Here is a 103512-nt window from a genome sequence, read left to right on the forward strand (position 1 = left end):
AAATGCTTTTTTCAAAAAATCATAAGTAGGTCGTATTATTTTACTCGATTTTGTTATTACCGATGTATAATATTAAGCTACAGGACGAGGCTTGCGCTATTTCCCAATCATTTAAGACATATAATAAACATAGAACAATATGTAGGAAAAATCGAAAATTTAATTTCGTCAACCCGAACGATTCGTAAAATTAATTTTTCAATAAATTCTAATCCTCTCGTTTAATTCCAAAATCACTGGATCGAACTAATCATTATTGTGTCTATGTCTAAGTGGGTATAGGTAACGCATCATCGGCGGTGCGCAACTGCCGTCGGTGATATTTTAACATTTTATCACCATTAATCGTGTCAGGGCGGCCAAGAGCCGTGCATTATAAATACAGCGACGGAGAAACTATTATATTATTGTGCACGCAACATTAGATAATGGTTTATTAGGGTATCGACTAGAGATGTCGACACATCGATCGACGACGGTTTTTCTTATTCCTTTCTGTTTTCCCCTCCGCCGCGTGTCACAAACTATTCGCACCACCGCTGTTCCACGCCAATATAATACAATTTACCTTCATACTAAATAGTATACCACTAATGGGTGTGAATATCGTTTATGTTATTACGAGCCTAAAAACGACGGTTAATCGGTGAACCGAAATACCGTGACAGATCGCGTCTCTTTAGGTCAGGCGCGAGTCATTGTGTGTGTGCGCGCACAATTAAAACGCATAATTTACATTTAAACGTTGCACAACATTTGCAATGGTTTTATTTTTATATGTTAAACAGTCGGTGAGACCTTTTTATAATATTATTATTATTATTGTTATTTTGATTTTATGAAATGATAATAATTTTTGAAAAAAAAATACTATGTGTAACGTACAGGAATTAAGAGGTGTATTTATATGCGTGTTTGCAGCTCGCAAATCCGTGCTTTTAACACGTTCGTGATACTATCGGATTTTATGCCATCTTTGAATATCGCAGTACCTATTCAATAAGAAACTATTTCAATGTCGGCAACAACAAAATAGGATGTAAACATTTTATATATATAAAAAAAAAAATTCTATACCATATAAAGTATAATATCCAATCGATCCATCGAAATCGCTGTCTATAATAATGTTATAGAAATATACGTTTTATAGAACGCTCGCGTTAATATTCATAGTAGTAACATTATGCGCATAATATTGTAAGTATATAATATGTAGGAAAATTGATTTTGGAAGTATATGAATGTAACGATTCGTTTTTGCAAGTGAATGCAAATCAACATAATTATAAAAATAAAACACGTACATTATAACCACGATAACAATTAATTAATATTATAATATAACCGATGTATGCGTTGTTTATATACAACACAAACTTGTTATGATGTGTATGTATACAAATCGTATATAAATTTGAATAGTAGATCCATAAGACAATAAAACGTTTATAGGTATTGCCTCTGCGAATATTTTTATTTATTTTTTACTGTTATGCAACGGCATGTTGATTAAAACAATACTGGATTATATAACCGAAATAAAATAGATATAGCTTGATGTAGTAAAACGCTATTGTCAGTGCAGTGGTAGAGGTCATCGTTGTCTGTACTATGTATAAATTATGCACGTGTTTACAGTAAAGTTTGACATGATATTCCAATACTCGACAGGGGTAGGCGGCATACATACTAAGTGGCGTTTTACGGCCGACATGGTTGTAGTTTGGTGTGTATTCAAACATTAAATATAATATAGCATATATGCTGTATAACGCTACTACATTATGGTCGACAATCGGTAAACACATACAAAATATATATCAATTGAATTAAAATGGATTGTCAATTACATTTATTGTATTATAAAATTCATTTAAAAATGTACCTATATACGCTTGTCCCGTGATCGGTGTACGTAGAGATTATAGTTACTTAATACTTTTATTTTTTCCAACTCAAAACACACTTGAAAGCACAGTATGCTTAAAATAATTATCATTAATGGTATATTGTGTTTGTAAATGGGCAATTTCAAATATGGTATCATAATGGTTTGATTTTTTGAAAAATAATAATTATTATGTGTGTCTATAATTAAAATATCACGTCACTTTTTTTTGAACACATGATCTTGAAAACTTTACGTCAAATCCACTTGAAATTCAAAATATAAATTCAGCTGAGTATAAGAAGGATCAATATCCATATGAGAACCACCGAAAATGCAATCATCAAACCCTAAAAAGTGAGTGAGAGATAATTTTTAGTAGATATAGGTATTGGTTTTATAAAAATAATATAATTATTAATATACAATATATATATATATATTATATATATTTATATGTATATCTATCTATCTATCTATTTAAATACAATTTAAGTCACATTTTTTTTTAAATACGTGATTTTGAAAATTTTACACAATATATTTATCTACATTATTTTATCATTACATTATAATTTAAATTTATATAGGCCACATTAGTATAAAACGTATTAAATCGCGACCCTTGCAAAGACTGGGTAACACAATCTAGTACCTTAATAAAAGCTTTTATTTTTTATACTTGTATATTATCATTGCTTATGATAAAATTTTAATACTACGTTTAAATTGTGTCTCGTGTAATCCGTGCAATACCGCTTATACGCTTGTTATAAGAAAAAAAAGTATAAAAATTGTATATTTCTTGTTAAAAAAAAATATTAATACGTTTATCTATTTGGGTCTTTAATATGAGTGCGGTGTATATGAATACCAATAGAATATTGTGTTTATTTGTGTATATGAGTATGTATATTATATACATTATACTCCAATATAGTAGTGCATATATTCAAATACAACAGTCAACAATATTTTCATTGTGTTATTGTATAGCCATAATCAGGTGAACTATTTTGCGATTGATGTTCGAATTAATCATTTCATACACATGTGTGCGGTTGTATAAATTTAAAAACCAAACGAAAATATACAAATTAAACAAAGCACTGTAATTTTAAATTAAATATTTATATAGAATTAAAATGATTAACTATTATATAATAGTTTATTTGCTACATTAATGGTAGAAATTACGGAATTATATGATATGTATGTATAAAATATTTAATACCCCCATTAGTGGTTTATACCTAATACCTAGAAACAGTCCAATGATTCTATTTTTGTATAGCAATTTTACAGTGAAGATCTATTCATATGAGCTGCGATGCAGTTGAAATTATAAAATAATAGCCAGACTCTGATGAATTATCATTATTAAATAATATGAACAATGTAAGTCATTTATTAATATTATTCACCAGAATTAATTTTGCATTAAAGAGTCATAATAATATTAAATTCTGTTCTGTTATTATACATGACACATAAAAATAATAAATAGTATGTACGGAGCGATTTAGCGACCGTTTTTTGACTTTAATATTATTTTAGAATATGATTTTAATTCTTATCCACAGTTCGGGTGCAGACAGACGGCAAAAGTTTGAGTTACACAAAACACGAAAACGCATTTACGTATACATTTCTCCAAACTAACCATACTTTATTACTCTAAAGATAATATTTTACACCAAGTACTAACATCCAATTAATATCGTTTTATACCTCATGCAGTACTACGCATTGTATAAATACTAATTAAATGTTAAATAATGAAATAAGTATGGTCGAACAAATCAATGAAAAACGATAAAAATGTTTCGGTGAATTTATTCAGTAAAAAATGATTTGCAGCTGCAGGATTTAAGCCAACATTTTTGTTATACATATTATGAACAATATGGAATTGAGACAATTAATTACAGCATGGTTTCTCGTTACTTTATTCAAACCTTTTCATAGTACGAAATTTTGTTTTTGAGGCGACAAATAAAAAAAAAATATATCCTTTTTTGACATTCTTTATAGTTATGTTTTATCTTATAAGCCATAATTAATTTCGAACGTGAATTGAAATAAATGATATTTTAATATCAGTCCAATCAGTGATTTATTTTAAATTTATAAATTAATTTTAATGGACTTAAAATTTGATTAAAATATCTCATATTTTGGCTTATAATTTATAAAATACTCTTCTTTTTTTTTAATTATTGTTGTTTATTTGTGTAAAACAATATGTCTAGAAAAATGTCATGGACAATAAGTCTTCATTCTTCATACTTATTCTTATAGGTTTTTTAAAAATATTGTGTCGTATAAATCAAAAACGTAATATTTCTTTATTACACAGTCCATAAAATAATTGTTTACAACAATTTCAATTTATATACAATGTGTGTTTGACTGATTGTGAGTGAGAGAAAAAACTTTCTATTAAAAATACTTCGGTTGACTTATTGACTTATTAAATTGGTGGTTCCTTCTTAACGAAATATCTTATAATTAATATTAAATTTAATATTTAAATTCGAATTTATATTATACTGAAAAAGTAAATACCTACGTGATGAATATAATTTATATCATATAATACTATTGAATGTCATACACACTATACAATAAATTAAATTATACATGACCATGAATTTCAGGACACTAAACAATAGTAATAAATTATTTGATTAAATTAATTTCGATGAAATCATAATGTTTTAAACAAAACAATACATATATTGTAATCTTAGTTAGTAGTTACATAAATCTAAGACAAAAAATAATATTTATATATACAGAGTGTAACTTCTGTATTTGACAAATGCAATAATAGTACAAATGCAATAATTTCAAATAGACGAGTTACACCCTGTATATATATATGAATATAAAAACAACATTCTTCTTGTACATTAGTTACCAGAACAGCCAGTCATAACGGACATAACGGGCATTTGAGTTATTCCAAAGCTCATGTATAGAGAAACCAAAAATTTAAAACAGAAATTAAAAAATATCTCTGCAACGGATTTAAACGATATTTTAAACGAAAATATTTTGACCGTTCACTTCCAAATTATTATTATCGCGTGTATTGATTGTACATAGTTATAATGTTGTATACAAAGGAATCTCAATGCAGATAACCGTGTTTGGGATGACAGCTATGAAATCTGAATAGACATATTTTGTGCATACTCAACAAATGGTCATTTTATAAAAGTTTCATTTCGTTTTTTTATGAATATATGTAAATAGAAAGGATGAAAGTTTTGTGACTAAAAATTACTTGAATTTACCGTCGGTAAAATAAATTCAACAAAAATGTTTTGAAATAAAAAACCATCAAAACAATGTTTAGTCTTCACTATAATTATAAAAATAAAATAAAATTACAATTTATAGCACTATATGACATTTACAGTGTTCGGAAAAATATATAAATGATAGATATAACAGTAAAACTTCAAATTCAAATTTATATTTATACTTGTTAGTCCATTTTAAAATAATAAAAATAAACATCAAATATTTAAGAACAATTTAAATATAAATTAAAAGAGTTTACTTTTACACCATCTAGTATTGGCAACATTGAATTTAAATATTAAAATAAAATCCAAAACACAAACTATTTTTGTATTATATTCTTAAAGAGATCTAAAAGTAAGCCATATCATTTATGTCACACTTGTCACAGTTAATAATAACTAAAAATAAAATGTTACAATAATAATCATACTATCAAATTTTCATTATCTAAAATCTAAATTATAAATTAATGTAGATAAATATTTTTTAATTTTGTTTTTAAAGAAAAATCAATTTTCATTTTATCAGAAGATTTTTTTATACGTGTTTTTCCTTAAAATATTTCATATTTCCTACTTAATATAATTAATGATAACAAATAAAATAATCACATTATCATTCCATAGAAAATAAAAAAATATTTACGTATAAGTGAGATAAAATATGTTTCTGACAAGATATAAATAAATTTCATCCTTTCTAAAAAAAAAAAAAAATTATTATTCTAAAATCGTTCTTCTATATTTACAACCGATGAATTATGGATAAAGGTTTTGACATAAGGTCATGCAATTTGCTATAATATTCTAATAGGCTAACAAGTTTATGTTTATCAATAACTAATTTATAAATTGGCTCATATTTTATTTGTGGTTTGAAATAACAAACTAATATTAAACCATAATTAATTTTTCAGTCTTCTTTTACACTGTGAGTTACATAAGAAAATCGAGTATTAGAAAATACGAGTGAATAATCCGATAATGGGTATAACCCATGGTTGAAATATACAAGGTTATTGCATATATATATACCCCTTCTCTACCAAATATTTGATGATAATAACAAAAATGGCAGCGTAAAGGGAGCCAATCATAGTCGAGTATATATGAGCGCTATTTTCCAATTTCTATGATAAGAAAAATTGATATAATTGTAATTTGTGATATCCCTTTACGCAGCCATTTTCTATATGATGATAACAATTTTTGTCGATGTGCAATAACCTTGTATATTTCAACCATGGTATAACCGCAGTTCACAATCTTAAAAATATAATTTAATAATAAAAACATAGATAAGAAATTTACATTAAATGTAAACAAATTTTGTTATTTACGTAAATAGTGAATAGTCAATACTCTAACGAACAGTACGTCCCATGCCGTCGTCCGGCACACAGTAAAATAATTTTAATATTAATATATTGTTTATCGTGTAATTTTTTTTACATTCGCTGTGTCACTGTCACACATTACAGTAATTTGTTATTAAGTAGTAATATTTTGTTACCCAAAACTTAAAATGGATCAAAAAAAAAGGAAACCAGCTACAAATAATACTATACTGAAATATTTTGAAATTAAGTCTGGACTTAAGGTAAGAGTTATAATTTTAAACTATAAAAACTTCTATACGTTATAATTAGAACCCAGAATCAAATGTTTTAAAAACGTAAAATATGCATTTTTATTAACATAACAAATTCCACTAAAATTATACAAAATAAAATTAAAACCGGTTTAAAAATGTAAAGTATAATATAATATACTCTATTTAGATTTTTTTTAAGTATACAATTTGAAGAAAATTTTTCATCCTATACTGGAGTTTATGAAAATTATTAAAATATTTTGAATTAAAATTTGTAGTTATCATAAAACTAAAAACAAATCATTTAGATAAAAGTTTTGTATCTATTTATATTATTAAAATTAAGTTTTTTATTTTTTTGTGTATAACATGTCATTCTAAAGGATTTCAAAGTTTATTTTCCTATACGTTAACCTCTAATGTGAAAAAGTATCATTTTGAAAATTACTTGAATTTTATTCACATGAAAAATGATAGTGTGTACACCGTAAAATAGGTATATCTTATACTCGCTATACTTTTTGTTTAGCCGTCCCGAACTAATCTTAATATACGCGTAGTAAAATCGAGCTAAACAATTTTGAAAAATTTAAAATTGGCACATTTTTATTCAGACCACTGTCGATTTTCCATGAACAATTTCACACGCACGCGGTCATACACATTACACACACGTATGCATAATATAATATACGTCAGTATCCATGAGTGGTGCATGTGTGTTGTTTAATTTATATATACCTACATATACGTTTTATCAGAGAGTACCTACGTACGGATTTTAGTTTCGTACGTGATATCACGTATCTATCATACCAGGACCATACCAATAAATTGTCTATTTCAAACTATTTGCATAAATTACCCGTGCATTAGTGGCCGGCGAATCGGAGTTCGTAGAGTCTTGTAATTGCACCGACGTATAGTTCGTTTTAAATCCCCGAGCAACATAAACTATTTCGTTAATATCTATTGCGCTCTCGGTAGCTCTTGAGTAAGTCTACACATATGCAACATAAATATTTATATACAATGTTTACTTACCCACATAAATATCACGCGTTTACGATCATTTTACTGTCAATCCCGCATTGATAAAGACATTTTAAACGTATACACGAAACCTGCAAACTACATACCTATTGCATTATATATAATATTATAATAATAATTCGTTCAAATCAATAAATCGGTCAATAGTATAGATGTAAGAAATTTAAAAATTATAGATGAATATTTGAAATAAACATAAAAGTACAAATACAACGGTATAAAGTAGCTTTATGTATTCAGTATTGCATACAATTATTCAAATTTAAGTTTAAAAATTCACGCCTAAAAATGAAATGAGAAAAAAAAACGTTATTTATTGTTACATAAAATTATAGTCCTTAGAATTGGATAGTTTTTTTTGAAAATTATTCATGCCGTGTGTTACGGTATGTAAAGTATGGAAGTAGAACGGTTATTTCTGTAAACAAGGTTTTTAAAATAAATGGGTTGTAATGTTATAGATAAAGAGCAACGATGGTAAATATAATTCATATCATTATCTAATTCGTATCTAGAAATTCGATTTCGTACTGATCAATAGTCATATTTAGTGTATAAGCCAACAATTTAAACAAACGATTTTGAACGAATACAATCAATTTCTGTTTTAGAACATAGAACCCACACATAGGTGATCATTCGTATTCTAAGATAGATCTAACTTGAGTGCAATATCATGTACGATGTACGTTGTACATCGCAACGAAACTATTGTGTGCTCTATACCAATACTAAACATTATACGTATAATACTATCTACTTAACCGCGCGAGTACGAAGTTCTGTAAATAGATTTGTGTTTACGTATGTTGAAAACACGGGGGAGACGTGAACCGACTGCCGGCCCTGGTTCGACAGTTACAATATTATACGTATTTTCTCGTAACCATCAAGACGTTATTATGACAGAATGAATGGTTTGGATTCAAATCGTTCCAATAAGGTTAGTACACCGTTCACGTTTGTACTGATTTATTATACATTCATTGTACGCCACTTACCAATGTAGTTTAATGTTTGCTTTTTTTCTCGTACAACTTTAGTACACTATAATGAGTTGACTACTAAATTATACACACTGGTGCATACGACGTGTTTATACGTTATGTCGCGTTATACCTAATAATATAATAAAAAATTGGTTTTATTATTAATACATTAATTCATTCTCCGCGGAAACCTACTCAATAAATTATATTATTCGTTAAAGGCTCTTGTAAAGGCTTCAATGCCGCCGTGTTTGTTTTATTTTAAACCGTTCTTATATGGGTACGACTTTCCGATGATAAAACGGTAGTAACGTGGCGTTCTGTATAGGCAATTTGGCTACGTCACTGTCGTGACTTTGGTTTTATGGTATCTCATAACAGTCGTGAAAGCACAATATAAAATATTATTCATAATCATTATTATTATTAGCTATACTGCGGCGGACGCGTATATTGTGTGTTTTCGTCGTTCTGTTTAGACCATCATAAGTTAAAATGTAAACGAGAATGTTCGTATATATTACGGTGTACCTCGTAATCAGTGTCGTAAAAACCACTGTGCGGGCGGTCCATACACGAATTAATTAAATAGGGACAGGATTTATATTTTGTGTCTGCTTACACTACAAAATAAAAAAAATTATTAACCTGAATTTAGTATCTAAATATCGTAGACGATGTTGAAAGTTAATTTTCTTTTTAATTTTGTGAACCGTGATTAGATTAATAAAGAGGCATACGCGGTTGAACTCGTAGTCCAGAGTTACGATTCAATCTGCAGTAGATGCTAAGACAATATATTCATTTATAATACAACACAATAATATATATCGATACCGCGCACTGCCCTGAAAATCGTCTCCTTTTATATTAACCATGCTTTCAAATGAACCGGTTCGCATGAGTGATCACGGGGCAGAGAACTTTTCTACTACTTCTCACCCTCCCCCGAACAGCTATCGTTACTTTGGAGCTGATGCGATTACGCGGTCTGCGTAGTCGTCTTTTCCGGCCTGTTGCCGTCGCGTCTCGATTTTTGCAGTGTGTACGTCCGTCGCATCCGTTCGGCGCTTCTGTGTCGGCCTGGGCCGCTATTGTATCCGCCTGACTACGTTTAATCGTCGTTCGTCGTCGATGTTCGATTTAGTCACATATTATACGGGCCGCCGTTTTTTTTGGGGGGGGAGGGTCGGCAGCGTGTCTTATAGTGTTCCGGGTACAATCTCGTAAACTGTAAAGACCCGGTTAAAATTATGAGATCTTTTTAAAAAAAAAAATAAGTATTTATTGATAATTCCAAAAAATACTTTCAAATTTTATGCTATATTTTCGTCTTATAAATCAACTGAACCGAGTTTTTTTTTCATTGTTTTCGTATCTTAATACCTCATTAATATTAATTGCATTCATTTGTGGAAGATATTACACCCAATGATTTGATGAACAACTTTGAATTGCTCATCTGTTGACGAGTTGTTGTTATAATCTTTTTTAGTCCGTGACACGATATCACATTATAGTATTGCAACACAACACCTCCGTCCAAAATTTAACAAGATAATGCCGATATTTATGTACCTAACCAATATTAAGGAGTCATTCGTTATTTATTCCGACTACACGAATCGATCTTGAAAACCGGGTTATTGTACAATGTTATATATTGTGTTATGTGCGTATGGCATTGATACCAGATAAAGCTATAACCCGAATAAGTCATATAATAACTATTTCGATAATTTAAACGACAATTCGTACTTATAAAGAAAAGAAAAGATAATAATTTTATATCGTATTGTCGATGCGCTGTATGATCCGAGATTATTGTCATTTCAGTATTATAGGATACTTCAAATACTCAGAAAACATTTTTGCCATCATGAGTTTGGTGTATATAAAAAGTGAAAAAAATAAAAGTATGTTAGTATATAGTTTTTTACATAGGACAAGAAAAAATGTATAATGAAAAAACGTATTGGAAATGCTCAGAAAGTAAAAAACTAAAATTCAAAGGTCGAGTTCATATTGTTAATAAAAATTTCATGAAATTCACCACACATAATAATCATGCGTGCAACAAAAATGTACGTTAAAATAAAGTTAAATGAATTTAAAAAATTTGCTCTGATTAAAATAATCTGAATATTCTTGACTATCTACACGAAGTAGTCTATAATTTTCAACCACAAATTTAATTTTTAAATTAATTTGGTTTATAATTTTTTTTAATAATTTTAGTTAACTTATTTTTTTTAATAGGATTTGAATAACAACATCATTTTTTATTTATACTATTTATTTATTTAGCCAAATGACAAATAAATTTATTTTTCAATGTATTTTAATGAATAATATAATTTTTAGTTTTGCAAACAATTTTTTTTTCGATCAATTTTCATTTTTGAATAATTGTTTTTCGATCAAAAGTTTTTGAGAAATTATCGTGCGATCAATTGACAGGATACACAATTTTCTGTTAATAGAAACTTCATAAACAAACACAATCGAGTGCGATTTATAATATATCATTTAACATATCGGATACAAATCAGCATACACAAAGATTAATTTAATATTTGATTATATAGTGATAATATTTTACAGTTATACTTAGTACACTGTATATTACATATAAAACAGTATATTAAAAAAAAAAAAAGAGTACCAGATTATAGGTTGAACATTTAATCGTTATAATTTAAAGAAGATTATTATTATCTATAGTAAATCAAATTAAAATATTATTTTAAAAAATGTTAAATATAGAGACGATTTCGCAATTCAAAACTCAACTACTGGCTATGCAAACAATATAATATACGGTATTACTCAATGTCCCTGTGTTCTGTTTACTTAAACAAATTCACCGAGTTTTATATAAACTACAAGTCGGTTAATCATTATGGTATTGTGTTCCAGTATAATATTATATACATTTTAAAAATGTTTCACTGCCAACAGTTTGAGTAGTTACCTACTAGCTACTCTACCAGAAGAGTTCAGTTAAAATTAATAGTATTGTTTTAGTTTAGATCAATATAAATTACAGTACTAATCCTAATAAATGACATTAAAATTACTTACTATAAAACCATTTTCCGAACAACAAAAAATAAACAAGTATTTTAACATATTTGAGTACATATTCAAAATAATTTATATTAGAATGTAATTTCATAACAATTCACATTATTGATTATTGTGTAATAACAAAATAAAACGGTTTCACGTGGTTACAAATTTTAAAACAACGTTACTTTAATCAATTTTCAGTAATGAAACCCATTGTGTACACAGTAATAATAGTCATAGCTTTGTTCTACCAACGGTTATTTTTCTATAGAACATAAAGTACTAAAGTTATATAATTTATATGTTATATAATAAAAAAAACTAATTTAAAATAAAAAATAACTAAATCAACTTTTGAATAACTGGTAACTTTTTTCTTATAAATTCTATAAGAATTTGATTTTATTGTGTTTTAATTTAATTCTGTTTTTGTTATCCACGACACTTGCCATGTATAATACTTGTTATAGTCTTTTGCAAGTAGATTAGCATATTAATTGAAAGAATATACTTTGGCCATCAAATTACTGTTAATTGTGCACCTCCTGTTTTAAATCAATATAATTTATTATTAATACTAGTAATAGCACAGCATACAATGAATTTCAATATTAATAAGCGTTTTATCAACTGAATATTCGGGTTTTTCTTTTATTTCAAATTTCTCTCTTTTTCCAGTTAATGTTAATCAAATGATAATATATCTAAGTAGACTTTTTTACAAGCATATTTTGATTTCTTTAACTTTGCATACTAAAAGCATTATAGATCCACGATTATGAGTTAGAAAAATATGGAGGCTATCGTGAATATTGGAACCTTGTGTAATAAATATTAATCTATCAACATATTTTTAAAAAAGCTCCGAGAATAATAAATACATGATCTAATATAATATCTGTATCATATTTTTGGAAAAAAATGTTTAAGGACTATTATTCTTAGTAAAAATACATATTAATAATTTCAAAAGACTCGTATAAATTCGATTAAGATAAGTATAACAAAATATTTAAAAAAATGTTCTTCTAAATAATTTACGTAAAAAAAGTTGGTTTTCATTGTAAAATAAGTTTGAGAATTGCTACAGTACACTTCTTCAATGGTACAAAAAATCTAAATAATTAGACACCTGTAATATAAAATACTTAAAATATACTTAGAAACCCCAAAATCATAATTTGAATAAATTCATTATTCACGAAAAAAAACAAATTGTGCGTGGTGACCGGATAAGCATGCTTGGTGAAGTTTCTGGTACGTATATAATATATATACACACAACACCAAGATGAGATTGTTGATTCGATTCTTTAGTGTACCTACAAATGTCATCCTGTATCAATTTTAATTCACTCATTATCACGATGGCTATTATTCATATTTATCTACAAAATGAAATGTCTGACATTAGCATAAGTGTCAGTGGGATTTGTAAAAGTTGTAACAATCTCACAGAAAAACAAACAATAACACACGAGTAAAGAGCACTGCTGTCCAATTATTGTTATTATTGCGAGCACACTATAACATGTAATTTAAACAAACAGCAAACAATCAAATGTAAAAAATATGAACGAACTGTATTCAATGTAAACAATCAGAAAAAAAAACCACCCGTATACAATATAATATTATTTTCATTTATCTCGAGTGTTAAAAACCATTTTATTCTCCGAATTAATTATATCAAAGCCTTTTGAATTGTAGTTTTATTTACTAATACAAAAAAATGTCTTTAATACACATACATAATGTATAATCTGTATAGGTACAATATGTCACATTTTACTGTTGTTTTTTTTATACACATAATAATAATTTATTCAATGGTATCTCGTCATTAAAAAAAAAAAAAAAAAAAACTATAAGTTTCATTTTATTTTGATGATATACACAACTTTTAATTATACGACATGTTTTTCATCATCACATTCTGCTATTATAAATTTATAAATATTATAAACGTGTTTTTACTTTGTTTCGAGATACAACTTTTATACTCACACATCTCTCGTAGTTAAATCGAAAATTTAAAATGTATACCTAAACGTTAGAAATATATTTATAGGTAGGTACTTGATGGTCAATGATTTAAGCTTATTTGTAGTCTGTTAACCCTGAGCATTTGAAACTTATTTATTTCATCTAGCATTAAAAAATTAATAATGAATAGAGTGTATCTACCATCTACACAATATGGTATAAATATATATAACATATATTATATTGAAATAATAATGGCATATAATATACTATTTATGTTTGTGTAACTAGTGTATGACTACTTTCTGTAATGCTATATTATACTCTGAACTTTACAACTTTACGTTCGTCATTTTTATGTGCATTTATATTTTCTTCGACGTATCTATACATAATAATATATTATAAATTATAGTAATAATTTTTAATCGTCAAATAAACAGTTCGCATCCTTTAAAAAATCAAGGCACTTCGATAACTTATTTTAGAATGATTTTGAGTAAAGAAGTAAGTAAAAATATTCACTCTCAATCAAAGTTGATGATTTAATTCAAAAACTTCAAAGTTATAAATAATGATTAAAATAGACTAAAAACATAGTTCTTGGAAGGATACTGCATGAAATTATTCACTAACATGAAGATATTCGAGAAACCCCGTTTTCTGAAAAAAAACGATCTTAGGAGCTACTACATAGCATACAGATTTAAACAATAAACGATTTATTAATTGAATTTGTTGATTTTGTTTCTGAAAATGAATTTAAAGGATGTATCAGATTAAGGATTCCATTTAAGGATCTCTACTACGATGTGTTTTTGTGCAACACGAAATTAATTCGATAATAATTTGAAACACAATTAATTTTCGAATTTACATTTAAAAGAAAAAAGGAAATGTTATATTACTTTTGTAAACAGTATTTGATTAAACATAAAAAAATATGTTATGATTATTTTATTTTCATAAAAGTAATTATAATATAAATAGTAAAAAGGATATATTTTATTTATACATTAAACGAAAAAGTAATAATACCTTATTACGCTCTCTCAAGCCACAACATATTCAAAATTGTAATTATTTTTTAAAAGGTTTTCTATAAATCAAATAACCGTTACCTACCCGCGTACTATATTAAAATACCTCCTCGTATTGAATTAAAATGCACACAATCCCGACACAATACCCCACGAAAACACAACAATAATTATTACAACTTCAACGTCGACATGAACGAGTGATTTGTCGTTGACATAAAAAATTATAATAATGTATACTCGGGTGTACATATAAGTGCACATTTTTATTATTTAACTCGGACGAAAAACGACTGCGGTTATTACATGTTACCTATATTTTATTATGTACTTACACGCTGCAGTATTTATGTGAATATTATATAATAAATATTAATAAAATATATATTACACATTTGTCTAATATTATAACAAATCTTAGTCCGGATATGCTCCGGGCTTTGGTCATCAAATACACGACGAACAGTGTGGGTAGAATAACGTGCATTTATGTATCCGCAAAAAGCTCGTATTTCACTATTCTTTGCCGTCGGTGGTTTTTATTATCATTTTCACTGAAATAATCCTGTGGTTCTATCCTGGTGACAGGATACACGTACACCTATATAATAATATATAAAAGGACGTCCACTCTCAATTTTCCGGTGTATTATTCCCGTAATTCCGTTATAGTTTTTTTTTTTTTTTTTTGAACAACACTTCTGAGTTAAAACATTATACATGTAATCTGCAGATTATGCTGACCACATTTCGATAGATGAGTAAGTAAATCAATAAATAAATATCATTATCACCATAATCAAATGCGTAATACGAAGAAATAATATATCTCCCCAACCCCCAATGAGGTGTATCCATATATTGTCGTGTACCTACAAATTAAAAATTCAATTACAAATTTATAAATTATTATGAAATGTAAATAAATAAAAAAATGTTTAACTTTTTACGTATATTATTAGTTTATTATATCTACTCGATAAAATAATATCCATTAAAGGTGATGGCGGAATAAACGGTCAATTTCACTTACATTGTTATCTTCAATACACTAAGTACCTAATTACGGTAATTATATGGATTTTAAATAGTAAATAATTCGATAATGGGTAAAACCGCAGTTCGCAATCTTAAAAATATATTTTAATAATAAAAACATAGGTTAGAAATTTACATTTAATGTAAACAAATGTTGTTATGTACGTAAATAGTGAATAGTCAATATTCTAACGAACAGTACGACCCATGCCGTCGTCCGGCACACAGTACAATAACTTTAATATTAATATATTAAATTTGTGTAATTCCGATATTTTTACTAATATACTTTTTTCTAAATACTATTTATACTTCCGCTACTTCTACAAGTACACTAGAAAGAATATTTTAGTCTAAAAAAAAATAAAAATTTATCTTCAAAACTATATGTCAGAAATTAGTGACTACAATAATTATTATTATTTGTATAAAATTAATTTTCAAAATACTTTAAAAGTAAAATGTTTTAATTTTGTTTGTAGAAATTACTTGGTTTGACAATGTTGGCAATTTATTAGATACTTCAATAGGTACCAAACGAAGAGATAATTGATGAACTTGTTAAAAAGCCTAGGAATCAGGACATAATGCTAAAAAATGGAAAAATTGTTAAACTTACGACTTAATAATTTTGTTTATTTTTTTATTTATAGACGTGATATAGAAGGACAAAATTGATATGCTGCAAGTCATAAAATTTTGATACGGAGGTATGAATTATTTTCTATGTATATTAATTTTGAAATCGCTCTCATTCTCAATTACGTTACTTATCATAAGTTTATAGGTATATCGCTGTATACTTCTACGATACTTAGGTAATATAGATACAAAATATTGCATAAATGTATAATACTTTATAATATACTTATAACTTGCAGGTAATCATTATTAAACTAATTGCGAAGTGTACCTGTAATGAAAATAAGTGTTTCCATATCGCAAAATACGATCATATTATGTTATATGAATATAACTACCCAATCAAAATAAAATTTCATTGTTAAAAAAAACAAATGCTTTATTAGTTCGAAACATATCATGGAAAGTTCGTTATTAGTACGGTATAGTATGACGAGGTGTTTTTTTAACGTGAAACACTCAGTTCTCGGACAAACGTTGTGATAAAAAAAAAAAACTATATAATAGCTAAACGGTACGTTATTTAAGTACCTACTCATAATTTAAAACTATATAGTTTTGCAAAACATAAAATTACATAATTAATATTTTTTTAACATGAGTAACATTAAACTATTTGGTTATTTATTTCACATTTAAAAGATAACCCATAAATTTAATATCATAATATGAAGCAGATTTTTTGGTTTTTAAACAGGTAAATAGTAAAGGGCATATATTATTTTCTGTGTTATCGTCTCTTAACTTCACTCGATTCTTGTTAATATACTCTTTTCGGTGTGTAGAAAAATTATTTTAATCAGTATACAAATGTGGATAACAGTTTGAAAAAGAGTAAAAACCTATAATAATAATTATTATTTATTTATTTTCTATTACTACGATAATCGAAATGTAAAATATATAATTAGAAAACGAGTGCGTTACATCGACTAATCTCAGAGATTAATTATTATACACGTCGTAATGACTGATTTGTATTATACGGTCATAATAATTATAATAAATCTATAGATTTTTCGACCGTACAGGTATATGGTCGTAATTTTTTATTGTTTTTATTTGCCACTGTTTTGACATGCTGCGCCACGCCGCGTGATACGCTAGCAAACATATAACCGTCACCGGTCGTTGTTTTGCCAGTTATTCCGGTACAAAGGAAACGCCTTATAGGTACGAACCTGATGTTTAAACAATAATAATCATTATTATTACTGCGAACGCATAATATTATATGCTTTTACTATTCTGTTAATTAATCATCCATACATTAGTTCAAATTCGTATATAGTTTTCAAACAAGCATCTCTCAATCCTCGTAAATACCGAAGCAATACAGTCGGTAAATAGCATCGTAATATTATTATATAATCGCGTTATTATATGCAGAAACCGAGTCTGCTCAATTAGAGAAAAACGTCGCTTTGAACGCGTAATGAATAAACACACAAATAAAACATTCGTATTGGGTATGTATTTCATGTTTTTATATTTTTCAACAACATTAAAAATAAGATATTGTGTTAAATCGGATGGTATAGATAAATATTTTAAAATGCAATTTAAATGTAATACGTTTTCAAACCATTTGGTAGGTATATTGAAACGGTTGATTAATTTAAAAATAATAATAATAGTAAATGTAATTTATGTTAAAATAATTTTGATAACGAAATTTCAATTAATAATACGTTGAACACACATTTTTATTTTTAATGTTAAGTAGAAATTTATAAAACACAAATACTTAAAACAAGTTTATTCTAAATCGTGTAAAATAATAAGTACCTTATGTACAAATAATATACAATTATCCACACACATAAATAACAAGTTAAAAATACGGTTCGTTTTGTAAGTGCGCAAATTCCCAGTTTCTGCACGTATCTTGAATAATAAACTATAATTTGAAAAGAATTAATTGATAACCAAGAGTATATACTTATGTAGTTAAATGCATATAAATTAAATGTTTCTTAGTTTTAATTTCCCTACCGTTACAACTAGTTGTTTTGTTTTTGTTCTTTCAGACGTATTTTTTGGTACCACTTATTTTATTACGTATCCTTTCCCTCCTTTAATTTTCTATTCTTTTTTCTAACTCAGTACCCGATAATTTATCTTTTAACATATTATGTTATTAGTTCAATAATATACTACTCGCGTATTAAATATTAATACTAATAAATAAATTATTTTATGCAAAACTGTTATTAAAAAATGTTCATAGTCAGCATAAAAAAATATTAAAATACGAGTATTAAGTACGGGTATTTAGTAGATTCCATACTAGGTATTCATTATTAAATAGTACCGAAAAGGCTACAGACGCCCTCCAGTTTGTTAGCCATTCATCTCGCTATGCTTAAAATAAGTACCATTGTAAAACCACGTTATTATTATATTATAATGTTTAGAAATATTGAATCTATGGTCTTGTCAACAAAATCCAACTATATGTACAGTAACTATCACCCCCGTGGACGGGTGTACGCAACCGAGGTATTATAATTTATCTAAACTTTTGTTTAGAAACTTAAAATTGAAATATCTGTTTGTTTTTGCAGGATAATCTTTAAAACAGCAAAACTAATTTTGAATGGGTTTTTACGGAGTGGTGGAGAACTTTTACAATGAGTAACAGGCTAATTTTTAGTCCGGAAATTAACCGCTAAATGTTGATTCACATCCGGCGGAGGTACACTTAAACTGGATAAACCGATTTACTCATGAGGCTGAGGCTATTACACTTAAACCGAGATACCGAGCGGTAAGAGTGATGTTATATAATAGATTACTTTTAATAATATAATAATATGTACTATAAATTTATAAATTTTATTATGTTATCTAAAATGTAGAAAAAAAAGTAATACATATAAATAAATAGTGCAATTATTTTAAATTCATATGTCAGGAATAATACAATTATAACTATTTGTATACTATATTTTACCTTTTTTTTCATACTATCATAGATTTATGACTCAGTACGTTTGAAGTGCTATCTATTATTTCGAATTCTAAGCGGAGCAATGAGCGTATTTTAATGTTTATGTGTTTTTTTTTTTATACGTCATCGCTTTTCAAAGCAGTAAAACTATTTACATTTCTAACTTCAGATTGGTTTCTGGTAACAATAATGTATAATATAACAAGGAAAAGTATTAAAAAAAAATAAAATTTTAGAAAGACGGAAAAAACGAAATCAATTTCATTTATTTTTTTATTAATTCCAAAATTTTTAGATTGTAGAGACTCAAAATATTTACAAAATATTTATATTAGCATTTTCTGATTTAATTTTCAAATTATCTTTGTTCATTTCTAGGCTTCTAGCAAACATTAAAATTTTTGAAAAACTTGAAAATTTAATTTAAAAGTTTATTAGAAATTTTTCTTATACCTACCTAGTAATTAAAAAAAATATCCAAAAACACAATTTTCACACAATCTTTAAAAGTTTGAAAGTTAGAATTTTAACGTCATGGGTTATTCGTCATAGGTACCTATAATTAACGATTTATCTTCAACTATTTTTTTTTTAATTATTTAAAAGAAACTTGAAATATTATTACTTAAATTATCATTTTTTGTGCACAATGGAATATTCAAAATGTTTAAATTGATTTTAAGCTATTAATACAAGAAGTAGGTAGGTATACCCATTGATAAACATGTAAGAAATATCGTTCGTTTTCTATGTTATATACATTTTTTCAATAATGAGTATAGGTATTTAAAAATTTATATATATATGTATATAATATACACTATATTATGCTGTTAAAGTAAACAGTATTACATTAAATGATTTAATATGCATATTAAAAGTGAAGAATTTCATACATATATTATATAGGTCGATAAAAATATATTTTATTAATTTATTCAAATTAATAAAGTTTATAATGTCTCAATATATTGAATTTTGTTTTTTCTCTTTAAAATTGTTTTCAAACTTTCTTTCTAAACAACTATTTAACAAATTAAGAACTTTTATAAGTATTACTGGTATTAGGTAAACATTAAAAAAGTTAAATATTTTTTTAAGGCCCTTGATCACACTTTATGTGTATATATAATGTATATATATATTCATAAACCGTAGAACGTAGGTAAACACTTTTTAATGTAATTAAAATGAATAACAGGGATAGGAAAAATATTATAAAAATTAATGACAAGTTCAATTTCAAAGAAAATATAGACAAACAAATAAGATAAAAAAAACTTTTTTTTTATTTCAAACATCAATCATCGTAATGTGTTTTTTTTTTTAGTCAATAACCGTAGTATCGACGATTTGTCATAAATATAAGGTGTTCTGGAATGCAGTTAATATTTCTTAGTATTGTATAATAAAATTATTTGTTGGAGACAGTTCAGTACTGGATAAACACCTTACAAACTCTTGTTTTGGTTTTTATTATTTTAACAATAACTACTATAACATTTCTCAAGTATTTAGTTAACATTTATATTTATAGATAATACATATTGGTAGTATTTTAAAATAAGTCACATATTGATTATTTTAATATTTTTTTGCATTAAATATAATATAATTATTTCATTTCTTAATAGTTGACTTGACTTAAGTACGAGTACATCCCTAAATAATTAACACAGATATATGTTTACACAATATCGTATATAAAATGTGAGTAATAAAATTACTCCAAATCTATTTTATTAGGTACACATTTCATAGCATTTATTTGTTTTTGTTTAAAGAGAGAATACTTTAAGAGTTTAATGAATATGAGCATATACTTAAAATAAAAATTCCAAAAAATGTAATGACATGTTTTAATTCTCTCCATTACATTTATTAACACGAAATGGGTATTTGACATGTCTTCCCACTTCAATATCATACTAAACAATATTTTACACAATACATATTCAAACAATACACTTTCGTAGTTAACTTTTATATTATAAACATATTATTCAATAATATTTGTTAAAATTAAGTCAACACTTCACAAGTTTGATCAACAAACACAATGAAAAAAATTCTCAAGATCTAAAATGCTTTTCAATTTATATTATATTAAATATATTTTGCTTTTAGTGCCGTAAAAATGCTAGTATCTAAATCTTTGCACAATTTATTTATATTATTATTTATTTTTCTTGTGTCACAGCAGCTTTTCTTCCATTTCACTTGGTACGTCTGTTTGAACGTTGGAGACTATTATAATATAAACGGATTTGTATTAATAATAATACTGAAAATCTCGTCTCCTTGTTAAGACTGATGTTTATACAAAGAAACAGAGGAGAATATATGACAAATAAATTATGTAAAAATAAAATATTAAACGAAAACTTATCTTAATGACATTCATATTATATTGTTAAAATATATTTTTCAACACTTAAGGCTCTTAAATGACCAAAAATAAAAACGCGTATAGTAAATTTTTATCTCGTTAAGGCAAGAAATTCTGTGATTGTTGTATTTTACATAAATGCTGATAATTGTGCATAATGCATATTATAGGTATTAAACAAATAGAGAAATTTATAAATCGATTATTCTATAAAGGCTAACATAATATTTGAATTTAGTAAGGGATTGAGATATTTTTTTTTAATTTTATTATAAAAGTATGGCCTCTGAATTTCATCTTATGATGAGGAAACCAATGTTAAAATACTTCATAATTTATTTTACACGAATTATTGTAAATTAAATTACAATTTCGCAGTAGAACATAATAGCTATTATTAAATAATCAGTTATAACAATTCGTTAAGTCTTTATACCTTCCGTGAACTACGTTTAACTCACTTATATTTTACTTTGATGTCTTCTAATAAACCATAGGTAGTCAATAGTTACCTACTTATAATTTTCCGGAGAAATAAACCGATGACTGTTGACTGTGGTGTACTTTAATAGTAAATAAATAATATTATTATTGTTAATTACCGTTGAATCATATTTGTTTTATACAATTTAGTACTTACGTATAACATTATATTGCATTGTTAAGTTTTAAATAAGTCAACTAATAAGTATAGGCATAATAATGGTTGTAGAATCGTTTTAATTTTTTTTTTGTTCTTTTTTCTAAGCTCATATAATAGTAGATTTCAAAAATGTAAATTACTATACTAATAACTGTTGAAGCACAACTTTTACGTAAATCGTCAAAGTAAAACGTAACGTTTATGTTACACACTATTATTCTAGCTAACTGCGTTTCAGAAATAACTTGACATTCTTATTGTGTGAGCGAAATTTAAAATATATTATCAAACTTTCTCGCTATTCGGCACCACAATGTTAGCAATGTTAGTTTGTCTTAAGCTTTTAACGTGGCACAGTATTTCACTGAAAACGTAGTTGTTCTAGTGGAAAAATTTAAAATTACGTCCCGAATTTATTGTAAGCACAATTATCTTCTAGGATAAAAATGAACTACTTGTATTAGGTATTATAAATTTCAGACTACAGTGAACAAACATTATACTTGGTATCTATACCTATTATAAACGTTAAAAATTGCTAATATTTGATCGAATGTTATAATATGTATTTAAAATTATAATACATCAGTTTAGCTAAATTCGGCTTAACGTTAACACTTGTCTCTATTCGTATTATATAAACACCGCTGCGCATTATATGTAGTGAGGGAAAAAATCCGATTTAAAATGTGAAAACGGTGGCTTTTAACAAAAAAAAAAACTGACTTTGAGTACAATAATATTTCGTTAACACGGCGCAGACGCTAAACCGTTTTATTCGTGACTCATCTCGGAAGAGTTATACATTCGCAAATTTCTGTGGAAGTACTAAAAGACACATTGCCATTTCAGCTTTTGGCCGTAAAGAGAGTAGTAAATGTTTAAATTAGTCGGTGTTATTCACTCACATGAACATAAAACTCTAGTTTGTTCGGATGTCCCGGACGCGGTGGGCACCATCCACCTCCGTCGCGTATAATTCGTTCACCGAGAAACGTTTCCGTTGTAGTCGACGACTTTGCGCCGAGGCGAGCGCAACTCGAAGGCGCGCGACGGCTCTGTCGTTCCGGCGGAACGTTTTGTGCAGACCGGAGGGATAAAATTAAAATTTACTGTGATGTGTATACACGTCGTCCTGTTCGTACTGTAAAATGTATATATTATATTATTAGAGAAAGTTAAAATGCATTGAACAAAAAAGTTGTTTAAATCTCATCCATAGCAGTTGAACGTCTGAATTTAATTCATTATATATGTTTAAACTGCGAAAAAGGTACTTTTTACGTGAAATTATATCTCGGTTATTTCAAAACTATTGCCATTTGCCTTATATACGTACCCATGTAATTTATTACATTCGTACTATTTTATGTTTTATTAATTCTTATTAACAGCCGTGCATTTTGTTTCAAATTCTATAAACTCATACCGCTGATTTTTATTTGAATACATCTCTATTTCATACTATAGATAAATTCGTTTGTTACTCAATACTTTATTTTATAAAACGAAATCAATCATTTTAAATTAATTGTTCACCTTTTAAGTATATTGATTGAAAACAAAATCTCAATAGGTATTATACATTTTAATATTTTAGTTCAGTTTCTTTTTTTTTTATATTTACCTGTACCTAAAACTCATTTTTAATATCTAAGTATCTACTTATTTGTAACCATCGTTCAATATAATTTCGTTAATGGTAAAAAAAATATATATATTTCCGTAGATGTATTCTTGTACATACTTGTATGGTTGTATATAACCTACATACTAAGAATATAACTACCGATCGATAAAATAATATACGTTTACAAATCTTTATTATAATAATTAAATATTATCCAATAACATATTCTTAATACCCATAATGAAAATTCAAATACTCTGCATAAACTTCTATATAGTATATGTTAATTAATTTGAAAGTCAGTAACCCTAGTTCATGAAGTAGTGTGAATAATTTAGTGCAGTTTTTTAATGTAAAATGTGATAAATATTATAATTTATGGTATAAAGAGAGGGGGCATTGTCGTTAACACACTGTATAAATATTATTTTATTTAAAACGTACGCAGTTAGCGATTTGAAGTGGCTTGAAGACCTAAAGTTGGTAAAAGGTTAACTTGTGAGGTAAAAGATACAATTATGGGCAAAAGTGAAATTTTATTTATCTACTTATTACTAGGCTGAGGCCTAACTAGATAATATAAGCTTTGATCATATGAACGCTCTTGATTATATTGAGCGATATATAATGTAATTTACTGTAAAGTGCTTTAAAATTAAAATATGTTAATGTATTTATTTTTGTAACTTGTGAATGTTAAGAATTTGAATAACTACTAACTAATGCAAATATGTTTTTTAAATAAGTAACTATTTCGTGTAAAACTGTAAGGTATACGGCTAAGCACTATCTTTTAAAGTTTTGTGAGGACTGGACTTAGTCGAAAAGCTTACTTACTACTATAGTAGGCATTTAAAGACTTTCTCAAGTACTCAGATTCATGTTCATAAATTTTCATAAATTTCAATTATTTCTATTTAAATGTCATGAATACCTAAGTAGGTACTATAAAAAGTTATACCGGAAAAACATCGCTAATGGTATTTATTTTTTTTAATTATAATATTATTTTTTATGTATTTCCTTAATATTATATTCAATAAAAATGTATTAAAATTAGTTTATATAATAAAATTCATAAAACTTAAAAATCGTAACTAATATACGGTGTTGAATACAACGCTTAAATAAGAATTTATCAGATCGTAATTATAACTATACATAAAATATGTAAACATTTAGTGTTAACTATAGGTAATGCAAGTAGTTTTTTAAAATTAAATATTAAATTTTTGTTAGTTACCTAGGTACTTATATATTTAAAATATTTTATGATATACAAAGTGATCAATAAGCGCTCACTTTTAATTTTTCTTTTAATAATGAATTGGTTCTAATTCTGATTTTTGAATATTTTAAATATATTTAAATGTCATATTATATAAATATTTTCAGATTTTTGTACTACTTTAAGAGTATTTTGTGGCACTATAAACTTTTATTTTTCAAATGAGAACTCTCTTTTTTTACTATAAATTATTTATTGAATAATTTTTCTGATAATTTTGACGTATCAAAATCAAAAATTAAACCAGTAATTTTTAAATTATTTAACTTTGTATATTAAAAATAAAAATTACACGTTGACGAGTTTCATATTATAGGTTTCTAATAGGTTTAGCCCTTTAGGCTTAGGTATATTTAAAATTTCCAAAAATCAAATTTTTAATAACTTCATTATTGAAGTAAATAAAGTTAATGAGCACAGAATATTGTTAATAAAACACACCCTGTATGCTTTTATTATTTACGAAAAAAAAAAATTAAAAAGCACCTACTACGGCCATAACGTACATCGTTAAAATTCAATTCGGTTTAATTTTGTAAATATAAAGTATAAACGATTTAGTAAACTTTTCACAAGTGTTTTATTATTCACTAATCGCTTCGCCTTAAGATGATAATCGTGTTACCTATTTTTTACCTTAATTTTATTACGGTGTGCAAGGTTTTTTTCAATGCGTTATCAATATTATTACTGTACACATACGAATCACTTATCGATTTGAATTGCGTTTACCATAGGAATGAATCCATTGAACGAATTTTTGAAGACAATATAACGCCCATGTGCTAATTCCTTCAATGAGGAAGGTCTGCAACAGGTTATTATCAATTTTTGTTTCAGGTATGTTTTCTAAAATGTGTATCAAATTTCAATTGTTCGCGAATAAACTGAAAAATATATTATATCACATAAATAAACATCAAGGATCTATTTACGTTGGAAGGACGACTAATGCAGTATAGGTATGTAGTAATAACGGAGTATCTAGAATACTCTCCTTTGTCAACGTGCACCGTTTAACGACACATGAACCGTGCATAATGGGACGTCTTAAATAACAATTTAAAATTCGAACTATGTTTTCATCCTAAGACCTTGAGGTAACAATATTTCTTTTATACTTTATTAAAACACACAAACCCTTAACACATCATTGTTACGTTGTAAACGGCGTATATATCCATTCACTTCGATCCACTCGTAGTACTACCGGTACTACCCGTATAAAACTCTAGTAAAATATTAAAAATATTGTTATTTTTAGCCTACACACTCGCCGAGAATACTGTGCACGATCAGATGAAGATCTTATGTAGGTATAAGTAAAGAGTTTCTATGACTTGAGTTCTACCTGCAGTAGGTTAACATGACATGAATTGGCTAGCATAAGGCCAGTTAAAAAACTTCAATCCGATTTTTAAAAATTCGGTGGCCAGCGAACAATGAGGTGTGTATGTCTGTGTGTGTTAAATAATGGTCGGGAGGAGAGGATAAAGTTCTACCACATTATTCGATCCAAATTTAAAGCATCATTTTATTATCATTTCCCTCGGTTAATGGTTTTATCTTTGATATATTATTTTCTTCACATAATATGACTTTTATTTTTACATCCCACCTTCTTTATCAAAATTATTTCTGTTTTTATTTCTAATTATCTATTATTTTTAATTTAATATCTTAATTTAACACCATGACATATGCATATAATTTATATTAAACCAAGTTCAGTATTATATGAACATATAATTTTTAATAATCGTTGTAACTTCTGCAGGATATTTAAATAATATAGGTACTAAAAGTTTTTTTTGTAGATAGGTCCTTGCACAATATTTATTAAAAAACATTTAAATTTGTTTAATGAATAAACTTTATAATAATGATTTAATTCAATTCTTTAGAATCTTTATTTATATTTTATAATCATTATATTTTGAAGCACAATTAAACTTGTGTCATTAAACTCTACAACAAAGTTATTTTTAATTATATTTTTTCAATTAGTGTATTTTAGTAAATTTAACATTGAATAGGATTATCCACATTCAAAATATAATAACAAACAAAAACTCATCATATTGATAAATTATAAATAGGTACCTATCGTGCTCATACATTATAATGAATTTTTAATTTAAATGAAAAGCTAAGTGTTCCAATTTAAAATTTGCTTATTGAATATTATCTGTCTCGTGGGTTCTGTGCTTTTGGCTGTTATTAATATATATATATATATATATAAGTATTAAGTACCTACTCTTGATATAATCATAAATATTATGGAAATGTAAATTATCATAATATATAAAATACTATCAACATGAACTTAACATTGAATATTTTTCTGAAAATAATATTCAATTTTAGCTATTAAATAATACATTTAAGATTATACTAGTATCCTAGTTTTAATACAATAAATATTAATTAAAATTTAAAAGTCGTTTATTGGGTTTAAAAACAATTTATTTTTATTTAAAAAAAAAAAAAAAACTATTTTTTGATTAATTAAATAATGCCATAAACATAAATGTCAAAAGGCAAATCGAAATGATGTATTGAACAAACATTAATTGCAAACAATTACTAACATAATAAATTATATACAAAAACTTTTAATGTTCATATTGTAACTGTTGATTATGGAATTAATATTAAGTATATTAAATAATTTTAATTCCACTGTCCAATATATTTATCGATTTTATCCAATTAAAGAAGCCGTACGTCAGTTAAAATAAATTCATATCACAATATTATGATGTACAGTACTCGCAACTCTTGATTAAGATGAATAATTTTATTTTGACTACCTACCATACAATTTACACACGACACCATTGTTTTCGAAAAATGTCCACTCCACCTTATATAACCTATCGTAATGTTACTAACCTGAGGATCTCCAACCAACCATTTAGGACATATACTAATTATAGTATTGTAATGATAGCTACTTCTCATAACTAAGTAATACTAAAAAGAGTGGAATCATCATAATCATTAATATATTCACCATAATAATAATAATTATTATTATTATATAATTATAATATTATGTACAATCGCACGGATGTTTATATAATGATTATCGATATCTGCGGTCATTAATTGTCTTATCTTTTTCTTTATCTAAAATAAACAATCCCATTGGCTCCAATGATACCCATCGACCATCGGCCACTTGGACACAACGACACTCTTCCTTCGTGCGCCGTTGGGAGCGGTCCTGCGTTAAGGGCTCATAGTAAATAATATCGCCATATAGTATTTTTTGTGTTCTAAATAATAAAAGTGTTATCTTAATGTCAGTCTCGTGTCTTTGATTAATATTTTAATTTTAATTTTTTTTTTTTTTTTTTTAATCTATTACTCCTGCATTCATCGAATAGCTGACTAGCCAAACCTAACAATCAAATAAGGGTGAGTTAATTTTCTATACAATAAAATTCTTAAATGCATAAATACGTAATTACATATATATTGCAAGAGCGTGTCCATTTCGCTTCATTGCAGTATACGAGTACTATACTATTTATTTTTAATAGTTTACTATTATTATATGTCTATAATATCTATAAAATATATAATAAGAATTCGTTAAAAAATCGAATTCTTACTTGAGGGATCGCTACAGAAACAAAAGGTTGAAAAACACTGATCTAGTGACAATAGAGATTTGAGGAAATAAGAAGTGAAATAAAAATTATTTCCTAGGATAAACTATTTAAATTTAAAGCAACCTTTTCATATGTAACGTATCTCATAAAAATATGAATAATTTTAAGTAATTAATAAAAAGTAATTTATGATCTATTTCAACTTCAGGATTTTTCTAACCGTTTATACCACAAATTTTATTAAACATATACTTATGTTTATGATTGGATACGGTTATTATTTTTTCTGAACGAATTTTTTCAAACCAAATTTTTTTTCTGACCGTTACAGATACCATGACAACCAAACAATAACTAAGATGAAACTAATATTGTATAACGTTATAATTATACATTATAGTATCTATACTTAGGTTGCCCCTATCAACCAATGATTACTATAATTACGTTACCATAGTAACCTCGTTGATATATTTATCACTGTTGGCTATTAAGTAGTTTAACGTTATATTAAATATTTTACTGGTATGGCGTATCCGACTATAATACGAGTAAGTCGATTGAACCCATTATAAAGTATATAATATAATAAATATTTTATTCCTATATAACACAATGATAATGAATAACAATCGAAAAAAAACAATTTATGCTACAAATGTGTTGAAAACGTATGACGTATATTAACCAATTTGGTATAAATATAAAAAAGAGACCATTATTATTTGTTAATCTGGTGTTGGCATTGGTAATAAATAATTGGTAAATAATACGCAAGGCGACGTGTAATACATCGAGTGTTTCGTATTATATATTGAAAATGTGTTTGTGTGTATACATATATAATATATAAATAAATATCAATCAATGTGTCCGATACTTATCACCGACATATTATATTCGTATATTTTACGAAGGTTCTGTTTCCATAGGCCTCATGCCATTTTATTCCATCTCACCGACTGCAATTTTAGATTCTAATTTTACAATAATAATGATGATGTGTTTGTTTGGTTTTCCTTTATGTGTCTATCAACACATTATGGAGCAGTAAAAGTACTTCATTTTTCGAATTCGAGAGTGATTTATGATAATTAAGGCTCGAATTTTAAAGCATAATGTGCTTCTTTTTTTATATAATATATAAATGAGATAGAAATCTATTTTTTATATATAAATTCGTATCGCGTCAATCTGATTCCAAACAAACCAATTTATTTTTGCCTTTTTCCGTTATTTCAGCTGTAGAATTTTAATATGTTTATTGTGATGCTATATAGTAATAATAAAAAATTGAATTAGGTAATAAGAAACGTAAAAACCCAGAATGCGTTATAGGTGTTGGATTTTTATTGTTTTCGTTATCTGCTTGTTTATTAAATATATTATGTAATATTAAATATATAGATTATCGATCTACATATTACAGCAAGCAGTAGGTACCTGTACGGTCAGTATTCCTACAACATCGATATCAAACGTTTCAAAATTTAAGATTTAGTGTTGTAATTTGAATAAACCTCTTGAACGAAGTATGCACCGATCAATTCAGTGGATGTAGAGAGTCGTTTTTTGTACAAAAAAATATTCCATCCGACAATATAGAGTCAGTTTCACTACAACAAATCTAGAGAAATACAAGGTAATTAATTATTTTTTTTTAATTTAAATTTATTTTTTTAACTAGTTCGTGTAAATTTTTGGTCATGATTTTTTTTTTAAAAATTAAATACAATTGATTCTCGATGATTTAAACTTTTGATAATTCGAAATGTTATTCGGTAATTCGAATTAAATGCTCTTTCTCTTGAAAATCTCGCGATAATTCAAATAAAACTATAAGCCATTCATTTAAGTACACTCGATAGTTCGAAATTAAATTTTGAGAAAATTGGCCACTAATTCGTGACAATTCGTAGTTTCATCCGTTCAACGCTCGGTAATTCGTAGTTTATTTAACAAATATATTTTTTATAATCTTTTAATTAATAATTTACTATAAAATCGTGTAGAAATTTAGCTTATATGTAATTTTATTTTGGTTCCGTTTGGTTAGTTGTAAAATAAAGGTCTTCTAAAAAGTACGACTAATTTTAAAAACTACAAGTCTGGCAATTTTGGAAAAAAAAAATTTAATTTTCATAGTATAATTATATTCTATATAGTTTAATTTACATTTTAAAAACAATAAATATATAACTGGTAATAGGTACCGCCTAATTTTTTGAAATATTTAATAATTATATACGTACAGTCGTACATTAATAAAGATCAACGTACAATAAAATTTATTTTTTCTTAAGTCTCAGTAATTCGATTTTTTTTTGCTCTCGATGTTTGAACTACTCAGCAATTCGAACTCTCGGTAATTCGAAATTTTTCAAAAGTCCCCCCATCTACGAATTATCGAGAGTAGACTGTATACTTCTTTTTTGTTTTTTTAAAACAATCGTGTGCTTTAACTAAAAATTTTAGATTCTGAATGGAGTGAAGAATGTATTGATTTTACAATGATGTGTGTTTTTTTTTTTTTTTTTTTGTGTCTGTCACCACGTTTTGGAGCAGTAAAAGTGCTCCGATTTTAAAAAGTGGACTCTGTTTCGGATAGGAAAGTGAATGTAGTTTGTACTTTGGGGGGTCAAAAGTAAAAAATTTCCAATAGTTTTCAAAAGCGCCGGGAAAAACCAAAAAAAAATGACGGAAAACGGGAATTTTTACGCAAAACCAGTTTTCGACCAAATCGTTTTTTTTATGGTTGTAATTCAAAAACTAATCACTGAAAATACTTGAAATTTTCACCAAATGTTAATGTCAGTGGTATCCGTATATAGTTAAATTTTCAACAAATTTTGACTTTTTTGGAGTTATTTATAGACCACTGAAATTTTCGATTTTTTTGAGAAATTTTTTTTTAAGTGTCGATAAAAAGTTTTGGATGACCAAAAAGTTGTTGAAAATTTAATACAAGGTTCCTTATGAGTTGTTTTTATTGTAGTTAAAAAAAATTAAAAATCGTTAGTCACAATTTTTTTTTATAAGCATTTTTAGTTCAAATTTTTACGAAATCTGTAGAAAACGCGAAAATTTGCAAGTAATTTTGAAGTTGAAAAATCATAAAAATTTTTTCATTTATAACTAAGTTTTGAAAATTTGGTACAAGGTTCTCCATACATTTTTCTTCAAATATCTGTAAAAAAAACTCTACCGGATTCAGACAAAAAATTTTTATGAGTGTTTGAAATTTAAATTTTTACAAAACCGCGTTAAATAACAGTTTAGCCTCAAACGATTTTTGATATTTGTTATTATTCAAAAAGTATAAGTCGTAGATACTTGAAAATTTTACCAGTTATTTAGATTGGCATTTTATTTACTTGATTTAATTTTCAAAATATTTTGAGTTTTTTTGAGCTATTTATAGACAACTGAAATTTTCAATTTTTCTGAAAAATTTTTTTTGAAGGGTCGATAAAATTTTTTTAGCGCTATCAAAATACTTGAAAATTTTATACAAAGTTCCTCATATGTTATTCTTATAGTGATTAAAAAATTATAAGAATACATAGGCACAATTTTTTTTTGTTAGCATTTGAAGTTCAAATTTTGACGAAAATTCGTCAAAATTATGAATAATTTGCAAATTATTTTGTAGGTATAATTCATAAAAATGTTTGTATAGGTAGCTAAGAGTAAAAAATTTAATACAAGATTTTTCATAAGTTTAGCTTACAATAATTATAAAAGAACTTAAACTTTGGTGTATTCAGTCCATAAACATAAACCACCTTTTTCACAAACCACTGGAAATTATATCCTAGGCTGACAAATCATCTTCGTTCAGAATCGTTTTTCGTATACAATGATACCTATCATTGCATTCAAATTTAACCTACCCTAGTCCGAGGTCAACCCCACCCCCTAATGTACAGCAGAACGGTACCCACTTGCCCGCTTTTTTATAGTTGCTTATTATGCATTAAAATCCGATACCTAATGATAATAAATTTGATTTAGTTGGTACTTTGGTAGAAAAAAATTACAGATCTTTTTAAAATAATTGAGAAATAAATAAAAAAAAAAATGTTTTTAAACATCATGCGATGTTTTTTACGACCAGCGTTTGTTCAACATACCTAATCAAAAATTTTACTTAAAATATTTACTAGCAGTTATACAAATCAGTTATAAAATATTCTTAGAAATAGAATTTAGCAATTTGTTTATATATATATATATATAATATATATGAGATAGAAATCTAATTTTTATTTATAAATTCGTATCGCGTCAATCTGATTCCAAATAAACCAATTTATTTTTGCCTTTTTCCGTATTTTCAGCTGTAGATTTTAATAAAAATTTTAATAATTTACTATAAAATCGTGTAGAAATTTAGCTTATATGTAATTTTATTTTGGTTTCGTTTGGTTAGTTGTAAAATAAAGGTCTTCTAAAAAGTACGACTAATTTTAAAAACTACAAGTCTGGCAATTTTGGAGAAAAAAAATTTAATTTTCATAGTATAATTATATACTATATAGTTTAATTTGCATTTTAAAAACAATAAATATATAACTGGTATTTAATAGGTACCGCCTAATTTTTTGAAATATTTAATAATTATATACGTACAGTCGTACATTAATAAAGATCAACGTACAATAAAATTTATTTTTTCTTAAGTCTCAGTAATTCGATTTTTTTTTTGCTCTCGATGTTTGAACTACTCAGAAATTAAATTAAATTAAATCTTGGTAATTCGAAATGTCTCAAAAGTCCCACCACCTACAAATTATCGAGACTGTATACTTCTTTTTTGTTTTTTTAAAACAATCGTGTGCTTTAGCTAAAAAATTTTATAGTTGCTTATTATGCATTGATCTTTTTAAAATAATTGAGAAATAAATAAAAAAAAAATGTTTTTGAACATCATGCAATGTTTTTTACGACTAACGTTTGTTCAACATATCTAATCAAAAATTGTACTTAAAATATTTACTAGCAGTTATACAAATCATTTATAAAATATTCTTAGAAATAGAATTTATCTAACCGTCTGTTCTCATCGTTTTACCATTGAATTACAATTTAACACACCCATTACAGTCACCGCTACTCAATAACGAGGTATACTCGAAATCATCATTTATTTTCAAAACGTTTTTCCCGATTTTCAACTCGATTATACATAATAAGACATATAAACAACAAACATGATTGACAATTTTATTCGACAGTAGTTAAAAATATACCTACGTTATTAATTAACTTAATAAGCTTTCCTCGTTATCTGATCCCAAATTTACAGACTACAGAATATGTTAAAATTATAAGCATTTTCGTTCTTTTTTTTTCTATTCGCAATAATAAAGTAACTGGTTTAATTTCTGTATGCTATTCGTTTTTCTTGCTAATGTATTATTGAACTATCAAACTAGAGATAGATACTCATAAAAATACGATTAGAAACCAAATCGGCAACCGAACAACACATACACATAAGTTAACACATATACACGTGACACATGAATAATACATCGCCGTATTATGTATAACACATAACAAATAAATAGTTCGATATAATATCAATAACGTTTGAATTTTTTGGACCGTTGCAAATTCAAGGACTCATTGTCACTGTCGCCGTCCGATATAATTCGTACATGGTAAATGGAATCTTCGGATTTCGAAAGAACAACAAAAACCCTCATTGTGTTTACATAATATTTTTTTTCTACCGTTAACCACACCCACACACATACACGTTGGCCATCCGTATCAGTGGTCCTCTAGTATCTGTACCCGTTGAACTGTCAGTCGAAACTCCAAGGACTATCAGTGGATACCCCACCCCCGTAACCGGTAACCAGAAAAGAGGAGAGAGGGCTGGATGTCGATCGCTTTATATACGTTTGCCCGATCCACCGTCAGCAACACATGAATTGTTGTCATATCGTTTGTCTGAAAATCAATAATAGTAACATATAAAACGTTAAAATTATTTATTTATTAAATTATTTTTAATAAAACATCGAAAACTGTTTAAAAGTTTAATAAAGTGTACTTGTTTTGTATTAAAAATGAATTGTCTGGTTGTAGCGGTCGTGTATGCGACTTCAGTGTTTTTAACAGTGTGCGGAGAACAAACCAGAGAAGTATACATACAAAATTACGATAAAGTTCAAGACCTCGAAACCTCGGCTTCGGGATACATATACAGGACGGATGGACAAAACCCTCCGATATTCATTAAGCTTGGAGAGGGCAACAATGAAAAGTTCGATGCCATATTGGAAAGTAAGAAACAAGTTTGAGACTTTTATACAAATTAAAATATTAGAATATACGAGCAATATCTTATTATAATTAATTAAATATTATTAAATTGAATATTTCTTAAATGAAAAACAAAAACATTTTTTTATTTGAAATATTTCTGATTTTCTTAAGCAAATCATCCATTGAGTTTTAGCATTACACTAGATAATATTAATATTTATATAATAAAACAAAAATAATATAATAATATAATAAAAACAATAAAATAATAATTTTTTTTTTTTATTAAAACATAATTTGATAAAACGCTATAAACTACGGTCGTATTTTTGAAAAAATAAATAATTGTGGTCAATTACTAATCAATTATTAAATAGGAATACGTAAAATACATGTATTTTATATGCCAGGTTTCGCATATAAATTTAAAATTTAATAGACACTTTTTAAATAATATATTCAAAACCAAAAACTAAAACTTTCAATAACAATTTTACTTTCTACTGCTATAGCACTATATATTATGCAAGCCATTCTGCGTATACCAAAAATTGTATCAAATATACCTACTGAACACCATACTTTTATCGTCAGTTATATGAGGATTTTATTGCACAAGTTTTAGTTGAATCAGAAATAATTTGAAAACTTTGTGTTATAAGCTCTTCAAGTAAAAATTCAAATCACAGACTATCACATGCAAAACTTCAGGTAATCTAATCATTAATATACATAATATAGCCATTATACGCATGTTATCAAAATCTAAAGTAAATGTATCAAAATGTGTTTCCTCAATTAATAAGGGAAAATAAAAATGTAACTCCATTATGTAGTTTACCAACCCATTTTATAATCACATAATTAGGTACACAATCGATTAATTATATGAACTCAACAAAATAAATATTTTAGTTTGATTTATTTAATGCCTTTCGATATTTCAATGATATAATTAAAAACATAATATTATATCGCTAAACATTAGTATAAAATAAAAAATAAAATTTGGTATTTCATACAACACTCGACAAAACAATATTTTTTTATTAATTTTAAATTTATAATTTTTATATAAAATAACAAAAAAAAAACACTTTTACTTTGAATTTTTAAATATTAATATAATGAGTAAAATGTATGAACACAAACGGAATTAAATTTAGTTTTATTGAAGGTAGTTATTCGAGTTTTTATATAAATAGTTGAAAGTCTTTATAATTTAAAAACTATTATAATATGACAGATTAACTTCAACAAATAAAGTTTAATTTTTTTTATTTTATACATTCATTGTACGTAATACATTAATGTTGAAATATTAATTTTAGTTTAAAATTTAAAATGATCTAATTATTATTATTTGAAGTATCATGATTACATAACTTTTATTATCCACCAAAAATAACGTCATTTTAAAGTCGTTTGTCTTTTGATGATGATAATAATCATTCAACAATGTTATAAATCTGTACGAAAAACTATGTCAAGATTGAAAAATGTAAGATTTAAAATTATTTATTTAAGCTATGACAAAAATACATTCTTAAAGAAATGTCTCGTGAATAATGCATATAATTTATTACACAACTTAAAGTATTATTTTCAGCAAAAAAAAATGTATATTTTAATGTTAACAGTAATACAAATGTAAGGTAAACATATTATATTATATTTTAGTTTCATTTATTTTCTCTATTGGTCCAAGCAATTTAATTTGTTACGTTAAATATTATCTCGATTAATTGGCTCACATTTTATCCATTGGTTGCGATTTCTATGGAATATTAAAATTATTACGAAAACTACCATCAATAATAATGTCAATAGTCACATCTGAGACTACTTTAGAGTTTAGATAAATTACCATTAATTCCATCGATTAAAACTGATTGGTATGAAAATGATTATTTTACTGGCGAACTTCTTTGATTTATTACTTTGGTAGTTTTAAAATAACATAAATCGGTGCGGTTCCCCAAACGGCATAAAGTTAATCATATTTGTTTGTTTGAATAAAATAACAGTTCGGAACCACAACATACATTATCGTACTAGAGCTTAGAGATTAGGTAACAATTTTTTATTATTAAAAATATAATAAATGATAGTCCATGGTAAGGATTATAAATTTCGGAAAAAAACCAACTGTTCATAGCTTTTATTTTATAATGCAAATTTTGGATATTATATTATTATTGTTTATAGCATAAAAACTTTAAAGGTATCTAATTTTATCGGTTAAAAAAATTTTTTAAGTTAATTTGTTTCAGAGATTATTTGTGTATTTTGAACTCAGGTAACCTACTGATTTAACGATTTAATATTATTATTATAGAGTATATATTTAAATAAGACAATTATTTTATCATGCTTTCAACGTCATTAAAGATAAATAACTCCATTTCAAACTTTTATTATACATTCTATAAATAATGAGAATACGGTTTCCATGTAATGTAACCGAACAAGTACTACAATTTGAAGAAAAAAATATGTATTTTGTATCAAGTATTTATGGCATCAGATAAATAATAATAACAATACGATTTTTAACGATTATTGATAAATTATTTTTAATGCAGAACGCGAAAATAAATACTTGAATATCAATTTTTGCGCCATACTTGACACTCCTAGTCCATATATATCCATTTTTGGGATGCAACTTATCAGAAAACAGAGTATGAGACATAATATGGTAGTATTATTATAGTAGTATTTCGTATAAATATCATGTTCATTATTAATATTTTTTATTTGTTCTGTACCTATTTATTTTTGGTTCTACGAATTTCAATCTTTATTTCTTTTAATTTCAACATAATATTTTTTTTTTATAACTTTTTTTTTACAGTAAAGTATACTAAAATTGTTTTAAGATGAATTAATTTATAATGTAACGCAATTTATACTGCAGAGATGTCAGCATCTCAATTAGTTTGTAGCAGTGTATTATATGATACTTCCAAGCTGCAGGAAACAAGGCGAATAAAATAAGTACGCAAACGTCTGTATTTAATAAAAGCTTTTCAAAAATTTAATTTTTCGCGAATATTTACATTTTAATTGTTTATTTTGTGCAATTCGTAAATCGTTATACTTTTATTCACAATTTATTTAATATTTTGTAAATGTATTAACTTTCCTTCATATAATTGCAGTGTTACCTATATATATATATTGTTATGACTTATCATAGAGGGTGATTTCCTTGTAAAAGACCGTCTAGTCCTGCTCCCTGAAAACTTTCTTACGTGAGCTTTTTGAAAGTCGAGTCAACCGATACCGCAGTTGGTGATGGTCACCGACGAAAACTAGTCGTCCAGATCTTTACAACGAGTCGTTGGGGAAAAATAAGAGGTTAGCGAAACGATCGCGTATAACGACGGTTTCTATTAATATTTTACCTAACGCGGCGCTAATAATAATTAGCCGTCAGTTCGCGTGTTTTTACACAAAAGATCGTGTCCACCGATAGGGTTTTCTTTGTGTCCCGACATATTATTGCCACGCAGGGCAGTGTTTTATTACTCGGCCGATAGTGTAGCCCGGGCCACCGACGTCCGGTTGTAAACGATTACGCCACCTCTACAAGAGTTTTAACATATTATAAAAAAAAAAAATACCTGTTCGCGAGGTGATGTACCCAAAATAGTTACGTAAATTGTTTTTCGTTAAATTACGTTCGCGTGCCCCGCTGCCGTTCGCTTAGAAGAAAGGAGAGCACCCGCCGTTTTCATAAATGCGTATTATTTTTAATATATTTTTATTATTACAAAAATCAATAGTCATCGTTGTTGTTGTTACTGTTTAGTCGGTTGAACTTGAATACTTCGCAGTTCGCGGATCGACGATCGTCGTGCCCTTGATGGAACAAATGACGATTTGTCGGCTCACGAGTTTCGCCGCGGTACAGGTGATCCGAATCGATTATTAATGTCGTCGAGACGACCGCGCACAAGAGACCCTTTTGTGTTATTTTTTTTTTATTTACATTTTTTTTTCTACTATATTTGTTTTGTCTTTTTTCATTGATACGATTTTTTTCAATTACATTTTAATTAATTACCTACGCGATCCGATCGGTCGCTATGAAATCTGCGACAAAGGTCACACGCAACTCACACCGCAGTGTCGTAGGTCCAGCTGATGTAATAACTATGTTTTTTTCAGTTTTACAAACATCACGAACTCTTCGTTGTAGGTACTTTCAATAAAAAAAAAAATGCATTTTCATTATACAATTTAATAAACGACTGTACCTATAGTCAACTAGATTTTAACTATATAGTACTATGTATACATTTCAGCTAAAACGGATCGCGTAATTCGAAATGTTCGATTATGTTGTTTCTATAATCCCGTCTATTATTATTATTACGCGGGTACATATTGTATACAGCGTACTTATGATGTAACGGAAAAATTATACAAAACACATACATGAAGTCTTCGATACTGTAATGTGGCACACTTTTATATTAGTTGTGTTAGTTTTTAATGTAAAAATTGATAGTTTTGAATACATACATAATAGGCATACCTATTGCAGAATTGCCATTGCGAATCACGCAGTTGATATTTATATCGATTCCGTATTGCAATAAGCATAAAGAGATATATCCGCAGTCTGGTCCGTGTCGCAAATGTTCGATTTTCGTAAATTATTTTGTCTCGCTTTACACCAATCAATCTCGTCTTATTAGGAGCTGTCTATCGGCGATTCGTAATAGTAATTTTTGTTAAAGCGTTAAATTATCGTCCGAATAACACGCTGATCGCAATGTAATTGAAACATTATGCGTACAACATCGTATCCGGCAAAAAACCCTATGTACATTTTCAATAAAATATTAATTGTCAACCTTTTCGATTGTTAAATCTAATTCTGTAGAATTATAATACTAATCGAAATATCTAACTATATAGGTATTATAATTTATAATGTATTGTTATTAAATGTTATCTCATATTATTTTGTTATTGTTGTGTACCTAACTATATTCTTATTGAATTGAAAACTTAAAATTGTCTTTCCCTTACAATATGTTCAGTAGGTACATAGAGACGTGAAGACATTAGGTATAACGTCAAAACTAAAAATGTCCTAACATCGTAAATAAAGTATTACAGGCTGTTTTAACGTCGGTTTAAGCCAGTTCAAACCAAACAAAAATATTAACTTTTATCCTGCTACCGTGATGATAACACAACACAAAAATTAAAGATTTCTATTTACAAAGTAAGCCCTAACAAACTTTGAAAGTTGTCTGATAATCCCTATCAAGGGCCTCATTGGCCCCGGCCTAATACGCCGCTGAACAATTTTTTTGGTTTTTTTTTTTCAAAGTTGACTGCTAATCTTACGGTTTAACGTTTACACAGCTTAAAAAAAATAATCGAAAGAACCCATCGGCTTATAAAGCATATAATTCTAATTACTGTTTGTGTATCAACATTATATTGTCGTCTATGACGTAATAATTTGATGGTTTTCATTATGTACAGATTTCAAAAAGGAAAATGGCTTTCACGGATTGCCTGTGGCCAGCGGTAAACCCGCGTCGCCATACCACATACCAGTCGTCGGCGAGGAGAAGGCGGTCCACTACAACACTGGTCGTAGCATCGAAAGCGGTTACAAACCGAATTCTCATTTCGGAGACCCGATCGCAGACGACATTGACGACGGGAGATACGGGCTGGACGACGCGGACGATTCACCGTCGCCGATCTCGGACGTCGATGGCTACAATAATTTCGATCACGACGATAACGGCGACGGATTTGACTTTGGACCGTCCCCGTTCAAGTACCATCGAGACGTGTCCAACGACGGCTTAAAAGGCGACACTCTGGGATTCGACGATCAGGTAAGTGGATCATCATGATATTTACAATCGTATATCAAAATCGTCCGTTTACAAACTTAAGTTTATATCGTAATCTGGCGTACTGTATAGGTATATAGCATTATAAACAGCAACCGATCAATTGATAAATTCTTAAATCGTTTCGAATTCCGGCCATCGAGTGGTACAATATTTATAATTTATGAACATCGTATATAGGTACCTATTTTATTTTGAAAAAATATACTATAAGAATATTAAAAACATAACCTAACCCGCATAACTGAACGTCGTTTTCCGATTTGAACACAATTATCATTTTCTATACATATTATGGTATGATTTTTAAATATTTCGACATTTTGGTTTTTTTTATGAGTGTCATCAAAAAAATATATGAATAGGTTAGGTTATAAACACATGACAATTTAGCCACAAAAATTATATCTTCCAAACGATTTCGGCTTTTCGTATTTTATTGTAATACAAAATCGAATAACCGTAGAAACTTGAAATTTTCACTAATTGTTCGAATTATCATTTTCTATATACAGACTATAATCTTTCAGAATATTTTTACTTTTTTGTGCTTTTTATAGGCAACGATTTTTTTTTCAAAATTCTTAAAAATATAGTACAAAATTCAACAAAATTTGTTCTTATCTTTTAATAAAAATATTAAATATACAGTAGCATAATTTTTTGTTCAAAGCCATTCTTCATGGGCAATTATATAATATCATTGAATTTGAATTTAACACACCTATAAAAGTGGCCCACTCGTCACCTAAAGTACAGTAGCGGTACTCACTTCTTGCCAACTTTTTTTTTTTGATTCACTAATATCAATATATTATTCTATGCATGTGTTCAGTACTCATATTTGTTTAGTAGATATTTAATATTTGAAAGTACTTAATTACATTGGTCATTGAAATATACAAATTCGAATTGGATAAAAATAAAATCAATGTATAATAACATTATGCCTTTCGAATGAATACAAAACGATGAATGAATGAAAGATTTCAAAGTGATTACATTTGCAATTCGAAACCCTCTCACATGTTAGACCGAACAGACATTTTAAACATTGTTATGATTTATGACTTCTATTTTTCTTTATCTTTACATATTTTAACGCTTTTGCGTTTTTATCCCATTTACTTCTCCTCCGCCCTATATAATAATTTTGTTTTTCTGAAAGTTCAGAGGCCAAAAGTTTACCTAACGAAATGTCTATGCACACAGTTGTGATTTATGCACGTCAACGATTTCTTCGTATATAATAAGTACCTAATAATAATTCCTGTCACCGGGAATTAGTTTTTTATAGTATACCTGTATCTATTGATGAAATAATATATAAAACGATGAGTACGATATAGAGATGAACTAAGTGGTTTTATTGGAATCCATTGTTTAACAACTGAGCGTTAATGTATAACTATGCGATTTGATAATGATGATGAAAATAATATATCTACAGACTATATTATTTACTTATTAATGTATAATTCGTTTTAATTAATTAAAAGTAAATTTAATTGCAACATTTTGTTCGAGCTTTATACCCCAGGCGGCTACTTTATTTTTATTTAATTATAACAAGGTATAATTATAAATTTATAAAATAAAAACTAAAAAAAAATCGTTAATTTATCATATTATTTTCTACGTGGGAGTAGTTAGGATTTCATTCAGAAGGGAGAAAATTAAAACTCGATTTTTTTTGTTTTTTAAGTATTTATTTTTATTTTTAAATTATATCAAAGACAATCATCTAATTTTCACAGAATCAAACTATTGTACCAATTGTTAAAATGATTTTAATGTAAAATGTACACGTTTTGTATAAATAAATAAAATTCAATTTGAGTCGTAGGTATAGTGCCCGTCTGCCCCATCTTCGCTACAATGATTTTCTGTCTTCTCATTTCGTAATTCCAACATGTTTAAAAATAAATACAAATATTATAGCAAAGTAGTGTAAGTTAATATAAAATATTAATTTGATCTTAAAATACACATATAAAAGGCGTATCAAACACTTACAGCTAAACATCATATAATAATAATATAATATTGTACTTGCACTAAGTTATCTGAAAAAAAAAATCTATTACGGTCTGTAAATAATTTTTCACATAATTTTATGATGCTTTTATAGAATTATTTCGGATCGCCTTATACACACAACGAGTACAAGTCGCCGAGCAAACACCATCACTCGAAGGCGGGCGGCTCGTTCCAAAAGGCCGGCCATTACTTCTCGCAGGGCACGCAGGGCGACAGCGGCTACAAGAACCATCACGACTTCGACAAGGGCCACGCCGGTAAGTACGGCAAGGACGACCTGAAGAGCCACTACAAGAAGGCGTCCGGGCACGTGGCCAGCCACAAGAACGACGGGGACCACTACGGCAAGCACAAGAGCGGCACGCACGGGGTCAAGGGACACAAGTTCGGCGAGACGGAGAGCCACAAAAAGGGGCACAAGACGACCGGTTTCCACAACGTGTACCACAAGGACGAGTACAACAAGGAACAGAAGTTCTACGACGACGCGCACAAGCACGGCAAGTACGACAAGTACGGTGGCAAGCACAAGGACTTCACCCAAAAGGCGGGCGGCCACAAGCACGGCACCAGCCACGAGTCCGGTTACGACGAGGCGCACAAGGGTGCGGCGGGACAGTTCGACAAGGGCAGCTACTTCGACGCCCATAAGGGGCACAGTGGCGAGGCCGGTCACAAGTCGCACCACGACCACAAAGCCGAGTACGACACGCTGTCCGACAACAAAAAGTACGGCGAACACGAGGCCGCCGGCGGAGATGACTTCTACTGAGCGAAGTGCGGCGCCGACTTGCAAGTCTATACTAAGTAATTTAGTAATATACCTAATATGATGTATAGTGTATAGTGTACTTGGCGGAAGTAAACACTTCCGACAGACTTGCTCTATATAAAACTCGGTGCATATATAGCTTATTACTATTATCGTTGTTTTATGCCGACGATCGTGCGTGCAGCGTGTGTGTATATTATATAATATATAGTGTCGCGTCCATTTCACGTTCTGCAGATAGGTCTTGTGAAATGAACAGAAATTTTATCCTCCGACTCACAAAATACGTTTTTTACACGACGTGTAATTAACACGATATACAGATGGCTTTTTACGAAACGGACATTGAAATTCGGTAGTATGGAACTCGTTCTACCACTATATTATATCCACATAGCGAAATAAACGTATCGCGTTCAATTTTTGTATAAATAGATGCGTTTATGTAAATTCACTTAATGATTTACTAAAATGTATAAAAATTATTTTACCATCGATGAATTTCTTTTAATCAAATCTTTTCTATTTTCAAAAAATGTATTTCAATACTTATTACATAGGTATTGAAATACATTTTTTGTACGCGATGTATAAACAATTTAGTTTATTCGAAATGTCTACCCGTTTCACGAAACCTATCTGCGAAATGGACGCGATATATACATACACCTATTTACCTATATAGTATGTTATTTATACTTTTATAATAATATTATAATGATATTCAGTATGATTTTTTAGGTTAACACTAAATTTCTGGCCTGAATTACGTGAATTTACCTGAATCGATTTTTGTCAAAGGTATGGGCGTGTATCTAAATGCACATTAATTTTTGGAACGTTTCAAATTTAAGGATTCTTTATCATGTACAGTTTTTGTTTTCTCCAAAACTCATATTTCTATTAACTACAACATTACTATATTTTTCAAACCCCATTAAGGAAGTGTTATGAAGTGATAAAAGTTAGTCCTACTTAAGTATATGGTTTCTAAAATAGTAAATAATTTAAAACGTTTCGATAAATGTGTATAAGACGTATCCCTAGCTTGTCAAATAAGTCTCGATTCAATGTAACGTAATCAGCCAAAAAATTAAATGTTAATACCTGAATAACAATCATACTGTGTATTTATATAACTATACGAGTTAAGTTCTTTAATTAATTTCTAAATATACGTATGTACATATTATTATTATTATTATTATTATTATTATTTGTGTGCATTCGTCTACTCAATTGATTAACTACTACCCTATGTACAGTTCACTATTATACTTAAATCATATTAATATTTATATGCCTATTATATTATATTATATTATCAAAAGCAGAAGGAATGTGAATTTTAGCAATGTGGCTATAAAATTAAAAAATATACCTATTTAATAAAATCATATATATAGGTAATATAAATAAGTATGATAACGAATGCAATTGAACCCGTAAAAAGGATGGTTGTATAAAAAATAAAAACAAAAACCCAAGGCCTCGTTTGACCTCTGAGTTTATATTTTATACCCAATTATTAAACGACAGTTTAAAGCCGTGATTTAAAATCCTATTATCGAGATTCTCGGTTATGTAATAAAAAAAATAAAAATAAAAAAAATACGATACCTACCTACCATTCACTTTATTATTATATTATCATACCTATACGAGATATTATACATTTATATATTACACATGCAATGCTCTCCTTATTTTATTGAAAAAAAAATGTATATTAGTTTTATACGGTTTAGAATTTGTATAGGTATCTCGTATGCCTATTATACCAATATAGACTATATCCAATTTATAATATACATACCAACATACCTATATACGGTTTAATAATCATAATACTTTGAATGAATTCATCTGCACACACGCCTTCTATTCCATATAGTACCTATAGTTATAGGTACGGCTATACCCTAATGATGACGACGGAGAGTGGTTTCTGTATCATCCTACAAGTTTCCAGTATAATCTGTTTATGAACATTTTTATTTTAGCATTATAATTTAATCGATTCGATATTTTTCATACTTATTATAATTTACCTAACTGCTGCAGTAGGTAGTCGAATAAAACAGCATCTGTATATAGAAAATATGCACGGATTTTTCCTTGTTTTTTTTATTGTTGTGTAACTTTATACTTGTACTTAAGCGTATCATGTGTTTTTAAATTGTAATTAAAAATAAATTTTTATAAATTATATATTTTAATGATGAACGTACCTATTCGATGTTCGTTTTTGTAAATTCGTTGAAAATCCCAATCGTTCATCGTCTGGCCCATTAGCTCAGTTGGTTAGAGCGTCGTGCTAATAACGCGAAGGTCGTGGGTTCGATCCCCCCATGGGCCATCAAATTTTTTTACGCATTAATCTAAATTTAAGTTATTTTATAATATTAAATAAGTTAAATATTAACTTACAGTATACTGTACTAATTTAATTTTTCTGAATTTACATTTTGTACACTTCACAAAACAAGTATAAATAATAATATGTACCTATACTATTATTTTTAAGAGCGTTTAATTTATTTTTTCATTCTGGCACTCATCCAAAATGAACAATTCTAATATATAAAAGCTCTCTTCAGTAAAGTGGGTACTCAAGTCATATATACATATTTTAATCTAAATACAATATCGCGTCAGATTCACGCCATCTCCAATAATAAATAAAATTTCATAAAAAAAAGAAATCTCCGCATAGTACCTATATAAAGAATAGCTATATTATTAATATTATTTTTTATTATTATTTTTTTTTATCAATTATCTGTTTATCTTTATAATAATATATTTGAAAAAAAAAATGTAAAGAAACAAAATTAATAATATGATCTATCTAAATTATTTATTTATTTATTTATTTAACGAACGAGGCCCTTTTTTATATTCCGATGAATATTATATTATTATTATTTTTATATTATTAAGTTAATTAAATATATTATACAATAGAAGAAAAAAATGTTTACTATATTATACAAAACAAGGGTCCAAACTCGCGTTCGACATTGACTTTTTCAGAAGTTCTTTAGCTAAATAGTTTGTGGTGGCATAAAAACAAAAAAAAAAGCGGTAGATCGAGTGAAAAGCTAGGATACCCGGATCCCGGGTACCTTAAAGCATATTAGTGAAACAAGATCAGTGGATTCAATTTTACCGTTTAACAGACCTCCCAAGCTCTAGTAAATCTTATAGCAGCAGTTCGCCTTCACTCAGCCAACCAGGCAATGTCAAGCCGATTTGCTACTGAAGAGAATTTTTAAAACACATAAACTAATTTTGGATTCGTTCAGGTTAGGATGTCACAATAACTGTATTGTGGATCAGAAGAACACATCCTTATTCAAGATGGGCGCACAAGGGCACAATAAAATAACTCAACAATAACACTAATATACATATTATAGGTTTAGTTCATTAGCCAATCTAATAATAAAACCTAACGATTTAAAAACTTTGCAGCATATATTTGTTACTTACTATTGCACTTCCTGTAAGAGTTTGAGGTGAACTTGAGACCGAGATCTAAAACACTATCAGTTACGTGCATAATCATTATGTACATAAACGATAAATAAAGCTACTTCAATCTTTTTAAGCACTGAGTTAACCCAAACATTTAAAATATATTATATATATATAAGAATATAACATAAATAATATTATTTTCATCGAAATGAAAAATTACAAACCATGTTAAATTTGTTAAATCAAAAAAAAGTGTTGGCCCATGGGGGGATCGAACCCACGACCTTCGCGTTATTAGCACGACGCTCTAACCAACTGAGCTAATGGGCCCGAGTGGTGGGGAATCGATATCTTATACCAATTAGAATAACTGAGCTGACAAAAAAATACCAATAATTTTTATTAATAAATGAAAAAATTAAATATAACACTATTATTAATTATGTTTTATTATACTATAAATATACTTTTATCATTATCAATTGCCTGTATGAAATATAAATGTAATAAAGAGGAACATTATTATAATAAATATATAGGTACCTACCTGGGTATGTAATCATTTTCACTTTCATTCTTTTGGACGTAAATTTAGGGCTGGATTAAAGAAGGTAGAAGCCACACAAAACTCAATAATAGGAATAATTTATGGGTATATTGGGTATAATAAATAAATAAAATTATTTAAATAGGTAATACCTACTTACCTATATCATTTTTAAAATTATATCATTAGTTATTAATATGCAATATGTGTTCAAACTTAAAGAATTTCATAAAAATTAAAATAAATGACGAATATTATTTACAAATAAAATAACAAAATAAACAATTCAATGACTTTTTTCTTAAAAACTTAAGAAAAAAATCAATATAAACTATTATTTAAACATAGAACATTTTTAGATAGCACCCATTTTTTGACTCTAAGAGTATAGCGATCGATGTATTATTGATTTTACAATCATATATTTTTATCTTTTGTAACTGAAAATATTTTTTCCATTAAAAAAAATGTACCGATGATCAAATTCAAAGGAAATTTCTGCAAATAATAAATTGAATCAAGGCAGTCTAGTTTCTACTAAGTTAATTTTTAAAAATAAAAACACTCATGATTCATGATATATTATATTATAATATTCATAATCATTATTTTTTTGTAAATACTATACGTACTTAATTAAACCTAAACATATTAAAAAAATTACTCAAACTTAATTCTATAAGTACTCTGGTGTTTGATATAACTATAATTTTCGAAATAACATTAAATTGTGTGTCTATTTTTATGAAACTGTTGCGAATCTATCAGGAATTCATCACTCTGCGAGATCTAACAATTTTATATTCTCTGCAGATTAAATCGAAATTTGAATATACTTAAATAATTTTTATTACAATCAAAAATAAAGATATGGTTAAGTAGGATTTAATTTTCAGAAAGTTTAATAGAGTCGACGAAAATAGAAAAATAAATTTTCTAAGTTCGACTAAAAAAAAAAAAGTTACCACAAGTAACGCATCACATACCTACACACATCTCGATTACATTGTAGATATTATATCATTTAAAATAATATTACTTAAGACATTATTAAACAAATAAAAAATTTTAGAGAAATTAAGCTCGATATGAACCTATAGTCTATATAACCCTAAACTTGGTGTATTATAATAAAATAAGTACATTAATAACTATGTATACTGTATTTTATGTGCATAATGTCTATTGATGTGTATTGTTTATTAATTTATTATGCTGTATCCACTGTGTAGTTTGTTGAATATGCCTACTTTATCATTTATATATTAAAGGCAGGAAAAATACCTACCCCGAAAAATGTCTGGATTCGGCCTTGAGCGCCACTATGCATTCTCAACACAATAGGTACTATACATTGTTTTGGCTGGTACCATTATTGTATAATGGTGCTTGGTACTTAGTAGTATTGGAAATAAAGAAAAATATTTTTTGGGACACCGAATAGCAGTATATTATATATAGTATAATAAATAACATTACAACGTAAAATTATTTTATTTATAAAACTTATCATGGGAAAAATGAACAAAACAATTTTCGAGTAAGAATACTTATATATATATTGGTTATAGACATAAAACACTAAACACACTGCAGCCACCAAAAACAACAAATAAATCTGTGTCTGAAAAGGCCGATTTCCCTTTTTTTCGACCTTCGGAAATTAAGTATTTTATTGTTTTTATTTTTAAGCTTTCGTGCTAATAAAAGTTTTATTTTTCAATATATCAATTATTTTTGCACTCTCGTGTACCCTTAGTCTTATATTGAATTATGTCCAGTACAAGAAAACCAGTATAGAACTTTGAAATATGTTATGAATGTATGCCTTGAAAGTTAAAATTTTATTTTACCGTAAAATCATATTGGCCATATTATAGCCATATATATTATCTAATTTGTTATTGTTTCGGATTATTTCTTCTGTCAGTATTAAAAAAAGAACATTGTACGAAGTCAAGACGCCATGGCGTATAATGTACATAGAAACATGAAATATTGTTTATCGTATATAGTGTATGAAGAGAATCAACCTGACAACGCAGTATAATATTACAATAGCTATTAATTGTCATTTATTGTCATAAAAACAATTTATATCAGTTAAGTAAAATAATGAAAATGTAAGCACATAACAGAAAATCAACAAAAGCCATACTATAGAGTCATATTATAGTTGTGTGAATTACATTTACGACGCATAAGAGTATAAGACACAAAAATCGCATACTGCAGCATTACAAATCCTACTTGAAAATATTTCTTACAAACTAATAAACTATTTAATATTTTCCTTCATTGCAACTACAAACAATTTTACCAATCAAAATACTACTCCCACTTTACTACTGGTTACCACAAGTCTACAACTAAGACTTCCATCTGTTTAGAAACAGGAAATATAAATGTGTTTTCACTATAATAATAATGACTAATTATGGTAGGTATTTGCTCTCCAGAAGCTATACAACAATTTATTGATGTGATTCTGGAGAATAATAACCTTTTTTATAGTGACCTAAATCTGAGATACACTTTGACATCGCAGGTCAAAACTGTTATTTTTTGTAAGAAATAAATAAATTAAAAACAAAAAAATTAGTATACTATTTAAAAACATTAATTACCTTGATGGCCGGATCAAAAACCTTATAAAGTTCACTATAGTGGACCTTGTCCCGCGAGCCATAGGTTGGAATCACTTTAGGCCTTGCCACCCCGGTCTATAATGGCTGTCGAATGTACGAATCGAAGTAAGAAAAGCTCAAGAGAACGTCGTCATACCCGCTACTTGTTTCCGTCTTACAAATGCTATGCATACCTATTAAATTGCAGAGCGTCCAAATAATCTAATTAACTCCATTATTTATTAAATAAAAGAATTATTAGATTTGTTATAAATTTAAATTAAATAATATTACCTAAAGCCTTAAGTAGATTTGTTTTTTATACTTCAATTTTATTTTGAAGTGAGTTAATTGCGTATTAATATTTCTAAAAAAAATTCCCAATCTTAAAATCCTCATGACTTGCTTAAAAACTAAAATTTAAAAATAAATGGAGACCTAGATAATATTTATAAATTAATGATTTCAAAGGAAATCAATTTATACAAAGATTAAAATTAGTAGAGTATTAGTCAGAGTTAAATAAATTATTATTTATTCTAAACTTAAAATTGATAGGTAATATGAGTAGGGCTCGGATATTAATGCATAATAATTAATAAGCAAATAAAAAAGCTTACGATTATTGTTTTAAAAAAGCAAAATAGAAGTATATTTAATTTAAAAAAAGCAAAAAAAAAATCATGACCAAAAACTAACACGAACTAATTAAAAAAAAAAAAGAATTAATTACCCTGTATTTCTGTAGATTTGCAGTAGTGAAACTGACTCTATATTGTCGGATGGAATATTTTTATACACAGAAAACGACTCTTTACATCCACTGAATTGATCGGTGCATACTTCATTCAAGAGGTTTATTCAAATTACAACACTAAATCTTAAAATTTGAAACGTTAGATATCGATGTTGTAGGCATACTGACCGTACAGGTACTGCTTGCTATAATATGTAGATCGATAATCTATATATTTAATATTACATAATATATTTAATAAACAAGCAGATAACGAAAACAATAATAATCCAACACCTAACGCATTCTGGGTTTTTACGTTTCTTATTACCTAATTCAATTTTTTATTAATACTATATAGCAGCACAACTAACATTTAAAAATCTACAGCTGAAAATACGGAAAAAGGCAAAAATAAATTGGTTTATTTGGAATCAGATTGACGCGATACGAATTTATAAATAAAAATTAGATTTCTATCTCATATATATTATATATATATATAAACAAATAGCTAAATTCTATTTCTAAGAATATTTTATAACTGATTTGTATAACTGCTAGTAAATATTTTAAGTAAAATTTTTGATTAGGTATGTTGAACAAACGTTGGTCGTAAAAAACATCGCATGATGTTCAAAAACATTTTTTTTTTATTTATTTCTCAATTATTTTAAAAAGATCTGTAATTTTTTTCTACCAAAGTACCAACTAAATCAAATTTATTATCATTAGGTATCGGATTTTAATGCATAATAAACAACTATAAAAATTTTTAGTTAAAGCACACGATTGTTTTAAATAAACAAAAAAGAAGTATACAGTCTACTCTCGATAATTCGTAGATGGGGGGACTTTTGAAAAATTTCGAATTACCGAGAGTTCGAATTGCTGAGTAGTTCAAACATCGAGAGCAAAAAAAAATTGAATTACTGAGACTTAAGAAAAAATAAATTTTATTGTACGTTGATCTTTATTAATGTACGACTGTACGTATATAATTATTAAATATTTCAAAAAATTAGTCGGTACCTATTACCAGTTATATATTTATTGTTTTTAAAATGTAAATTAAACTATATAGTATATAATTATACTATGAAAATTAAATTTTTTTTCTCCAAAATTGCCAGACTTGTAGTTTTTAAAATTAGTCGTACTTTTTAGATGACCTTTATTTTACAACCAACCAAACGAAACCAAAATAAAATTACATATAAGCTAAATTTCTACACGATTTTATAGTAAATTATTAATTAAAAGATTATAAAAAATATATTTGTTAAATAAACTACGAATTACCGAGCGTTGAACGGATGAAACTACGAATTGTCACGAATTAGTGGCCAATTTTCTCAAAATTTAATTTCGAACTATCGAGTGTACTTAAATGAATGGCTTATAGTTTTATTTGAATTACCGCGAGATTTTCAAGAGAAAGAGCATTTAATTCGAATTACCGAATAACATTTCGAATTATCAAAAGTTTGAATCATCGAGAATCAATTGTATTTAATTTAAAAAAAAAAAATCATGACCAAAAATTAACACAACTAGTTAAAAAAATTAATTTAAATTAAAAAAAAAATAATTAATTACCTTGTATTTCTCTAGATTTGTTGTAGTGAAATTGACTCTATATTGTCGGATGGAATATTTTTTTGTACAAAAAACTACTCTCTACATCCACTGAATTGATCGGTGCATACTTCGTTCAAGAGGTTTATTCAAATTACAACACTAAATCTTAAATTTTGAAACTTTCGATATCGATGTTGTAGGCATACTGACCGTACAGGTACTGCTTGCTATAATATGTAGATCGATAATCTATAAATTTAATATTACATAATATATTTAATAAACAAGCAGATAACGAAAACAATAATAATCCAACACCTAACGCATTCTGGGTTTTTACGTTTCTTATTACCTAATTCAATTTTTTATTAATACCATAGCAGCACAATAAACATATAAATATTCTACAGCTGAAATAACGGAAAAAAGCAAAAAGAAATTTGTTTATTTGGAATAAGAATGACGTGAAACGAATTTATATATAAAAAATATACTTCTATCTCATGTACAAAAAAAGAATCATAATATACTTTAAAATCCAAGTCCTAATTATAAGTAAAAGGACGCACCACCCGCAAATATTATGTTGTCTCCATCTTAGTGTACAGGTAGTTTAACTATATAAGAACTAAGATAGAAACTACAGAAGACGGGTATAGTATCTACTTAAATACTCTGTTAGATCTTAGGTATATTTATAACAATTAAAATATATAATATGTATTATGTACTCGTACATTATATTTGTAGTTAAATTTGTTTTTTAATATTTTTTTAAATATATTCGTATATAATATTATATTATAGTATTATTGGTTAGTTTGATACTTTTCAATCAAAGTTCTATTATAATATTATAGTATAGTTAGTATAGTTATTGTAAATGTAAAATGTGTTTACTTCTGTATTATTGTATACCTACCATCACTGTATTCATTAAATTATTAAACCAATCAAAGCAATATCATACATTTAAAAGGTTTTAGTAATTAGTATAGTTACTAATTTTAATTAATTTTTCGTAATGAATATAAATTTAGTTTGCACTTCTATAAACGAAATTGTATCGACATGCAGTATCACAATTGCTGTTCAATAACATTATGAAGTAAAATATGTCTTGATTCAATATGCATATAATATTTATGTTTTTAAAAAAATACTTATAAAAATGCAAAATTAAATGTTATATTTTTAAAAAAGCCACGTTTTTTTCAAGTTTTCTCCGATTATGTCATTATAACCAAAAAGTATTGTAAGATATTTAAATAAAACATCATCATCAAATAATATAGGTACAGAATTATTATAATATTATTTACTTATTATTTAATTCTAAATATTAATCGTATTTATGGTTTGGATTTAGCGTTATCCTCGAGGGAAACTCAAATGGAATAGACTTGAAATTACAACATATAGCAGCAATATAGTACCTACCTATAATATAGCAATGTTATAATATAATATTATAATATTATAATCATATTCCTATATTATACATTATACATATACTAGGTATATACAAAATACAATAAATAATGTTTTACTGTTTATTAATATTATGTAAAAATAAATTTTAAAATATCTGTTATTTGACGATAAGAAATAATTGATAGAATAATAAATTAGATGAAAATAAAATATTATTCATAACAATTTAATCATCTAAATATAGATAAAAAAAAAACAATCAGACAATATTTTTATTTACTTTAATTTTTTATTATTACTTGTCAGAAAATTTAAACGCTCAAAGTGTATCAGATATGATAGATAGGACTATCTAGTACCTATTATTTATATTACATTGTTGCAAAGGCAAACATATTAGCTAGCGCACATATATATTATAAAAAAGAGCTGATAATTCATAGGTGGATATTTAAATTTTTATCTAAATTTTTGATAATTTAACCAGCCCCGTACAGTAAATTTTTAAATTTTTTATGAATACGAAAGATATTTAGGAAGTTTTACTTTACCACGATAACATAATAAATGATCAAAAATCTTACCTTTTAATTTTTTAAAGTCAAACCTGACGAAGCATTACAATATTGAAAATGTTCACCGTATCTTTTTAAATATTTAAGCTCTTCCATTTATTGTATCTCTAATTCTTGGTTCTTTGATTTCTTGCCGTGATACTCTTTGCATTTTCGTTTATTCTTTTCTCTGACTTTTTTCACAATGCAGGCTCTTCATCTGATATCTAAAAAAGCCTCTTTCTATCCATCTTAAAATTTACAAAATAACTCTAATATTGGTTGCTATATTAATTAAAGTTATAATATAACTTTTTTTGTATAATAGAGAGGTATAAATGGTAAAATATGTCAAATACGAGCCATAGCCATTTTAATATAACTTTAAAAGACTGTAGTCTATGGCGTATGCTTATTTAAAAGTATACTATTTTCAGCGTGGTAGTAGAAACTCTGGGAATCAAATGTCCGACGGAAATACTAGTCGATCGAGTTAGTCGAGTGTTACTCTAGGAGAAACAAATTAGTAAAACTATAAACCACTTGGTTAAATTGATGGCACAAGTAAATCGAGAAACAAGTATTTGTAAGTAACGCGTGTTGAGCAATATAAAAAATAGATGTGTATTAATAAGTGTAGTAAATTTGTTAGATCAGTAAACAAAATATCCCAAATAAAATTATTAAAACATAATTTCGATATGTATAACAATGAATCAGTGTTTAATGTATTAAATAAAAATGTAACAATGATAAATTGATAAATAACGGTAATAATAAATAACAAACTATAGGAAAAAATATTAAACATAGATAAATATTATATATTAAGCAAAAAAAAAATTTCAAAATTCAAAATACACCAAAAATCAAATTTAATGTCATGTATTCGAAATATTTCGTATATTACCTATTATTATTTTATCGATAACCAATAACCATGCTGTAACAAAAAATTATTTGTTAAATCTTGATTATTAAAAAATATATTAACAACAATACAAGTATACAAAAAAAATGATTATAATATCATTAAAAAAACGCTAAAAGATTACTTCGTCCTGACAAAATAATTTTTTTAATGAAATTCACATTAAAGTTCACAGAGTGAATCGTCGGGATAACTATTTAATGCGATTGAGCTCTGCGGGGACACAACTCTGACTAATTTCGCGGACCGAGTCGATTAAAATGCCGAACTAATATGTATATTATTATATTATACGCGAAGGACAAAAGTCGTAAGTTCAATCGATTCCCTGCAATGAGCCGGAAAACATAAACCTATATAATGTTTTCAAAAAAAAAAACAAAAAACAATAAAAAAAATTAACATATTCAATTTGTTCCATCGCTGCTGTAATTGGCTATAAAACACTTGGGGAAAAAAACGTTGGGCAACAGACAATTGGTCTTTTTGTATAACAGTCGTTAAATCAAGGTATGTACGCGCGATGTACCTATCTATAGCTAGTATACATATATGCACCACATCCCACGTTGTAGGTATATCATCGGTTTTATGCAAACATTCATTCCTATCCTCATTTAGTCCGTTGCCTGCAAACGATGATATTCCCACGGGATAAATTTATACTTTTCCGAATCGTCAGCGATATTTATTGTTAAGAAAAAAATCTTATATCCTACTGTACTGCAACGAATACACGCCATAGTGCAATACGGCTGAATGCTGATGTACCTATAATATTGTGCATTTCTAATTATGATTTCTACAATAAAGTATGTAATATTATAATGATAATATAATATAATGGGACAATAAAAAAAATTTAAATGATAATAATAAGTTATAATAATAAACTCTCAAGTGCTCTCACGTGAAAATCGTTTGTTGCGATGCGTACGTAATTTGAATTGAATTTATTCAATATTATGCTATTTATCTTGATTATGTACTCATTTTACAATAACAACTGGTACATTTTACGTTTAAATATTATCTCAATTTAATATCGAAATTCTAATAAGCTTTCCGGCACAATTGCGCAAAATAATTGAAAAATTGAATATTATATTAAAATACATAAATATTACTGTGATTCTAATTCTGAAATTAAAGTATAATTAATTCAGAGAGTATAAATTCGTCGTTGAAACGGTGCGGCGAGATTGAAATTACTTTTATAGCAACGTAAAAATGAATTTTATTATTATTATTTGTTTTTAATATTCTAACGTTTTTATTCGTTCTGCACGTAAACCTAGTAACTTTCTGGAGTATTAAATTCGCGCAAAGTCAAACATGTATTTTAATGTACTAAGCATTTTGAATAAATGTATTACATTTGTTTTTACAACGTTGTAAATTCTAAATTTAACTTTTTTTACATCACAAAAGATTTTTTTAATTATATTATAGAGTCTTCCATGTGATTTTGTTGAATGTAGCCATGTATATAATTTGTTTTGTTAATACAATCCGTAACCGTAAGCAGTACCTAGTTAGGTACTTACGCAACGTACAATATAAGTAAATTAAATCCCATACAAGGTAATGTTAGGTGAAAATAATAATGTTTTTACATCTTGCACAAAATAATTATTAAATTTTACTAACTTGACTGGTCATAAATCATTTAGTTTATAAATATATATTATGTTACCAAAAGTACCTGCTAGTTACAAATAATCCGAGTATCACGTCGAATCCAAAAAAGCGAATGTCAAAATAGCGACGGCAAAATAACTACCTAAGCATAAAATAGCTATAAATGACATATTAGCGAATGTTCAAATTATTATTATTATATGTACTTAGTAATACATAAGGTTAAAAAAATTTAAAAATTATACGTACTTGTAATAAATTATAGGCTATGCCTTTCAAATAATTTATAATATTTTTTTCCTTGTATTGTTTTTGATTTGACAAAATTCTTAATGGTTTTGTCTACTTATGTATTGCTTGATTTCCATGTATATATTCGTCTGTTCTTGTTTAAGCCTTTCGATCAGTTTCCAAAGTGTCTGTGGTGGTAACCATGTAGACATATTAAACGATACCACGATTCCGACCTATATGATGTACAAAAATCTATTAAACATATACTTAATATATTTTAGATTAATTTATTTTATAAGTTAAATATTGAATTGAAATATAAATAAATACATTATTTACATTCTACAATAGTTTATATTATACGTAATTTTCTCGCTGCAATAGATGCACACAAGTAATAAAAATGTTTTTGTAATATGCTAGGCATTATATTACATTATATACTTACTATTTTAACAGACGTCTTTTTTTTTTTTGAATAGTTTCAATCAAACGCCATAATTATCACAATTTGCAATTCCAAGTCTGTATTTTATCTAGGCACCATATAAAATATATATATATATATATATAGATTGCTGACACGGTGTAGATATATACGTTTCTAAACAGAAATTCGACAAGATAAATAATACATTCGCGAATGAATAGACTTAGATACCTAGTCATATAGAGAGCACTGATACACGTGTTAATAAAATTGGATGAAATTGTAACGAATGCTTTTTCACCCTTTGGCGTTATATAAAACATATATATATATATGTATATATTTGTAAATGATTTAATATGCTCGCGTGATGGTTAACGACACCCAAGAGGAGCATGTATGATCTGCGCAGTTACATTATTATGGCTAATATTATATACAATATAATAAACCTATTTATACTATTATATAGACTATAATATACACGTCTATACGTACCATAAATAATATATATATAATACTGTAGTCGCGGCAATACATTATTGTGTGAGATAGCGACACGTGTGTAAACTTTTACATACTTACTTCTGTCACGGGGGAATATATAGGATAGGCGAGTCTGTGAATATTTGAAAGATGCAATATGTGTATACGTTCAGAAATTTATTTCCAGCACTCTCATTGTTAACGTCGATTCACTACTGTATATTTAATAATAAAATGAATAAGTATAACTAACATAATATAAACGTCTATACATTACACTTTTTAACAGCCATATTATATAAATATTATATATAGAAATATAAATTATAATATATAATATAATGACGTGTAACGTATATATTATAAACTTAGAACTTGTAAAACCTATACATTATATTTTTTTTATAATAAGTACGAATGATTTTATAAGGTTAAATATAAACTATAGTTGGGTTCCTACATTTTAAAAAGAATGAAAAAACTTATTGAGATAACAAGCAGCCATCTATCCATTGATGGACTTAGTGACATGTAGTATATAATACGTATATAAAAATACACGAACTGCAGCTAAGGATACAAAATAGAGACGGGTAAGTTCAAAAAAAAAAACTTGTTGCTACACCATTTTATTCAGGCTTTTGCAGACTGCGACGCTAATATACTACTCGTACAATATATAATATAATATATACTATATAGGTACATATTATAATCTTAATTAGTGCTAATCCCGAGTGTGCAAGTCCACTTCAAAGGGGGCCCGGCCGAGCGAAAAGAAAAATTGTTAGTATAAATGTAGGTAATGTAATTATTTTTGTCGATTTAAATTTAAATTAGGTAAAAATAATTTAAGCCTATTAAAAAACATTAATTATTTTTATCATATCCATAATAGTAATAATAATCTCGTATAACGGATTATTATTTAGGTATCTAATTATCGACGACTGTTTCCGAACTTTTTGTATGACTAATATTTTAAAATTATCATACTTACATACGTCATATTGTACGAAGTCTCACACGCGTCGCGGATGACAATATTATGACGCGCACGATTTCCCGAGAAAGGCTTTTGTTAGTTAAGTTCTGTCAATTTTCGTACTTGGCAAATATTTTTACCAAGACGAACGAGCCACAAGTGTTGATTGTGAATTGTGAATTGATGCATATCATTTATTCATGGACTTTCGCAGAATTCACGGAGGTACGTGGTGGCTGAATTTTATCCAAAAGACGACACCGTCAACTGAAAAGTTTGGAACCGCAGCTCGTCTATATAATAATTATAATAATAATAATTATTATTATAATTACTATATAATATATAGGTCATATGGCCTTTAGGCCTAGAGAATTAAAATAACCATTGTATATAATAAGATAATTACATGATAGATTCTATAAGAATTATAAATGATAGGTAGGTACCTTTAAACTTTAGCCATCTTTACAATAGATCATGAAGACTCATTTTTTTCACCTTCTCAAATTCATCTTTTTTTTTTGGCTTTTTATGGTATTCAAAGTATTGTTAAAAATTAATACGAACGTTTATGCACTTTCTATCCTTCAAGTATTCCGTTTAGTTTCAAATTTATCATTTATGTTTGATCGACGACTAAATAGATTTGAGACGTATCTATGATCTGATGAATGATTAAACCGAGCCATTGAAGTTCTATCAGTCTCTGACTCTCTGAGCTCGCCAAATATGGGCTATATGCTGCCATCTATGAAGTTTAATTCAAATCAGTCAATTTATTATTATTTATCAATATGGATTACACATAATTTCAGCTTTTGTAAACATAATATAATTATTAGCTTTAATATTAACTCAGATTTTATTATCTACCTTTTAAATTTTTAATAAATAATTCTAAAACTAATTATCTTGAACGTTTATAATAAATAATAATTAAGTCATTATTTATTTTCAAATTCGAAATTTCGGATGTAATTTCGACTTTTACTCAACAGAGTGATAATAATAAAAATATTGTTATCATATAAACACTCGTTATCGATATTATCACAAATTCACAACAGAATATAGCATGTTATGTCAACATAGGTAGTCATTTTTTAACTATAAATGTTTATTGTTTAATACTTACAATTTACAGTCAATAGTAATTAGTATTTACTCTTAATAATGAATAAAAACATCAACACAGACTTCTTCTAAAGTACTTTTTCAAATCGTCATATACCATTCGTACGCCATCATGGAATCTAATAATAAAAAGTGAGCGAAAAATTGTGTTATTCACTATCAACTAGGAATAACAAATTATTAAAAATAATATTTTGCGATGTAATGCAGTCGTAGATCAGGCATGTCAAACGTAAAGTATCAACTGAACCAAAAATAAGAAATAGAATACCATTTGAACTGCCCAAAAAACTTGTTGAAAAAAAATCACTACAAACTGTATAATAATAAAGTGCCTAAACATAATTAATATAGAAAACATATATTAAGACATATCTCACTCACCTATTTAAGAACATTTTTATTTATTTTTGTTAACTTGATTTTCCAAATACCCTGTTGTCCAAAAGAAGGTGGAGGACTGCTTGTTTGACATGCCTGCTTTAAACGAACAATATTCTTGTGCTATTATAGGTATCTCATAGGTTGTTAAATATTCATGTTTAGTCATTTAACACTGTATCCCGAGGAATTGCAAGAACTTTAAAGAATATATTTATTACGGGATATTAAATAATTTATCATTTTTTTTTTTTTTAGGTATGGATTAATTGTACCTAAAAAATTAACAGCTGTTCCGAAGAAGATTTCTAATGTGTTTGGCGACGATAGTGATTCTGATTCTGAAACGACAAAAAAAAAACCGATTCAAGTATTTATTAGTATAATTACAGTTTTTAAAATTATTTATAAACAAAATTAACTTGCTGTGCTATTATAACGATCAAATATTTCAGTTGTGTTTCTTTTTTGAATTACACAATCCTTCAAAAATTGTATTCAACTGAATATGTAGTATGAATGTCTATGTGCTACTAACTTCCCGTTCTAAGTTACATATTATAAGTTATTACCATGATTATAATATATTAATATGAAATTATCAGTTATGTACTAAATGATACATTATACAAATCTAAAATGAAATATAAGTATATAATCGTCATTCTTAAAGATAGAATACAGGAAAAAATTTTTTTATTTGAATCAAAATTATCATATTGATAAATATATTTTAAGAATTGAATTTATTTCATACATTTTTAGACAAATAATCAAACTAAAGCACAACAAAGAAGTGCACAATTATCTATTGACAAAGCACTCAAAGAAGATGCAACTGTATTTCAATATGATGAAGTTTATGATGATATGGAGAAAAAAAAAGAACATCACATTGAAAAAAAGAAAGATGTTAAGGTGTGTGTAATATAAAATAATAAATATTTGTTTTTAAACTTGCACCCAATAATTGTGTAATTATTGCATTTTAGCCACGATACATACAAAATTTATTAGTTCAAGCTGAGAAACGCAAGATTGAATATGAACGTAGAAATGAAAGGTTAATTCAAAAAGAAAGAGAAGCTGAAGGAGACCAATTCAAGGACAAAGAAGCATTTGTAACTGCTTCGTACAAAGCGAAACTGGAAGAGTTGAAAAAACTGGACGAAGAAGATTTAAAGTTTTCCATGATAGAAGACATTAATGATGTGACGAAACAGAAAGACATGGGTAGTTTTTACAGGCATTTATTTAATGAAGAATTATGTAAAAATGCAAATGATAAAACTGATGAAATGAAAAAACCAACCAAGAAATCTGATGCAAGTCGCCAATATAGAAAACGTGCTTCTTCAAACACTTCAGATGATGATGATAATAATGCTAATGATGATAGAGATACTGACATATCAGATTCTGATTCGTCTGAGGATTCAAAACGTAGAAAAATTGAAATTCATGATAACAAATCTCTGGATGAAATTGTCGATAAATCGGAAGTAAAAAAAGAATCAATTACTGAAATAAAAAAAGTTGATGTAAAGGATACATCATCAAATGAAGAACCAAAACCAGAACTAAAAGAAGAAACTAAAGAAGTACCTAAAGACAAAAAAGTTGAGAAAACTGAAAGTAAACCAAAAGAAATTAAACCCAAAATAAATATTTGGTTAAAGAGGACGGTTGGTAATGTTTTCGAAGAAGCACGTCAAAGATATTTTCAAAGACAAATGAAACAAACTAATTTACAATATGTTAGATCTTAAGGGTAACATTATTTTTCTATCATTAAGAATATGTGTAAGATAAATATGAAATACAAATACATTTCTTATCCAAAAAATATTATTGTATTTTATTTATAAATGTTTTTTTTTATCATAAAATAATTCAACACAAAAAATAAATAATTCTAAACATTTAAATAAAAAATTTTGTTAAAACTACAATAATAAATGGCAGATGTATAATTATCACAGTACACAGTAGTTTGAAAATTATGGCATATTAATAAAAAATTACCCTGTTCAATTATATTTATAATCTACAATAGGATTTGTGATACAAAAATGTGTATTTAAAATATAAAATTTAAAAAAAAATATTTAAATATATTGATATAGGAACACTATTGGAATGCAAAAATAATTTTACTTTAAAATATATTATGTAGCTATAATAAATAATTAAATTTGATAATCTGAGTATTTTAAAAAATAAAAAAAAACAATACATAATTTAATATAAATAAATGATAATGAAGTGTCTTTATAAACTATTCATTTCCTTCTTTTTTTTATGTAAAAATAAAGACTAAAAGTAAATAATGTATAAATATTTAATTCAATACTTATCATACAAATATTTCTGTAACATATAAAAATAATATTTGTGATAAGAAATTAAAATTATATTATAAGTATTGAATCAATGTGTATAGCAAACATTAGTTTGATTTACTGTTAAGTTTGTATTGTCTTTTTAATTTAATAAAATATTTGAAAAAATATTATTAGAAATATTAATATATATGTTTACACAAGATGATTTATTAAGCATATTAGTTGTTTAGTGGTAGAATATTAAAAATCGCTATTCCACCACTAAAGATCAAAAATACTTGATAAATTTCCTTGTATTTACAAAATAAAATTTAGCACAATTTTAAAGTTCTGTAGAATTGTTAAAAGCTATTACACATTCTCTGCTACATAAAGGCCGGTTTCCTTTTTTAACAGTAAACTTTTTACCTAAGAGAGATGTGTAACACTGATAACATTTAAAACATGCTGGAGACTCATGCCAGCTCAGCTCTTGCCAACCAATTCTATTTTCACCAGCAACTATCATATTGTGACAGGTTTCGCATTTCTAAACAAAATTATAAATACTCATTCATAAAACATACTGCATTTTATACTTTAATAATTAATGTACATACTTTTCCATATTTATTTTGATAACAATCTAAGCAAACAGGTTGTTTTTCAATCGACACATATTCTAATCCAGCTAATGGTTTGTCACATTCAAAACAACAAAAATGTCGAACATGGTAGGTATGTTCTTCGGCAATTGTATACTCTTTCAAAAATATTAACTAGAAACAAAAATTATAACCCAATGATTGCCATAGAATTAAAATGTAAATTATAAAAATGTTATCTCACCTCATCACAAGCATTACATCGTGGTATATTTAAGATTTCAGCATAATGTCTACCACAATAAACATTCCCATTATAGTAGAAGTATACTAGATCAACTAATAGTTCCTATACAAAAGAAAAATGTGTTAAAATAGTATAATATTAGTAAAGTATTAAATAACTTACCTCGCATGTAGTACAAATAAAACATGATGGATGCCAAAATACTTCTTTCCCAGTGCGTTCAGCCATGACAGCAACTTGACCAGGTATTACATTCTTATTACATTGCTTACAACGCAACTCTTTGCCATTAGATAAAATACACATATCAGCATTAGATGTTATGAATTCGTTTGAACCTTCCCAATGGAATTTTTTAATGATTCGCCATTATCTTTATCATGCGGCAAAGGTTTGTAATTGTCATTCTGAATATTTGAGGAGAAATTTGTTTGTTGTTGAGGTAAGGTTTCTGATACAGCAATATTTGAATTTGGCCTTTGTGAAGTAATAATTTGCCTGTTAAATTCAGCTGGGTTGTTATTAACAGTGTCTAAAATATTGACTTCTGGTTTATTGCTTCCAGGATAACATTTATTCCCAATGAATGTACTCGGTGTCTTTAATGCAATATTAGATGACGGATACAAAAGTTCCGGAGGAGGAGGCGGAAATTCTTCTTCTTCGAGCGGTTGGTTATAACTTTTTTTAAATGGTTTTGGTGTAAGATTCATATTTTTAAACAATGGAATTGGATGATTAATAGTGTTATCAGTAAGTTTTTTGACCAAGCCTTGACCAACAGCATGCTCTTTTATATTTTTTAAATAAGAACCCATAGCATCAGCTTCTTCAACAGTAAGATTATGACAAACGTTTGCATTAAAATCATGTAAAGGAACCTGTTTTTCAAGCTGTTTGCGTCTATAAAAAGCTCCTTCACTGCCACTAATAGGTAATTTGTCAGATGGTAACAACTGCATGTATTCTGAAGCTAGATCTTTATGAACATTTGGAGGCACCCAATCAAACTTAAATTCATTTTGATTTTGATCAGTTTCTTGTTTTTTGATTAACTTATCATCAGGTTTAATAATCATATTCAACACTGAAATACAATAATTAAGCCAATTAAATAATATAGGTACATACATAAACCTATTTGTTTTACAATACTAAAGTATTATTTTTTATTTTTTCACATACCTGCTTTTATTGGTTGGTAATTTGATTTTGAATCATTAAACAAAATGTCCAATTGCTTATATTGATCTTCATCTACAATGTTATGTTCTTCTTTTTTACATTTACAATTCATACACACCTTTCGCCAAAAATGTAAATCCAAGCCAGGGCAAGCATCTCCACATTTTAAACAACTTGAACCAGATCCAACTTCATGAGCTAATTTATGAAACTGAAAAATAAAATAATTATCTATATAATAAATAATAATTATAAATTAAATATTGTTATTAAAACCAGTTCTGGATCATTTTTATTGATGAATTATAAACATTAATAATTGTCCAAAAACCGGTATAAGCCTATAAAAAACCTTATCTGTAGATGTAGGTACCTATTATTTTTTTTAAGTATTTTTTATAATGCACGCAAATCTAGCACAAATATATGTAATATAATTTAATATAATATATTATAATAGGTATACCTGTACGGTGTACACAGGAAAACTGCAATGAATGGTATAAATCACAACTAATATGAATTACAATTTACCTAATATGCTTTAAAAATAATTCAATATAATATTATGTATCATTAAACATCACATCAACCCTTGAATCACCTATATATTATATTAAAAATGTGTCAGTTGATGAATATTACAAAATAATAAGTACCTACAACTTATACCTACCAACAAAAATTATTCTTATATTATAAATTACTATTTTAGATATGTAGTACCTATTGTAAAAAAATTTAAATAGTTAGTTATTAATTAAGAGTAAAATATAGATGCATACTAAAATGAAAAAAATGTAGATAGGTACCTACTTTTTAAAAAATAAAATTAGACCGGATGAACCTGTTATTTACGATTCACATTGTACTAAAAAAAATTATTAATAATTTGAAATGGTTAAGTTCTTAGATTACTATCAAGTACTGTAGATTGGTATACAAATATGAAATTAATTTTAAACTTATATATAATGATTCTTGTACAAAAACAAGCAGTTATTATTTTGTTAAATAAAAAAATACCTAATAGTATTGACGATTTTAAATAACGAAAATATTGTAGGTATGTACGTACTTTTTTGTGTTTATTCTCCAATCTTGAAACCCATTCGGGTGTCTTAAAGTGCTCTTCCGGTTCCAAAGTCATTGTCCGGCGTCAAGTTTTTTTCTTTTAGTAAGATGTAACGAGTGTTGAAGCTGTGAAGAAAAAACGTATCAACTCGTTGGAATATTGTGTACTGCCTAATGTCGTAAAAACAGAGTGCGAATTATTTTAACAGCCAAGCGCGAAGCAAAATATGGAAGCTGTTAGCTGAATGACGAAACGATGAATCATCGTCATAGCGTTGAACGTGTCGTATGGTCATAGCAGATTAAGTTTATCGAAATAACGAGTGGAAGAAAAAACGAACGGTTAGCGACACAATATTACAATAACGAATATTGTGTATTGATACAGCACCAAGTATAATATTGAGTTGTTTACGCACCTCCCGTCTGGGGATGACGTCAACGATGAAGAATTTCAATGAGACTAAACAAAACCCGAGTACCGACGACTTGTGGACTGATGAGTAGGGGTCGGGGACACGATAAACAGAAGGGGAGAGAGTCGAACGCGGAAAGACGATTGAAAACCTCTCCTCGGTGGCGGGAGGCACGAGCTTATTACGATAGTAGGAAATAACGCTCCAACGGCTAGTGCTCAACTGACTTGACTGTGTAACGGTCGAGTGCCAAATGCCGACTGGCGAATTTCGTCGATTTGATTACCATTTGGACTGTTTATTGTTTACATTTATTATTTATTTTGTTATTCTCCAATCGCAACGGTCTACGGCCCCCCATGGGGCCCACGAAAACCTGCCGACCGGCTTAGAAGCCGATAAGAAAATAATATAATTAATGAATGATAAAATTGATAACGTTCGGTTATATAATATAATTATATACTCGTTATAGTCGTTTGTCTGTTATTTAGAATCCAATTAAGTGTTCAGAGTTTCGGATTTAAGTTGAAATTTTAACATTCAAGGCCTTGAACAGGTTAAAATCTATTCTGTGATCAAGGTTAAGACTGTAGGGGGTCCATATAGGGCCGCAGCTAGGGGAGTATTTTTCCCCGGGCGCAAATTTTTAGGGGTGGCAAAATTAGAGCTTGCCCCTCCTAGAATAATGTGTAGCTGCGGCCCTGGGTCTATACTTGATACCATAAATCGATGTATTGTAATATTAAATATTATTATATTGCTTATACTTTAACCGTCAATTGATGCTAGGAAAGTAGGAAATGGTGAAGACACGTAGTGCACGTGTATACGGTTATTAATTCTTATTTGAAAAATACCGACATACCTACTCGACTTACATCCGAAATTGCCAATTAAAAGTTTAACTACGACTAAATTCGTAAGCGCGGATATATAGACGTCCACGACCGTGATTATAAGTGAAGTCTGTAAGCAGTGCCGGATTAATCTACAAGCAAATTATGCACTGCTTAAGACCCTCGACAAAATTCGGCCAGTAATATTTTATATTCTGAACGAAGTGATGAATGTATTGATTTTACAATGATGTTAATATTTAAAGTTCAAATATTGATGAAAATTCGTCAAAATCATGAATATTTGCAAATTATTTTGAATTTTGAATTTATAAAAATTTTCTGTAGCTATAAGGCCTAAGAGTTGAAAATTCTAAACGAGATTTTCCATAAATGTTGCTTATAATAATTTTAAATGAACTTGAACGTTGACCGATTAAATTTTTTTTATCTAAAGTTTAAAGTAATAAAGTTATATGAAATCCAATGTATAATATAACATATATTTTAGCATTCATTTCAACTATAATTTAAAAAAGTGTTTGACACGATTATTATTTCTATTCATAAATAAAATTTAAAAAAATACTGTTTTTTTAATTTGTAGTGATTGTAGTAGTAACCTTTTTTACTAGCAAATTAGGCCCGTCTGATTTATTTGCTAACAGTCCGTGAAACACTTAATCCAGCACTGTCAGACGTCTTGAAAGTATAAAATTGGAACGTATGCAGGCAGACAAACAGAAAAAACCCATTAGCTAGATTAGATAATAGTCAAAAACTCATAATTCATGTCATTCTGATACATTATTATTATATTCCTTATATAGACATGCGGTACCTATATCGAGTTATACGACTATAATAGCAATAAAAATGATTGCAATATCAACACACTCAAACGAAATTTGATAAACATAAAATTTCAACAGAATAAAATACGATATAAAACCTATAAGTTATAACTATGCTGCTAAGACCGTAAATCGTGATTTAGACGATAAAAATAATTTTAAATTACGCATTTGAAAAACTTTAAACTGTCAGTGAACTTAACAGTTACATGAGGAGGTATGGGCAGGCACTTGTACAATAGATAGGTCAGTGGCGGTTAAACATGATGTTCAAGCCTCATGGGAGGGGGGGCGAATATAAATCCAATCCTTCCCGACCTTATAACATTTGTATATACGTACTTATATAATATTATACACCAATCGATCTCTACGATTATTAACGACTTTTTTTTTTTTGATCGATCGTAACATCCTAAAAAAACAGGTCAAAAAAAGTTTACCACTCTTGGTATACACATATAATTTAAAAAATACAAAATCAAATTCCAAGTTGGAGTGCCCTTCTTTTATAATTGCCATTGAGGTAGGTAAACATTTCAATGGTTTATAAGTAAAAAGAATTGTATATTAATTACATTTACATAACTTATATTATAGGTATTACAGGAAAATAGGATAATAGGAATCCCATAAAATTATAAAAAAAAAAGATTCTAAAGACTTGCTGACTCTAAGAAATTGGGAATGTATCTATATTTTATATTATTGATAAATAGTAAATAGTACCTAACATAATATAATAAGAATGATTTTGGACTCTGGCTGGAATGGCTGGATGAATGTTAAGGTTTATGTCTGACGTTAGAAGTGGAGTAAAAAAGCTCCACCATAAACTTAGAGCACATTAGTTAACACGTGGTTTTTGGTAGTTAATTGTAATTATTATCGGTTTTTATTTGCAATTGATCATTGATGTATCATTGAATTTAAATTTAACTCATCCATCATTACACTGAAATGATGAGACACCTATACCTCTACCAATTATACACGTTCTATGTTCAAAATCAACCTACAATATAGCAGAGCGAGTTTCCATTTTATGTTATTTTTGGAAGTGTAGATACCTTCTAATTCCTTATTCTCACATACCTGTCAAAAAAAAAAAATTTCTAAAAAAAAAATTTTAATTTTTTATTTCTTAAATTTCTACACTATTGATTTAAAAATATTTATTCAATGATAGACATCAGATAAATATTAGCTTTTTTATAGCAATATTTTAATTTGACTGGATCAGGGGTATCCAACCTACTTAAACCAAATATTTTTATTTGATTGAATAAACAAAATACAAAAATAATTTAAGACTATTGTTATGAATTACTATACAGGAATTTGTATAAATAATCACAATAATTTCAAACTTGTAAAATTAAATATTTAGAAATAGTAATATTTATTAACATTAGTTTGAGTATAAAGATTGTTTAGTAACATCATTAATAAATAAATATTAAATAGAAATAACTTGGTTTTCATCAATTTCCATGGGTTCATTTTCTGTTTTTACTTCTTCTTTCACTTCATTTGTTTGTAAATTAGCCAACCTCTTTATAACCGCTAGTGTATATTTGTTGTAATCACAACTGTAAAATGATAAAATATTGAATTATTTATATTCTTCTAAATAATTATTCATAAATCATAATTATAACTACAAAATAAATATTATATTTACTTAAATAAAAACAGATCATAGTTAGTTACTCTGTTTTATTCTTATAACAACATGAGTACATGGTATCATTTGTCATAATAAAATAAATACTTACACCTTAGATAGATCCATAAATTTTTTAGATAAATTTTTATAAAGAGTTAAAATTATGGTTTGGTGAGGTTGATGTGAGTTTAGCAGGAACATAATCCACTGCACATAAAATTCTATGTGAATTGTAGATCCTAAGAGTATTGCTATATGTTTTGTAATTTTTTCAATATACATTTTTGGCAAAGAAATTACAGTCAGTTCAACTATAATAAAATACATATATATGTATATTAATATCATCTCATTTTTCAATATTCAGAAACTTGAGTACTTACTATCTTTTGTTGGTATAGATTCTAATATTTCAGTAATAAGGTTTGATTCATTAAGACGTAATGCCATCATTAATGCTGCAAAATATTAAAAAATATTTAAAAATCAATAGTAAAAATATATACACTTAATATATACACTCACCTGATGCATACTCTTTTTTAAGCAAAGTATCTCTAGTTGTCTTTGTGGTTATTCCTAGTTCCAAAAGGAATGGATCAAATATGAATCCATTATTAAGTGAATATACCAAAACACCTTCTGTAGTAGCAGCTGACCATGATAAACCTAATTAAAAGAGATATTAGAAACATCTTAAAAATAAAATAAAATCTTTATTAATTATTACCAGTTGGAGAAAATTTGACGTCAAAAACATTAACTTCTGGTTTAAATGTTCTTGCTGCCAAATCACCTTTATGCACTCCAGGTAATTTTAATTTAACATTTCCCCCTTCTCTTGTTTCACGTTCTTCAATGAGATCTATATTTCCAAATTCTGTCATTTTACGTCGGTTTACAACATCCTAATAATTATAATATACATAATATATCAATATAATCTAATAAAATTGATTATTTTTAATTTAAGTTACTCACAAGTACTGCATCAAACGATTGGTTTTGTGTAATTTCAAATTTTTTCAATAAAATACCTTCAGCAACATTATAAATACAAACATTTTTGGATTGGCCTCCAGCAATAACAAATTGTCCATCAGCTGAATAACAAACCGATTTAAATGCCCTAAAGAAAAATTAACTCACTTATTTTGATACATAAAAAGTTAAAAATATAAAGTATTTAAAGTATAGGTATGTACAGAATTTAATTTTAGAATGTTCTTGGAAAGATTTAATGCTTTTTACATAAAATATAAATTAGGTTTTGTGATTAAGAGAGTTACATATTTTTAGCACCTCCTAAATTAATTTTTGTTATACAATGATAGGAAATGGATTTCAAGTAAACTATTTGGTAGTAATCAGACAAATTCTGCACACACCTACAGTGTCGCAACCAGGATTTATTCAAGGGGGGGGGGGGGTCCAGGAAATTTTTTATTTATTATACATTGTTTTTCTGTTATCTTCCTGAGTATTTACTATATATATTATAAATTCATTTCATTGCTTGATAAATACAATTATATTATTATACCAACTCTAATAATAATTATAATCAATACATTTTGATGAAAACTTTTGGATAACTTTAAAAATACAAAATAAAAATGAATACTATGGTATGATCCACTGCATACCTATATAACCTAGGTAGCTAATATTGAACAATAATAAATTGTAGAAGGGAAATTTTTTTTACTTTGATTGAAGATTTTTTTTAGCTGTGATGAGATCTGTATCTTTTCGACCACTTCCAAGATCGTTTCTGCCCTCAATGCTCGCAACTTGAGTTGAAGTACGCACATCAAAAAATAATAATTGACCATCCAATGTAGCAACCACTACTTCTTTTCCATCAGGACGAAATGCAACACATAAACCTAAGTAATATAAACAATTGATCTATAAATATCCATTTTATACAACATCCTGATTAATATATTTATCAGTGATAATCACCATCAGCAAAGAGTTGTATAGTTTCATGATCAGACGCAGTTTCTACAGCATTCCAAATACGTAATGTTTTATCCCAACTAGTAGTTACTAGTGTAGTACTCGAAATTATGGGACTAAATGCTAAGCTTACTATTGGTCCTTCGTGTCCTGATAAAACCTAAAATAATACTGATAAATATTAAATTGCTCGTTGTCAAATATTTAGTTTTCAGTATTTTAAATATAAATAGTGAATACTTCTAAAAGTTTTCCAATTTTCATGGACCACAAGTATGCTTCAAAAACATCTTGTCCACCAGCAGCTATAAACTCTCCAGTAGAATCAATAGATACACAACTAAATTGTACGGGTCGAGGAGACACAAATGTTTTGAAGTTACGGTATCTAAAAAAAAAAATGTATAGTAATAGAATAAAATTATTGGTGAATATTTCTTACCTAGTAAGATCAAAAGCACGAACTGTACCATCTAGAGATGCAGATACGATAAATTTTTTGTTGGGAGCAAATGCTACACCAGTAACAGTACTTGTATGCTCTAAGAATGTAACAAAGCAAAATCCTGATTGGTTATTCCATAATTTCACCTAAGAATAAAATATATTATGTGAATTTTTAGAGAATACAATGCACATAATTATTGTTTTGGTTACAGTTATAAAATATTAATGTTTTATATACATGCATTATACTCTAATAATATTAATAAATAGAAAATAATAACATATAATATGTAAAAAGAAGACAATGAAAATAGTTAGTATGAAAGTATGCCATATCTCTATACAAATTATACTTTTTATCGTTTTTTGTATTATATTTGATTATAATTATTAATATGATAGTACTTTAACTATCACTATTATAATATTTAAAATTTAATTATTTAAATTATATTGTCTTGTATTAGTATACTTATTATAAGACTTTAAAGTCTGTATCTAATTTAATTTTAAATAACTTAAGCAATATTAATATTAATATTATAATTTGTATTTCACTATACAAATAAAAACTTAAATGACTAAAATTAAAGTATCTGAGAGAAACATAAAATGGATAACTGAGGCGGATGAGATATCTGTAAGTTGTTTTCTTATTTTATAACAGGTAATTTCATCAATAAATTACTTTTCCATCTTCGCCACCAGTGGCAATATATACAGAGTCAGCTGAATATGTTAAACAAGATACTTCAGACCCATGAGCCTGTTGTTTCATAACATATGTTTCACTTTGCCATTCCCAAACTAATAATTGGCCATGTCCTTTACAGCCAATTGCAATCCAATCACCAGCATTATTCAACACTATTGTACTGATACTGGTATCTGAAATACTGACAAAATAAATCAATTAATAATATTAAAAGATAAAATTGAAGTTAGACAAACTTTAAAGAGTGAATAAGTGTTTTCCCAACAGTCTCAAAAATTAAAAATGATCCATTTGAAAAGCCAGTTACAAGAATTTTGACCTTTTTATGATAATCAGCAGTAGTCATTTTTAAATTGTTATGTTCATCTTTTATATAATCATTAAGATAATGTGTTGACAATTTATGATAACTTAAGAACTTTTTACTATCTAAAAGTTTTTGTTTTTTATTGTATTCTTCTGAAATAATACCAAAAATATAAAATAATTGAAAAATAAATAAATATTTTACATTTTATTATAAGGTACCTTCTTTTTTAGTAATATAACGTTCTCTGTCTTCTCCTTTTGATAAGTCAATTTCATCTTCTTCATCATCATTTAATTTTAATCGTTTATTATTGGTTGATTCAACAGAAGTCAGTTGATTTAAAGATAGTGAACATTGCCAAACAGATAAATGACCATTTCTGTAATAAAAATTATTTAAAGAATTAGCATATTGGATGAAATAACCAGGCCTGGCTCAAGGGTAGGCGACATAGGCCCACACGCTAGGGCGGCATTTAATATTTTTGTATTATAGATAAAAAAAAAAATGTATGATGTAGTATGTAAGGGGCAGCAAAACTCAAGTTTGCCTAGGTGTGTTTAAACACTTGAGCCGGTCCTGGAAATAACTTAAAATTTATTTCATATAACATACCGGGCGACAACCATTAAATCCAGTGAATTTTCTTCAAAGAATATTCCAACAATAGTATCCGGATGTCCAGTTAATGAATATGGTCGAAAATTTGAGTAATTTCCTATTGTATAGAGCCTTACAGTAGCATCTTTACTGCCCACTGCCAAAATACTGAAAAAATGAAGAGAATATTTTAAAGTTTTATAACTGTTATAAGTATACAGAATAAGTAGCATTATGGTCACATTAAAGTAGGTTCTTATTAGAACAGCAAACTTTTACCAAATTCTTCAAGCAAACATAGTAAATTTTATAAATAAAGATGTGAGATGAAATTTTTTGAATTCAACAATTTTGTTATGATTATTGCTAGAATAATCAATATTATGCAGAAATATTAAAGATTAAATGACAAATAAATACTAAATAATATATTTGTAGTCTTTAATACCAAATAAATAAAAATTTATGTTTGATATACCTTGAATCGTCAGTCCATGCAACATATGTAGTATCTCCAAGAATATCACTGAAAACTCGTTCCAATGCAAATTGATTGAACTGTCCAATAAAATGACCAGGTGTTTGTAATATAAAAACTGAAAACAGATTAACATTACACTTTGAACTTTACACATATAAATGTTTTAAGTAAATATATTCACTTATATAAAATAGATAACTTACTTTTGTTGAGTTTACAAGCAGCTATATGTTTTCCATCTGGACTAAATCTTAGGTGAAGCACTCGTTCATTGAAACGATACTTGTGAATCACTCTATTGCTTACTAAGCTGATTAAATCTGCTTCTCCAACTAGAAACAGTTAATAAAATCAAAGTATAAGTAATTTTTTTAGGTTTTTAAAGATATTTTCAATACCTTCGTTTACAGCAAACAAAAGATTACCATCTGGTGACAGAGCTATTTGTTCATAATTGTGTGAGCTCTCCACTGGTAGTGTAAATGATGTATTACTAAAACAAGTAAAACAAGATACAAATTACATGTTATTCTAAGAAATACAATTAGAGGATTATGAAAGTTTATACTTCTTCAGATCAAATTTTGATATCCGATTTCCCACTGGACTGATGACAGAATTTCCATCAGGTGTAAATGTCAAATTTCCTTCACGGTAAACTGTTCCAAGAACGTTTGAAAACTAAATTAAAAAAAAATAATTAAAAAAGTTTTAAAAGAATATTATACTATAATATTGGACTGCTTTAACAAGTTGTACCTTGTAATTGAATCTCATTATACACGGCACGATAAACAAAATAATGAATCTAAATTTCGTTAGACAACTATTAACAATAACTATAAAAGAATGGCCACAGAATAGATTATTATTTATTTATTATGGTATGGCTATTGGCTATCATAAATCATAATATTCACATTTCACAGTGACAATTATTAGTGGGAAGCGGCGAGTTGTAAGCACGTGGATCTAAAGGTGTTATCAGTCTTGTCATAACAGTTATCAGTGAATCGGTAATCACTAAACATTATCTTCTAAGGCCATATTTTTTTTAAACAATTATGTAGGTACATCACTTAATGTTCAATGTTGTAACATGTAAATTATTAGACTCTTGGGAATACATTAAATATATTTAAGACTATTTAATCATAAAAATAATACATGAGTTCAGCCAGTATTTTTTTTTAAGATTAATATAAAAAGTTATGTTATAACGATATACTGAAGCGCATTCTGGCGAACCAAACCGCTTTGCATTGTTTATGATAATGTTGCATAATATTATCTAACTCCATATCCATCACAGAACAATTATTTATAGTATCTTAGTTTTTGAATTTTTGATTTATTTTTAAAATTCTCATTTAAAACATGTAATAATCGTTGTATTTTTGTTTGATTTTTTTTTTTTTTTTAAACAAGGTAATTTTTAAAAGTATTATAAAATGTAATGTTTTGTAAAATTATAATAAAGACAAGTTAAAATTTAAAAATAATAGTAAAAATATATTGAAAAAAGAGCTAATTTTTATATTTTAATACCTCATAAAAAATACTCTGTTTCTTAAATTGTTTTCAACGAAACTATCTTAATTTATATTGTTATTTATAGATCCAAACTGTTATCATGTTACGCAGATCAAAACGTACGTGTAAGTCAAAAGAAACTGTTGAAAATAATTCTCGTGAACCCCCAATCAAACGTAAACGTGGTCATCGACTAGAAGTTTCTGTTATTGATTCATCAACTGAAGATAACAGTTCTGATGATGAAGTGGTTGAAACTAATAAATCTTTCATAAAAAATTCTTGTACTTTAAATTTATCAGAATCAGATAGCGATAATGATGGTCAAAATTGTAACAAACCCAATATTAAATCATTGGAACAGTCTGATACCGAAAGTGAAGTTGATGATAATGTATGTCAAACAAATTTTGATTTCAGCACTCTTTCAAAACCTCAAGATACAACAGAACTTTCCAATAGTAGTGTTAAATCTAAGACTGTTGACACTTTGGTGGATAATAGTCTTTATGATAATATGGATGTTGCCAAAATCTTATCTGTCGGAGAAGGAGTTAATTTAGGAATAGTGTTAAATGATGTTGATGATACTGTAAAAGAAGAAAAGAAACGTGACGATGACTATACTATTCCTGAAATGGTTGAAATCACTGTTAAACTTCCAAATGATATGAAATGTAAAAAAGGTCAAGATATGCAAAATATTCTTAGGAGACGTATGAATACAATATGTAAAGATACTCAAGTTTTAATTCATAAAGTAAATCTATTGTTATGGATCTCTTATGGTAATCATTTGAACAATATTCTTAATTCACCAGAGGTTATGGGTTCTGCATTATCTTTAGTACCTTCTAAAAATGCATATCCACCAAAGCAGTGTGATTTGAATTATTTAGAAAATTATATAAAATGGTTTTCTAAAACAATAAAATTAACTTCAAAAACTGATCCATTATGTGAAATAAATGTGTTATCTTTAATTGACCGATTTTCAAAATGTGTGGCTAAAACAAGATATGAACTTATTGCAATGTTTATTTCTATTTTAAGATCATTAGGATTAAATGTACGGTTAGTGATTAATTTAAACGTTGTCTCAATCAAACCAAGCTCTGAACAATTGTTGGGTCCTATAGTAGAGGATGATCCTATGAAACCATCTACTAGTAAATCAAATGTAGATAATAAAAAGAAAACTTCATCAAAATCAGAATATTTCAATAAAAAATCAAATAAATCTAAAAATACTAAAAATGAACTTGAAATTAAAAATAATAAAATGGATAATGAAAAAAAAAAACCCAAAACGAATAAAATTAAGCATGAAAATAATTCTTCAAGTGATAAAGAAGATGATATTTTTATAAAACGCAAAGAAAGTGCTAAATCTGAGTATTTTAATAAAATGTCAAATAAAACACAGTCTAGATCAGAAAAAGTTGACTCAAAAAAATTAAAATCGGTTGACCACAAAAAAAAAGTAACAAAAAAAAAATCTATAATTAGTGAAAAAATTGATCGCCGAGTTCTATCTACTGATGAGGAAGATCATTCAATACAGAATAATGAAACAGTTGCTAAAAAAAAAGTAAAAAATGATTTTTGGGTAGAAGTATTCCTGGAAATGGAAGAAAAATGGTTTTGTGTGGATGTTATTGGTCAGCGTGTTCATTGCATCAAAGAAATATATGTTAGTTGAATTATAAATTGTATATAACATTAGTATTTACTATTTTATGTATATTGAAATATGTTTTGGTTGCAAATTTCATATGAGTTTTACCTAATTTCATTTAATAAAAAGTATTTTATTTTTTATAGAATGGTACATCTCATCCTATGCGTTATGTTTTGGCTTGGTATAACGACAATAGTATCAAAGATATTACAAAACGATATGATCCATATTTTCATACTCTAACACGAAAAATCCGCGTGGATCCTAAATGGTGGAAGACTACTTTACGACCTTACTCTCCTAAAGGGTCAGCTAGAGAACGTGAGGAGGATGAAGAACTAAATAAACAATTGGAAGAAATACCATTACCTAAAACGGTTTCAGAGTTAGTTTAATAATAATTTTTATTTAAGTTTTGCTTCAAGCATAACTTTTCATGTTCATTATGCTTACTGTTATTAAACTTTTTGTTTAAGGTATAAAAATCATCCATTGTATGCTCTATCAAGACACTTATTAAAATTTCAAGCTATTTATCCACCAGAACCACCAATTGTTGGACATGTTAGAAATGAACCAGTTTATTTACGAGAATATGTTCACGAGCTTAATGGTAGAGAAAACTGGCTAAAAGAAGCTCGTGTAGTTAAAATGGGGGAAAAATCATATAAACAAGTTAAAGCCCGTCCTAGATTTGATCGGGTCAGTTACTTATGTCTAATATTACCAATCTGATTTATTAATAATTTATTAATTACAGAATGGCGTGCGAACAGATCCTCCACCATTAGAATTGTTTGGTTATTGGCAAACAGAACCTTATGATCCTCCTACTGCTACTAATGGTCAAGTTCCTAGAAATTGTTATGGCAATGTTGATTTGTTTAAACCTTGCATGTTACCCAAAGGAACCGTTCATCTTCAACGTATGCACAAAAATATGACTAATTTAACTATATAAGTAGTTATTTGTAACTATTCAACACATTTGTTATTATTTTTGATTTTAGTGCCTGGGTTGCTGCGTGTAGCAAAAAAATTAGATATTGATTGTGCTCCTGCAGTTGTAGGTTTTGATTTTCACGCAGGTGGATCTCATCCAGTAAATGACGGCTTTGTAGTATGTCAAGAATATAAGGACACTTTAATAGATGCATGGAACCAAGAAGTAGAGGAAAGTCGTAAGCGAGAACAAAAAAGATATGAAGATAGAGTTTATGGTAATTGGAAACGGTTAGTAAGAGCTCTTCTTATTCGTGAACGATTGAAAATCAAATACAATTACTTTGGAGGTGATAAAGAAGGTCAATCTACATCTAAGACAATCGATGGCAAACAATAAAATCTGGGTATACGAGTATATTTAATTTTAATCAATGAATTCTGTAGTTTTGTGGGATTCAATAGTTATTAATATTTAATTCCAACAGTATTATTAATTGTATTTTGGTTGTTTTGTTAAATAGTATTTATATTGTGATTTTGAGTAATAAAATTAAAAAAATGTATTTTGTTACTTATAATGCTATTATTAATTTGAAAGAGTAAGAGTAGTTATTACATTGATTGTTTATTTAATCAATGGTTATTATTATAAAATATAATTTAAATAAAAATATGTATTTTTGGTCAATAGCGTAGATAGGAATTTTCATTGGGGGGGGGGGATAAATTATATATCCCCAAAAACTAGCTAATTTTTTTTGCTAAATTTGTTAATCTGCAATATAATATCTATTTTCCTAGATTTATGTGGCATATTATCAAGAATTTCTTCGGATGTAATAGGAATTTCTCGTAGAATTGATAATAATGTTAATCCATTTAGTCGACTGAAATGTAAATACAAGTACATAAATTTATACTAACCAAAAATAAACGAAAAATAATTATTCATTTTTACTTCTACAATTGAATTCTTTAAGTATGTTTTCAGCCTTTCAAGACATGAAAACGTTCTGTCGGGTGTTGATGTAGACGCCGGGTAAGGTACACGGTAGTATTTTAAGTACCTAGTTGATGTACATTAAGGAATATTGAAGAATCATAGGTATAGTACTATAGTCTAAAGGCACCTATTGCTATCGTAGGATGTTTATTTATTAAATTTAGTTTTGATTGCCTGATTTTTAACTCCACAATTACTGTTTGAACATCAGTGTTCAGATAAAAAAGTACAAGTTCTTCTGCAAATTCTAAATAAAATGATTTACATTTACGATTTACGATAACATAAGATTATTATTTTTTCTATTATCGGTATAATGTAAAAATTACCTAGGTATATAAATATTATATGCATTAAAAAAGGTCATGGAGGATCAATCCTCCAAATCCCTCCCTTGTCTACGCTTATGTTTTTGGTTTACACTGTTTACGTATCTACCTATTAAACTAAAGATTGTATATTAGTAATTAGTATGCAATTTTGGGTAAAATGTAAATATTAAATGATTTTATCGATTGATTATGCTATTATTAAATTAAATTATTTAATTAAATATATATTTTTTTAATGATGTTAACATTCAAAATTGTATTAACTGAAAACATGGTAAAAATTTTAAATTGTTATTAATTAAATAAGTATACGATAGGTACATATATAAATTATATTGTAGGAATTCTTTTAAACATGAAACAAATAATATACCTAATATATTGCAAATTCACAACCAGTACCTAGTAAACAAATTCAAGTTATGATTAATAACTTTTTAGATTAAATATGTTTTTGTAACTACTCGATGGATGAATGTGGTATTAAAAAAGAGTAGGTCAAGTGAAAGATTTTTATTCAACTAATTGTCGCAATTCGACGAAACCACATACGTCCTAATTTAGCTGTGTGTAGTCACAGTACATTAATATAATAATATGTATCATAATATCATATAAAAACACAATACAATATATTATTCTGAATAACCATGGTAAAAAACGGATATTTTCCTATGAGGGACTTGTATAATAGATGATTGATATGCATCTTATGAACTAGGTAGGCGCGTACCTAGCCGCGGTGAAAGTTTTCGAAATTCCATCCCCCGAAATTTCAGAAAACTTTATAGCAACAGTAATATAGAGTGAAAGCAATTTGTGTCGTAAACTCCTAATTAGATGTTTAAGTATAAAAATGTACAGCCTTAACCCTCTCCCCCTCAAAAAAAAAAAAAAAATGGAAGTATCTACTTACGGATTACATAAAAATTCTCTTACATTTTTCACTAGACTAGAATGGACCTTCTGATTTTTCATAATATGTGTCTTTGACGTCTTCAGCAAGTAATCCGTAGAAAACCAGTAACATACTCAACGTTTCCTTGGGCAATTGGACCACGCATTTGTGGTCCATACCGGGTAGATATTTAGGTAAAATACCTTAACTTGCACCACTTGTACAGAAATTACCTCACAAACGACGATAGTACGAAGACGATTCAATTGGGCATTGTTGGAAATCGGAGGAGAAAGTTTTCTTAAGAGACAGAGACTAAGACTGAGTGGACTGACCAACGGAAAAAATATCGTGGTTACCCGCAACTCATACTCAACAATACTGGAACGGTGTAATAGAGATATCCCATATACGGCTGTCGTCCAGTCATTTCGGCCGAATGTTAATATACGTCTATACTGTGCATTGCAACAATAAGTTTTCCATAGTTCACCGAATGCATATGAATAAACGACCGCAGTATAAGAGTATAAAAATACAACCATGGTATAACTACGAATGATGCGACCGCTGTCTATATTTATACCTGAATAATAAGGCACTTAATTAATTTTACGAATGTTTATAATAACATTAGTATTAAGAAACAAGTACAATCATCAACATATAGCGAATTCTCGGAAAAATTATAACAAAATTAAGATCGAGTAAACAAAGTCTTAGATATTGAATAAAAATGTATCAATTAAAGTTAACCGAATGTTCAAAATTCAAATGTAATAATTAGTCGTGTGTCGTACCTATATAAAATTATTGTTTGTAAGTAATTTTATTAAGTAGGAATACATATACTATATATTAATTATATTATAATATATGTATATTGTATAAACTATAAATAGAAAACTGTATAAATAATTAGAACTGAACCTTACATAGATAGGTACACAGGTATTACATATATCATTTTATATTTATATATTATATTAATACTTTAATACTTATGAATCAGACTATTATATAATCGAGTTAGTCGGGAAGTTAATTAATCTCATATAAATCGTATGGTATTTTAACATTCTCCCCTTGGAAAAAATGTATCATAGGTATTTATTTTTATTATTATAACTATATTATATTAATTTATTATTATGGAATATAACGATAATATTATACACATTTTACAGATAAATATTATACACTGTTATTTATTTTTAGTTGATAAAAGATAGCCAATAGTCACATACATTTTTATTAATTTTTAAGATTTTTTTTGTGATTATATTTATTTATTTATGTATAAACTTTTAAAAAAAAGTAAAATAAAAGTATTTAAAAACATAAAAATCCCGACATATTACTTAATTTAAAAAATAAATATTAGATTTTTTTACCAAACCTTTATTTTTGAAGTTTTATTCAATCAGATTCTTAGGTTAAATGTAGACTATCTCATATTATAACATACACTATTAATTATATAGAATAGAAACATATAAATATAAAAAAAGTTAATAAATAGTAAATTAATCGATAATATTTGGTCTATATTTAAAATTAAAATAGTTCTAATTAATTTCTTAATATATTATCAATATTTGTATTTAAATTATACAGAAATTAGCAAATCACTTATTAAAATTAATGGTGTTGGACAGTGACGTACATAAGGGGGGAGGAGTGTATGTCATTTTTGCACCTTTGTCACTTATTTTATAAAAGTTATATAGCCAAAATGAATATCCAGAAGAAATTACCATTAATTATTTAAAAACTATTATGTTTGGTAGGGAGACGAAGGCAAATCAGGTCTAAGTCTAAATCTAATCTTAATCGTATGTCAATGAACTTATCTAGCATTTTTTGGTGAGTCGTGAGTGTTGTCAATAATCAATTATATTTATTTATTATTAGTTATATTACACATCTGAATGCTGAAGTAGATACTTTTATGAAAATGTTTTTATACAAATATGGATTTTTGAATGAATATTAATTATTATCATTTAATATAGATTAACGTCGTATAATAAAATGGTATCTACTCAAGGGATAAACCACAAAATCTGTAGTTAACTACTTATAAATATTATTATTTATTATACAACCCATCTAAGATAAAATAAAATAAGAAATAAAATATATTACCCATACAACGTAATAGGCCATCTATAAACTTTAAATAAAAAAATTATACATTCTATATTTTATACTTATACAGTTGTACATCAAGAATTTTATAAAAGTAATCTGGTTCAGATTATAAATTAATAAAAAATAAATGTATTAAAAATAAAATATTGGTATTGGTTTTATAAACAAACATAATAGTGAGAAAATAATAGTTGATCTGTTGATTTATAAACTATATTGGATTGCGAATCGCATGCATCTTAATAATCTAAAACATAAAATGATAATTTTTAAATTTGAATTCTTATACTGATATAAATAAGTGTTGATCATTAAGATAATCACTCTGTATATGATACATAGGTACATTATTGACATATTATTATGATAATTTGTACCTGGTTTGATATTCAATGACTTTAAAAATAAAATTACATACATTATATGTATGAATATATAATATTTGAGTATTTAACTATTCAATTAGATATAGTATTAAAAATTATTGTAATATACATATAGTTTTAGAATATTATAATAAATACAGTCATTATTTTTTTATATGAACTATTTATAGGTATGCTGAAGCCCAGTCAGAAATTCCAGTGGTCAGATTTTTAAAATTAGTAAATAATGTATGCGTCATACGATACTATAAGTAATATTGGCATAGGTATCTTACTAAAATATACTACAAAATATATTATGAAAGGTGTTTACTATATACATTATATACCTATCTATACTTAAAAAACGGCGTCTGACTACATCCCTAGCTGATTATTTATATAAAATAATACATATTATATTACAAATGATGTGATGTATACTTTACAAAAATTATTCAATTTGATATTGCTAATATTATTATAATAATAATTTGGAAAATAAAAAAATTTATGTGACTGCATTGTTTGTAACCACGCTTACCAGTCGCGGTTCAGTGCACTGATTTTATCAATTAAACTATGTATAGAAAAATAATTGCGTGCCGCGTGGCACTATTAAGTATTAATTAATTATAGGTGTTATGTTAGTACTTAGTATATACCTATAATAGTATCAATGAGATAAATTAAATACTAAAAGGATTGTGGTTTATTATTATTTCGTTTTGATAATCTAGTCGGAATGTGGTTCGTGATTTTTCGTGAAGAAATAAATAATAAAGCTACCAGATTAAAAATAATCGTCGTGTGCAACACTTGTGCCAAGCGTACGTCCTTTTGTGTATACGATTTCTACACGGCACTTTTTTCTCGTTATATTTTGTTCAACAGTCTTTAGACTAAAAGAGATAAAAAAAAAAAATAATTAAACACTTAAAATCATTAAGAGATAAAATACAATCTTCTCAGTTTATTATTAAAATAGAATAATAATAAAAAAAAAAATAAGAATAAGAATAAGAATACGAATTAAAACTTAAAACCACATCACTTCCAATTAATAAAATATTTTTGAACTTAGCAATGCACCCACATACAAAATGTATATTACCTATATTAAAAGGAGTACCTATGATAATATACATACATATTTTTCTATTATTAGACAAGTAAATTATTATGAATTATCATTTACTAATATAGGTACTTATTTATTATGTGATATATGAACCTACATACAAATTATTTTTGAAGTTGACTGCTCTGCAACTTACTACTACTATAGGTTCATATAAAATAAATGCAATACAAATCATATTATAAAATTACTGCAAGTTTACAATTATAAATTTTAGAAATCAGTACCTACAGTAAATAATAATTACAATATAGCTGAACGAATAATACGTATAGATACTATTCAATTTTTTAGTTATCATATTATTTAATTTCACATATCCATTTATTGATACACACATAATATGATTAGTTTAATATTCAGTAATACTTCTATAAGATATGATACAAATATATTATAATTAAACTAATTAAAGTAATCTTACATCATAAAAAATAAAACTTTATTATGGAACTACAATTTATAAACTACCTTTCCTTAGTGCAATTTAAAGAGATTTTATGTAGTATCTACTTTGTAGTTTATTCAATATAAATGTATACAATATCCTATTATTTAATCATAAATTATTTGCTGAACAACAATTGATCCCAAGATAGTTCAACACAATGAAAATGTATCAAAACAATACTTAATTATTAAAATATACAACAATATGGTATTTTAATAGGTACCTATTCACAAAAAATATTTAATAAATAATAATAACAAAAACAATTAAGTTTGCCAACTTACATTATAGTGTCTATTATCATATCTATTTTTTTTTAAATTTTCTGTTAAGTTTAAACCACCTACTTAAAATAACAAATTGAAAATGTAACACAAGCCCGGATCAAAACTTTTAGCGTTCCAGAGGCACATATTATATACTTGGCCCTGTGTCCTCATCAATGTATCTAAATAATAAAATTATATAAGTATGAGTGTATGATTAAATTACTTAAAAGTGGTATGTGACTTTTTTTCCAAAAAATAGTTCAGTTTACCAAGTAAAGAAATTTTTTTTCTACATTATTAAGATTATTTGCTGCCAACGCCACTTCCGTTCATCTATTTCTGTTAGGTACAGACTTATTACTCCCGATCAATACTGCAGGCCTTCTTTGATTCCACTCATCCAAAATTTTCTGTGTTACTCTCCTTTGGCATTTTACCTAGTTTTTGCTTATTATTTCATATAGCTGCACTTGTTCCTCCTTTCTCTCCGCTCACAGCACGTGAATGATAATCCTGTGTCATTTAATACGATTTATTATCCACGATAGGTACTTTTGTTGTCTCTCGCGGACCACGGTTACGGATCATAATCATAAATCATTGTCCCTTTTCAGCATCATATATTGTTCTCAATTTTTGTTCAAACGTTATTAATCGTTTCTCTATTCTTTTGGTGGTAATGCATACATCGAATTCATATATTAACGTAGGTTAAGTTTTATTACCATCGTGTATGTTTGAATTTATTCATTTCTAAAAAATAATAGATTTCATATACTTTAGAAGTGTGTAGAAAAACAACGGAGTCTAATGCTATACACAACATTGCCGTAAAAATATGTGTCAATTACTGCTAACAACACTACACCCCGTCCTTACTTCAAAACCATCTGATATAGAATTCTAACTATGTGTCCATCAAGATATTTGTATTTATATTTATTTTCTATTATTTATTTGACTACTTACAGCTAATTGTTGACTTATTTTTGTGAAAGTTAAATTGGTAATCTCTAATACACACATCAACCATAAGTTGAAGTTTATTGCAATATTTAAGTAAAAAGTTATATTATGCAACATTTAAAAGGGATGATATGCCTCTGTATAATAATTAAAATTTATTCTATCTTACTATTTATGCAACTGTATGATATTATTATAATTTATAATAGTTTAATATTTTATAGGTACTATTTTCTTTAAACTTTGTATACGGATGTATTTGTTATTAGCAAAGTAGAAAGTCTAGGAATTTTATACATTGCCTGAACATTATTATGTAATATTGATAATTAATAATTATTTAAACATTTTTTTTATATTACTAGGGAGTTTTAATTTAATATAACTCCTGGGTAATTTATAGAATGACCAATTTATTGCGGGTAACGTGAACTTTTAATAAAATATTTATATATTATAGGTGGTAAGTATATTCGTGCAAATAAATTATGTTGTTGAGTTGTGCCAAAATTTAAAAACTATTTAAACTTCAATTAAATGAATAATTTTCTTATATAATTTTATTTTTATGATCTCTCTTCAAAATATTAACTGTTAGTTAGTTTTCTAAATAAAATATATTACCCATAAAACGTAATAATTTTATACTTAGAGGTATTATCTATATTGATTGAAAAAACTTATTGTTAGCTTAGTGTATACTAAATGTTAAATTACATATTTTTATATCTCCCTTTTTTTTGTACTCCTACTCAGCACTTACACTACAACTATAGGTTTTATACTGTGTAGACTAAAATGTATTTATTTTGTGTAATTTTATTATGAATACTTTTTTTGTTCTTGGTTAAATAAATAAATAAAATAAAATAAATCGTGTGCCTGAATGTCTACAACTAAAAAATGTTCCAAGTGTAAAATTATTGAACTTTATTGAAGAACTAAGCTGTTGGATGGTTATGTAAATGTATCGAAATATCATGTTGAAAATTACAATAAATAATAATAAAATATAAAATCATTTTGTTTTTATAAATTTAAATTAAATGTTAATATTATATTATTCAGGTAGTACTGCTGAATGTTAATATTTCTTTGGAATATTATATAATATTATAAAACTTAATTGTTATAAACTATAAAACTATATAATTGTAAATTAATTCTTTTTAAATAATAATAACAATAATAATAATAAAAAATATTAATATACTTCTTGCAAAATTATTTTTTCTTTAGTTAGTAGATATCTTTTAAACTCGAAATATAATTTCATATTTAACACTTCCAGCTAGATCTTTGTCACCGTGTAAAATATTTGAGCCATATGTGATAAGTATATGTCATACTAAATAAAATGAATTTAGAAGTATTATTTAGTGTCTGTTATATATAATGAGAAATATTTATTATTAGTTATGATGCAACATAATAATCTGATGTGTTTTTTAAGCCTGAGATCATTTTTTGGGTAGAAGGAGTGATTCGTAAAATAACACTTCATATTTAGATTTAAGATACACAATTATGCAACATCCCATTTGTGTGTATGTCTTTTACTTCAACGTTCATGCATGAACCATTAATACCGATTGCATATTATATCCGAAATAGATCTATGAGTGAACACTATCTTATTGAATTCGTTCACCATCGTGTGATCATTTTGGCCAGGTTAGACACGTGACCTATTTTAGTCATTTACACAAGGAGCCTATTTTATTTTGGCATATTATATTATGTACTATCTATATCTAAGTTTCCCTTTTTTCTTCTTGCCCCCCTCTTTGTAAGATATCTGTCCTTGGGCCACCCACGCGTATCTAAGGTATGATCGGACGGAAATAGTACTAAAATGTTCTTTCCATACCTCAAAATGTATGCCAAGAATTTGAAAAATCAAATAAAAAAATTGGTAACTACAGGTGATCTTATACGATCATGTCAACGTTTTTTACTCATTATTACTTAATATTAAACTTTTACGACCAATTATAATTGATGTGGATATTTTTATTTTAGATTGATGTATTAATATATCAATATAAAATGTGAACAGCTTATTATAATGTAGTTTATGTAATTGTACCTAAGGTGTAACATAAATAGAAGTAACTGACAAGCTTAATTAACCACCTAACTTGAATAATTTTATTTCTTATGAAGATTTAAAAATTAATTTTGTATATTATGAAATGTAATAATTATATTGAAGGGAATAAATCATCAGTTATTTTTATAACACTTTATATCATGTGATAGGTATTTTATACCATATATAGTACTGACAGTCCTTGTACTCTATTACCCTGACCATGCGTAGTATTTTTAAATTTATAGTTTATGAAATTGTACAAGAAAATTATAAAAAAAATATACATTCAACTACTCTAGTCATTGGTAAAAATTTAATTGTTTGTGATTATATGTTTTTACATTTAAAACGGGGTACACGGTGCTCTGTAATAGATGTGTTAAATGTGAATTCAATAATCAATCATTTCATACAAAAAACCACTGTGAGCAAGTTAGTCACTATTAAGTTAGTCTATATTACTTAGTACTCGAGTTTACAAGAGTTGAAGTTTTATATCCCCGCTCAGTTCAGTAATTTTTTTGACTATCCAGACCGGCCGGTGTATAGATTTTAGTAAGTCCGATTTAGGTAACTCCGCACCGGAACATGGTTTTTGAAAAATTCTGTTCTGGCCTGGGGAATTTATTTTAAATTTTGAATATACTTTAAGATTTTACGTAAGTATTTAAATACTGTTTTCCAGTATTTTTTTAAAAAAAATCAAGTACACTAAAATAAATCGTACACAAATAATAAAAATGTGGAACATTAACGTTACAATTATTATGTTGATTGTATATCATTATTATAATAATACTTATAATAATATATATTTTCATATTTGTTATTAACAGTTCATTTTATAACGACTTTTACTATAGGCGTGAATAAGTTTGAACAGATATAAATAGGCAATAGCTTAAGATGTTGTCAGCATAATATTTGTTTTCTTTCGCTGGCCTATGTGTAACATATACCAAACGAATTGACGTAAAATATTTATTTTTTATATTTTTGAGTACCTATTCTTAGAGTAACATCATCCATCACAGAATTTTTGGATAAAAATATTTTTAAGGTACCTATAAAAAATCAATTTATTTAAATATTTTTTCAAAGCAATTGAATATACATTTAAATGCATGTACATTTTTTTGAAGTTGAATAATATAAGTAATTAAATATAAAAATAATATATAAAATATATTATCCTCTATTATTTATGAAATATGTAATTTTACTTTAAGATTAAGTACTTAACAATCTAATAAAAACTGGTTTTACGTAAATGAGTTTTTATATATATAACTTGCACGTGGATCTAAGAGAGATAACAAAATAGAGATAACATTTTCTAATTAATTTAATATTTAAAACATCATTGAGTATAGTAAATCACTAAAATATAATGTACGTAAAACAATTGTTTTTCCTTATTATATTTAATAGATACTTACTGGAAATCTGATGCTCCTACCTCCCCTCCCATGCACCAGTTAGATCCATTTTTTTTTATCAGAAAACTCATGCAAAGTTGAAAATAGAAGCATTTTTACTGATTCAAATGTGATAACTATTGTTGGGTAAAAAAAAAAAAAAAATAGAAAATTAGAAAATAGAAAATACACAAATGTAATGCCTATATAATATATCCATTCAAAATATAAAATGTATTACCTAGATTAATTATTAATTATCATCTGAAAATTTTAACTTTACTATAAAATAACTATCAAGAATAATATTTTAATTTTATTATTTAAAAAATAAATATTAGACAATACTACAACTTGTAATGGTCTATTTGAATAATTGACACACATTTAGTATAGTATTAGGTAGGTATATAACTAAACTAAAAATCAAAAAAATATTTAGGCAATTAAATTTTTTTTTATCTTTCAAAATATATCTTTTCATTAAAACATATTATTTGTTTGCATAATCTAACATTTCACGTGTAATGTATATTATTAAAACTACATTATGCATTTTAAACAATATGTAAAACAACATGATCAATTTCTAGTAATTGTACTAATTATTCATATTTTCTAAATTAAAGTTTTGAGTATTTACGTTATTTGAACTATAACCTATTACCTTTACGTTTGAATGAATAGTGTAAGCGTGTTTTTTTATAGCGAAGGTAGAAAATAATAGTTTTTACACTGCACTAAAATTAGACCAAAACAAAAGAAACGCGTGTGTGTATCAATTAAAAGTTTAAAATTTAGATCTACTAAGTTTTAAAATAATATTTTAATGATCATATGCCAAGTACCGTGTTTTCGCCCCCGCATTATTTATGTTTTTAAATGGAATACTAATGTCTCTTTAAGTACAAAAATGTTGATATTCATTTTATAAATATAATTTTTTAAATGTTAGTAACAATACAATTTTTTTCTATTTTTATTGGCAATAGCATATGCACTCAAAACCCAATGTAATTTTAATAATCTTTGTATTTACTATTTATATGTATATTTTTTATCCTGAAATTATACTATTGTAGATCAAGGGGATACTAAATATTCTTGCGTAGGAGCGTCTTAAAGGGCGGAGCAAATGTGCCGTGTGCAATACTGTAGTAGGGATAAAAGCAGTAGTACACTTTGATTAAAGTTCGAGAACATTTACAAAACCGAAGCTGCACACGACTGTAGTACATTCTCCGTTGACTAAGGTGAGCAAACATTTTTATTGTATACAATAATTTAATAATATAGATAATAATATAATAATATTTTTGAATTCAATATTAATGTAAATTACATGACATAAATAATATTTTTTTAAACTTTTTTTTGATTTTATTTTTATTGTGTTATCATACAAAATCCGTGATACATTTTATTTAAATTAAATTAAATTTATAACTAACTTGTGATTATAATAAACGGAGTATACCACAGTGATCTGACGATTGATACATTCAAATGTAATTTCAATTAAACATTGTCAGATTTTCCTGTTACACATTATATATTTAGTATACCTATTACCTATTGGTTGGTTGAGTATAAAGTTTTCTATTTTTAACAATTTATTATTATTATTATTTATTGATAATAGTACGTTAAAAAGCATTTTATTTTTTATTGATATCTCTTACATTTAATTTGTATTTAATCTACGATTACTTTGTCTTATTATTAACAGTTCATAGAAATTGTAGTTAATAATGTACTGCAATATCTTATAATGCGTTTAGAAGTCAAATATAACGATATGATTTTTAATCCAAATTACTTAATTTTAATAATTGAAAGTTTATTTTATTCATAAGTTTATGTATAAACATATTAATTTATATAACATTAACACATTTTATACTTAGAAGAAGTATGATATTGCTGTATTTATAAATAACACATGCAATTTTAGTAAGCATTGTTTTATACGGATTTTTGTTTTTAATTGTGTGTAATTGTTGTGTTTACCAATACAGATATTATTAACAGAAAACTCTATATGCATACTATAGGCACTGCAGTATAATACACTGTATAGTATCTAAGTACCTAATGTGTGTAATAGTATGTACTATAAAAATATACAATACGCGTGTAGAACTGTGTAGTACCTGTAATCTGCAATTTGTCGTGTGCTTTTACATTTGATTATTTTACTAAATATATGCATACCAAATTAATTATTCAACAATTGACAACTCACGAGTATGAGTAAGATTTTATACTAAAAATGGAGTGCGTTCATGTTCGGAGGTCATTACATTCCTCCATGTTATTTTTATCCTTATATGGGTACTTGTGAATAGGATTCTGAACTTTCAACAATCCATATTATATCATAGTTATGTTTTTACATAAAAATGGCGAATTTAACCTGCAATTACCTATAGGTATACATTTTTTGTACGTTCATTAAACTTCTAAAGACTTTTGGTATTAAATGTTAATTTTATTTGATACCAATACCTGCTTTATTTCCAATTTTCATAATATTATACAATAATTCTGTATTTTTTTTTATACCATTTTATATTATACACGAATGTCGTATATAGGTTTAATAAATTTTCTAATTTGGCAATTTATAGTTTTATTCTATTTTATCCTATATTTGAAATAAAAAAAAAATAGGTCAATGTGTCCAGGATTGAATAATGGCTAACAGCCAATCGTACTTGTCAAGTATCGCCAAATGCTATTAATATATAATTAAGTATTATATACATATATTGTATTGTGTCATTTAACTTCTATACATCTTTCTCTTTCTCTCTCTCTCTCTTTTCTTTATTAGTCCTCGATCTATTGGTGAACATCTAATCTATATTGAGCTGACATTTAAAACTCCTAATAATGTATTCACTATACTTGTACTTATATAGACTATAATATAATATTACTTAAGTGATAACTAATTCACTGATATGAAAAATCACACGTACTATGTGATATTTTAAGTATATATTCTATGATTCTAAATTTAAGTGTAATACATATGGAGGCATTACTATTAATGACTTTTTTACTCCAGACCACATGTAAAAATTAGCAATTAACAAAGACGTATGCTTATCGTGTAAAAAAAAACATACTTACTCATAACTATATACTGCAATTAAAATAACAAATAGAAACATATCATTATAATTGACGGCTGACTTATATTTCAGTTTTCATTGCAATTTTTATTTTATTTAAGTGGGACTTTTTTTGTTATTTATTTATTACCTAAAATATAACGATGTGAAACGATAGATTATGATTTAAAATTTAAATACCCATAAATTGTTATGTTATTTATATTTTAATATTTTATTTGTTACTAACAAAAATTTATTTGCTTCTCAAATAAATGCATAATACTATCAGACTTTTTACTTCACTTAGATTAAATTAATATGCAAATTTTATACATGTTAACATTATCATTAAAATGTATGCATTAATATTTTTAATACTGAATAACTTTTAAATTTTATTTTCAGTTTTATTCGTAAATCGTCCAAATCAACCTTAAAAATGCCTTTCGTAGCAATTGAACACCCAAAATGTGTAAAATGCACCAAATCAGTATACGCCGCTGAAGAGCGAATTGCTGGAGGCTACAAATGGCACAAAATGTGCTTCAAATGCGGTAAGATTTAAATATTTCAAGCGTTAGTGTTCTATAGGTACATATAATTTTAATGAAATTGTATAGAATTGTGTGGCAAGTTTTTGGACTCCACCAACTGCGCAGAGCACGACAAAGAGCTGTACTGTAAAAACTGTCACGGAAGAAAATACGGACCAAAAGGATACGGTTTCGGTGGTGGTGCTGGATGCCTGAGTACAGACAATGGTGAACATCTCAGCAACGTGTAAGTGAATAATAGGTCCAGATTAATTCCTTTTAATGTTTATACACTTTACTAATTTTAACCACAATGATTTTTTTCCGTGGAATCAAGAACCATTTAATGAATAATTATAGAATAATTTTTATTTTTCATAATTAAATATAAGTATTTAAAATAATACCTACATACATAGGTACCGATTTTTAAAAAACAGTAAAAATCGTATTTAAGTTTATACTTTTATATTGATTAGGTATTGTATTGATACGTATCATATAGGTACTACTTTTATTAGATATTTCAAGCAATCCTAAATCATCATAGTGTAATATTGTATTTCTTAATTTTTTACTATTAATAATATAATAAAACAATACAGCACTAATAAATATTGAAGTAGGTATCTACATGAACGACCCACCAGAGTTTTTTTTGTTAAATAGTGTTTTCCTATGAGCATGTTTCAAATATATAATAATAAGTGTGTTTTTTTTAACAGCCTTTAATGGAGAAACAACCCAATTAAATACCTGACCATCCGAAGGACCTACCTACCCATCAACCTATATTTATTTTTGCATGCAAGAGTAAAACCTTTTTAATATTTGCTTATACATATAAATTCACCTCTCATTTCTGTTCGTTTTAGAAGATATTTTTTTAATAATTATATGTTAAGTATCCAAGCTTGTACCTATTTACCACACACATTAGTCATATGTACAGTGAACAAGCAATAAATTGTATAGAAATGTTTTGTTGATTTTTCATTAAATTAATAATATTATTTCCAACGATTGTTTTTATTTTTATTTATCGTTTATCTGGCAGCTTAAGCGATGCTTTCGGCTAATCATAACAATTATTGATTTTATTACTTTCATTATCTTAATTTTCATACACGTTATATACAATGATTGCTTTGAAGAATACATAAAATAAAATGTATATATTAAAATAATGTTATTGTCCGGACATAATACCTAAAACTTATTCATATTGAAACCTATTAATAACGCTATCGATATAGATTTTTAAACATCTAGCACTATAATTACATTTTTACTGCAAATACCTAAAGCACGCTTAAGATACCATTTATAAAACTATTTATTTAGATTTATCATGTTTGACATGATAGTTATTTTAAATCCTAAGCATAATATTACAAAACATATTGATGTAAAGAATCGATTTTAAGAGAGTTCATGGAATGCTATATTGTTTCACTTCTAGAGTCCAAATGGCTTTAAATGGTGAGATTAAACTTTTTTAATAACTTACCATATATTAACATATTATAATATATTTATATATCACACGGGTCTTTATAAATTATAAAACTTATGCGTATTAATGTTTTTGCTTTCACTAACGTAGGTATATATTATAATTTTATTTGTATATTTATCTTATTTTAAGCTTTCGCTTAATAAGTTATACCTATATTTAACAAAAAAACTTATAAATTAACAATAATATGGAGAGGTGAACTTTTATGATTTGTAAATATTATTTTTACTTTTGTACCTAAAAGGTACTAACAGTAATTAATTATTGTCTTGTTTTTTTGTTTTACTTCAGCAAGCTGCAATTTTGGAATGGAATCTTTATAATGTGATGATGATTTATGGAAAAAACATTTTTCTTTTCTTATTGTATTTCACTTGATAAAATAGCATTATAATATACCTAACTATGGATTTATGGGGAAACTCCGCTCAATAATTATTGATAAATAACTTATAACATTTTATACACTTAACATATATTCTAAACTTACAAAAACACTATACTATTTATACTTAACTTTATAGTTTATAGATTTAATCCATATAATAAAATCGAGTATATAGTTATAAGTACCGATAATTTTGAAAAATATCAGTTTTAACATAAAAATATTATTTTTCTGTATAATATGTATATAAAATAATTTATATATAACATTTTAAAATTTATACATATAAACGTATAAATATATACTATACATAATAAATAATAATAAATTATAATAATCACAATAATTTAAAATAAAATTGTTAGTGAAATTTTGTATACATGTACAATGGTACAACATTTATTAATTATTAAATTTTTATAGATAAATTTTACATTTAAAAATAATACTTTTACATTTATACATTAAGTATAGAATTTTAAACATTCTCATCAATTACTTATAGTGTTTATTATTTTAAAACTCTAATTTATTATAATAATATATTAAGAAAAATAATTGTATTCACTTATTGTAAGTTTGTAATATTAGTTAATGATTATGATCCCTTGGATAATATTATTTTTAATAGTGTTTTATCTTTTAACTTTATGGAATTTGTCTATTTTACTCACAACTATTTTAATAATGCCTATATATAATGGTAAAGATTCACTAAAACCACTAATATATTGTACTTTACTATTGTATCATTATTACCTACATATTTACATAATATATTCAATATACTGTGATTAACATTAATTAATTATTTAAGAAAAAATTGACTATGCAAGTGTTCATAATAAATTACATTTTAGGTCTTACTATCATACTAAACCTCAAGGTGCCACTGAATCACGAAGCATGGCCAAGGCTCCTGAAGGTGAAGGATGCCCACGCTGCGGAGGATTTGTATACATGGCTGAACAGATGTTAGCAAAAGGAAGAGTAAGTGTAACTTATTCCACTACAATCTCAAAACCACAATTTAATTTATCTATATAGGATATGACATTTGATCGATATGGTATTCTAGGGATACCACAAAGAATGTTTCAACTGTTTTTCTTGTCACAAAACTTTGAATTCAGTGTTACATTGTGATGGTCCTGATAATGAAATACACTGTAGAGGTGAATGAGAACCAATATTTGAGTGAAAATGCATAAATCCCAATTTGATTGAATGTTTTTTGTTAAAAATTTGGAAATCTATTTTATATTTAATTTTAACATTGATATTCAAATGGTGACATTTTCGAATTAAGTTTGGTTTGAATACCTGTGTTAGGCAACTTTTTAACTACATACATTACCACCTTCGAGTTTCACCAAAATACCTAACCCTATATAATTGCAAGTACCTACTGCATGATATTAATTTATTAATTTAGTCTTGGCATCGAGAGTGTTTCAAGTGTGCTACTTGCACGAAACGTTTGGATTCAGTCAACTGTTGTGAAGGTTCTGATAAGGATATTTACTGTAAAGGTAAGGTAATCCGTGTATTTTGCATGTTCTAACTTTTAACATTATTTTTTTAAATCAGTATGTTATGGCAAGAAATTTGGACCTAAGGGTTATGGTTATGGACAAGGAGCTGGAGCCCTTCAAAGTGATCCTGCTTATAATGGGTACGTTTATAATTGTATAGTTAGAATTAAAAAATATATTCATTTCTCCGATATAAAAATTTAAAAATAATAAGCAAACAATAAAATTCTTTTGAGTATTTAATTTTATTCAAATTATAATCATTTTTATAATTGTATAACCTAGTCTGGCGTTTTTTAAAATACTTATTCGTAAAAAATATTCTCGCCTGAAACAATTATTATTATAATATTCATTGTATGTATTCATATTTCATTTATAAATGGAAATTGGTTATTGCATAGGTACCTACCCTCTGAATATTTGTAGAGCATAAATCTTTTAATACATTTTTACAGCATTAGTTTCCTCAATAGCGGATCTAGAGATTGTCCAAAGGGAGGATAGATTTTTAAAAATATTAATATGATCAGTAATATAGGTGTTATATTTATGAGGAATTTTTATGTATGAAATTGTAGTGTGGGCAAACATGTTTAGCTTATATGGAATAATGTTGCAATCATATAAAGTATAAACATTTATAGAATATTAGAATTACGTGAAATACAGGGTCAAAGTGGAATGCTTTGTCAAGACTCTTGTATTCACCACTGGGTTTCCTATAGAAGTTATTAGTAATCAGGTAAACGTTTTACCGATATTTTCAAAAAGCCGAAATTACTTCATGCATGTTATTTATTAAATTATAATACCAATTGTTTTTATTCTGCGTGGATTATCATTTTTTAATTTTTTTTTTTTTTGTTATGGAACATTATGATTGATTTTCTTTGTTTTCATGATCCATACAATTTAATAATAATTGACCAAGTCCAGCATAATACTTACGATGTTTTTTCCATATATAGTTTGCTATTCGAAGCGCTTTGGTCCCAGAGGTATAGGTCACAGAGGTGCTGGTGTACAGTCAATTGGTTTAACATGTGACTTAAACGACGAATTAGAAAGGTATTTAGTAATACCTACCTAAATGTCAACCACCTATTTTTTTTTCATAGCATGCAATTATCTGTTTCAATTATCAATTCGTCTGTATAAATTGTAAATCTACACACATTTTCTATTTTTTTCATGAACTTATATCAAATAAAATTTGATGTTTAGTACCTATTTTTATGTATATATATATTATTACATTTTTATTCTTATTATTATTTTCATTATATTATTTTATACTATATTTTATAAATGAAAAACCCTTTTTCTCATATCTAGGGATGTGAGTACATCTCGAGCTCCTGTTATTGATACGACTTCTATAAAGGCAAAACCAGGAGAAGGGTGTCCTCGTTGCGGAGGTGTGGTGTTTGCTGCTGAACAAGTGCTCGCTAAAGGAAGTGTAAGTTACAAATTTTGATATTATCCTTATAGACTTGTGTAGGATTATCAATAAATAATGTTTAATTGTTTTGTATTTAGTAAAATAATTGAATTATTTTTCTAAATTAGTTTAATTATTTAATTTAATATAAAAATTAATTTCTAAGTTTTGATATTATAACAAATTAAAATCATTGAATCATATTTAAAATAAAATAAGTTATTTTATTTTTAAAGGAATGGCATAGAAAATGTTTCAAATGTAAGGATTGCAATAAAACATTGGATTCAATAATTGCTTGTGACGGACCTGATCATGATGTGTACTGTAAAACTTGTTACGGTAAAAAGTGGGGTCCACATGGATATGGATTTGCTTGCGGCTCAGGATTTCTTCAGACAGATGGCTTGACGTTAGTATAAATTATTACAATATTTTTGAATTTACTTAATAACGTGTAATTTAAACGAATAAATATTAAAAGTTTATTGGAATGAAAATATATTAGACGGTAGTAACCAGATCAGTGTTTATACTATTTATTCGTGATACCATTAATGTATTATACCTAGTTAAACTGTGAATAATATAATATATAAATATATGTAAATTTTTTTAACAGAGATGAACAAATTGCGGGATCACGACCATTTTATAATCCAGATACTACATCTATTAAAGCGGAAAAAGGAGAAGGTTGTCCGAGATGTGGTGGAAAAGTATTTGCTGCTGAACAACAATTGGCTAAAGGAGCTGTAAGTTCTTTCATGATTTAGTTTATGACATTTTAAATCAATAGTTTGGTTTAATCTTTAATAGTTATTACTATGCGTTTCATCTCAATATTCTAACTGGAAAATATTATTTCATGACAATATATTGTGAATTATTACATTATTTAAATCACATTACGTTCTTTTAATTTTAATAATACCTACATTTAATTTTAAAATCCATAAATGTATTAACAGATGTGGCACAAAATTTGCTTTAACTGTGCTACTTGCCACCGCCCATTAGACTCTACATTGGCTTGTGATGGACCGGATAAAGAAGTTTACTGTCGATCCTGTTATGGAAAATACTTTGGACCAAAAGGATTTGGATATGGTCACTCTCCAACTTTGGTTTCCACCAAAGGAGAATCTACTATGTTGTTGTAAGTATTATAAAAAATAAATCGATTACAGTGTACTCTCGTTAACTCGAAGTTCACGGAGGGGGGATTCGTTACTTATTTTTATTTAAAATATCGTTCTCTATTCTATATTTTTAATAACCAAGTAGTATAAATAAATTTCTCATACCTTCATTGATTTCAATAAATTTACGTAATTTTTTTAAAGCAGTGTCGCTTCTCTACTTATGATGGTGCAGGGTTCTATTTGTGGGACTTTGACTTCTTCTTCGTTATCATTGTCCGATACTCCGAAATTTAAATAAATTATATTATAAATATAAAAATATGAATCCTTTAAGAAATATCAATTTTCTAATAATAGAATCTGAACATTTAATTTTGGTCATTGTATAAACTAAACAAAAAAAAAAAAACGCCTGTTATTGATTTTGTATAAGGCACATTCGCACATTATAAATGCACAAATAGAATGAAAATAAGATTTTAAAAGTTAATTAAAATGATGTATAAATACTAAAACAGTAATACTTAGATGAATTTTATCACACTATACATAAACTGTGTAGTTTAAACTGTTTATAAAGTAATATTATAATGTAATATTATGTTTGTTAGTCATTTATTTTTAATAAAATATTTATCAATATGAAAAAAATAAAAATAATATTAAACACACCGCAATAATATTATATTGATAGGTACATTTAAAATATTTTATGAATTAAAGTGTTCTTTGAATTTACCAAATAACTACGTACTATTTGGTCCATATTTTAAAAGACTAAAATTACATTTTATTTAAAAAAATAAAAGTACTTAAATATATTTTTAGAAGATTGTATAGATGTTATAAAATGGGGAACTCATTTTATTATTCCACTTGTTTTTTTTTAGCTCGGAAGCAAGGCCAACATCTGGAGTCAAGAGCAGAAATGGAAATGGTTGTTTGAGATGTGGATACGAAGTTTATGCTGCTGAACAAATGATAAGTAAAAATAAGGTAATGATATTTTACAGATTTACTACTTAATAAAAAAAAAAAAAGTAACTAAACAAATAAATACACTTTCCCAAAAATATATATTAATATTATTAAAGTATAATATGACTAAAGTATTTATAAAACTGTTTCAAGATTTTTTTGATTAAAATATTAGTATAATGTTCTTAAAAAAACGTTTGATTAGACTATTTTACAATTATACGAGTATATTGACACTTTTTAGTATTAAAAATGAAGCATGTAATTTGGTGGTTGGTAGTATCCGTAACGTAAACAAATATATAATAATATATAAATTCTTTTTTATGTTGATCGAATGAAGACATAAAATACATACCTAATCGTTGTATATTTTCATTTATTTTTATAACTGAAAGATTTGTCTATAAATGATTTATTTGTGGGACTTAACCAAATTATATGTTTTATTTATTCACCATGATAAACTGTAATTTTGAAAAATTACCTAACACGAACATATATAACTTCGATAATGAATAGCACTAATAAATAATATTATTCGTAATGTATAAATATGAAATATAATATCATAATAATAAATTATTTTAATTGATTTCCAGTTATGGCATAAGAGATGCTTTACTTGCGCCGATTGCAGCAAGTCATTAGATTCAACAAGTTTGAATGATGGTCCTGATGGCGATATTCATTGCAGACCATGTTATGCAAAACATTTTGGGCCAAAAGGTTGTGGCTTCGGCATGGGCGCTGGTGTTCTTTCTATGGCGTAAATGATTACTATGAAATTAATGCAAATCAAAGGCGAAAGAATATAACTTTTAAACAAACTTTATTTGAACGTTTGTTTTATGCTTTTTTTCTTGTAATATCATCTAAAATACACTAATTATTTTAATAAATCTTAAAAAAGTTATAATTTATATAATTTTTTTTTAATTTTTGATTTTTTATGTATTCAAATTTCAAACACCTATATACTTTTTATATTTGCAAAGCTTTATCAACGTCGTTTTATATACTTAATAATGCGTCAAATCCACGAATAATTACTATTGAATATTCGAAACAAATAACATTAATATTAAGATTATTTTATATTCGTAACTTCTGTGCATGAATTGAAACGTAATAATGCCAACAAATATCTTTGCATTATATCATGGACCGAGATACTACAGATAATATTGAACTATGATGTGCTGCATATATTATTGAAAATTTTTAAAATAAACTATGAAAATATAATATTAAACTTAACCAGTGCATTAAATATAATTAAATATATTATTTGGTAACTATACAGTAACTATATAAAACTATAAGTTTTCTATACATTATTATATAATGTTTATATATGACATAATTTATTATAATTTAATAGAGTTATAGTTGAATTCTTACCTTAGTTACGCGATTATAAATATAAATTAATATTTTTGTAATGACAATAAACTACATTAGAGTATTTTTACATAGACTAAGTAGACAAATGTAGAAAATGTAGTTATAAATTTATGTAATATGTGTATAGAATATAAATGACAGCAGTCATGAGTGCTTCTATAAAATCTATAGAAGTTGAACATTTTAAAATCATAGCGGTGACTCACATGTTCAGTTAGTCATGAATTCACAATCACGACGTAATATGATACGTAGATATCCGTTTAGTTTTAATTTTTTTTTATAAGTTTTTCTTATTTTATTACATGTATCATTCTTAAATGTATATGATATGATGTGGTAAAGAAGATGTTTTTAGCTAGAGAAGTGAAATACTTGGCGCGATAGAAAAATTTCCAGAAGCTCGCAGCCATCTCTCTATAATAAAAAAAATTGTTTGAATTTATTAAATTCATTTATTTTTAAACATCGATAAATTTTGTAACGATGGTTATCTATCTACATCGTACATTATTACTTAGCTAATGTATAAAAATGAACGATGTGTAATGTGTATACTTACCGGGAGTGCACGACATGAATAAATAGAAATACAACAGGGGAAAATACTTTGTGACGATTAATTGCTCTCAAGGCATATCAACACATCACACTTGGATCGAAAACTCTCATATTCTTTATTCATTGGCCCTAGTGTGACTAATCCATGATGTTTTAATTAAATAGTTCTAACGTTGATTCCGATTTAGAATGATATTCTTATATAATATTGATAAAGTGATATCTAAAGTTTTCATTATTCTTTATTATAAAAAATACTTCGATTCCAGTATAATAATTAGTTACAATAAAAATTTAGTTTAGTGAGATGAAAATTGTGGCCTTCAATACTCGCTGGAATATAATTGTTAATACACGAATTTACGGGCAATGGTCGTTTGGGCGAAGCTAATAATTTTGACTAAAAAAATAATGGTCCGTTTGGGTTATTATCATTTGTACCATTTGGACGAGTGAAATTATTTTTACCTATGCGAGGTAAAAACCTGATGGCAGATACGGATGATATTAAGTATTGCATTTTAATAAAAATCTAATGGATTTATTTTAAATGCACTAATATTATATTATATGTCATTTAA

General features: G+C 26.8%; 6 protein-coding genes, 4 long non-coding RNA genes and 2 other non-coding genes across 16 annotated transcripts; 7 read left to right on the forward strand and 5 right to left on the reverse strand.

Moving 5' to 3' along the window:
• The first annotated feature begins 34566 nt into the window (after nt 1-34566).
• LOC114132214 (uncharacterized) lies at nt 34567-45325 on the forward strand. The gene is made up of 3 exons (XM_027997614.2): nt 34567-35442; nt 40936-41300; nt 43450-45325. Exons 1-3 carry the CDS (start codon nt 35226-35228, stop codon nt 44128-44130), a joined length of 1263 nt encoding a protein of 420 aa, XP_027853415.2. The 5' UTR covers nt 34567-35225; the 3' UTR covers nt 44131-45325.
• On the forward strand, nt 37749-38471 carry LOC126551171 (uncharacterized). The gene is made up of 3 exons (XR_007605045.1): nt 37749-37935; nt 38010-38125; nt 38282-38471. It is a non-coding gene; the product is annotated as an uncharacterized LOC126551171 (long non-coding RNA).
• Nucleotides 45326-46415: 1090 nt separating the features above from the next.
• On the forward strand, nt 46416-46489 carry Trnai-aau (transfer RNA isoleucine (anticodon AAU)). Its single transcript has one exon. It is a non-coding gene; the product is annotated as a tRNA-Ile (tRNA).
• Nucleotides 46490-47869: 1380 nt separating this feature from the next.
• Nucleotides 47870-47943, reverse strand: Trnai-aau (transfer RNA isoleucine (anticodon AAU)). The gene has a single exon. It is a non-coding gene; the product is annotated as a tRNA-Ile (tRNA).
• A 3583-nt stretch (nt 47944-51526) lies between these two features.
• Nucleotides 51527-55427, reverse strand: LOC126550932 (uncharacterized). The gene is made up of 3 exons (XR_007604974.1): nt 55123-55427; nt 53123-53353; nt 51527-51729 (listed from the first exon to the last, which is right to left on the reverse strand). It is a non-coding gene; the product is annotated as an uncharacterized LOC126550932 (long non-coding RNA).
• Nucleotides 53666-57044, forward strand: LOC126550931 (uncharacterized). Its single transcript, XR_007604973.1, has 3 exons — nt 53666-53757; nt 55530-55678; nt 56192-57044. It is a non-coding gene; the product is annotated as an uncharacterized LOC126550931 (long non-coding RNA).
• A 1306-nt stretch (nt 57045-58350) lies between these two features.
• On the reverse strand, nt 58351-60544 carry LOC126551326 (uncharacterized). Its single transcript, XR_007605211.1, has 4 exons — nt 60249-60544; nt 59815-60092; nt 58914-59029; nt 58351-58502 (listed from the first exon to the last, which is right to left on the reverse strand). It is a non-coding gene; the product is annotated as an uncharacterized LOC126551326 (long non-coding RNA).
• A 334-nt stretch (nt 60545-60878) lies between these two features.
• LOC114132216 (nuclear speckle splicing regulatory protein 1) lies at nt 60879-63165 on the forward strand. Its single transcript, XM_027997616.2, has 4 exons — nt 60879-61068; nt 61576-61687; nt 62083-62235; nt 62310-63165. Exons 1-4 carry the CDS (start codon nt 61049-61051, stop codon nt 63084-63086), a joined length of 1062 nt encoding a protein of 353 aa, XP_027853417.1. The 5' UTR covers nt 60879-61048; the 3' UTR covers nt 63087-63165.
• A 546-nt stretch (nt 63166-63711) lies between these two features.
• On the reverse strand, nt 63712-67539 carry LOC114132208 (testin). The gene is given in 7 exon segments (XM_050203407.1): nt 63712-64191; nt 64262-64420; nt 64491-64595; nt 64656-64837; nt 64840-65580; nt 65679-65889; nt 66757-67539. Coding segments are annotated over 7 exon segments (1677 nt in total). The 5' UTR covers nt 66829-67539; the 3' UTR covers nt 63712-63984.
• A 2700-nt stretch (nt 67540-70239) lies between these two features.
• On the reverse strand, nt 70240-81535 carry LOC114132199 (periodic tryptophan protein 2 homolog). 2 transcript variants are annotated; one of them, XM_027997593.2, is made up of 19 exons: nt 81482-81535; nt 75617-75729; nt 75447-75541; nt 75252-75380; nt 75046-75163; nt 74583-74735; nt 74186-74346; nt 73894-74116; nt 73631-73838; nt 72938-73086; nt 72736-72883; nt 72499-72655; nt 72239-72419; nt 71512-71659; nt 71261-71438; nt 71056-71199; nt 70914-70988; nt 70640-70841; nt 70240-70453 (listed from the first exon to the last, which is right to left on the reverse strand). In XM_027997593.2, the coding sequence occupies exons 1-19, from the start codon at nt 81518-81520 to the stop codon at nt 70321-70323; spliced, it is 2754 nt and encodes a 917-aa protein (XP_027853394.2). In that variant the 5' UTR covers nt 81521-81535; the 3' UTR covers nt 70240-70320. The 2 variants fall into 2 exon arrangements, with proteins under 2 accessions (XP_027853394.2, XP_027853395.2); XM_027997594.2 differs by lacking the exon at nt 81482-81535 and adding an exon at nt 75808-76023.
• Nucleotides 76327-79785, forward strand: LOC114132200 (DNA repair protein complementing XP-C cells). The gene is made up of 6 exons (XM_027997595.2): nt 76327-76476; nt 76667-78274; nt 78406-78647; nt 78739-78964; nt 79023-79188; nt 79273-79785. The coding sequence occupies exons 2-6, from the start codon at nt 76682-76684 to the stop codon at nt 79602-79604; spliced, it is 2559 nt and encodes an 852-aa protein (XP_027853396.2). The 5' UTR covers nt 76327-76476; nt 76667-76681; the 3' UTR covers nt 79605-79785.
• A 9858-nt stretch (nt 81536-91393) lies between the features above and the next one.
• LOC114132196 (muscle LIM protein 1) lies at nt 91394-102223 on the forward strand. Of its 4 annotated transcripts, XM_050202767.1 has the most exons (13): nt 91394-91552; nt 93827-93975; nt 94042-94201; nt 96722-96851; nt 97297-97393; nt 97452-97536; nt 98396-98467; nt 98735-98858; nt 99077-99252; nt 99463-99595; nt 99812-99999; nt 100876-100981; nt 101566-102223. In XM_050202767.1, exons 2-13 carry the CDS (start codon nt 93861-93863, stop codon nt 101734-101736), a joined length of 1557 nt encoding a protein of 518 aa, XP_050058724.1. In that variant the 5' UTR covers nt 91394-91552; nt 93827-93860; the 3' UTR covers nt 101737-102223. The 4 variants fall into 4 exon arrangements, with proteins under 4 accessions (XP_050058724.1, XP_050058723.1, XP_027853389.1 ...); XM_050202766.1 differs by lacking the exons at nt 97297-97393; nt 97452-97536 and adding an exon at nt 96940-97036 and having other exon boundaries at nt 98368-98467; XM_027997588.2 differs by lacking the exon at nt 98396-98467.
• The last annotated feature ends 1289 nt before the right edge of the window (nt 102224-103512 follow it).

Source organism: Aphis gossypii, chromosome 3 (genome assembly GCF_020184175.1).
Source record: "Aphis gossypii isolate Hap1 chromosome 3, ASM2018417v2, whole genome shotgun sequence".
Taxonomy (NCBI): domain Eukaryota; kingdom Metazoa; phylum Arthropoda; class Insecta; order Hemiptera; family Aphididae; genus Aphis; species Aphis gossypii.

Coding starts and splice junctions, on each gene's coding strand:
- LOC114132216 (XM_027997616.2), top strand. CDS start 61,049: ATGGAATCTAATAATAAAAA. Junction 61,069..61,575: donor ATGGAATCTAATAATAAAAA/GTGAGCGAAAAA, acceptor TTTTTTTTTTAG/GTATGGATTAATTGTACCTA. Junction 62,236..62,309: donor AAAAAAAGAAAGATGTTAAG/GTGTGTGTAATA, acceptor ATTGCATTTTAG/CCACGATACATACAAAATTT.
- LOC114132199 (XM_027997593.2), bottom strand. CDS start 81,520: ATGAAAAATCAGAAGGTCCATTCTAGTCTAGTGAAAAAT. Junction 74,736..75,045: donor GCATGGACTGACGATTCAAG/GTATATCAAACA, acceptor TCATTTTTTCAG/TATTTTGGCAGTGGGCAGTA. Junction 70,989..71,055: donor TAAAAAAGAGTATGCATCAG/GTGAGTGTATAT, acceptor AATATTTTGCAG/CATTAATGATGGCATTACGT.
- LOC114132196 (XM_050202767.1), top strand. CDS start 93,861: ATGCCTTTCGTAGCAATTGAACACCCAAAATGTGTAAAATGCACCAAA. Junction 93,976..94,041: donor CAAAATGTGCTTCAAATGCG/GTAAGATTTAAA, acceptor GAAATTGTATAG/AATTGTGTGGCAAGTTTTTG. Junction 100,982..101,565: donor AAATGATAAGTAAAAATAAG/GTAATGATATTT, acceptor ATTGATTTCCAG/TTATGGCATAAGAGATGCTT.
- LOC114132214 (XM_027997614.2), top strand. CDS start 35,226: ATGAATTGTCTGGTTGTAGCGGTCGTGTATGCGACTTCAGTGTTTTTA. Junction 35,443..40,935: donor GTTCGATGCCATATTGGAAA/GTAAGAAACAAG, acceptor CATTATGTACAG/ATTTCAAAAAGGAAAATGGC. Junction 41,301..43,449: donor CTCTGGGATTCGACGATCAG/GTAAGTGGATCA, acceptor ATGCTTTTATAG/AATTATTTCGGATCGCCTTA.
- LOC114132200 (XM_027997595.2), top strand. CDS start 76,682: ATGTTACGCAGATCAAAACGTACGTGTAAGTCAAAAGAAACTGTTGAA. Junction 78,965..79,022: donor CCCGTCCTAGATTTGATCGG/GTCAGTTACTTA, acceptor TATTAATTACAG/AATGGCGTGCGAACAGATCC. Junction 79,189..79,272: donor AGGAACCGTTCATCTTCAAC/GTATGCACAAAA, acceptor TTTTGATTTTAG/TGCCTGGGTTGCTGCGTGTA.